At 39.2% G+C, this 144,179-nt stretch overlaps 1 protein-coding gene across 1 annotated transcript; it reads left to right on the top strand.

Annotated features, from left to right (window-relative positions):
• The first annotated feature begins 40,008 nt into the window (after nucleotides 1–40,008).
• Nucleotides 40,009–110,774, top strand: LOC124722054. The gene is made up of 8 exons (XM_047247247.1): nucleotides 40,009–40,099; nucleotides 45,936–46,062; nucleotides 47,320–47,466; nucleotides 69,390–69,578; nucleotides 76,895–76,999; nucleotides 95,219–95,380; nucleotides 109,947–110,169; nucleotides 110,355–110,774. The coding sequence occupies exons 2-8, from the start codon at nucleotides 45,964–45,966 to the stop codon at nucleotides 110,384–110,386; spliced, it is 957 nt and encodes a 318-aa protein (XP_047103203.1). The 5' UTR covers nucleotides 40,009–40,099; nucleotides 45,936–45,963; the 3' UTR covers nucleotides 110,387–110,774.
• Nucleotides 110,775–144,179: the final 33,405 nt, after the last annotated feature.

Below are 144,179 nucleotides of genomic sequence, written 5' to 3'. Positions count from 1 at the left end.
AACGGCTTTCTTATGCACTTCTGGAACGGCACGCGGTTTTTTGAAAAAAATGTGCATCTCCTTTCATGGTTAAATAGCATTCATAATTGCGAACTAATCCAGGCTGATCTGAAAATACTTCACAATCTTTATTCAAAATTTGTCTTAAATTATCCTTGCACATTTCAATTAATTCTGTAAGTTCTTCTAATTTCTCCTCAATCCTTATTCTGACACTCACTAGCTCAGAAAGATCCACTTCTTTTCTTTCACCATATTCATTATAGCCTTCGATCAATGTAACAGCCCTACAATATCGTATATGAATGTCACATTATTCTTATTTTACATTCTGTCTTTTTCCAATGAATGGACTAACTACAGGTTTTCCGCTTATTCCTATAATTACATCATTGGACCCAAAATTTAGCCATCCTTCATATTTATGCAAGAAGTTTGCACCCACCAACATTTCCCCACTGAGTCCATTCATAACTAGAAACAGTTTTGAGATAGAGATCATGATATACACTTTCTATCTGTATGTTAGCCTGATGAGGATGAAGATAGAGTCATAAATTCATAAATCAATTAACTGGTAATAATGTGGTTTATTTATAGAATCTCAATGGAAGAGAAGGTTATATTGTTAATTAATACAAAAAACAAATGTAAGTTACTTACTATGGAATTTCAAATTCACTTTGACCTTTGGGTTAGATACTCTTATAATATTCTTTGACTTATCCCATATCTCAAACTTTGCATTAATTTTGTATCCTTTAGATTTAAAATTCTTCTAGAGTTTTCCTGACTATGTTCTAATCATCTGGTTATTCTTCATTAAAACCACAAATAATTGCAGTTTATTCATCTTTAATTAAATCAAGCATAATTATCTTATTGCTTGCTTTAGTTGTGAGCTCTTGAGTGATGAGAAAATACTGAATACATTTTACTGGTGTTAGAATATTTATATATAACTTACTTTTAATATCTTCACAAATTAGGTTGTGTCTGCTAAATAATGAATAATTTTGTTCCTCAGCAAAACTGTCTATTTAATAATTTGTATCATCAAATTTTATATTATATATTTGTTTGCCTTCATCAATCTTGAAGCATGTGAAATCAGATTCAAACTTTTATTGAATTACTTTATAATGGGTACATTCTCTGAAACGTACATAACAATTTTTTATTTGCTTGTTCGCCAGTATGATATGCCAATAATCTTGATTTCGTTAATTTAATTGTTGTTCCTCCAAATTTAATATTAAAAGATTGCGACAAGTAAGCTACAAAATACCTAAAATGGAACTGAATGACACTATGTATATTACTATTATGGATGTTTTACAAAATTATCACTTCTTTAAAGTTGGAGGAACAACAATTAAATTAACGAAATCAATATTATTGGCATATAATAGTGGCGAACAAGCAAATGAAAAATTGTTATGATTTTCTTCTTCTAGTTCATAGCAAGTTGTTGTTTTTGTTCTTCTTTTATTTTTAATTTGTTTTCAAGTTGATGAGATTTATTTTGATCTATAGACCTAGTCTACTTCAGATAATCCAATAATATATTATTAAGCATTCTGTAATACTCTTTAATTTCACTAGCAAAGTTTGCTCTTCAACTCATTACAAGTTTCTTAATGTTTTAACAGGTATTAAAATCCATTTTTTCTTACTAAAATTATAACTTGTTATCATTCTATATATATTCATATTATGGAGTATCATATTTTATTTCATTATATTCAAAAATATATTCATTTATAAGAGTCAATAAAAAGTTATTTTATTCCCCAATAATTTCCAGTTTCCCTAGTTTAAAAAACTTCCTAAGTTTCTTTGAAAAGTGGACTTCTGAATTAACTGAAAGATATTTATCATAGATTCAGACATAGGTCTAAAGCTGCCAATTAAAGATAATACTTGTTTTTAGATTTTTTTATAAACCTGCTTTATTACGCTAAAACAAGTGACTTTCATATCTTATCTCAGGAAGTATTTAAAGTTTCTAACTGTTGTAAATTTTCCAGGGAGAGTAACGTCATTCACTGGAATTCCATAATGAATGAAACACAAAATTTCATTAGTAACTGATATAATTATTCTTAATAAAATCCATATTTTTCAGTGCATGTATTCAGATGCTCTGTTCCAAAACAAAAAAGAATAAACTATCATTATAATAGTGAAAATTAGTTTTTGGTAATTTATTCAATGGAATTAAAACTAAATTAGCAAAATAGTTTATTAAACTTGAAATGGACATGAATTTATTCAATTTCGTTCTTTATAAATTTTTTCAGGAATTATTTAAAGACTATACTAAATTCCTTTAAATTTTATTATTAATTTCAGCCACTATCTTCACATTGGCAGAAACACCATAATGATTGAATGTTATATATATATTAATTCTGCAATAAACTAATAGGGTTTTCACTTTTTGAGAAGTGTATATTATTACAAAAGGTTTTTTAAGAGAAGCCTTATAAACTCTTTTATGTCTTTTAGGTATTGTTAAAAGAATCGAGAAAATTTAATAGCATGGGATCTTCATAAATGAAGTAAAAAATATATTTTGCAATTAAAATAAAGGACTCTAACACAAGTTAAAAAAGGCCCTTTGTCCCAAATTCAACTAAATTAACTCTACAACAAGACGTTTTTTGATTCAGTTCGAGTTGAATATAGAAAATTAAAACAATAATCCTAATTTATTCGACAAAAAAGAAACAGAAATTAAATTAATCGATTCATTTTTATTATTACTTGATTTTATATAGATTATCATGTTTTATTTCTTTATATTCAAGATTATTATAATTAGTCTATTTACATGGTGCATCTTCCCAGACTCTCAAAAATCCATAGTGAATTCAGGAACTATGTGAATAATTTTCATTTATTCAGTAGAGCAGAAACGAACATGAAAGTAATTAACTCATTGAATGGACATTTAATTAATCAATTAATTAATCATTTTATTTTACTTGATTTTCAGAGGACTATAATAACATAAATTTTATTAATCAGCTTGAAATGAATATGAATTATTAAATTTAGAATAAAGATAAGTTAATTGACTCAGTACAGAAATAAATCAGTCAACACATAAATGGGCATTAAATTAAATTTATCCTCTGAAATTAATAAACATACAAACAGAGATTAATTAACTAACTTATTTGTTCTTTTATTTGATATACAAGTGGGTAATTTTTATACACCAAGAATAATAAAGATTTTATTGATGAAGTTCCAAACCAATATTAAATTAATTAGCCGTGAATTAGATTAAACAAACATTTAATAAATAACAATGGTACTGAAAGATCTAGAGGAAAAATATATGATTTGATATTTTTTTATTTTTCTGTTATAAGAATTTCTAATAAAGGGCGACTCTAAATCGTCTAACCACAAACGAATTAAAATCTAACACAGAACTATTGGAAATAAAAAGTTATTCTAAACTGAAAAAGCAAGACCTTAACGATCTTTTAATAATAATAATAGCAATATTACCAACGCAGTGATTTAACTAAAAGCCAGAGAACAAGAACTTATTCACATGATCGATCTCATGCATAAAAAATTACATTCTTGTGAATTATATGGAATATATTTAACAAATGAAATATATCCAGATAGAATTGTTGATTATATTAAAAAGGAGCATCCAGTTACTACAGTTGATGTAATAAATCATCTGAAAACTTTATGAGATATATTCAATATAAATAGTTGGGGAATACTTATTACGTGATTGCGTAAGATCTAAAAATTTCATAGGAGGATTCAACTAGAATGAAACTTTATAAGAGAACTTCAGAGTAAAGTAAGCTTGAAGCATAAATAATACTACCACATTATCTGAAGATTTTATTAGAGCATTTCATGATAAAAAATTTAAATACTATTTCAGGACATCCAAAATTATCTGAAGTTTTTATTGGAGAATTTCAAGATAAGGTAAGGTGGGATGATACTACATATGGTCAAGATTTATTTAAATGTTTTATTAGAGCATTTCTGGATAAATAAAATTGGGTATACATTTTGGATGATTAAGATTTGACAGAAGATATTATTAGAGGCATTGATGATAAAATACATTGGGACACTATAACTTGGGATATAAAATTATCTGAAGACCTTATAAGAGAATTTCAAGATAAAATAATTTGGATGATATATGAAGTAAACACATATCCAAAGACTTTATTAGAGACTTTGAAGATAAACTATATTAGTAAAATTTTTGAAATAGCAAAATCTTTCAGAATCACTCTTACAAGAAGGAATAATACCTTATGAAATAATAGATTCTTCTGATTGTACTGAATGTTCTGTATACTTAAGTAATCGAAACCATCAATTTCTGAAAAGAGACTGTAATCATATTTCTCATAAACAATGGTTGATACATGGTTAAATGAGTAAGTTTCTTGTCCAGTGAGTAGAAAAGTTATTAGTAGATTATAATTGTATGAAGATTTCTTATAGTTAACTTTATCTCTCTTCATTTCTAATTGATGAACTGATCGCCATTATCAGATTAAAACTGGTCCATATATTGTGTTAAATGTGGTTGTATATTTAAGTTGATTAAATTATATATATTACAGATTTAATCGGATAGTCTTAATTTCAGATCTAATCGATGAATTTTCATTTTTAAATCGACTAATTAACCAGATTTAAAACTGAACAAGTCATCTTCATTTCAAATTTAATTGTGACTAAATTTAATGAGTTTATCTGCTTTTCAACTTCATTCAAACAATCCTCCTCAACAATTCATCTTTGTTTCAAATCAAAAAGTTCATCTTCATTTCATATTTTATTGAACAATCTCCTTGAACAATTCATCTTCAATTCAGATTTAATACGTTTGTTTTCATTTTAAATTTACTTGAATAATCTCCATCAACAATTCATGTTGATTTCAGATATTGATCTCCATTTTAAATTTCATCGAATAATCTCCTTGAAAAATTTATCCTTGTTTCAGATTTAATCAATTCAAATTCGTTTCAAATTTCATCTATTAAACCCCTTCAACAATTCCTTTTCATTTCTGATTTAATCAGTTCAGCTTCATTTCAAATTTAACGAATAATCGCCTTGAACAATTCAGCTTTGTTTCAAGCTGATTAATTTTATGATCATTCCATGTTGATTAATTCAATTACAATGAGTAAATGCAATTTCATCATGAAAAATTAACTAGTTGATTAATTATCTTTCTGTTTGTATGTTGGTTACTTCCAAAAGAAGTTCATTAATTTAATTTTGATCTAATTTGACTAATATTATCTTGAATGATCTTTTGTCCACTTCAAAGAAGAGTAAATTTAGTTGACAAATTAAATTCATTTCAGATTTAATCGAATAGTCTTCATTTTTCCTCAAGGTTAAAAATTGTTTCAGTGATTCTAATTCATTAATAAATATAGTTCCATTTGTCTTATTCTTAAAGAAAGAACAAAATGTTTCCACCTTAGATTACATAATTAATTTCATTTTCTTTCATTGCTTAGTTAATTTATCTAGTTATCATATAAGAGTTTTTTCTTGTGTATGTATTGTGATTATCCTTTGTTCTAAGACTTCTGGTTCATTAATAGATATTGTATTTTTTATTGTGTTTCGAACTTCATCTATGAATCTTTATTTTTAAAATGATAAATTGACCACATTTAAAACTGAACAATTCAAATTTCATAGCTTCTTTCCAGTTTAGTGTTAGTCAACTGATTTTTTATTCAAATTTAATTTTATTTTCCAATAATATTTTTTGAGAGAGGAAAGATGATTTAAATTAAAGTAATTCATCAGCATATAAAATTTAATCGATTGATCTTCGTTTTCAATTTTAATCTAGTTTATTACTACGTCTAATAATGTTTGTTTAAAGATTTAACTGTTTGTTATGCTTAAATTTTTAATCTCTGTTTAAAATTTAATCAAATAATAATTGATTTCTGTTCTCAGATCGAATTCATTAATAATTAAGTTTTTAAGAGTGAGCACATCGGTCACCCCATAAATTAGTTCATCTTCATTCCAAATTTATTAATTATTCGTCATTTCAAATCATAATTAGTAATTTGCCAGGTCCAAACATTACACTAAAACTGGTTGCATATTTAATAGACTAATCTTCATTTCTTACTGGATTAATTTATATTAATTTCTGATTCAATCGAATTGTCTTCATTATTAAATTGTTAGTTAATCGAGTTTAAAATGGCATGATTCTAATTTCATAACTTTATTTTTTCAGTTGATTAATTAATCGGTTTATCTCCATTTTGAAGTTAGACCCCTGTAATTTGGCGGGGTTTAAACTTGAATTACCATACAAAACCTCTAACATACATTGGAAAAATTAGCAATTTAAGAAAACTACTGATTTTTTTACATTAATGGAAGCTCTCAAATCCTAATTCTCTAAATATTGTAACACTGAGAAGTCAACTGATAATTTTCCTTCACTGAGAACTGTCATACGATGTGCATACAACATGTAATAAATATCATGTAAAAGCTTACAACATTTTAAAAATCACTTAGAACATATTATAAGTGAAAAACATTCAAAAACATTTATCTCGATGAAATATAGCAAAGAACAAATTGATCCATCCTCAAAAAAGTAATGTTTCTCACGAAATTAAATATTTAAATTGCTTTTTACAGAAATCCATCACATAAAGAAAATCATTTTTATAAATGTAAGAAATGTGTTTTCAAAGATATGAAAAGTTAAGTATCTAATGATCCAAATCAGAAATCCCTGTTTATAAAATCTTATTAAATTCAATTTGTAATAAATGCATGATTAACACAGAGAAATTTATGGTTGTCCAACTTTTTGATTATTGAAGAAGAAATAAATGGAGAAGGTGTAGTAAATTAATTAAAGTTGGTCCATTTACATTTATTATTAGACATAGAGATGGAAATTGCACACAGGAGGTGTGCTCAGTCCTTCATGACAACATTTGGAAGGAATCAACCTCCTTTGAATATGACATTTTGAAAACTGATGAAGATAAACCACTGAAACAGATATTTCCATTTTCTACCAACGTGCCTGGGAAACAAAAAACAGAAAAGCACATAATCAATATCTACACGACAAAGCAATTTGCAGATAGATTAAAAACTGTAACTTTTGGAAACACTGTAAACTTTCTTCACTCAAACTTCATCTTGAATACATTGATGTCAAAAATTCTGATAATTATGAAAGATAATCTAGAAATGCAGCATGCCTTGAATATGACTTTTAACTTTTTGTCAGTACAAAATACAGACAAGTGAAAATATTATGTAATTTAATTCCAGACACATAACTATAGGATCAAAAATGAATGAGAGCTGATTATAAAGTTTAAGTATTGTAAATGAGTTATTTAAAAAAAATTACTGATTTTCAAGAACATGGATGTTGTTGGACTTTAAACAGAATTATTTGATTGCAATCAGGAATTAACAGACATGTTCTATTGAGACAATCATCTTCCATCGAATCATCAGATAAAATAAAAACTAAAAAAGTGTTAATGAAGCAATAATGATCAAAAATATTTTCGGCGGGATATAAAATCTACTTTATATCCTGTATTTAGAAGGACAGAAAGAGTAATAAAAATAAAAATGTTGGTGTTGATCAGAAACTCGATAATATTGCATTTCCTGTAGTTGTAGATAATATTCCAGAAATTAAGACTAGAATTAATGTAGCTATTAATGTGTATTTGTTAGATGAAAAATATCAAACATATCCATAAAAAGTTATGAAATGTAATAGAGAGAAACATGTAAATCTCCTTTATTTCAAGAATGGAAGTAAATCACTCTATTGTTGTATAAAAAATTTGTCTAGGCTTGTTTCAAATCATATTTCAAAACATAAAGGAGTAAAATTTATTTGTGATATGTGTTTACTCCACTTCAGTAGTAATGGAAAATTAGATATTTCCACACCAAACTGTTTAGATAAGTGGGACTAACAGAGAAAGACTCATATGTACATTTTAAAAATTATCAGCATACACAAATAGTTCCATTCGGTTTTATGCTGATTTTGAAAGTTTGTTCATACAGCTGGATAATTCTCAACCAAATCTTGAATCATGATCTACAGTGAAATATCAGAAGCATGAACCAAGTGTTTTTTGTTACTGCATCAAGTGCATTACAAAGACCCAATTGTATACAGAGGACCAAATTGTCATAAAACATTTGTTGAATATATGAAACAAGAAGTAGAAGATATTAGGAGAATTTAGTCTGAAACTGAAGAAATGAGACTACCAACTCCTGAAGAAAAATCGAGACATGAAAAATCAGAAATTTGCACATTGTCTAGATGTAATTACTCACAGAAAAATAAAGAGATTTATCTTCATGATTACTTAACTAGGAAATATATAAATCCATTAGATAATAATTGTAATCTAAAGTAACACATCCGAGTTTTGTACCAATTTATTTACATAATTTATCTTGATATGACTCACTCCTCTTTTTAAGAGAGTTGGGTAAGATGAGAAAACAAACTGATTTGAAACCTAACAATGAAGACAGGTACATTCGTCTCAGCAAGATGACAGAAAATTTGAATATGGGATTGATGGACACATTCAAATTTATGGCTTCTTCTCACGACAAACTTTTATGAAATTTGAAGAAGAATAAAATGATGCATATTAGGAACTTTTTCTCACAAGATTTTTTCACTCTAGTGATCAGAAAAGTGTCTGTCCATTTAATTACATGGAAGAACTTTGAAGAGACGTAACTACAAGCAAAAGAAGAATTTTACAATAAACTGGATCACTGTGGAAAAAGTGATGAAAATTATAAACATGCAAAATGAGTTTGGGAAAAATTCCCATAGTAAGTATCTTGCATTTGTTTTTTTAAGGTATTCATAAACAATACAACTTTCTTTTCCAATTAGATTGTTTAAATAAACCGCATTATTATCAGTTAATTGATTTATCAATTTAAAGACTATATCTTCATCCTCATCAGGATAACATACAGATAGAAAGTGGTGTATTGTTATTGGCTGATGTAGTTGAAAATTTTAGAAAAACTTTTATAAATGCTTATGATTTAGATCCATCTTCATATTTTACAGCACCGGGTTTATCTTGGGATGTAATGTTGAAAATAGCTAGCTAAACATTAGAATTATTACACGATTATGATATGATTCTTATGGTTGAAGAAGGAATAAGAGGTGGTATATTCCACTGATGTAAATGAAATCTAAAGGCAAATAATAAATACAAGAAAAATTATGATGTCAAAAAGATATCAAATTATATAGCATATTTAGATGCAAACAGTCTGTTTGATTATTCTATGAGCCAATATTTACCATAGGGTGGATTTGAATGAGGTGCCTTTGTTTGAAAAAAAGTGAAATTTCCCATAAATCTGCTGAAGGATATATATTTCAAGTGGATGTAGAATATCCAAAAGAACTGTATGATTTGTATTAAGATCTACCATTTACACCAGAGAATAAGCCTGTACCTAACACTGAAGAAAGCAAATTGTTCATTACTCTGGCTGACGAAAATAATTATGAAGTTCACTACAGAATTCTTAAACAATACTAGACACTAGGAATGGAGTCTTTACTTTAAAGGAAGAACTATAATTAATGAAAAGCTTGTTACTGTCCATATTAATAAGACAAAAATGAAATTTAATGAACACATCTATGTGGGCAAGAGTATACTTGATTTGTCTGAGGAACTGATGTATGATTTTTACAATACAATTTAGAAACTCTGGCAGTTGTTGATACATGTTCCTTGTGTTTATGATGAAATTATCGGATATCATACTATTTCTCCACGTGTTCTTACCAACTGTCAGTTCCCAACCATCCTCCTCTCCTCTCTTCCTTCTTTGCTTCTTCCAACGATGCCTGAAGGGCACATATTTCCCCTTCTTCTCCTCAGTGAAAATGTACGTTCTATAGACTCAGCAGTTCCGGGAGAGACACACTTCATCTTTCACAGTGATTGCCCAATACATAGCCACCCCCTTAGTGAAATTATTGCAAGTAACATTAGTTATTTTTAACCCAAAGTACTATACAAATTCAAAGTATTTACGTGTTAACAACTACAGCAAGTATGCAATGTAAATCGCTTTGTAGATGAAACACTTTATTTTGAAGTAACTACATTTAGTGCATGAAATATGCCTACATGTGTCATCTTATTGCTTTTAAGATTGTATGTCTTGTCAAGAAGACTATGTCTTACTGCAGGCCTACTCTAGTGAGAACATAAATTCTATATAAAGACTCCAAACAATTTTATAGCACAGAAGTTAAAATGCAAGATGTTTCAAAATGGTTCATTCAATTCAACAACAATAAAACCTTTACATGAATGAAGATTGAGACTTGTAGATCTTAACTTATGCCTAGAACTCCAAAGGTTTAATTTTCAGAAGCACCATCTAATATTACAAGGATAACCATTTTCCATGCATGCACATACTGCCCTTGGGTACTTTTTTCAATTACATTTAGGATCAAAGTTCTCTCTGTTATGGCGAAATTTTTATTGCGATCTCATACACATACTCTTGTAACTGAATTGTACCTTTTCATATGGAGAAGACAAACTGCCTTTTGTTGGTGTGGTATCACCATCTCAATTCAGCAACTAATGAGTACTGAATGAGCAAGTGAGTAAGTGACCTAGGTAGCTGCACCAGGAAACAAAATATCTGCCAACCTACAACTGGTGACAACAAAAACTTTTAGTTTCTGTATGTGCCACCAAATTTTCCACAAGTTTCTACCTGAATTCTTACAGAAAATATCGCTTGCAAAATTGGCTGAATCTTTTTGCAACAGCTAATGTTTTTATTTGGTTCAGTAAATTTTAGTGTAAGTTTAATAATTGCTATATTCTATTACTGCTTGAAGGGGATAATAAGATTTATGAGTGTTTATTTTCTTCCTTCTGTCCTTTTTCTTCGTTTCTATACTACAATAACTATTCAAGTTGTATAAATATCATTAATATTTCTGACAGAGCATCATCCTGTAATCTGGATATTGTACGTTTGTAACTTTCTAATTCTGGTGCTTGAATGTCACTAATGTTGTTATAAGTAGAAGACTCAGAGTTTACTTAGGCTAGTGACTGAGAACAACAGTAGATGCACAAACATCATCATCAAGACAACTATCAGTAAGACAACCATTTGTAGGAGTAGCAACACCCAAGTTACAAGCATACAAGAAAATTCATTAATAAAATTACATCCAGAGGAGACCAAGCAGCAGAAGGGAATTAGTACGGTAAACTGTGTGCAAAAGATAGAATTTGGCGATTCCTCAAAATTTGCTGTACCAGAATTTACAAGGTTTAAGCAGAAATATGGATGAGTTAGAAGTGCTATTAAGTGATCATGTTAAAGGAGTGTGAGTGCAGTGCATCAGTAAGTACTGGTCAAAATAACACAGACATACATCCCTAAGAAACAGATTATGAAGTGTTAAGCTACTTTTGTGGACAAACCATAGTAGTGATAGAGTATATGTATTTGTTACAATGGGTGGTAAACCAAAAAATATAGATATGAAATAAGTGAAATTCATTGAAAATGGTTAGGTGTACAGTATGTGAACCAATGGAAAAGGGTACTATTATTGTGTGTATAAAGAGATCAGCAACAGGTAATTCTTCTTTGTTTTTAGAAAATTTGGAATCCTTTAAATGAACTTACATTTCGTTGAAAATACACAGGAATAGTTGGTGACTTCAGTGTAAACATCAGAACTGCAATTTCTTACTATAGTCAGCTAAATATCATAAATAATTTATAATTTCTCACTGACAGTACATAAGAGCACGAGGTAAACGAGCAACTGACTAGGTATTAAATTACTAATTTTTTCCTTGAAATAAGTTTTGTAGTAACTGCAGAACATATGAAAACTATATCACAAGAAGAGTCACCACTGAGCCACACAATAAGAGTTTTAACTGTGTTCTACAAAACTTGACTTATGAAAAAGCTATCCTCAGATAATGCTAACAACTCAGTCGACCAATTTTTCTGTGATTAGAAATACTGGTTTGATGTTGCTTACCCAGTAAAGAAAATAAAGTTTAGGTAAAGTCAAATATTTCACTGTTGCAACGTACCAGTAAGTTATCAAAGACATTAACAATGTTTTAACAGAGAAGCAAAATAATGATTTATTGCAAACATAAGTAAAGAACTACAGAAAGGTATGCAGGAAAGTTGTAGCAGAATAAAAGCAAATTACTCAGTTACAAAATAAGGAAGTAACAAAATTAAATCAGGCTGAAAAGCCGTTAATGATGGTATTGCTACCAGTTGTGCTCCATGAAGTGCGGCTGAGCACATAGCATTGATCTATGATGTCACCCATCCACCCACAATTATTTGTCAGTTGTTATTTGTGGTAGATTTCCCTAATCAGTAAGAGGAGATGCACCATAAACGTTAGTGATGTGATATGGGGTAACACTTCTTTATTAGCACAGAGCATCTTACAATATAAGTGCATTACATCAGGTTCTAAACTGAACTGTCTTGCTCACACCACTGACAAGTACTCCACTCTGCAATGAAAACTCTCTGGTGAGTGGTTTCAATACTGCTGATGTCCACACAGAGCCTCTCTCTCCTCCTCTCTCACCCCTTAGTGAAGAGCACTGGCAGTATTAATATTGGTAAATGCTGTCAGTTATGAAGACCATGTGCAGATGAGTGTGACCAGTCATGTTGTGGCTGACTGCAAAGCAGGATATGACAGGCCTATTTCTCAGTGTCTAGTGTCGACAGTGGTGGTGTAGAGATGATATGACACAACAAGGGGGGAGTCACTGAGGATGGCTGAAGAGGTGAACACTGGGCACAGGCAGTGATTGTGGGCATGCTGGCTCGGGTGGTGCGTCAAGCAGTGTTTGAGGCAGAGTCAGTGGCATAGTATGAGGTGGCAGCTGGCTGGAAGACTGTGCTGATTCAGTAATGATGAACGTGACATCAACCAACAGACGAGAGGAAAGGTAAACATAGTCAACATCTGGCAGTAATCAGTAAACATGGGTGAGGAGACAGTCAACAAGAGTACTGGGTGTGTCTGGACTTATGCAGTGTGTGTCTATTATGAGGTCGTCATCAACGAGTTTGACACTGATATCTTCAAGATCAATGTACTGGGATGCTGGGCTGCATGGTGACTGATGCCGTACTGATAGAGAAGTTGTTATCTTGATCATGTTGCGTCCTGTCAGAAATGGTAGGGTATGTGTGAATAGAGTAATGGATACCCACGCTGGTTTGAGCCTTTCCAAAGAGAATGCCATTGTTTTCCCATACAGCAAGATATCGAAGGTATGTGGGTCATACTTGACAACTGGAAATGGTTCAGAGTATGGTCGCTGTAGAGCTGGTCAGGTCATGTCAGCATGTAAACTGATGTGGTAGCAGTCCATGAGAGCTTTGTGTACAAAGGCTTTCAGAGTGGTAAGTGGCAGTACCTGCGAATCTTGACTGTGTCATGTCACATGTTATACTCACACCAGCATGTCTGCTGGCCCAGGGGTTGATGTCAGTAGGACAAACTAATCTTGGAGTGTAAGTGAATGGCCATACTAGACTTTTGCAAGACAAGCCAGTAGGTCTTCCGTAAACACCATACAAACTCCAAGCAACACCCATGGCAAGGCCTCCATCCACCACCCACCACTGCACATGTGTGTGATCTCTAGGGCGTGATGCCAACTCTCCATGAGCCTATCTCTCTGTGAGTGTTATGTGGTTCTGCGATTATGGGTAATGTTGGACAGGTGGCAGAGTGCACTGAACACATAAGGTTCGAATTGTCTCTCCTGATCAATGGTAACTGTTTCAGGACAACCAATTTGGGATGTCCACTTGCTGAAGAAAACTCAAACAATCGATTCTTGATGTGATGTCTTTCATATCCCAGCCCAGTGTGAAACTACATCAGTTATTGGCAGTAGGTAATTGTAGCCATCCGATTTCGGGAAGTGACGTGCTCATGTCGAAATCGGACACATAGCATATTGAAGCAGCCAAGACGAGACTGCACATGGCAACTGAGCTTGCTATGTTGGCATACTAAGTAAGCTATGTTGGCATGCTAAGTAAGCATGTGTCTGGGTGCAGCAATCTCGTCTGACATTTGGACTAATCAACCATTTTGTTATCAACTAGACCACTGGTCAGACATATAGGTGGGCCAGGTTGTGTGGATGATTTAAGATCCGGTGATGCATAGCTGTGGGGATGAGAGGTCATATTCTGTTCTGTGAGATGTTGGAGAGGATGTGGGCGTCAGTGTTGGGAATCGTTCTTCATTTGATGTGCAAATTAGAGTTGTCACTCTTAAGTAACTCTGTAGTGGATGGATCATAGTTTTGTTCATCTGCCAGGTTGGCAAAGTCAAGGTGAAGTGAGATAATACTGATGTGGGAGAGATATTCAGCGACTATGTTGTTGGCTGCATGTAAATGACTGACCACCATTGTGTATGGAGCAATGAGCTTAAGGTGGCGAAAGCAGCGTACAATATCTTCTCTCGAATGCCGAACTGCTTCATACACAGTGAGTAACTTGTGATCGAATGTGGACCATTTTGATTGAGAGGCTGTGAGCTTCCTAGAAAAGATGCTGAGTGGTTGCATTTCACAACTTGTTGTAAGACCACCCCAATGGAAGAATCGCTAGCATCCATTGTGACCACGAGTTGTGCATATGGTACTGGGTGTGGTTGGGTGGCCACATTGAAGCCAGTTTCATTTGGTCATTGCATATTTATTGTGCACAGGAGGTGCCTGCAAGACGTCACTAAAGACGTCGGTGTGCTCAGCCAGGCAGCAAATCAACGTCACAAACTTTCATTTGTCATCTAAAATTCCTAGTGATGCAAATGCGCATTCTGCTAATGCAAACGATCGGACCAGTTGTTCACAACGAAATGGGGGTAGTTTGAGTTGGGAAGCAAATCCTTGAAGCAATGTACAGTCCACAAGTGGTGGTAGTATGGGAGCGTGCAAAATGGTATGACAGAAGAGGTGTCCTGAAACATTTGTGGTGCAGTTAATAGACTCCATAATACCATTCATGTAGTACAGGGTCTGGTACATTGTGTTCTGCAAGATGGTCATGTTGCTGAGCGGTGGTCATGATGCAGGTAGCTCTTGTGTCATGGCATTCATGGAGTCGTTTGTAATGAATTGGAGCTGAGCAACAGAATCCAGGACCAGGGTAGATGGATCTGAATCTTACACCAAGTCTAAAATAGGTCAGTCGTAGATGGCCATTGATGTGGTGTGTCCAGAAATATGATGCTCTATAAGGAACCATGTATTATAGTGCAAGGTTCAGATTTTAGCACCAGTTGTCTGTTAAGGCACTGGTAACACTGGCAATGCACATCATGCAGTGGAATCCATGAGGCACAGTCGCATGAAGCAATTGGCGTAAAAGGCATAGAGTAAGATGACTGTATTGTTACTGCGTAGCAACTCAGAGAGGAACAAAAAGTTCTGTTGGCATAGGTATCGCAGTGGTTGCAGGTCATCAGTGTAGTAGATTTCCCTAATTGGTATTAGATTTCCCTAATTGGTATGACAATATGTATCATAAATGTAAGCAACACAATGTAGAGTAATACTTCTTTATTTACACAGTGCACTATACAATATAAAAACATTACATTAGTTTCTCTAGCAAACTGCCTTGCTCACATCACTGCCAGATACTCCACCCTGCCACGGAAACTCTCTGGTCAGAGGTGTCACTAGCAGTGATGTCCCCACACCTTTATCAGGTATGGAAGGTTCCCGAAATTTATAATGTTTGTAGCTTTTCTATATTCTGGAATATACACCGTTTGTATAAATATAAGCACTCTCCATGTAGGAGTTCCTTTCTCTTCTGACTGTATATTATTGTCTGTAATTAATGCACGTTCAGTGCTAAGTGCTATACTTCACTGACCAGCCTGCTTTCAAATATGGAACTGATTCTGGTTATGATGTGACACTGTTTGGTGGAGACGCCAGGTACTTCGAAACATCTACATCATCATGGTTCCAGTTACACAAGCTAAAAGTCATTGCCTACATGGACAGAACCCAGAAAACAAGGAGTACATCTTTCCCATGATCTGTATATTCAGGGGACGGAAGGATTCCAAGACATCTGTAAGTCGGCTGCACATCAGGGACCTATCAAAAATTGTTAGAACGGCTCTGAGCACTATGGGACTTAACTTCTCAGGTCATCAGTCCCCTAGAACTTAGAGCTACTTAAACATAACCAACCTAAGGACATCACACACATCCATGCCCGGGGCAGGATTCGAACCTGCGACCATAGCTGTCGCACGGCTCCAGACTGTAGTGCCTAGAACCACTTGGCCACTCTGGCCGGCAGGTACCTATCAATGTTTTCTGAAGGTGCTGATCAGAACCTAACTAAATGGCAGAAAGGATTCTACCAAGTTGCCAGATCCAATGGGGGGGATGACATTATGTGTTATGTGCACTTCTACACAGACAGCACAACCCAGGCCAGTACTTACTTATGCACAGCACTGACACTCTCATAAAATTATCACTTAGGAGTCTTTCTAAATCATCCATATTTCTACTTAAACCTTGTAAATTCTGGCACAGCAGATTTTGAAGAACCTACAAATTCTTTCTTTTGCACACTGTTCACTGAACTAATTTCTTCACGCTGTTTGGTCTCCTCTAGATGTTATTGTATTAATGCTCTTTTCTTGTATGCTTGTCACATGTGTGCTGCTACTCCTACAAATGGTGTCTTCCTGACAGTTGTCTTGATGCTGATATTTGTGCTCCTGTTCTCAGTCTCTGGCCTCTTCTACCTAGAACAAGACTGGTGACATTCAAGCACCAGAACTAGAAAGTAACGAATATACAGTTTCCAGATTACAGAGGTGTAAAAGGATGATGTTCTGTCAGAAATATTAATGATACTTATAAAAAATTTATAGTTATTGTAGTATAGAAACTAATAACAAGGACAGAAGGAAGAAAATGAACAATCGTAAGTCATATTATCTACGTCAAACAGTAAAACAGAATACCAATTATTGAATTTACACAAAAACGTACTGAACTAAATAAAAACACTACCTGTTTCAAAATGATTCATCCAATTATGCAAGCCCATATTTTCTGCATGAATGCAGATAGAAACATCTGGACAGTTTTGTGTCACACATCGAAACTAAAAGTTGAGAGCAATGAAGCGAAGCTCAGTAGCAGGGATAAATTCTACATCGATTTCAAGATAACGTCTGGTAACAATGAGCAACTCCACTTAGAGGAAGAACAATTGAAGAACAAGGCCCAGCGTCAAAGGGAAATGACACAGCCCTACACACAAAATTTTTTAGCCCTATGCCAGTTTATGAATCTGAATATGACACAAGCTGATAAAATCTCACACCCGATGAAAGGAGTTTCAGAAGGCCTGTACCAAGCTCTTCTCGTAAGAGATGTCACAGTAACGGGAGAATTCATCAACGGGTGCCAATACATCCAGAAAATGGAGCAGAAAAGCGTCAGATGAAAGAAGGATGACTAACTCCCAAATGTGGTCCCTGTGGCAGTTTGGGAAAACCACAGTGATACTGTCAGGAAGACAACACTTGTAGGAGTAGCAGCACCCAAGTTACAAGCATACAAAAAAAGAGGAGACCAAACAGCATGAAGAAATTATTACAGTGAACAGCGTGCAAAAGATAGAATTTGTAGGTTCCTCATAATCTGCTGTGCCAGAATATACAATGTTTAAGCACAAATATGGATGAGTTAGTAAGACCCCTAAGTGATAATTTTATGATAGTGTCAGTGCAGTGCATCTCTGATACTACAGATTGTAAAAGAAGAGATACAGCATTTTTATCACAGCCTGAACTGTCAGGCCGAATAAGCAATATATGACAGCCATCAAAATAGACCCCATACACCAGAAGGTAACAGAGGACGTTCAAGAAGAGATGTATTGATCTTTAGCACCAATCTCTGGCACCAGGAAGACTGGACTCGTCCAACTCGGAGTTACGCCATTTCCATCAAACAACAACCCAGCAGCTGACCTTACATAAATGCAATCAGCTCCTCTGCCAAGTGTAACGATCTGCAGAAGAAAAGACAAAGGACAACACACTGGTGTGTTTCCACTTTGGACGCTCTGGACATGTTGCATGTTATTGCAGAGAATGAAACGAGTTTTCGATGACTATAACGCCATCAGGTGTCAATCATAACAACAGTTCTATTCACGTCAGTCAACTACATTAGAATCGACCCATGTGACGAAGCCCACTGCCATACCCAGGACAAAGTCACTCCCCAGCATGCCATAGCCATTCGCTGTCTGCACACAGCGGTGATAGCCGCTCACCTCGCCTCCGAATTCACGAAAACTAAGGCACGACACAGATAAAGTTGCCTCCATGTACAAATGCTACCAAGATGTCAGGAAATGTTATCCACGTCATCATCGATGACCAATTTCTCCGTGTGCTAATAGCCTCAGGGGCTTCCTTTTTTTGTCGAATTCTTGCCCTCGCAAGCTAGAGGCGACTGTGTTCTGTGACACGAAAGCGACTGTGCTGGGAAATTTCTTCATTCTCTTTGTCATGGTGGTCCTACAGCTGTCACCACATCGCGAATCTCTGTGGCCAAATACCAGAGCAATATAAATGGTAAATAAGTCCACCTCACTGAAATACATATTGCAAGAATAACTATCAACAACAGAAATCAATCCTTCGGATTTATGTTGTTTTATCAGAATATAATTCATAATGTTATTCTCAGATGGGACTTCTACAGGTGTTACAAGCAGTCACAGATTGTGGAAGGTCAGATCTCCAGATTGACGAATCTGTTTCAAGAAGTATACATAACAAAACTTGCTCTAGACACTTGTTTGCAGTTGAAGATGTTATTATCCCACCGTCAGCAACGAGAAGACTTTCAGTCGTCAGTCTAGATGTTCAGTCAAACTGTGGAACTCTTGCCAACTGCAAAATGCTGTATGAGCAGCAACAACTCATCGCTAAGGGTATGTGCATAGGGCCAGCTGAACTAGTCCAGGAAGGACTGCTGAATGCCATTGATGAATAATCGTGCACCGTTGCCACTACAAGAAAATGTAGGCTTGGAAGCTGCTCTCTAACTGCCAGTAGAATCTTGCCTAACTGAGGAACAGTCAATGGTGAGTGCTAGCTGTTCTGCGCCAACTTTCAGATGCTTTCAGATCCAGGTCAAAGAAAAGACAGACCAAACGGCCCAGTGTAAGCTAACTATCAACACTGGGGATCATCCAACAATTAGCCAGCGTTCATATAGGGTGTCGCCTGCTGAACGACTCATAATTCTGAAGGAAATAGAGCAGATGCTGCAAGATGATATTATTGAACCTTAAGAAAGTCCTTAGTTCTCTCCAGTGGTACTTGTGACGAATAAGGACGGCACATGGCGTTCCTTCATCGGCTAGCGGCAACTGAACAAAAGTACAAAAAAATATATCTACCAATTGTCGCACAATGATTATACCCTAGAATGATTGAGAGGAGCAAAGTACGGACGCAGAAACAAGTTACTGGCAAATCGAGGTTGACAAGACTGACCAGGAAAAAACGGCTTTCATGACTCCTGATGACCTCTATGAGGTCAAAGTTATGGCATTTAAATTGTAACACATTAACCACATTCGAGCATAGAGGTGTTAAATTTTCCTGGAAGAAGGTGCATGAAAAACATTTCCTTGTCCTTAAGGACAATGATGGGACTGTCCTCCAGTTCCATCACTGAATGATGAGACTGCTGAGACAGAACGTCACACCGATGCTAGCTGTTATGGGATAGATGAAGTTCTAGATCACGTTCAGGAAGGTGCTGTAAAGGTGATAGCTCATGTTTCCAAAGTGCTCTCCAAGTTGGAGAGGAACTGCTCTACAAACGAGAACGGATGCCTTGCAATTGCCTGGACCATCAAGAAGTTTGGGCTACGTTTATTTGGCATTCCCTTCATTGTTGTTACGGTTCATCATTCTCTATGTTGGCTGACTATTCTGAAGGATTAGTTAGGCCATCTGGTGACATGGGCACTGAGGCTTTAAGAGTGCGACATCAGAGTGGTATACAAATGTGGATGCAAACACAACGACACTGACTGCCTTTCAAGGAATCCTTTGGTGTAATACAGCAGCATGAATGAAACATCGCTCATTGCTGTATTAAATGATGCTGCTTCTGAAGCAGCGGGTCTCTGTTTGTACAGGGGAGTGAGCAGTGCTGCAAGCTGTGCTGCTTGCAGTGTGACACAGTGGTTACTGCTGCTGGCTTGCTGTCGTGCTGCAGGTCGCCAGTTTAAACCTCATCTTCCATACTTAATTTCTGTTCAGTATTTATCAGTTTTGGAATGTTCTAGAAAACTTTGGTGTTTATAATTGTTGTATTTTCGGGAATATTCTACGTTTGTATAAATATTATGAGTTCAGTTCATTTCAGTTCTGGCTGTAAGCTGGTGTTTGTAATGAACATGCTTTCGTTAGTGTGTTCTGTATTTCGTTGACAACGTTGCTTTCAGAGTTGGACTTGGTTCTAGTTACAATATGACAGTATTACCAGAATTCGTTCATAACAAAAAGAGGAAGATGAACTGTACTGTTGAAGATATCGTGTGTGTTGCTAACAAATTTAATGTATAATCTACCAATACAGTACACAATTTAATCAGTTATCTATACAACTGTAATAATTCTATGAGAGTATGCCTAAATGAATATATTATATTTATAATGGCCATAATAAAAGTAAGAAATGCAATCAGTAAACAAAGATCGTAAAACATTCGATGGTCCTAGTGATATATCATAGTTTATCATTAAAAAAAGTTTGAGGAAAATAGACTCTCAGGTAACTTATACTCGTGTGTGTTATTTAGTACAGGAATACTTTCAACAAACCTAAAACTATCAGTAGTAAAGACACTTCATAAAAAGGATATAACACTAGACTTACAAAACTGCAGACTAGTCTTCCTACTGTAGCTGAAAGACTGATGTATGGAAGTTTATTTAATTTTTGAATGAAAATAAAATATCAATTAATGTTAAATATTATTTCAAGAAGTAAATCTAATCAAACAACAGAGGAAGCACAAACACATGCTGTCTGTTCAAAGGTATCCAGATACCTGTTAGTGGACACTAATATGCGGTTTCTTCCATGTGTCGCCTTGATGGTGGCTTGGACTCTGCTGGAGACGCTTTCAATCAGGTATCTCAATGTCTGTAGAGGAATGGCAGCCCATTTTTACTCAGTAACCTACATCTGAGGAGGCAATGATGTTGGACACTGGGGTCAAGAGCAAAATCAACTTTCTAACTTATCTCAAAGGTGTTCCACCGAGTTCAGGTAGGGATCCTGGACAGGCCAGTCCATTTCAGGAATGTTACTGTCCACAAGCCATTGCCTCACAGATGTTGCTTTCAGACAGAGTCATGCTGACAGAAACAATCATAATCTCCGGTGTGTCCCTCTGCGGTATGCACCACACTACATTGTAAAATTTGTTCATATCCTTCATTATTTAGTGATTTCTTAAGTGCAATAAGGGGACCACACCCTAACCACAAAAAACACCACCATACCCTAATCCCACCTCATCTGTAGTTCACTTTTGGCGTTACATATGATGGCAAGAAACATTTTCCAGGTATTCGCCAAACCCAAACCTTTTCACGGTCTACCACAGAGTATAGCGGGGTTCGTCATTCCAAATCACTCGTTCCCAGACATCGACTCTCCAGTGGGGTCGCTCTTTACACCACCGCAAATGTCACTTAGCATTGACTATAAAAATGTATGGCTTATGAGAAGCTGCTCATTTTTAACTTTCTATGCACATCATTGTGCTGGTTGGACTGCTGGTAGCACTTTGGATCTCATGAAAGATTCCTTCTGTAGATTTCATGTGACTTTTTACGATCACCCTCCACAACATTCGATGATTACTGTCCATCAGTATATGAGATGTGTTCGGTTTTGGGTTTGCTGTAGTTGGTTGTTCCTCCACATTTACACCTCACAATCACATCACTAACAGTGGATCTGAGCAGCTTTAAAAGGATTGAAATGTCCGTGATGCATTTGTTACTAATGTGACATACAATGACTAAGCTAAAAGCCACCAAACTCTCGCCACTGACCCAGTCTGCTTATTGTCGCGTCTCCATTGACAACAGAATTCGTCTCGCCTCCTTTTATACTGGTAGGTCTGCCACTGGTAATAAATAGCTGTCGAATCCGCATTACATAGGCGTGTTCGGTAACTTTCCATCAGATGCTGTAGTTTAGAGTACAATTGTGTGAAGGTAAATGAGATGAAAACTATGTTGATGAGCTTTGAAGAGATAAAAACAAAATTTAGAAGCAAAATAATGCTAGAATTTGGAGGCCACAGCATTGAAGCAACACCTTACACCAAGTCTGAAGAGCATGATTAGATTTATCTTTTAAGATCGGAAAAACATGTTGAACTCTTTAAGAAAATGTTGAATAAACACTGTTACATCTTAAACATGCTTGGGAACTAGTGTAACGCTGAATCGGAAATAGGTGTTTACTGTGGAAATATGCATGTCCTGTTACAGTACAACATGTTAGTCTGGGACATGCAAATTTTAGCGAAACAGTAATTTTAAATTCCAAAATAAGCTATAAGGTTAACGAAAAGTGCTACCAATAAGGAATTGTGCAGGAACATCTTTAAAGACTTTAACATTATGTCTTTTCTATGAATAAATTTGAGTATGTGATTGTTATACAGAAGTACATAGCATGGCTCTGTATCAGAAAAATATGTATAAACGAAATTTCTATATATGTACCTTGGTACAAACTGAATAATCTTCATTGCACTGCCTGGAGAGTTAAAGAGCATATAAACATAATGTTTATTTAAGAAAGAGGTAGAAAAGATGCTAATGTCAAATAATTCCTATAGTGATCAACAAACCATATGTTAGTCACGTTGACACTGGTCTGACACACTGTACAAGAATGTGGATGATTTGCTTTCCATTTCTTTCATATAAAATATGCTTCTACTGCTGTTTCTCTGTTTTGAGTGTTTCAGTGTAATCAGGTACCCAGAAAGGTGATATGAAGGGCTTCTTTGAATAGTGGTAGAAGTCCTTTTTTGTTCATTCTGAGATACAGGGTCCTAAAGTTAAATGAGCGCTGAAAAATCTGCAGTTGAGACATCAGCAATATTCAAGCATATGGCGTCTTGCTAGAGAAGAAACTTTCTTTCTGCTTGTTTCGACCATTAATTTCAGAAGCATCATAGACAGAAAAGTGGAGGTAATGGACTATTGAAATAAGCCCTTAATATATACTTCGTGTGGAAGAAATATATGTTCACTGCATTTGTAAACCAATTAGTTCCCATGTAATATTATATCCATTATGCACATCAATTTGATTTAATTGATTTAATTTATTTATTCATCCATTCATCTAGCGATCATCTCACAATGATATATAATTTAAATAATTTTGGGTTTGGAACTGGGAGGGTAGATGGAGAGAGAGGTGAGAGGCAGGGAGAGGAAAAAATGGTTCAAATGGCTCTGAGCACTACGGGACTTAACATCTTAGGTCATCAGTCCCCTAGAACTTAGAACTACTTAAACCTAACTAACCTAACAACATCACACACATCCATGCCCAAGGCAGGATTCGAACCTGTGACCGTAGCAGTCCCGCGGTTCCAGACTGCAGCTCCTAGAGCAGGAAGAGGAATTGGGGGTGGGTGGCTAGTGGCTCAGAGGGTAGTATAAAGTTTGCCAGCTAGGAATGTGGGAGGGAGGGGTGACAGGTGCATGGGCTAGGCATGTGATGTACGATTGCCAGACCCAGTGGGGACTGCCACACACTGAAGGTGATGTGTGAACTTGAAGAGGGTGACAGGACAGAGGAAGAGAAAACTGTTGCGTGGAGGTTGTGAAAACAATGCGTTACGAGCATCAGAAATTGAGGTCATGACGATTACAATAGTGAAGAAAGTGTTGCAAGGATAACTCCTATATGCATAGTTTGGAGAAGCAGGTGGTGAAGGGAACAATCCAGATGGTCCAGGTTTGGAAGCAGCCATCAAAATCGAGCACTTTATGATCAGGTGCATTTTGTGCTGCCGGGTGATCAACCTTTGTTCTTGGCAACAGTTTGGTGGTGGGTGTTCGTCCTGGTGGACAAGTGACTGGTAGTCATACAGACATAAAAAGCTGTGCATTGTTTGCAGCAGAAATCGTATGTGAGTTAGCTGCTTTTACAGCTGGCCCAGCCTCTGTTGGTGTAGGATAAGCCTGTAACAGGACTGGGGTATAAAGTGTTGGGTGGGTGGACTTGGAGGGTCTTGCATCTTTGTCTAACTCATGGATGGACTAGATGGAATGTTGTGTAGGATGTAACACCACATTAACGAGGGAAGTACTTGAGTAGGATGTCCTTGATTTCAGGGAATGATGAAAGACAGTCAAAGACTTGACAGAGAATATAGTTCAGCTGTTCCAGTCCAGGGTGATATTGGGTTATGAGGGGCACTCTTTTGTAGCTGATTTGTGTTTGGGGGTATTTGAGGATATGGCTCAGGAAATCTGTTTACAGACAGGGTTTGAGGGATAGTGCCTGGCTCTGAAGGCCTTCATGAGACCATCAGCATATTGTACAAGGGAGGTCTCAGCACTCCACATATGTTGTCCACAGGTGGCTGGGCTATATGGGAGCGTTTTTTGGGTTTTAAGTGATGCCAGCTAGCTAAATCCTAGGTACTGTTGGTGGTTAGTGGCTTTAGTGTGGTCAGAGGTGTGGATGGAGCCATCAGAAAGGCAGAAGTCAGTGTCCAAGAAGGTGGCATGTTGTACTGAGGAGAACCAAGTCAAGCAGATGGAAGAGGTGTTGAAGTTGTGAAGGATAGGGTGTCTTTACACTGTATCCAGATCATGAAGATACCAGTAATGAGCCAGAACCAGACTAGTAACTGGGATTTTTGGGAGGCTAGGAAGTTTCCTCTAGATGACCCACAAAGAGGTTGACATAGGAGGCTGCCATGCAGGTGCCCATGGCTGTGCCACCGATTTGTTTGTATATCTTCTCTTCAAAAGAAAAGTAGTTGTGAGTCAGAATATAATTTGTAAGGTACATAATAAATGAGGTAAGATGCTTGGAGTTTCAAGGACGTTGGAAGAGGTAGTTTTCGATAGTGGCAGTGCCATGGACATAAATGTTGGTGTATGGAGAGGTGGCATCAACAGAGATGAGTAGGAATCCAGGAGGTAAAGAGGTGGGAATGGTGGAGAGTCGATGAACTAAGTTGTTAGTATCTGTAATGGGGGAAGCTAGGTTTTGGGCAGTTGGTTGGAGGTGTTGATAAACAAAAGCAGCAATTCTCTCAGTGGAAGCAAAATAGGCAGCTACCACGGGGTTCCAGGATTGTTGGGTTTATGGATTTTGGGGAGCATGTATACAGTGGGTATGCAGGGTGTCACTAGGATGATGAGGGACATGGACTTGAGAGAGAGGTTTCAGAAAGGGCCTATGAATTTCAGTAGGGAGGTTGTGTTGGACATCTGGCATTTGTTTTCATAATACAATGAAATGAATAGCTCAAAAAATGCTTACATAATATTATATAAGTAGTCTTCTATGAGTATAGTATAGGTGTTCAGCCATGGCCTTAATGAAGGAACCATACTGAAATTTGCCTGAAATTATTTATGAAAAGCACAAAAAATGTAAATCAGGATGGACATACAGTAAACTCCATCCTCATGAATATGAGGGCTGTGTCTTAAGAATTACAGTGTATTTTTTGGTTGGACCCATCCTCTTTATTATTAACCACTACTCTGAGTCTTGAAAGTCTCTTCGGGTTTGCTGCCGGATCCTAAAATCAACTTGACTTGATATTTCGGCGATCCAACTGGTCGCCATCTTCAGGAAAATGCTGCTTCTGCTGATGAGTCCCGCTGAGAACTGACGCCAGGCTGCAAATCGACGTCCCGTATAGGCCACCGTTCACTACACGGCGCATGTGCCACCCATCACGGTTGCTGCCCTCCAAGACAGGGAGGTGGCGCCACCCTTAGTGGAACACTGCTGGCAACGATATATCGCACTCAGGGCTGGACCGAAGAACGTTCAGTTTTGGTGCAAAAAAATACAGGATTACACGTCTTGCTAGGAGGAAACCCATTGTCTCTGTTGATTAAATTATCCGCCAACCTAATTTCAATCGCCTCTTTATAGACACTGTTCCAAAAACCGGAAATGTTGGCGACTACCACAGTTTCATCAAATTTCATTCTGTGTCCCTCATTTAAGCAGTGTTCTGCTTCTGCCGACTGTATGACGGCGATGTTCCACACACGTGTCATGCACTGTGCGAATCGAACGGCCAATGTAAGCTTTCCTACATTGACATGGAATTTTGTACACACCGAGTTTCTTAAGCCCCAAATCATTTTTCACAGAGCCAAGGAGTGCCCTAATCTTAGAAGGTGGGCGGAACACACTCTTAATGTTAAAATTCCTTAAAATTCGTCCAATCTTAAACGGTAAGCCTCCAGCATAAGGAAGAAAGGCCACCGATCTATGTTCCTCTTCATACACCTCTGGAGATGGTCCAGACTCCATAGCTCGACGAATCTGCTTCATGGAGTATCCATTTTCCTTAAAAACAACCATCTAATGTGCAAGTTCTTGGGTTAAGCTATCCGCTCCGGAAATGGCATATGCTCTCCGTACCAAAGTCCTAAGAACGCCACTGCATTGGGATGGTGGATGACAACTCTTAGGATGCATATACCAATCTGTGTTCGTCGGCTTTTGGGGAACACTGTGTCCCAAACTACCATCTGGTTTTTTTATAAACCATAACGTCTAAAAATGGAAGCATCCCATCATTTTCAACCTCCATAGTAAATTTGATGTGGGGATGAAGACAGTTGAAGTGGTTCAAACATGCTCTTAATAGATTTTTGGACCACTTCAACTGTCTTCATCCCCGCATCAAATTTACTATGGAGGTTGAAAATGATGGGAGGCTTCCATTTTTAGACGTTATGGTTTATAAAAAAGCAGATGGTAGTTTGGGACACAGTGTTCACCAAAAGCCAACGCACACAGATTGGTATCTGCATCCTAAGAGTTGTCATCCACCACACCAATGCAGTGGTGCTTTAGGACTTTGGTACAGAGAGCGTATGCCATTTCTGATGAGGATAGCTTAACCCAAGAACTTGTGCATTTGATGGTTGTTTTTAAGGAAAATGGATACTCCATGAAGCAGATTCGTCGAGCTATGGAGTCTGGACCATCTCCAGAGGTGTATGAAGAGGAACATAGATCGGTGGCCTTTCTTCCTTATGCTGGAGGCTTACCGTTTAAGATTGGACGAATTTTAAGGAATTTTAACATTAAGAATGTGTTCTGTCCACCTTCTAAGATTAGGGCACTCCTCGGCTCTGTGAAAGATGATTTGGGGCTTAAGAAACTCGGTGTGTACAAAATTCCATGTCAATGTAGGAAAGCTTACATTGGCCGTTCGATTCGCACAGTGCATGACACGTGTGTGGAACATCGCCGTCATGACACATGAGGGACACAGAATGAAATTTGATGAAACTATGGTAGCCGCCAACATTTCCGGTTTTTTGGAACAGTGTCTATAAAGAGGCGATTGAAATTAGGTTGGCGGATAATTTAATCAACAGAGACAATGGGTTTCCTCTTAGCAAGACGTGGAATCCTGTATTATCTTGCATCAAAATTGAACGTTCTTCGGCGCAGCCCTGAGTGCGATATATCGTTGCCAGCAGTGTTCCACTAAGGGCGGCGCCACCTCCCCGTCAGGGAGGGCAACAACCTTGATGGGCGGCGCATGCGCCGTGTACTGAACGGTGGCCTATATAGGACGTCGATTTGCAGCTTGGCTTCAGTTCTCAGCGGGACTCATCAGCAGAAGCAGCATTTTCCTGAAGATGGCGACCAGTTGGATCGCCGAAATATCAAGTCAAGTTGATTTTAGGATCCGGCAGCAAACCCGAAGACACTTTCAAGACTTATTACGCCAGAAAACCCTACGTAATTACATTACTCTGAGTCCTTTAAGTAATCGCTAACTGTGTAGAATGCATTACTTGTGAGGAATGTTCTAGCTCCCTTTATAAACAGATGTATTTTAATATTTTTTCCATTTCCTTTCGGCATTTACTCTATAATTATATTCCCTAAAAAAATCCTGTTTTGTGTTTTTGTTTTGTTTTTCCTTGGTAAATTTAAATTCGAACTGGCTTTTGTTCCATGACTATGTGCATAACTATTAGTGGAATACTTAGCAACATTTTCTCTCATTTGCACAGCAAATTGGTAGTGTACTCACTTGGAACAGTAATTATACCCATTTTTTTAAATAGTTCTTTACAAGATGGCTGACTACTGATTGTAGTTATTATTCTGAGGGCCCTTTTCTGTAGTTTAAAACTGTTTCCACATTTTTTGCCTTCAATACCTAGAAATAATCATGTAGTTAAGAACTAAGTGTACACAGAAATAGTATGTCACCACAAACTGCTGATAGAGTCTCAAGAGCATAACATGCTGGTGACATTCTTCTTGACTGAATTTTTGTGTTGATTCCTAAGTTAACTGATGACCAATATCAATCCCTAAAAACTTTTGGTTTGTTACAGAATCTACAGATTTATCATCTATTCTTAATGGAAAATAGTTATTTTCCTTCTTTATGCTGATGTGCATACTGTCTGATTTCTTTATATTTGATGTTACATACTACCCAATTGCAAACATCCTTGAGGGTCTCATTTGCTTTTTCTAATAGGAGTTCTGGTGCTATAGCAGTGACTATGACGTTGATGTCATCAGCAAAGAGACTTTTTTCCCATGTCTTACACTGTCTTGAAAGTCATTCATATACGTTGCCTGACAAAAACGGTAAAGCACCCAGAATACACGGTCAGATAATAATGTAACTTTGTACTTGTACTCACCATTAGAGTTGCAGTTCTCTCTGTGCCATGTAGAACAGCCATCAATGTTCATTAACATTGTTCATGCTCAGTATTGTTATCAAGTCTAGTAGAATATATGAAGTGCGTGAATGGAGCTAGATGTTGAGTCACCACTGCAAAGTACACGAAGACGCCATGTACTCATGTGAGACACTGCTGTAAGGTACTATCAGAGTTTGAAATGGGGTGCATTGTGGGTCTGTATTTGGGCAGCTAGTCCATTGACCCAGTATCCAGATTTGTGGGGCATTTGCATGTGACAATGTAGGACATCTTGGGAACATGAGGGTGGACATAGTCTTCATCATCGTTCAGGTCGACTGCATCTGACCACCACAAGGGAGGATCTCCATAATGTGCAAAAAGTATGTTATAGTAAACCCTTCACATGTGCAACTGGTAACTGAGAACAAGTAATGAATTTTGTTTCATCTCTCATAAGTTCGCCACAACAAGACTAATAAATTTCTGTCTCATTCATAGGCTACTGTTAATATCACAACACAAATGACTGCATTTGGTTTGCAGTGTTCCCATGACCAGGAAGCATAGGCTGCTGACAAATGGCATTGCATTGCATTCAGTAAAGAATCACTGTTGTGGTTGTGCACTATACCAGAGGACCATCATCGATGAGTATGGTATCACCTTGGAGAGAGATTCCATTCTTCCAGTTTTTTGGAGAGGTGCAGCAGCGTTACTGCTGGCATCATAGTATGAGCATCCACAAGGTGTGGCATTAGATCACAGCTGGTAGTGATTAATGGAACTCTGATAAGACAATATTCTGTGTCCACATATGTTACTATTTATGTGACAGTATCACTGTGTCATTTTTCAGTAAAATAATCCATGTCCACACATGGTATGTATCTGTATGATCTGTCTGCATGATATTGAGTTACTCCATTAGACAGCAAGATCCCATAAGCTGTCCCCAACAGAACATGTGTGAGGCAGATCAGATGTCGACTCCATCTGAGTGCCAGTATACAGGAAATTAAGGACCAGTTACAGCAATTATTATCAGTTTGCCTCAGTTAGGATATGACTTTATGACACCATTCCTAACAGAATCAGTGCATGGATCGAGCCCAAAATGGGTATAAGCTCAGACTAATTATTGGGCTCTTTGTAAACCTGACTTAGTTTCGTAATCATTGAAATAACATCACATATCATCTGAATCTGTTAAGTTTCATTTCGTGTCCTCCTCTTCTTCTGGGTGCTTCACTGATTTTGCCAGGCAATGTACATATATCAAGAACAGAACCGAATCCAATACGCTATCTTGAGGATCACCTATGTTTATACGTTTCTTGGCTGCAATAGTTTTACTAAAAATTTATCATCAGCAGAAATGTGAACTACCTCTACCTGTTTCCCCTGATACCTGACCAAGATTGAAACTACTCATTTGCTATTACTCTTAAAGTTAGTGCTTCTAACCTATTTAGTAGCTTTTATGATCAACAGTATCAGAAGCCTTGGACAAGTCTAGGAACTTGCCAATAACATAGTCATCCTTGTCAACACTTCCAAGTACTACTTTTGTGAAATATTTAATGGCCGATATTGTACTTTTTCTCACTTCAGAGACCAAAATGTACTTCGTTAAAAATCTTGGAAGTATTCTTGTACAGCAATTCATTACTTTATCTTTCATGACTGATTCAGCTGGTTTGGGGAATGCAGACATGAATGAAACTGGCCTTAGTGTTCATTTCTCTCTCTATTATCTTTCTTTTGCATTATTGAACTGGAGCATGCTTTAGGTATTCTGGAAAAATATCTGAACTAAAGGACTCGTTTATTATGTTTGTTGATGGAGCTAGCATGCTGTCTGTGCATGCCTTCAGAACAGAGACTGGAACCGCTTATGTACCCACTGACTTTGTATTTTTAATTCCTGCATTGTCAGTCTGACTTCAAGCTCTGTCATAGCAAAGAGCTTCATTGTGCTTACTGTTAAGTCATTATTGGTGTTACATGTGTTTTAGGAACATTTTCCTCTAACTCCTTTACAATACCCAAGATATAGTCATTTACAAAAGTGGCCAATTCCTGGGTATTTTTCTGTTATTCCACACTCATATCTCATTTGTATGTTATGATATTTGTGTCTGCTTTCTCCAGCTTAATGTTTTATAACATCCTGTACTACTCTCGTTTTATTTTCTGCATTACATGTAGCTGGAATTCCAAAGGCATTAATCTCTTACATGTGTATGCGTCCACCATCACTTGCATCAATCAACTTACGAAAACACCGTATTTGCACACTATCATGCTAACTTACAGGCAAGTTACGAAAGTCGAAAGGCGTTCTACTTTCTTACACGATGTCGCTTCCCCCACCAATGCCCACGAGCTTCAGCATCTGCTGATAGATGGATCTGCCTTCCACTCTCATTCTGCTCTGAATCGTTCGTCAGCAGGGATCTAGAACCGTTTGTTTATGTACGTGGGAAGTTAGTGTAAGGCCAAAATAATGAGCCTAGTCTTTAACCAAGTAAATAAATATGCCTGTTTTCCAAATTGGCAAAATATTATTAAAGAATGCGATAGGAATAATATTCTAGTAGTTAGCAACTTCTTTGTAACAGAGTAACACATCTTCGATTGAAGTGGCGAAATAGGTTGAAAGGAATTAAAACAGAATGTAATCTTGAGTGTTCATGTTACTACAGGACAGTCAACACTGTAAAGGTATTTTTTATTTCAGTATAATGAGAATAATTTTTTGCTTTAATCTTTGGGTATAAATACTGCTGTGAAATTAAAATTTATTTGTGGCTTTAGAGATTGAAAGTTACTCTTGACCCTCATTAATAACCTACATAAATATAAAAGTTTCGTATTGGCGTTAGCATTGAATAATGACTGTTATGAAAAGTAGTAGAATGTTTGGTAACAAAATTAAGTACCATACCGTTAAAACAAATTTATTTACAGCCCTTGTGACTTATGAGAACCTTGACTAATTCTCAAAATAATAACAATGCTCAACTGTTGAAACAAAAACCTTACTTTCTGGTGTACCTTCACCGTATTTTAGATGACTTTAGATAACATAAAGATTTAGAAATAGATCACTTTGGAATGCAATAAGCCAGATTTCCACAAGTGTGAATTTCTTACACGTGCTTCCTCCAACCACTATGCTTACATTCACGTTAGTGTTTCCACACATCGAAGTTAGAAATGCTACTTACTTATGCGACTTTCAAGACAGCGCAAATGAGGTTTCTCTTTCAGAAGTTTAGCAGCTTAAAGCCGAAGAGCTTATAGTGATGTTGATGAACAGAAAAACAAATATTGAGTATGGAAATGGACATCTCGCAGAAATCATCCAACCATCAGAAAGCATCCAATACGCTAATAAAGGACTTATCTGCCAAGCACGACGTTTCGGTCAAGAATCATTTCCGAATTAGTAAAATCAATTTTGAAATTTTCTCAAGCCATATTTCTGACTCTGTAGAGAAGTCTAATAAATGTATGTAAGACGCCTTTCCAGGTCACATTAAAAAAAATTGGAAGTATGTGGTAAGTTTCTATGGGACCAAACTGCTGAGGTCCCTTGGCTTACACACTACTTAACCTAACTTAAACTAATTTACTCTAAGGACAACACACACATCCATGCCCAACAGAGGACTCGAAATTCCTACGGGGGGAGCTGCGCAAATCGTAGCAAGGCACCTCAGACCGCACAGCTACCCCACGTGACTAAATTACATGTAACATTGAAATATATGACAACTGGAGTCACTGCAATATGTGTACTGCATTTTGATGAGCACTGTTTTAAATTTTTATTATATCTACAATGTTGTGGAGGTGGCTACAAATAATACAGTCAATTATAACAGCGTTAATAAGAGATACTTCATTAATTACAACAGAACTTATCTTTACTCACTATGTTTGGCTGTAGCTACGAAACTGCACATATGAACTTGCGGTTCAGAACACACTAAATGAGCCACGATTACAGAGTGGCGTGTTGATACAAGTTCAGAATGGGTGTACTGTGGCCTCACTACAGTCACCAGAAAACAAGTTCATAGACACTTGTTGCCACAGTTCTGATAGCATTGGTACAGTTCACCAGACATGGAAGTCTCTTCACTCCCTGATGGTTGACACAGGCTGTGTCACAGTGAGTAGGCAGTGCAACTGTGTTACTCCAACGGGAACTTCCAGGAAGTGGGCAGGATCCAACCTCGAACAGAACTACTCTCCTAGCCTCTGGCGACGCTATTTCAAGACAGAGGTGTGACGGTGATGCCTTGGAACTATGGGAGGCATGGCTTCTTCCTAGCATCTCATTGGTTCCTCATGACATTGCATTGCTGTGTACTACCTCTGCAATGACAGATACTTCTTTCGTGACTCTCATGGCTCAGTGACACCACTTTCCTCCCACCCAAACATCCACCTTTGCTTCAGGAATGGAGCTGGGACACAACAGCGTGGGGAGGGGACGTAGCACTGATGCAATGGTGGAGGTAGGTGCCAAAGCTTAAGTCAGCGCCAAGCACCCAATTACGCCCCAGTATCCACCCTGCACACAGCTGGAAACACAGGCCAGAAAATCGGCGACAGAGTATGCATCAGTGGCCATAGATGCAGAGACAGGCGATGCTTCAGGTGGCTCACTGAAGACAATTTCTGGGTCCTTGAGGTCATCTGGCCAGGTGGCTGGGTGAGACCCTGTTGCTGGCTGCGTCATAGCCTGCCAGCATTACTGCGACGCTGGTGGAGATGCCAGATCGATTTCCATGGGTGTCTCCCACTGTGGAGTGACCAGGCTACCAGACACGATGTCTATGACTATGATGGTGGCCACTGCATGCCCTTGCTGGATGCAGGATCTGTGCACAAAAAGGGGGTAGCAGAATCTTTGAGAGGTTGGCTGTCTGTGCAACCCCATTGGGCCATGGATGATGTAGGTGGAATGGACAACACCTCAGACACCATACCCCATTCCCATCTGCAACCCCTGCCAAACACAAGAAAGAAAACCAGTTGCTGATGACATCGACCATGCAGGAGCTCCACTGGCGACTTTCTACTTTCCAACTTGGGCAGGGAGCGATATGACAGCAGAAAAACTTTCAAAGCCTAGTCCCATTTGTGGTTGGCACACAACTAGTTCATCTGTGATCTGAAGGTCCGTACAAAGAGTTCAGCTTCACCATTCAACTGTGGATGAAAGGACTTGCTGAATACCACTGTCAGTGCAAGACTGTTCAAACTTCCAAGATGTGAACTGTAAGCCATTATGTGACACTATTACCTCGGGTAAGCCTTCAGTGCGGAAGATCGACATAAGAGCTGATACTGACCTGACTGATGTTGTACACTTCGTGGGAAAGTTGAAGGAAAACTTTGCTGTATGCATCAACAACCACTAGCTGGCATATGCCCCACTATGGTGCCGCAGATCTTTGTACAGGCGTTGCTAAGGTCTACCAAGATGAGACCACCCAAAGTACTGCTGTGAAGGAGCAAATTGGTACTCGGCACACATGGCACACAGTGAAGTCATGGGCTCTATTTGTGCATCCATTTCCAGTTATGTGCAACGGTGTCTTGCCAACTGCTTGGTGCATACAATACCCCGTGTCCTTGGTGCAACAACCGAAGAACTTCCCACTGGCGGGACTGAGTGACCATGACTGATGCATCGCTACTTTTGGTGTGCATCAGGAGGACGCCCATCTGTGCAGAGATGGTACACCAATGAGCAAAAGAGCGACGAAACGCCAGGTAGCAGATCCGCTTCAGATTCCATGGCCATTCACAACAAACAAACTCGAGCAGCACTTAAAACGGCAGGTACGATGCCGTATCCTGCGCCACACAGCAGAAGCTGACCTGAAAATCTTCCAAAAGCCAGATTTCTTCTGGATCAATGTGACAACAGGCATCTTCAGGGGAATCAAACACAGCATCAGAACCAATAGGGAGCCTCAACAGGAGGTCGGCATTGGAGTGTTTGGTAGTGGGCCAATATGCCAATGGACAAGAGAAGAACCTACCATTGTAACTTCTGTGCTGTACATGCTGGGAGGATCCAAACAGCGCCATCAATGGTCTGTGGTCCATAACTAGAAAAAAGTGGCGATCGTACAGATATTGATAGAAGAGTGTGACCCCATAAATGATAGCTAACGCTTTCTTTTCAAGTTATCTGTAGTTGCATTGGGCCATGTATTTGATGCAGACACCACTGGCCTGTTATTGGAGCCCTCTCGATGTGAGAATACCATACCATCGCTATAAGATGAGGCACCTACTTAAAGAATGACAGACTTTCTGGGGTTGAAGTGGACTGAACACCCATCACTTAGTAGTGTGTCCTTCAGCCACTGCAGTGCTGTCTGACAACCAGCTGACCATACAAACAGGACGCCCTTGAGTGCAACCAATTTAGAGACACTGTCATCTGAGCAGCACTTGGCATAAAACGATTGTAATAGGTTAGCTTTCTCATTACAGTTTCCAATTCTAATACATTGGTTGGCACAAGCAAGTCGTGAATGGTCACCAAGTGTGACTGTGATGAATGGATGCCACACATATTAATCACATGGCCAAGATGCTCAGTTTCAGTGAGAAAGAAGGAACACTTAGTGTGGGTGCATGTCAGTCCTACTTTGAACAACACCTGAAACAATGCCTCTAAATTTTGTAAGTGTTCTGCTGTTGTACGACCAGAGACAACTACATCATCTAAATAGTTAGAACAAGAAGGTACTTACAACATAAGTTGCTCAAAGGAACTTTTGGAAAATAGCTAGGGCGGTAGCGCTACCGAATAGTAACTGCTGAAACTGGAATAATCGCTTTTGTGTGTTGATCACAAAAATCTTTTTTGACCCTTCATCTGAAGGCAGCTGCAGAGATGCCTCCTGGAAATCAAGTTTTGAAAAAAAAAATGATCCTAACCTAATTTGTCCGTCAAGTCCTCATGTCAGGGCAACAGAAAAGAATCAACAACAGGTTTTGGGTCTGCGCAGAGAATCAACTCACCAACGTTTTAGTAAAAATCACCACTGCCCATTGGCTGGCCGACACTGGATTGATGACATCACTGTCCTGTAACCACTACAACTCTGCAGCAGCTCAGTCCTGGTATGCATACGGGACAGGATGACAACAACAAAAACTTGGGCTGTGCATTGTCTTTCAATGTCACATCGACCTCGAACACTTGGTGTGTGCCTTAAGTGCCTTGGGGAAGAGGACTACACTTGTCACATAATATATTAATACTGGGCAGAAACCCAGATGAATTAATTTGTAACACCTTCCTATGAGTTGACAATTCGAAAAGGTCAATGCTATCCCTGCCAAAAATGTTGGAGACTTGTGAGAGTACAGCACATGAAATAATACTGTTTTAGTAATACCATGAAGCATGGCTAGTGAACTGCACACTCCAAGCACTGGAATTGGCTGTCTATTGTAAGCCGGCAACGAGTTACGTGGGTGCTGAAGCTGTGGGCTACCCACTGTTTGTAGGACTCTCCTGGCTGCTGTTTTAATCTGAGAAACTTAAAACCAGCAGCCATTACATGCACTTGTCTTTTAAAATGATTTGATCGTTTGTCAGCTAACTCACCATGGGGGACCTCATGAGACTGGCGATCTGGAAACAGTATTACTACCAACCGAAATACATCTTAGCCTACAGTGGAGAAAAAATGTTACATACACTGGTTACCTAATACACTTAGGTGCTGAAATGCGCTGTCAACTTCACAACATAATGAGCATCGTCTTTGCTTTGCTCCAGAAACTTTCTGAATTTGAACCGTTTGTTGACTTGTTTCCAACTAAACAGGCTGGAGTGGCGATCATGGTTTTTGTCCCAATTTCTTGCAGTGCTTGTAATAATTGTATAGCTTGCATTAAAGGCTCATCCAGAAGAGACATCATGAACACTCAGTATAACAACACACACAAACAGAAAACTAGCACCGCTGCAAAAGAGGGTTAGTTACACAGTGTGTCACAGTGGGATAGTCGCGACTGCATCTTTGGTGTTACTTTACTTATTGTGTCCGACTTCTTGGACACCGAGGTGGATAGTGATAATATAGTTCAAATGGCTCTGAGCACTATGGGACTTAACATCAATGGTCATCAGTCCCCTAGGACTTAGAACTACTTAAACCTAACTAACCTAAGGACATCACACAACACCCAGTCATCACGAGGCAGAGAAAATCCTTGACCCCGCTGGGAATCGAAACCGGGAACCCGGGCGCGGGAAGCGAGAACGCTACAGCACGACCACGAGCTGCGGACATAATATAGTTAATTAGAACACTCTGAAACAATGATATTTTATTAATTAAAAACAAAATTATCTTTGCTCGCCATGCTTGGCTGCAGCTATGAAACGGCATATATGGACTTCTGGTTTAGAGCACACTAAATGAGCCACAATTACTGAGTAACGTATTGATACAAGGGTCAGAATGACCATACTATGGCTTGACTACAGTCACTCGGAAATACAAGTTCGAAGACACTTCTTAACACAGTTCTGATGGTGCTGGCGCATTGAGACAGTTCACTGGATACAGAAGTCTCTGCATTCCTCAATGGTTGGCACCGTCTGTGTTGTGGCGAGTAGGCAGCACAACAACGTTACTTTCAGGAACTTCCTGGAAGTGGGCAGCATCCCACCCCAAACAGAACCACCCTCTTGGCTTCTGGCAACACTATTTCAAGGCAGAGGCGTGGTGATCGATATTTCTTGCATCGCTCTCGATACTCGACGACACCACATACAATATATTGAAGGTGTACCGGAAAGTGAGGTTTTTTCTCAACACTTCAGCTTTCTTTTTATTTTCAGGCTTAGTCAACGTTCTGATAAGTCACTATTGTTGTAAATATATGTTTATTTTGCCCGTGCAGTACTTAATTTTGAAACTAAACTTCGGTCCACTGTGCAGAACAGTCATCACTCAGTGATAACGCCAAAACAAACACTACCATGTGTGCATACTATTTTAATGAGGGTCAAGAGCAAATCTGAATCTCTAAAGTAACAAATAAATATCCATTACACAGTAATATATGCACTCAAGGACTAAAGCAAAAAATGATCATCATTATTCTGAAATGAAAAATACCTTCAGAGTATTGACTGTTCTACAGTAATATGAACCTCAACAAGGCCATACTCTCAGTTACAGTATTTTTTAATCCATTTCGTCACTTCAAACGATGTTGTGTTATTATGTTACAAATAAGTGATTATAAAGAGTTGCTGAATGCTAGAAAGCTGTTCCTATCACAGTGTTTAAGAATAACTTGCCACTTTAGGACGTATTTATTTACTTAATTGATGGCGGGGAAAGCGACATCGTGCAAGAAAGTAGAACGACCTTTAACTTCCGCAACTTACGCGTAAACTGATGTGATAGTGTGCAAGTCGGGAGCTTTCACATGCAAGTTGTGTTGTGGCTTGGCAAGACAGCCAAGCCACTACGAGGAAGCCGAAAGGCACGCGTTTAAGCTCACGCAGGCTGGCGTGAGGTCTGGAACAGGTAAAGTAATTGAGACTAGCAAATAAAGTACGTAGCTGCTGGAATACTTAACTTTAATTCATAATTGGTGAACATCGCTCTTGACGGTACATGTTTTACAGCAACCATAGTAACTGGTAATGGCGCCTTGCTAGGTCGTAGCAAATGACGTAGCTGAAGGCTATGCTAACTATCGTCTCGGCAAATGAGAGCGTAATTTGTCAGTGAACCATCGCTGGCAAAGTCGGCTGTCCAATTGGGGCGAGTGCTAGGAAGTGTCTCTCGACCTGCCGTGTGGCGGCGCTCGGTCTGCAATCACTGATAGTGGCGACACGCGGCTCCGACGTATACTAACGGACCGCGGCCGATTTAAAGGCTACCACCTAGCAAGTGTGGTGTCTGGCGGTGACACCACAAGTTGACTTATGTGAGTGGTGGTGGGGGTACACACATTTAAGAAATTCATGCCTGTGTAGACCTGGCTATACGTATATTGCTGTGACTCCACTTGCCAGGTATTTCAATGTTACGTGTAATTTAATGCCAGCTGGCACCACATCTCGCATACTTGTATTAGTCTTTCGTACAGACTCAGAAATATGGATCAAAATGATTTGAAAATAGACTTTACTCACGCAAAAATTATTTTCAACTAAACGTCATCCTCGTTAGATAACTGCCTTATTAGTATATTTGATGTTCGCAAACGATTCCTACGTGATGGCCGTTTCCATATCCAACATCTGTGATCCCGTTTTGTCTTCATCAACGTCACTATAAGATCTTCGGCTGAAAGTGGCGCAACTCCCGTACGAATAATTTCATTTGTGGTCGTCTTGAAAGTCGCGTAAGTAGAGTTTTCGACTCAGGCGTGTGGAAACGCTGACGTGCATTAGGGTAGTGTTGAGGGGATGCGTATGTAGGAAATTCGTGTCTGTGGAAACCTGGTTTGGTCATATTGCAGCAAGCAGCACCCTTCTGTTTATATTTTGGTACGTCTTTAGAAGAGACTTGTTATTATCATAACAAAAATTGATCAAAATATGAATGAATATTATTCTTTTTCTTTCTTAAAATTCGTCGAAAGGTAATGTTCTCCAATTGCAATCATGTTTTGGTCAAAGGTCTCCCAAAATGGGAAGCACCATTCGACCACGGCCACCCTTCGACCATCGATCTAGAGTCGAATGGAACACCTCAAATTATAATATCTTCATCGATCTGTACGAAGATGTTTGTTTATCTGTCAGTTCCCGGTAGTCAGTGGGGCGTCGGTCGATATTGGTCGAAGGTTGAACTGTTCCAACTGTGTAGAATTGTGTATAGCATTAGCAGTGTAAGTATACAAAATATCCTACAGTAAATTGTTATGTGTTTTAAAACTTGTAATTGAATACCATTGTAAACAAATAGATATGTGTGCTTGTGGATTTTAAATAAAATTAGAGATGTAATTAGCCATATTTGCTACATAATACGTAGACCTACAAGGTGTCGGAAAATGTGTTGTTGAAACACATTGAAGCCCGAAAACGCCCTCTTACGTAGTTTTATAAACATTTCTCCCATTTATAATACTTCACATACAGCGCTGAAGTATTGCGTTTTGTGCCGGGAGAGAAAGTAAAACGGTAGCCTCCCTGTAGGTACAATTTTGTGATTGTTAACAACTACTTGCACCCACAAAGATGAAATTTGCTACAAATGAGCTAAATGTAATTTGTTGCGGAAACTAGAACTTCTCCGAGTTATAAATGATATCCATAATTTCTATACATCTCTTTAAAAAAAAATCATTGTGATTAAGTGTGATCTGTGAGACACTATGTTTTAAAGCTTGGGCAGTGTCTGCAGACCAGATACTAATTCTGGAATAAGACTCGTGTGGAGTGCTGAAATGTTGGTAAACAGTGGATCTAGTATTTTGTTGTATAGATTCAGTATTTTATCAGCCACAAATTGGGAGTGTTTTTCACTACTGACTCCATACATTAGTGTCATTTGTTGAACTGAACATGTAGCAGATTTTTACCATCTGTTAAAATGCTGCCATGGTTTCAATAAGGTAATGAGAATGGTTTGATGAGTACATAGGAGTGTAGCCTGAGTGAACCAAACAAAGCAGAATATACTATATGGCGATCACTGCAGTTGTGCAAGGACTCGTGCAGTTTGCCTGCTTTTTACTCAGAAAAGCCTGAATGTACTGAAAATATAACAGCTTACTGCTTTAAACGTCTTTTGATAACTGTGATTATAATATTCTCATTTGGAAAGTTATAATTTTGTATGTCATGGTAAGTTTGGTTTTGTGCCAGTTTGATAACTGCAAGGCTTTGCTTTCATTTCACATGTGGACCTGGAACTTTTTTTGAAAAAAAAATATATTAATACATAATTGGTGTTCCACCTGTAAGAAGCATTTGTGTTTTTGGGAGGTGACCAGTTGCTTCATGAATCAATTCCATGCTCACCTGTAAGCCTCTCCATAACTGTTTGGTAAATGAACTAGTTGAGTTGTTGGAGGGAAAAAGAGAGCAAACCACAACTAGTGCAGTCACTTGTGTGACATTTCTTGTTCAACAGATCTTTCTAGTGATTACATATGTGCTTCACTTCTCATACAGTTTGTTTATAGCTAAGTACATCCTTTGGTTTTCACTTTGCTGTAATGGTGCTTTGAAGTGATCAATTGTAGAACCTTTTATTATGATTGTTTTTGGAAATGTACTAGTTGAAACAGAATGTAAATAATTGTTGGACATTCTGACCTACTAGGTTACTAAATATCCACGTCGCTTATAAAGCAAATTTTTAATATATGAAAGAATGTTATATTCTTAAGTTATGCTGTGATTATTTTTAGTGCTCGTTTCTGTAAGTCATTGGTTTTAGTTTACTTTTGTGAAGAAGACATTTTATTTTCTCATATTATCAATATTAACATTTTCTGCAGTCTATGTGACTCTTGATGAGAAAGTGAATTAATCTCTGAGCACCTTTTAAACACTTCATGCTGGAAAACAAATGTAACCTAACTTTTACAATACTACTCAGGTTAACTCAAGTAATGACATATTACTATTGTACTGTAAGCTTTTTTTTTTTTTTTTTTTTTTTACTTAAAATATTGGGCTGTCAACAATGATTTCTCAATTGACGAGGCACTTGTCAGTAAAGCATTATCTGTGCAGTCTGAGGCACCTTGCCACAGTTCACGTGGCTCTCCCTGTCGGAGCTTCGAGTCCTCCCTCAGGCATGGATGTGTGTGTATGGATTGTCATTACCATAAGTGAGATTAAGTAGTGTGTAAGCCTAGGGACTGATGACCTCAGCAGTTTGGTCCCATAAAAACTTACCACAAATTTCCAGTAAAGCATTTGAATGATTAATATTTAAGACAGTCTGATGTTTTGCTGAGGTCAGGTGCAGTTTATTTGTGTGTAACAGGAGGGGGTCAGAAGATGAGTATCAGTTGTACTAATACTAAAATAATATAAGAGAGTGAGATACACATGGATCAGACCCAACAATTTCTTGGAAAATTTGAAGATGAGAATATATGTAGCTAAATTTTGTCCTTTGAGCATTTTGGTTGCCAAAAGAATTATTTGTCAACAATTTATACTGCAGCAGATAATACACAGTTGGTTATTACATGTTTGTTCTATTTCAATTCTTTCTGAAGTGTTGAATGCTATTTTAATTTAAATTAAATTTTTCATTGTTTTTCAGAATAAAATTCAGTCATCAGTTGCTAAACTATCTTTATTTTGGGATAAGCAGTTTATTACAAAACGTTACTCAATATTGCCTTACCATGTGTCAGTAAATTTTGCAGAAGCACAGTGAAATGACATGTCCAAAAATGTGCATATTGTATTTCATAATTATATAAACACACATTGATAATTCACATTCTCATTTATGTACGTATTCAAGTTGTTATTCTAACAGCAAGGCACATACGTAAAAGCGTATAAAAAGTATAACTACATTATACAAAGGAAAGGCCTGAATGATTTTGGGGGGGGGGGGGGGGGGTAATGATGGTTGGTAGCAACACGTTGTTTGCACCCCTCTATCCATTTTGTGAATGATCGGGAACACCTGTCAAAAAAAAAATGCACAGAGGGCATGCCCACAAGGGGTGGGAAAGACTGGCCAGTTAAAAGCAATATCCTATTTTAGTTCTGAATATCTGATATTTCTTGGTATGCGTTTGGTCTCAATTATAACAATTTATTTTTAGTTTTTTAATTTTTTACTAATAACTAATTTGTCATAGCAGCATGACAGCCATTAAAGCAGAAGTAGGCTCCTGTAACTGTGGGCTATTAATCAGTTCATATGGACTACAGGTCAGATCATAGGTGTCTTTATTGACGAGGGAAACATGTATACCTCTGTCTAATGGGAACTTTAATATCTTTTGAGCCACTCGTGACAGCGCATAAATCTGTATTTTCCTACATTGTTGATATTCCTACCTGGAGTTTCCAGTGTTCGATTTTGTGCAAAAAGTTTGTTCTGTCTGTGGACTACAACAGAGGTCTCCCACAAAGCAGAAAAGCCTCCATGTTTGGCTCAGCCACATGCACTTGCTAAGTGTTACATCACAGCGTCACATTAGACTGGCACTCTGAACTGCAATGCTGTAAACATAGGCCCTGTATGTGGCCTTGCTTACCACACTGGAAACACTTTGAATTATGTCAAGGACAAGATTGTCCATTACACCTAGAAAAACACTGAGGACATGATAGTTTCCCCGTACTTCCCCTCTCTCGGTGTTCTGATTTATATTGACCTGGCTATCCACCTGGTTCCGTGTATTGCTTGCAATTTTGTTCCTTCTGCATATTCTCTTTCATCCTTTTTGGCATTTATGTCCCTGCTTGGGGTTTGACCTCCACTTCTATATTTTATCTTTTTAGTCTGAGGTGTTTCGGGAAGAACTCCTTCCCTAGTGTCTACGGCAGGGATTCCTCTCCTCTCTTCCTTCCCCACCGTATCCCTCCTCCACCCTACTTGGTCACCAGCATGTGTAGCCAGTCCGTGTGGTGGAGTTGAGCCCTCTGACAACACGGGTATCATGTTACTGATACCTGACTTGTTTCCCCCGCATGTATGCCAAGGAGTGGTTGATTGTCTGTCTGGTGAATCAGAATATCTGGCAACAGCTGCCGTGCCAGGCAGCTCTTGCTGTGGCTGGGTGGTGCTCACGGGGATAGCTCCTGATCAATCTGCTGCGCCTGAAACTAAAACAATTTTGTTTAGAGACAGTTCTTGTGGGGGCTCAGATGTGGTTAAACACTGTGGTAGATACAATAGACAAAGGAGCAGATGAATGGCACCGTAACTAGTGGTTCATGTTGAGCCACAGAGAAGTATGGAAAGAGTGTTCCCAGACCCTTCAGTATTTCCATTATGTGGCAGAAGAAAAACTGGAAAGGGCCATCTTAGTTGGCATTCAGATATATTCTAGCAAGTCTAGTTCAGGAGAAAGTCGAGCAGAGACTACAACACACATACAGATTGTTAGCAATTTACTAAAGCTCGAATATGTTAAATACTTAACTTTGGAAACACATAGTGTTCATACAGTTTACCGAGCGAGGTGTTGCAGTGGTTAGCACACTGGACTTGCATTTGGGAGGATGATGGTTCAATCCTGCATCCGGCCATCCTGATTTAGGTTTTCCATGATTTCCCTAAATTGCTCCAGGCAAATGCCGGGATGGTTCCTTTGAAAGGGAACGGCCTACTTCCTTCCCCATCCTTTCCTAATTCTATGAGACCGATGACCTTGGTGTTTGGTCTCTTTCCCCAAACAACCCAACCCAACTCTCACAGTTTACATGCAATTGGAAATTGTTGCTGTTGCTGACTCTCGTAACATTTAACATTTCATTACAGAATAATAGTTTCACATCTGGTTTCAATTCTTTAACTGATATAAAGTTCAGAATAACTGCACTACACTCTAACGTAAATAATTTTCCTGCCATGATGGCTTAAGGGAGACACTGGGGGTGTGTACACCAATGTCTCCGATTAGTTGCTGCATTAGGCAATCACTGTCTTTACTTGTCATGCCATATTGAGGTACCAAATATCGCATGAGACCTCATTCTATGGACAACATCCCACTCCTGACTTTCACATGAGTTCTCTGCTTTCACTTTGTTTTGTTATTGTACTTTTTTGTATGGTCATACAGTTTATGGTTTTTTATAGAATAAAAGCTCATTTAATCATACAGTGAAGGATCTGGAAGCTGATTTAAGCATACAATGAAGGATTTTCCTCAACACAAATGGCCTCATTTCATTGGGTTAATGGAAATATCAGCACTGTTTCATTTTGTATGAATATACGATACACTCAGGACCACGACAATTGAGTACAAACAATAATTTAACAAATTATGCAAAGACAATTGTAACAAATACCATAAAATTTGTGGATTTTTCCATTCTATGGACACCAGGTGACTGATGTTTGTTCTTTGCCATGTGGCAATAATTTTCTTTTAAATTTTGTCACAACAATTTTGCTCAATATGGGATGATGAATCTAATTTCATTATGTTTGCAACTAAACTGTTACTGTTGCAAGAGAACTTGTCAGTTGCAGTAATTTTGAGCCAAAACATTTCTTTATAAAAATAAAACCATTTGACTAACAATCTACATCAACTGTAATCCAGCTATTATTGTTACTAATCTCAATTGGGTTAAAGCTGGGGCACACTTCATGAAGCATTAGTGGGACGTGAGCCAAATTTTTCCCTATAGTTTAAAAGATGTTATTTGAACTTAATGTCAGTTGAACATCACCATGGAGCAGTCTCTGAAATTCTTTGATAACTTACTGATGTTGACACAGCTGCCCTGGTTGTTTGTCACAGTCTTGTATGTATTTTCTCTCACATAACTAATTTTTATTGTCAATTTTCTTTATTTTGCCACTTATCATCATCATGTCCCCCACTAATGGAGAAGTAAAGAACATAAAAGAAAAATGATCAGCTGTAAAATAAAATCTAAATCATTTGTAAACTAAGTAGATAATTTCCTGTTTTGTTCATAAATGAAGTAATTTGAAGACCCTTCTTTACTTGATTATTTTCCATGTTTAATACCTTACATAATTATACCATGTTGTAGGATACCACACAGAAGTAATCTGACAAGCATGGAAAATAATATGGATGGAGCTGTTGGTGTAGAAGAGCAATATTCGTGGATGGTGATCAAGTTTGTTGATGTATTAGTTAAAAACAAGGACATCGGGGTAACTATATCTTCCTCCATATACTTTGATATGACTTGGCATTATAATCATGTTTTGAAATAATTGATGTGGGAACATCTGCCTTTGAAGTTGTTACGTGTGTTTGCTTTGTTTTGACAATGTATGCATTTACAAATTAACTGAATATTGAATCATAAAACTGAGTGAGAGGTCAAGTTAATCTTTTCACTTTTACATAACTATTACGTGGTAGATGCCGTAGCAGGTGTCACAGTAACCTGATAAGTGTCTTCCATAAGCTCCTGTCCTCATCTATTCTTAAAGTACTTTCTCATTACACACTTAGTTTGTAACATTCTTCAGTATCACCACACTTCAGATACTTTCACTTTTTTGCTCCCCATATATCCAATAGTCCATATTTCACTTCCATATAATTCTGTGCTCCAGATGTAGACTTTCCGGATCTTCTTTCAGTTCCATACCAATAGCTGATATCAGTAGAGCTCTTTTTGTCACAGAAAACTTTCTTCATCTCTTGCAATCTCCCGAAATCTTCCTTGTTTCAACTGTCATGTGTAATCTTTGTTTTACTCCTGCCTCTACCACCTTGCTCCCGATTTTTGGTGTGCAATAAGTAAGATACTGTGACAGTACTTGAAAGAATATGCCCTGTCATTTCGTTACCTCCATATTGTCTTCCCTCCTGCCATTAAAACCTCAGGTGTGGAAATCTCACTTGTTGGCTACTTTCCTAATCATTTTGTGGTCAGCCTCCCTTGTCCTCGTTGTCTGGATGGCTGTGTGATTAATCTTGTCTCCTTAAATCCATTACTTTTTTGAAGGATGTATTTATGTGACTTTCTTTTTGTTGTGTCTACTGCAAGTTTAAAAAATGACTTTAGTCAGCATTTAATTGTAATTTTATTTGATATCAGAATATTTTTCCTTTCGCACAGTTCGAATGTTAATAATTTTCTCTGCTACAATGTAACATCATGGCCTGTTTGCTCCTTTGCAAAAAGTACAAAACAGTAATACTTCCCTGAACCACGCAGTTTTCATTCTGTAACAGCGGGGAGGATGGACTTTACTACAAGAAACTGATTCTGATTCAGTAATTAAAAACACCTAGTTTTTTTCTGACATACTCTCTTTTTTTATATGTTAGTTTGTTTTTCCTACTGTGCACTTGCTAGTTTTCAAGAGAAGACATAACCATTGTTCACATTTGACATTTCAAAAACTTATTTTATTTTTTAAGTAACAAGGTTGTATATTAACATTTATTTGTAGATGAAGATAGATGAAACGCAGGAGAGAATTCTGGCACTGAAGAATGAACAGGCAAAAATGCTTTATCGTCATGAAAAAATATCAGAAGCCTCAAATCTCTTAGAGGTATTGTGTGTGTCCTTCCTGACAGCAAATAAGCAGTTGAGGGTAAGTACACTGCCTCCATTTAATTTGTTTCCATTTCCATACTGTCCCACATCTTGGTGGAGGAGATCCACCGTATTACATGTTGGCCTGTTCATTTTCTTACGTTCCACCATTGTGGTTGGTTGAGTTTCTGTTACTGCTCCATAAGCAGCTATTGATTGTTTTATCAAAAAACTATAATTATTGATTCTTCCTGAAACAATGGGATATGAAAACGTAAAGCCAATTGAGTTTTGAAGAAAGGATTGGCAACAAGAGTTAGTCTTTCAGTAGAAGTTGCTAAAACTGGAGGAAAAGTAATACAAGGTCGGTACAGTAGTGGATTCTGTACTCCACTGTGGGAGATGGTCGAGTGGATATTACAACACATAAAATATTAGAGCACTTTATTATAACATAGAGAAGATTAATTACTTAACTTTGCTACAATCCATTTCCACGTGAATGTCATGAGTACTTATAAATGTCACTGAACTTCAGTGCATCACTTGATACTGACAAGGTACAAATCTCTTCACTTGAAGTATTACTGACAGTCTCTTATGTAGAGCTCTGAATAATTCAATGTTTGCAATGCTGGCCTAGAAGAAAGATGATTGTGTCATCTTCATAGATAATCACGGACTGGGCTGAGCAGTACTCTGCTTGGCCTTAAGTAAGAGAGCGGAAGCAGCAGCGTGTGGAAACTCTTCTGGGCGTGTTTATGCCAATGTTGCTCATTCACTGATGCTTCTGGCAGCGACTGTACTCACTTGTTGTTGTGTTGCGAGGTACCAACCCTGCTTTGGCACCTTGCCTGTCAGACGGCACCACAAAAGTCAACTTGGAAAATTATTTGTGGTAGGTCTTCAGAGGAAAGTAGTTTACAAAAACTGAAAAAATGCTGTGATTTTTCTATGTCAAAAGGAGGAAAACAGATCAGGGATATGAAACTATCCACCTATCATCCTCCTCTACACAGCATTAACCATCAATACTAGAAACCACTTGAAGAATACAGGAGTCCAGTCAAACAAAAGAAAGCTTTTAGAAATGGATGGAGCACAATAAACTATTTGCAACTCTTCAAGAAAATTTTAGACTGGAGTAGTGTAAATTAACTTCAACATTGTCTAAAATTCAAAAATTTTGATTAATTGTCAACCAAATTGTGAAGTATTGATTTAACTTACAGTAATGTACTTAAAACATAAACGCAAATGCCATAGCTTTCTTTGGACTTCAACAACATGCTGTAGACTTGTTGAAACCTACTGGTGACATACTCCCATTGTGCTGTAGACACATTTACTTGTGCCGCATGATCTGCCCGAGTGCTATTTTATGTAAAGTCCTGAATTCTTTGATTTTTAACTTGGAACAAACAATCTATCAATTACAAAACAGACAATAGCTGTTAGAAGTTTCAGCCCTTGTGAACAACCTGTCGCCTATTGTGTATGCCAGCAGCCAACATATGATAGAAAATGATTGTGGCAAACTTATTCAAATATTGCTTGTACATGGGTGCAACTCAAGATAGTACACAGAAATCAATGCATTTGTACCATAAAAGAAGAGTGATAAGACACACATCTACTAAAATAAATTGGACAATAATTTGCAGGCATATTGTTAGAGTTTTAAAACTACCATAGGCTACCATAAGTAAGCGGAGACTACTGTAGTTTCCCCAGTCAGTTAGTCGTACCCACATTGGGTGTACTGCATACTATTGGCCGTTACCTCATAACAATTGATTTCTTTATGTATGCAGTATGTGTCTTACTGGATTCCCCTAAAAACTGGAAGAAGCTGTGCACTGTCTAGAAACTGAATGAGGATACATAACAGGCAGGATGACCTAAAAATAAAATGTGCTATACATAGTTATCCTCCTGTCTGTTACTTAAGAATAAACAGTATTTATAGCAAAACTGAAATTTTCAATGTTTAATTCAGGTTCTATTCGAAAATTATTGATTTGTAGCATGAAACAGAGAGACATGAACAACTTCTGCGTTTATCAATAATAACAGGAAAATCTTGCCTTTGTTATGATGAACATCCTGTTGAGTACTAAATAACAAAAGTACACTCCTGGAAATTGAAATAAGAACACCGTGACTTCATTGTCCGAGGAAGGGGAAACTTTATTGACACATTCCTGGGGTCAGATACATCACATGGTCACACTGACAGAACCACAGGCACATAGACACAGGCAACAGAGCATGCACAATGTCGGCACTAGTACAGTGTATATCCACCTTTCGCAGCAATGCAGGCTGGAGACGATCGTAGAGATGCTGGATGTAGTCCTGTGGAACGGCTTGCCATGCCATTTCCACCTGGCGCCTCAGTTGGACCAGCGTTCGTGCTGGACGTGCAGACCGTGTGAGACGACGCTTCATCCAGTCCCAAACATGCTCAATGGGGGCAGGTCCGGAGATCTTGCTGGCCAGGGTAGTTGACTTACACCTTCTAGAGCACGTTGGGTGGCACGGGATACATGCGGACGTGCATTGTCCTGTTGGAACAGCAAGTTCCCTTGCCGGTCTAGGAATGGTAGAACGATGGGTTCGATGACGGTTTGGATGTACCGTGCACTATTCAGTGTCCCCTCGACGATCACCAGTGGTGTACGGCCAGTGTAGGAGATCGCTCCCCACACCATGATGCCGGGTGTTGGCCCTGTGTGCCTCGGTCGTATGCAGTCCTGATTGTGGCGCTCACCTGCACGGCGCCAAACACGCATACGACCATCATTGGCACCAAGGCGGAAGCGACTCTCATCGCTGAAGACGACACGTCTCCATTCGTCCCTCCATTCACGCCTGTCGCAACACCACTGGAGGCGGGCTGCACGATGTTGAGGCGTGAGCGGAAGACGGCCTAACGATGTGCGGCACCGTAGCCCAGCTTCATGGAGACGGTTGCGAATGGTCCTCGCCGATACCCCAGGAGCAACAGTGTCCCTAACTTGCTGGGAAGTGGCGGTGCGGTCCCCTACGGCACTGCGTAGGATCCTACGGTCTTGGCGTGCATCCGTGCGTCGCTGCGGTCCGGTCCCGGGTCGACGGGCACGTGCACCTTCCGCCGACCACTGGCGACAACATCGATGTACTGTGGAGACCTCACGCCCCACGTGTTGAGCAATTCGGCGGTACGTCCACCCGGCCTCCCGCATGCCCACTATACGCCCTCGCTCAAAGTCCGTCAACTGCACATACGGTTCACGTCCACGCTGTCGCGGCATGCTACCAGTGTTAAAGACTGCGATGGAGCTCCGTATGCCACGGCAAACTGGCTGACACTGACGGCGGCGGTGCACAAATGCTGCGCAGCTAGCGCCATTCGACGGCCAACACTGCGGTTCCTGGTGTGTCCGCTGTGCCGTGCGTGTGATCATTGCTTGTACAGCCCTCCCGCAGGGTCCGGAGCAAGTATGGTGGGTCTGACACACCGGTGTCAATGTGTTCTTTTTTCCATTTCCAGGAGTGTAATTACAAATTTTTTATGTTCATGCATGTAAACTGTAATTGCATCAAAAGTAATTGCTTTGGTTATATAAAAGTGCAGAAAATATGCGATTGACTGATTTCTGTTACTTACAAACTGCAGTTTATATTCTATAAGGATGAACAATACACATTGGACTAACATTTAATGATGTGCAGTTCTAATTATGTACAAAACAGTCGATCAAAGAAACAGAGAAATGGAGAAGTCGTATTTTTTTCTGTGATGTCACTTTTTGTTGGTACCAGGAATCGTCGTAAAATAAATGAGTCGGAGTCCGTTGCTGTATGGTTTAGAGGTGATGGTGTTTGTAAAAATATTAAAGTTTCTGGTGATGTTAAGTTTTATTACCACAATTACAGTAATGTACCATTTCTTTCCTTATCTCCTGTGAAAATTATGTATTTATTATTTTTTTTTAAGGAAAACAATACACATTGATCATAGTACACACTGATCTTTCCAAAAGCCAAGAGGCAATTCTTCTTGGTGTTGTTATTCTCATGGACACTCTGGGATGCTCTCTGCGTGAGGCACCCCTGGGTATCTATGCGAGCTGCAGTGCATGATTTGCGCATGCACGGTACTGCACTGACGTCACTTTGGGTGTGGTGCTTGTGCGATTTTATTTGCGGCTGGAAGTTGATAAGGCCAAAGGCTGCCATGAGACTATATGTATAATGAATCTGGAACAATATTATCAGTTATCATACAGCACTGAGGCAAGATGGCCACGAGTGTAGAAGTGTGTGATTCTAACTTGGGAAGTAGTTATAGTTATGCTGTTAAAAAGGGAGTTCGTAGGTATTGTAACACTGAAATAACAATGCTAAAAGAACGAATTGCTAGATTACAATTCATAGTCAGTTCCTTAAGAAGCGATATTGACTCACTCAGGAAAGTAAATCAGGATCTACGATCGAAGCCAACACTAAGTGAAGCGATGCAAGACAAAAGTAATATATCGTCCGAGTGGGTAAAAGTGTCGTACAAAAATAGTGTTCCAACTACAAAAAAAACAACAAAGTCTGCTAAAACTGACACATTTTTGGAAAAAACAAATATGTTTTGCAAACAAGTGACTGTGATAACAACTCTCCAAATGATCGTGAACTTCAAAAGGTCAGTGAACTGAAAATGAATAGTGTTTTTGCAAATAATCTCAGCAACAAACACAGATCATCAGGGAAAAAGATTAATGTACTATTACTAACAGACAGTCATGGCAGAAATCTATCCAGCATGCTCCGTGAGAAAAATCGCGACATAGCAGTGACCAGTGTAGTGAAACCAGGAGCAGGATGTAAAAATGTTGTAGACATTAACTCTCAGACAAAATTAATGCAAGAAAATGACTTTATCATCCGTATAATGGGTTCAAACGATGTGGCAAAAAATGAAGCAGAGGTTTGCAAGAAAATGCTGCAGAATTTTTTACAAGCTAACAAATGCAGAAACACTGTAGTTGCCACATTTCCTCGTAGGCATGATCTGATTTATAGTTCGTATGTAAACTAAGAAATTCAGAAAACAAACATTAAAATAAGGAAACTGTGTTCTCAATACGGTAAGTGTGATGTACTGGATATAAGCAAGCTGCATTGAAATCTGCACACGAAGCGTGGAATGCATTTGAACTATGAAGGGAAAAGTTTTGTTTGTGATTGTGTTAATGAAATAATTAAAGAAAGACTTGTAAGGGATAGAACAATTTATCAGCTTCCTGAACATCCTTCCAACAACAGCGAGGAAAACAAAATAAACAAGAAAGAAGAACGAAAATACAACACTGCTGACGTTCCTAATTTAAACTAGAGGTATGTGATGCTGTAAATATGATTCCCAATTACCAGATTGTGAATACGCCCGAACTAAAAATTTACCACCATAATGTACAATCCCTGCATAATAAGATCGATGAAATTAACGTACTATTAACACATGAACTTAATGATATCTCAGTGTTATGCATTTCTGAACACTGGCTTAACCCAGTATTAATCCAGAATACGAAAATAAACAAATTTGTTTTGGCTGCTTACTACTGCAGGAAAAACAGCAAGCAGGGTGGGGTAGCAATTTACACAAAGGATAATGTAGATTTTATTACACTACCTGACTTAACTAGGGCAAATGTCGAAAAGGATTATGAAATTGCAGCTATAAAAATTACTCAGTTCAACCTGGTTATTGCTACAGTTTACCGATCACCATTCGGGAATTTTGAACTTTTCTTAAACAAAATGGAGTCATTGTTAAATAAAGTAAATAAAATGGATTGTGAATTGATAATCTGTGGAGACTTCAATATTGATTTCCTCACGAATAGTGGAAATAGGGAGACCGTTTTGAACCTTGCAACATCCTTCAATTTAAAGGCTGAAGTAAAAGCAGCTACCCGAGTAACAGAAACTTGTCAAACAGCTCTTGATCAGTTTCTAGTCAACACTTCACTAAAAATTTTCAATGCAGGTTTTAGTGAACATCTTGCTCAAATATTAAGCATAAAAGTACAAGGCAGTATTATTAACAATATGTCTTTCAGAACAGCATATCAAAGTTATAATAAGCATAATGTAAACTACTTCAACAACTTATTACAGAAAGAAAAATGGCTAGGAGTGTACAAAATGAACGATATAAATGAAAAATTCAACACTTTCATTGATACATTAACCCATTTCTTTGAACTTGCATTCCCACTGAAAACATTAACCATACGGGGGAACTCTAGAACAAACAGCTGGATCACAAAGGGAATTAGGGTTTTATACCAGAAGAAAAGACTACTTCATGAAATATGTAACTCAAAAAATTCCTCACCTGTAGTACGCGCATAGTATAAAAATACTCCAAAATATTAAGAAAAGTAATAAAAGCAGCAAAAATAATGCATAATGATGGAATCATTTATAATTCAGCTAATAAATCAAAGACTATGTGGAGTGTTATAAAAAAAGAATGTGGAGAATACAGACAATCAAGCAAAAATATAACACTATCACATAAAAATAAAAAAGTAGCAAACCCCTTAGAAGTAGCCAACACATTTAACAAGTTTTTCACAGGTCTTGCTGATAATATGTTACAATTAAACTTTAAGAGCACCCAGGCAAATGAATATAAAATAAGTGCATGTACAGGATCAATGTACATCAGTTATGTTTCACAAGATGAGGTAGCTAAAACAATAAAAGGACTAAAAAATTCCAAATCGGCAGGTATTGATGATATAGCTGCAACAATTTTAAAGAAGAGTGCATCATACCTAATTGAAGTACTCACACACTTATGCAACTGCTCACTTCAGGCAGGCACTTTCCCCGATGTATTGAAAATGTCAAAAGTTATTCCTGTATATAAAAAAGGGATAAAGACAATGTAAATAACTACAGACCATCACAATTTCCTCCTGCATCTCTAAAGTACTGGAAAAAGTTATGCATGAGAAACTTATAAAATTTATAAATAAAAACAGCATCCTATGTAATGAACAACATGGATTCAGAAATAAGAGGTCAACGACAACTGCTGTCTATGAGTGCATCAATTCCATCCTAAACCTGATGGACAAAAAACACGAAACAATATTAGTCTTTATTGACTTGTCAAAATTCTGTTATCAAAGCTAGAAAGATATGGTATTCGAGGTCTGTCCAACAAGTGAATCAGTTCCTTCTTGACTAATCGTAAGCAGGCAGTGTGCATCAAGCACACAAATATTGAACTAAAAACTGTATCTAATCACTTATCTGACTATAAACAAATTAAATGTGGTGTACCCCAAGGATCAGTATTGGGACCCCTTCTGTTTCTTCTGTACATAAATGATCTAAACTTAAATGTTGATGCACACAAAACAATCATATTTACATATGACACCACGATTCTACTAAAAGGAAATGATGATGAACAGTTGCAGCAGACAGTAAACATGATCACGAAACAACTTAGCAGCTGGGCACAGAGTAATCAGCATGTAATAAACAGTAAGAAAACCATTGCTCTAAAATTTCACAATGTTCCTAACAAGGACATGTTTATCCCATCAGTCTCTATCAATGACGAACCAGTTGGTAACAATACTGAAACCAAATTCTTAGGACTTTGGCTGCAGAGTAACATCAGATGGAATAAGCATATTGAATATCTCAATGCAGAACTGAGCAAAACATGTTACCTCCTTTGTTCATTAAAATCATGCTGTAGGGAGAAAACAGTATTGAATGCATATCATGCGTACTTTCATACTTGTCTTAAATATGGGGTCACCTTCTGGGGAAACTCCAAAACAGCTAATAGCACTTTTAAACTACAAAAAAGGGCCATTAGAATCTTGTTTGGGTGCAAGCCTAGAGACTCTTGTAAACCCCTGTTTAAGAAATCTGGTATTCCTCCATTACCATGTGTATACATTATGGAAATCCTCTTGTTCTTTAAATTACATGTAATAGGCAAGGACTGGAGACTGCAAAAAAACTGTGATATACATGATCACTTTACCAGACAAAACAGAAACTTACATATGACTCAAATCAGCACAGCACTGTGCCAAAAAGGTACTTTTCACATGGGAGTTAAGCTTTATAACGAACTTCCTGAAACCATAAAAGCTATCACTGAGGTCAATACATTTGGAAAATCTCTAAAGTCATATTTACAGCATCACTGCTTTTACTCCATTGAAGAATATTTAAATTTATGAAATGAAATGTGTTATATAAATACTTACGTGTAAAGTGTAGTATTGTAACCTTAAATATGTATGACTTGAAATTACTTTCAGCCTGTATATTTATAACTTGACTTGTCCAATGTCTTATGCCTAAGCTGCTATGTAGACAACTGGACCAATAAAAGATACTATACAATACAATGCACGTGCAGCAGCATTGGACAGCGAGCAAAGATGCCATGTTGTGGGAGGAGGTGTAGGCATTGTCGGCCAACAGTGTATTTATTTATGTTTCTTTCCCTATCAGTACTACCAGCAAGCCTACCATTTACAGTGTCATTTATGTAGTGCACTAAAACTACCAAACTATGAGCGCACCTCTGCATGTGGTCAACAGGTATTTCAATGTGTGCTTAGATGGACATTAGGCATTCTCAACCAACACAGAAGAAAGAACTGTTCTGTTATGAATAAAGTTATTGCTGTGGGACAAAGTGAGTTTAGTTAACTGCAAACACTCTAAATTACCTGTAGTTGTGGGCTATGGGTAAAGTGTTGAACACTCAGTGTACAGTTTGCAAACACACTGCTCCAGAGCTTTCAGCACCACACATATAAAAGTTCTAACTATGCTGTACACCCTACAAATAGTGAAACTGGTGGCTGGTGGAGCAAATACAGAAGGTGCCCTCTTCACATTTTGTGCATGCTCTTGCTGTGCACATTGGTTGTCTTAAGTCAGAAGCCTGTAGCCCATAGGCCAGCTTGTTGTCTAGTGTCTGACACATGTTTGTACAATCCAAAAGGCGCTCATTTGAAAATGACACAGTAGCTGGAATAGCCAGACAGCACATTGCGATAAAGATTTGATAGCCAGAAATTGACAGTGTCTTCGTTTAAACAATTAAGTATGTCATCAAAACCATACTCTTTAAGGAAATATTTAGAAAATGCTGTAGTTAAAGAGCAGTCTCTCCATATTCGTAATGTATATTACAACAAAATAGACTGACACTGCTTTTGTGTTAACTGAGCTTTGTCAGTTTCAATTATGCTAACATTTAAGCAGTCCTTAGCTTTGTGTGCTACTTTTAACCTTAATCAAAAGCTGAAAACAGGTTTTCTGCTCCCCACATGTATCATGATAAAACCCAGCAGCACCTATGGCAGCTGTTGGCTCTCGTGTTGATAACTTTTTAGGTGGTGAGAGGAAAGGAGGAAGAGGACAGGAGCAGTTAAAGGGAACAGCTTTTGCAACTTTGGAGAGGGGAAAGAACAAAAATATATCATTATTGTTGTTTAATTGTCCTCTTCTCAAGTACTAAATTTTTCAGAATACTCTTTAATGAAGGAGTCATTTGAAGCAATGTCAGTGCTTTCAAGAAAATTTATTCAAATGTCTTACCTTCAGAAAGCCATTTTCTTGCAAATAATTCAGCATCACATCCACAATTAATCCACTCTTCCACAGTGACGCCATCAGTGGTTCGTCAGTAAATTCTACACAGCTTTCATTCTGAATGTGCAGTACCTGGATGCGACCTTTTCTTTCACTGGGTCCAGTACATTTTCTATCCCTTTTTGACTGCGTATTACTGTAATTGTCTTCTGTACTATCTATATTTCGGTTTTTGTACCATTATCGAATACACTGCGAAAAGTTCTTAGACCATTAATACAGTCCAAAGCAGTGTTCTGTTGCAACTGTACAACCTTGTGGCTCATTTCTGCTGATGTGCTGGCAAGTTCATATTCATTGTAAAGGTGCTCTACTTCCGTATAGCATCTCGAAATTGAAATAGTTTTCTCTTGTATCCACTGTGCAAGCACTCAAAAGCTTACCATTGTACAATCTGTTACCTTTTCTCTCTTATGTGTCACCCTCCATTATTGTCTATCTTTACCGTCACAACAGTTGGGTGTACCTGATTCTGTGGTGTAAGCGACCTGCCCTTCCTGTTTAACTTTCTCCAACATGTCCCTGACAAGGGAGCTAAAAGTTCTGAAAGCTGGGTAATGTGTCATTGTACTTCTATATTTCTCACATCAGTGCTATCCATTTTGCCCTCTGAAGGTAAGTACTAGTCACCTATTCTTTCTCATTATTAGGGAACTGAAAAATTGGCATTTCCAATAAATGCAAATATAGATGTGAATTCTGCTTAAAAAAATTCAAAAGTGCATCATTAACTATTAAACGGTATTTCGTGGTGAATTGTATCCAGATTAACTCTTCCATCAGGGGTGGTTTGATATACCTTTATTTTCTGTGTATAAATGTTGATAATGTAACCAATTTTTAGTTACTGGTATGCATATCATCTGGGGAAGCCCAATTTTAGAAGGTAATGTGCATAAGAACATGTTTGCAAAATAAAAAGTGCACAAATGTGATAGACATACTGGTGCTCTTGATGCTCTGGTGCCATGCCGATTGGGGGTGGTGGTTAAATGTCCTGTATAAGATATACACCACATAATGCAACATAGGACTCAACCGCACCTAGCATCTTAGAACAAAGAAGTGTGTGTGTGTGTGTGTGTGTGTGTGTGTGTGTGAGAGAGAGAGAGAGAGAGAGCTGAAGTTGAAAAATTGGTATAACTTGGGCACTTTAATGTGGCAATTTTACATGGTTGGTGTTTTGAACTGTGACTGCATCAAATATCGGTAGAGGTCAGCCCCGGACTACCTCGTTTAGGATACTGCTAACTTCGGCATGCAATCTTGCATTAGCCTGCACCAAGTGGTTTTTGTTGTGCATTTCTCATGTTTTCTTTTCCTATTTTGAAATAAATGAAAAGACTAATGTCAGTGTGTCATGGAGTTTGATTATGACCCTCACAATACAGAAGGGATCAGTGATCCCTATGACTGCATGTCAGGTCTGCAAGTGTATGTTGGCTACTGTGCGAGAGGCAAACTAATCATGTTTTCTTAAACCATTCCAAACTATCTGGCAGTAATAATTCTAGTTTGTATACACTCATGGCCAACTGTCAGTTTGTAGTATCCACACTGTCCAGTATAGCAACCGAAATACAAAACAAGTCAATGTATTTCAATCACACTGAAAGGAGGAATCACCTGATAGAATTTTGCACAGCTCACAATTTAATAATTACTACTTATTTTAAGAATCGTGAAAGATGGCTGTATATGTGGAAGAGGTGTGCTGACATTGGAAAGTTTCTGGTGGGTTGCATAAAGGTAAGACAGGTTTTGATACCAGATTCTAAACAGCAAGCTTTTCTCCAGAGGATGTGAACATTGGTTATAAATTCCACATTAAAACTAAGAAACTGCAGAAAGGTAAGTAATTAGAGACAGAACCTGGATAAATTGAAATGAACAGAGGTTGTTAAAAGTTTCATTGGCAGCATTAGGCAGTAATTACAGAAACAGTGGAAATGACTGCAATAGAAGACAAATGGGCAGCTTCGAGAGAGAAAATAGTGAAGCAGATAATCAAATAAGCAAAAAATAAATAAAATAAAGACCAGATCCAGTTGAAATCAATGCCTATCAAAAGAGAGATATAATGTAATTGAAGAGAGAAGATTGAAAATGCAGCAAGTGAAACATGCAAAAAGTGTAAAACATGAGATCAGCAGAAAGTGCAAAGTCACAAAGTAGGGATGGGTAGACGAGAAATGCAGGCATATAGAATAATAATACGTGTCTGTGGAAGAAATAGATCCAGTGTATAGGAAAATTAAACAGGCCCTTGGAGAAAAGAGAAATAGCTATATGAATATTAAGATCTCTGAGTGCAAGCCTATACTAAACAGACAAAGGAAAACTGACACACAATGAATAGAGGGTCTGTAAAATGGAAACAAACTTGAAGACAGTATTATGAAAAGAGAAGAGAAACTGAATGAAGTTCAGATGGGAGATATGACACTTCAAAATGAAATGAAGTGATCGTGTGGCACTGTTGGCCAGGAGGCCCCATCCGGGCAATTTTGGCTGCCGGGTAGCAAGTCTTTTTTTCAGGTTACACCACATTGGGCAAATTGCGCACTGGTGATGACAACACGACACCCTGTCCAAGAGTGGAGAAAATCTCCAACCCATCCAAGAATAAAACCCAAGCCTACTGCATGGGAGGCAGACATGTTACCACTCAGGTAAGCAGGTAGACTATGACACTGCAAAAATGATTTGACAGAGCACTAAAAGACCTAAGTCTAAACAAGAACCCGGGAGTACATGATATTCCCTCAGAATTACTGAGATCATCAGGAGAGCTACAACAATTGCATCTGCTGTGCAAGGTATGAGACATGTGAAATACATTAAGACATTAAAGAAAAATGTAATAATTCCTTTTCTAAAGAAGTCAACTGCTGACAGGTGTTAATTTTACTGAACCATCAGTTTAATAAACCACGGTTGCAAATAGTGACAAGAATTGTTTACAGAATAATGGTAGAAGTCAATCGTGGGGAAAGTCAGTTTGAGTTCCAGAGAATGTAGAAACACTGGAGGCAGTACTGACACCATGATTTACATTAGAGGGTAATGCCAAGCCTACATGTATAGGGTTTTTAGATTTAGAGGAATCTTTTGAGAATGTTAACTGAAGTGCATTCTTAAAAATTTTGAAGGTAGCAGGGAAGAAATACAGACAGCATAAAGCTATAGCCAGGACATGAAAGTGAAGCAGTAGCTGAGAAGTGAGTAGAAAGGGTTGTAGCCTCTCCCCAATGTAATTCAAGCTATACATTGAACAAGTATTAAAGGAAACACAGGAGAAATTTTAAAAGGGGATTTAAGTTCAGAAAGAACAAATAAAAACATTGTAATTCAGTCTGAGACGGGAAAAGACTTGTGAGAACAGTCGAATGGAATCGGTAGTGTCTCGACAAGATGTTACGAGACGAACATTGACAAAAGGAAAACGAGGGTAATAAAATGTAGCTGAATTAAATCAGAAGGAATTGATTAGGAAATGAGCCACTAAGAATAGTAGATGAATGTTGCTATTCGGGCAGTACTATAACTTATGAGGGCCGAAGCAGAGAAAATATAAAATGCAGTCTGGTAACAGCACGGAAGCATTTCTGAGACAGAGAAATCTGTTCTGTAGGCCCCAGTGGAAGTGAAACGTGAATGATAAGCAGTTCAGAAAAGAAGAGAATAGAAGCTTTTGAAATGTGCTAAAGCAGAATGGTGTAGATTAGCTACTGGATCAAATAATTAAAACAGGTACAGAATTAAATGAGGGGGAAAGAACTTTATCAAAATTGATCTCGCAAGGCACTGGGATTACGAGTCGTGGAAAACACCGGTGACGGTGCTGAAGCAGTATGTGGTGAGCAGGGCCCGGGGAGTAGGGGTGGAAGAGATGAGGAGGTGGGTTGGCAGACCGTCCCCCCACTCGTGGGACGATGGCCTCACAGGAACCCCAGACAGTGATTTGCCAGGCAGCGACCCCCTCTGCGACGCGAACCGGACCGTCTGCAACACAGGATCGGGCATGGCGGTGATCCCTCTGGAACAGGCCCTGCTGTCCGCGGCTGCAGCTGGTCGAAGTGACGGGCTGTTGTAATGGGACATCATCCTCTGTACCATACTTTTCCTCAACATTAATTGTTGATACCAATATTGTTTTTCGAATTTTGGACGGGTCAGTATTATCTTAGTTGCTGTTCTGAAAACTTTCATATAATTTTATACACAGTATTTTATATTTCAAGCTAAAATTATGAAAAGGAATTACTTTATAAAATATTTTAGTTGCAATGTTATTATCGATAAGTACTAGTTCTGAATGTTCAGCTAAATAATTTTTGTAGAGACATTTGGAATTACAAATTATTTGCACTTAAAACTTTTATTATTAATTATGCAATCCTGTACTGTTTACTATGTTTATATCTGGATACATTTATGAAATAATAATCAAAGTTAATAATATAAAGAAAACTAGTAGGAATTCTTTGTTAAGAAAAATTGTAAACCCTTTGGAATACTGTTATTTCCGCAGAGTGTGAGAGTCCTAAGCTTGCCTCGGATTTGATTGGACGTATTTTTGTATAATAGGTGTGAATAATGTTATTTAGCTTTGTTAATGTGAAAAATCAAAATACTGTATGATATACTAAAAATTGAGAACATCAGTGAAAAATATATTTACGTAAACAAATCTGCAACAACAATCTTCCAATTTATTTAGTTGAAACCAACTTCGAGGACCTGATTTTAGATTTTCAGCTTCAAGAATCAGACCTCTAAGAAGAACTAGAGCCATCTGAACTTGACGAGCTAAGTAAACTTAAAAGTTTTTTGAAATCTCCTCTCCTCTCAAATCTTCATAAAAGACTTTGCTTATTAATTAATTGGACTGGGCATTATTTAATGTGGACAATATCACAGGCACCAGCCCTGGCAATGCCTGATGACGGCAGGAACCCAGTTTGGCTGGCGGCTGAAACCACGAGCCAAACAGGCGCACCCTGCCGGAATCGTCGCAGAGCCAGTGACGCCAGGGTATGCAGTATCGCGTGCAGTGGGTGGAGGAGTGTCCGTGGTTGATGTCCGTGTAGCAGCTCTGCCAGGCTCTCGTCCGCAACTGGAGTGAAACAGTATGAACTCAAAATTGCTCTAAAGTAGCTTCAGGAGACCTGCCAGATACATACTTGTGCATTTGAGTTTTAAACATCCAAACCGTGCGTTCATCCTCACCATTAGATTGAGGATGAAACAGTGAGCTGTGAGATGGCGAACACCACTAGCCTGAAAAGAAATGCAAATTCTCAAGAAACAAACTGGGGGTCTTTTCAGTAACCACAGTATGCAGAAGTATCTTAGACAGGGCTGAAATAGTGGCTGCTGTGGACATTGGTGGTCAACATGCCATATAGGGAAACTTGGAATAGTTGTCCACTACAATGAGCCAATACTGATTTACGAAGGGCCAGCAAAATCGACATGCAGATGCTCACACAGGCACTGCAGTGTTGGCCAGGGGGAAGAAAAGATGCCTTTTGCAGAACACAGTGAGTACAAGCATCAATAAGCCATCTAATGTCCCCATCTATACCTGGCCAATACACGTGCTGGCGAGGCAAAGCTCCCCCCCCCCCCCCCCCAATTGACCGACATGCAGAAGCCGTAGTACATTATGGCTTAAGGAAGTGGATCTACATCTACATCCATACTCCGCAAGCCACCTGACGGTGTGTGGCGGAGGGTACCTTGAGTACCTCTATTGGTTCTCCCTTCTATTCCAGTCTCTTATTGTTCATGGAAAGAAGGAGTCTTGGTATGCTTCTGTGTGGGCTCTAATCTCTCTGATTTTATCCTCATGGTCTCTTCGCGAGATACACGTAGGAGGGAGCAACATACTGCTTGACTCTTCGGTGAAGGTATGTTCTCGAAACTTTAACAAAAGCCCGTACCGAGCTACTGAGCGTCTCTCCTGCAGAGTCTTTCACTGGAGTTTATCTATCATCTCCGTAACGCTTTCGTGATTACTAAATGATCCTGTAACGAAGCGCGCTGCTTTCCGTTGGATCTTCTCTATCTCTTCTATCAACCCTATCTGGTACGGATCCCACACTGCTGAGCAGTATTCAAGCATTGGGCAAACAAGCGTACTGTAACCTACTTCCTTTGTTTTTGGATTGCATTTCCTTAGGAGTCTTCCAATGAATCTCAGTCTGGCATCTGCTTTACCGACGATCAACTTTGTATGATCATTCCATTTTAAATCACTCCTAATGCGTACTCCCAGATAATTTATGGAATTAACTGCTTCCAGTTGCTAACCTGCTATTTTGTAGCTAAATGATAAGGGATCTATATTTCTATGTATTCGCAGCACATTACACTTGTCTACATTGAGATTCAATTGCCATTCCCTGCACCATGTGTCAATTTGCTGCAGATCCTCCTGCATTTCAGTACAATTGTCCATTGTTACAACCTCTCGATACACCACAGCATCATCCGCAAAAAGCCTCAGTGAACTTCCGATGTCATCCACAAGGTCACTTATGTATATTGTGAATAGCAACGGTCCTATGACACTCCCCTGCGGCACACCTGAAATGACTCTTACTTCGGAAGACTTCTCTCCGTCTAACCTGGGGAGCAATGTCCTTCATAGGTAACAAAAGAACCCAGTCAAACACAGAAAGGCAATGCTGGAGGAAGAAGTAATTACGCAAGGAATCGAAGTCACAGCCTGGGGTTTTTTCTGTCCAACCATGCTGCACAAATGAGAGGACTTGACAGAGTGTAGGGTCCGTGGTGACAGCCGATGCTATCTTGGCACTAGTGATAGGAAAACTATTGACCACATTCTGGTTCTCAGTATGTAAATAGAAACAAAGCAACTTGCCCTTATCAAATACTGGGTCCAACCCGATCGCAAGGCAAGATAAGGCATTGGCATTAGCGTGTTGCTCTGTCGGCCGGTAACAGATCTGATAATGATATCAGGAGAGTAACAGAGCCCATTGCTGCAAACAATGCACTGCCTTGTCCGGCAAAGAAGTCCAAGGGTTAAAAAGAGCAACTAATGTCTAGTGATTCACGATTAAATGGAACTTAGAACAATACAAGAAGACGTGAAATTTCTTGAGGGCGAAAGCAATCACAAAAGCCTCTTCAATCTGAGAACACAACTACTGAGCAGGAGTTAAAGTATTAGAAGCATAAACAATGGATCATTCAGATTCATGCACGTATTTGTGTGCCAACACGAGATGCTAACATGGCTGAAAAGTGGCTGAGCACGGGGCAGAGTGAAGCAAAGTGAAAGTTTGGTGACAAATTTGGAGCAAGAAAAAGCAACATTTCTTCACAAAAGTGCAAGCAGTGGCTGAACATTGGATGTGTCAAGTAAAAACTTGTGGTAGTATGCAACTTTACTTAGAAATGCCTGCAGCTTCGTAATGGAAGTTAGCTGCAGCAAAACTGCAATTGTGTTAACACGTTGATGCAACGGCTTGACCTCTGTGTGAGAAACTTCAAAACCTATGGACTCAATTGACAGCTAAAAAAATTGCGATTTGGCAAGGTTGCCCTTGAGCGCTGCAGACTGCAAAACAGAAAACAACGATCAGAGATTGCCAAGGTGGTCTTAGGTGAAAGAACTCGAAACAACAATATCATTGAGGTAAGTGGTGGAGCCGAGTACAAAGGCTGTCAGTTGATCTAAAAGTGTTGAAAAATTGCAAGTGTACCCTGGAAGCCAAAAGGCAAGCATTTATATTGGTATATGCCGAATGGTGTATTGACAATGAGAAAACATATACAGTGGCCTCATCCAAGGGGAGCTGGAGGTATGCTTACAAAAAATCAATCATGGAAAAGTAGTGGCCGCCGGACAATTCTGCGAGCAGTTTGTGAGGGTGGGGCAAAGGATACATATGTATAGTGGACTTGTATTAATCATGACACCAACATTGTCGCAGAGACGAAGCTTACCACCCTCGGCTTCTTAATGATTAGTGGTGTAGGCCATTCACTGAAAGAAATAGGTCGAAAGATATCGAGCAACGTCAAAAGGTGTAATTTGGCCTCCGCAGAGTTGTGCAACGCGGCAGGCATCTTTCACCTGAAAGAAAACGAGGGTGGGCAGAAACTTTCATGGTAATGTGGGTCTGAAAACCAGTACCACAGCCTTGCCCAGGGGAAAACAGCAATGAAAACTCAGGACCGAGGGACTCCAGTTGCTGATACATAACTTGATCTGACACTAAATTTACCTCGTCGGCAATCGAGAAAACTGAAGCGTTCAATGCACCTAACCCGAACAGGTCTGCGGTCTGAGAATGATCCACAGAAAGGAAGGTGAGAGAGCAAACAACAGATGTGTAAGATACAAGAGCGGAGAACTGACCTAGGATTGGATTCTGCTGTTTATTGTAGCTAACCAACTTCCGTGAAACCTGTGTGAGGTTAGGGGAGCCCAAGTCCACATAAATTTGTGTGTTCTCTAAGGTCACTGCAGCCTCTTTGTCCACATGCAGTTTTAGCAGTTTATTAAGCACACTCAAGTCAATAAACAATTTTTTCAGGGAAATAGTCATTGTAGAGACACAATTTGTGTCCATCGCTTCTACTGTGTGTGCCACATTGGAAAAGGAGTTACATTCCGATGCAGTGTGGCCTTTCTTTCAACACATGGTGCAAACTGCCCAACGCTTAGAGCACACAGCAGGATTGTGTTGGACAAAGCAACACGAGCAAGGCAGAAGGGGGCAAGTGGCTGCTGGTGTGAACACTTGCAGTGTGCCTAATAGGGGTTGACTGAGTAGCTGCCGACACTCCCCCCCCCCTCCCCCCCCCCCTCCCCCCACCCCCGTACCCCCTCCCCAGTCAGCAACCTGATCGCATTCAGCCCATGACACTTCAAAGGACTGTACTTTTTTGAGAACATCTGTAGGCATTGGATTCTCACACTGGAGTGCTTTTTCATGGACATCCCTATCCGGGGCCAGATGAATATCATCATCTTGCACCATGTGATCATCGTAGGATTCGTGATGGGTACTAGTTATAAATTTACAATGATGGCTCAAGTTGTGTCACAGTAATTGGTTGAGAGAAGCTTGACATTTCATCAAATGATAAGGTGGACAATTCTTGCTAAGGTGCAAGTTGGCACAACAGCTGATATGTATGCAGCAAAAGCCAGGAAAGAAAGAAAGCAAGCCATACACAGGTTTGCATTGTCCATCCAAAAGACCTGGAAATGTTGGCTAAACTGTATCTCATAGCAGTCCCAATCTTCAGCTGATTCATCATATGCCAGAAAGGGCGACAGTTGCAATGACTGGAGATTACCTGCCATGAATATGCAGACGACACTTGTTTAAGACTGGTGACGAGAGCCTGCTGTTGTTCCGCAAAAACTTGCTGCTGAGCAGCGAGATGTTGGATTATTTCTTCTATCAAGATGTTTGTCAGGTAACTTAGCACTGACACTAACATGCAGAAAAAATGTAATACTCACTCATCGCGAAGTTTGTTGTAGCAAGAACAAACACAGTGCAGGAAGCATGGTACTTCATAGAGCAACACATAAGATGCAGGTTGTGCATCGCATTGAACACATTGACTGGACAACAGTAGTACTGTGTGAAGAATAGGCTGAGCACTCGTTTCTGATTGCTTAAATAATGCTGTTTCTTTGGCGGCTCATCAGTGTGTGCCAGGGGCCGACGCAGGAGCCCTCTATAATCGGGCCTGTGAACTGTATGGACTTGCGCTCTGTGAAATCATGCATGTCATGAGTGAAGGTACATCAGCTTCATTATAGGTAACTGAATCAATGTCAGACTTTTCAGTGTTACTATTAAAATATTGTCAACTCAAAGGGCCCCAGCACGCTTAAAGTAACGGATTATTGATTACTGTAGCAAGGTCGATCACAGCACCTAGTGACAGACTCTTGATTGTAATCTGAGCTAACACTACATGTAGTCTGTTTCTGTTATCCGTAAGATATATTTTTTTAACAATAAAACAGCATTGGTGATTTCTTGCTGATTCCGTAGATACCACATAATTATCTTGAAATTGTTTACTATGATACCTGTAATAAATCCATGTTTCAAATGTTGAAACCAGATAAATTAATTACCTCTATTTTGCTACCGTGAATTCAGAATCTATAACAACTAATAACCACAATATGATGATTTTTTGTGAGAGACCTACTCTTTCGGCTGTTTACAAAACTGTATCACATATTGAGAAAGGAATATGTTAAGCAATATGAAAATTCAATTAAACGATGTTTTCAAAGGTATAGCTCTTTTCCACTGATGCTAGAGGACAGAAGATCTTGTTTTACACATACAACTGGAACTCAAATGCATTAGGTGAATATTATTAAAATTTTAATCACAACATTAAATTCACTGCAACTTTGGAAATAATGCGGACTCATGAAATCTAAGACCAATTTTGAAATTAGCAGTTCCATTAAGATGAGTACTTTTACACATGATTTCAGTCATTCTAAAGTTCATAAAAACTATGTGTGTTTTATTCTGCTAAGATGGCAGACTGAGTTGTAGAAAGGAATAACTGACTCTGATATTGTTGCTACCACATTTGTGTACATTCTGGTTGATTTAATGTACAGGGGATAACTTCTTTTATATTAAAAGTATTAGAAATTAAAATAGTACTTGCCACCAGGCAGCTTTATTGTACTGTGAAGTATATATTTATGCTTGGTTTTTGTGACCTCACAACTCTTGAGAAGGGGCATGTCTATATGCCAGATTATTTCTAACTGTGTTGATGTTGAGGTGGGTTGTTAAGATCTCCAGTACTTTATTTTTGTGAAGGCCTCCTGCAATTAAGTTGATAACAGTGAAAAAACATCGATGATGGTTCTGATTGGGAATCGCATTTATTAATAAACCATGTACTTTGAATAAATGTTTTGATTTGTGCAACACAGCACCTTTAGCATAAATGAAATGAGGGATGTGTCTCGTGGAATGGACTGCAACCAGTTTAATTCATCTGTGGTATCGATGATTTGTGCTGGATTTGTGGTTTAATTTATGGAGGCTCAAAGTTTAATCGTTTTTAGATATCAAGTTATAGGTAATGACACTCTTAAAAAGCACTCATTCAAGCAATTCTCAAATTATTTTATGAGCCAAGGGCCATTAAGTCATGTTAACTGAGGAAAGAGAGAAAATCCAAATATCAGCTCCCATAATTACTAGATTATTTTACTCTCTCTCTCTCTCTCTCTCTCTCTCTCTCTCTCTCTCTCTCTCTCTCTCTCTCTCGTGTGTGCGCCCCCACTCCACACACACACACACACGCACACACACGCACACATGCACGCACGTACAGAGAGAGAGAGAGAGAGAGAGAGAGAGAGAGAGAGAGAGAGAGAGAGACTAAAATAATCTAGTAATTATGGGAGCGCGCGCGCGGCTATCATGATTTCATTTTTGGCTTAAAATGTCTTAACCCATACTCCATCAGTTGTGACAATTTGATGCAAGATTACCTCACTTTTCATTTTAAAAAGGTTGAACATGACTGATGTCAGCCATTTCTGCTTTTGTTCAGCAGTCATTCAGTGAGAGACCCATCTCTCATAATTATTTTTATTTATTTTTTTTTTCACGTTTACATAATTCATTAGAATTAATACTAATCTTAGTGGAACTGATGTAGACTCTGATAGTTATTTATATGTCACATGAAGATTTTTATATAGAGCATATGCCCCAATTCTTAGCTGGATTATCATTTATGTGTACGTGGCCAAAGCAAAAGCAATTAGATCAGTGAGAAAGTGTTCTATCATCTACTGTACACAGGCCAAAAACTTGACTTACAGCACTGCTTACTGTCAGGTGGTCATACAACAATCATTTTCCCAGTGGCAACATCAGTTATCAAGACTAGTGAAGATTTTATATACTATGGAAAGGAAAGTAACTATTATTTTGTCTAATGAGCTTATATGCCCATATTATTATTGTGTGGTACTTTCTGAAACTTAATTATTTTTATCTCTACAGAGTTAAGAAGTCAGTGTCTGTATATTTTAATCCTCAGTCATTCTGTTAATGACAGCATTTGGATAGTAATCCTTCCTAAACTTTGTGCATACAGTTGTGTTCCCCAAAAGACATATTTTCTCTTCTAAGAAAGAGAAACATTTATCATCATAGTGTACTCTTGTTAGCTTTTTCATGTTCAAAATATGATTGTCATTGATGACTATATATTTACTCCTTCTTGCAGGAAGGGAGCCTGGCAGAAATTAAAAAAGCATGGGACCAACGTAAAGCTGCATCAGGAAATCCAGATGGTGGTAGTCCAATGTCAGTGCTTGTTGACAGAATGAGAAATATCAGTATTGAAACTGAGGCAAACAAAGAGCTTGCACAGGGTGTGAGTTCAGGCCATCAGCAAGAAGATCGCAGAAACGAAGTAAGTGTTAGTGAATTCCTGTCTGTATTTATATAAGAGAAGTACTTGAGCCTTGTAATGCTGAACTGGGTTTTCGACTTTAAATGCCTATCCACTCTTACAATGTGTGTGCTTGGTGTACAGGTACTGTTTAGAAAATGTGTGTTGTGTGTAAAGTAAAAAGTAAAGTTGTGTGGCATACCCGGATGGTCACCCATGTAAGTAGTGGCCATGCCCGACAGTGCTTAACTTCAGTGATCTGGTGAAAACTGGTGTATCCACCTCAGCAAGGCCATTGACTGTCTGTATTTTGATCACGAGTCGTGGAATAAACAGAAGAGGGCAAATAAAGTTATAGGAATGAAAGTGCTATTGAAATTATGACATTTGTGTGTGGTGTGTATAATAATGTGTATTTCTTATTATCTTTTAAAGACAATTAAAATCTTTAGCATCAAGGAAACTGTAGCATGGGTATGGTATTGTCAATAGTATTTCTCATTTCAAAAGTTACCCACTAACAGTAGCAACAAAGTGAACTAATGAAAGAGAGGAAAGTAATGTAATCAGCAGAACTTTTAGCTCTAATGTATACCTTCAAAGCACATGCACAGCTGTTTCACTGATATCTATAATTCGTTGCACAAAATTCTGTGTGTATTTTTCCTGGCCTTCTTTCAAGATATCAGTGAATACTCTTTAAACATTTTTTCCCCTTAAAAGAGGTTGGGACAGACTTCTTGTCATGCTCACATCGGAACATGTACCTGTCTTTCTTCATACTATTTGTTTTTTGATGCATCATTCAAACTTCAAAAAACTTAATATGTTTTGATGCGCAGTTCACAATCAGTTTTAATTAAATTTGTACATTTGTTTGTCCAACAACTAAAGTAAACAGTTGCAAAATGCCTAAGAATAGATGTTGAAAAGGTGAACCTAAATCTCTATCTCAAGTGCTGACACAGTGTGTCTATAAAAATCTGCTGGCATATAGCTCTCATGGTAAGTGAACTTATCTTGAAGAGTTTTCACTGCATTCATCAATAAGCAGCAGCAGCTAACATTTTATATTGAAATATCAGTCTTGTGTTTTATCTGTGACGTGCAACTAACAGCACAAAAGCAGGTGCAAGTCTTGGCATTCAGAATGTGGATCAGGGCCATGTGTTTCAGTTATTACCAAGATACTGTATCATCTCAAGCTCAGCTTCTGTATTTTTAAAATATGTTTTGCTTTTCTTACACATGTGTGAAAATTTGTGGCCTGACATTCAAGTGGGACAGGAAATCAAGTAATGTCTAAAAAAATAAATGCAGTGTGTTGAAAAGTGCTGATTTGTGAAATCAGAATCTGCTGCTAGATAACATTCATTATTGAGTCACTCCACCCCGTACATTGTAACATGGCATTCTGCCCACAAAGCTTGTCACCACATTGCTGCTGTAGTCTTTTCCACTCTTCATTGGATGACCTGAGTTCATCTAGTGTGTGGGAAGATTTCCTGTGATAATACATGGCAAGTTTCAAGTGGTTCCAAACGTACTGTAGAGTTTCTGTCGACATATATTGTGTGCAATCCCCTTGGGTTGATTGCTGCCTCCCCGAGAAAGCTATTCACGATGTGGATATGGAGTGCCTCTGTGTTATCATCCTAGAAAAAGAACTCATTGCTGAACTGTTGTAAGTAGGGCTGGACGATAGACTGCAAGATCCTGTCACAATACTGGAAAACCCTCAAATTACCCTTGATAGTGGTGTGAACCACCTGGCATCTGTACTGGATAGTTGGTCCAAACATGAATGATGCACCTCCCAGTTGAAACAGTGACACTGCATGCCTCGAGATGTGCATTGCCATCTGCCTGCATTCACACTCATTGACAACAATTGCCATACAAGTCCTGCTCTCATTGGTGAAGTGCACACAATGCCATTGCTCCAGGTTCCATTCTAGCTGTTGATTTTCACACACACGCACACATGCTGTGGTTCTGTTGCCTTCTTCTTGGGGAGCCTAAAAGCCATAATTTGTGGGAACACATCATCAGGTAGTGCCATTTCCCATGGGTGACCACTAAGGCATATTTTCGTCATGTTATGTCTCAAAATAGCAGTTTCTGTGGTGTTTACCAGCTCAAAACAACACTTCCTTTGCTGACAAACCACCGTGTCGTAAAGTGACAATTTACACTCAGTATAAACTTGAAATGATTCTTCAAGCCTTATTGAGAATGGACAGTGTACATAAGCTGCAGTGTCTTGTTCATGTTCAAGAAACAGCATACGTTTCTGTGCTGCGCTGAGAACATTTATGTTACACGTAGTGATTGCCTGTGGTCAAAAGAATGTATAAAAAGAAGTTCCTAATAATTGTAATGGTAATAGTAATAATAATAATAATAAATCCCGTGGAGGCCCGGGAAAAGAATAGGCCTCCGGTATGTTCTGCCAGTCGTAAAAGGCGACGAAAAGAACAAACCACTAATAGGGCTAACCCACCTTTTAGTGTGATTAGTTGGTTCAGGACAGAATTAAAGAAGCCTCGGACAAGCGCCGTCATGGTCGGGGACGACGCTTGAACCCTATGCCCGCCCACAATGGTAACGACACTGCTAGCCAACTGGAAAATGATTTAAATCCAAATAGAGGTGTTTTGCAGGATATGCTTCCTGCAACCACCCTAGAAGGAAAACAAAGACAGAGGATGAAATGGTCAGATGAAGTTAATTGACACCTCATGTTCTCTTATTACCAAGCAACAAACCTAGGAACCAATACAACTGGATACAGATCACAAGTATACACAACATTTATTACCAGATACCCAGAATTAAAATTTTTAACAGAACAACGACTAGCTGATCAGATCCGTGTAATAATCAGAAATAACAGGATACCCCAGTCAGAATTAGAAAACATCAAACAACAAGTACAACAAATACTGGAACAAAATAATGTGCAATCAGAAGAAGAAGAAAATACAGTAATGGACTCAAACATCCCAGAGCAAACAAACAAAGAACAACACGCATCAATTAAACAATCAGAGGAAAACAAAATCTTAAGACAGCCACCAGAACAAGTACAAATAGAACACGAAGTGACACACATGTTAGATATAGAAGAAAAATTTCAGCTGACATATATAAGATACAAAGACACAAATACAGACATTAGACCATTCTTGCATAGACTGCCAAATAACCCACAAGTCGAAACAGCAATAAAAACTATCAACACAATCATACACAACAAAATAAATGAAAACACAACTATGGAAGAGTTACAACTACTGGTTTATATAGGAGCACTCACTACACTGAATATACACACTAGGCAGAGATCAGAACCAACCAACACACAGAAGAAACCCACAAAGCCAGCATGGCAACACAGGCTACAGATCAGAATAGAAAAACTGAGAAAAGACATCGGACACCTAACACAATTTATAAGAAATGAAATGTCAGTAGGAAAAAAACCAAAAAGGTTAGGTAAAATCTCACAACAAGAAGCGATAGAGCAATTAGATGAAAAGAAGCAGAAATTACAAGCATTGGCCAAACGACTTAGAAGATACAAAAAAAGTGAAAATAGAAGGAAACAAAACCAAACATTCAACACAAACCAAAAGAAATTTTACCAGACAATAGATAACACACACTTTAAAATAGACAATCCACCAAACAGAAATGGAACACTTCTGGTGCAACATATGGTCATACATCCAACTGGCTGAGGAAGTCAAGGACATGTGGCATCAGGATAAAGTTGACATTATACCGATTATACTATCAACTACAGGAGTCATACCACACAATATCCACCAGTACATCAACGCAATACAGCTACATCCAAACATATATATACAACTACAGAAATCCGTAATTATTGATACGTGTTCAATAACCTGAAAGTTCCTAAATACAATGTAACATATACCCTACAGTTAAAAGGAAGTCACGCTTGATGAAGGTCCGCGTCACTTTCCATTTTTAACCAGACATAAGGTCTGAGAAAAATAGAAATAATAATAATAATCACAAAATATGCTAGCCATGAGTGTGGAGCAAAATTGTTTTGATTGGTGTGTAATGGAATGTTATGGGTTTTACTGTGAATTTCTCACAAGCTAGTTTAAATTGTACAGAGACCCTCAAGACAAGTGTTTAATATACATTGTAAACCAGGTAAGTATGAGGAGTGATCAGAAATGAAGATTACAGGCCCGTATTTTTGAAGTGGTAATTCTGATACATGCAGCTGGCAGTTGGGCAGAGTTTGACACCCTCCAGCTACAGTGCAGACTGTAGGTAAGGTGACTTGTTTGGAAAACTGGTCTCGTGAAAAGATCCACTCAGTTATTTGATTTCTGTGGTCAAAACATGTAACCATAGCTCAGAATTCAGTGGCATCTTGTAGAGATTGTGAAGAGACTGCAGTGCCTCATCAGCATGTTGTAGAATGGTGTCAAAAGTTTGCAACCAGTAGGGAAAATGTCAATGATGAGGTTCATCAACAGATTTGCACAGCTCACGTGGAGGAGCTGATTCAGGACATGTTACAGCATATCATGGTAGAACTGAGACTGTTGTTTGGAAGTATTTATCACATTGTTCACAATATTCTTCAGTACCAGAAAGTTTGTTCCCAATGGGTTCCACAAAATCCGACCGATGTTGTCTGTAGGGCTGAACAAGGAAAAGTGTATGGGGACAAGTCTGCAAATTTTGGAATGGTTCTCCATGGAAGGGAACAGTTCTCTTCACTGCATTGTCATGGGTAATGAAACATGGATCTGTCACTACACCCTCAACATTAATCAGTCATCACTGGAATGGAAACACCCCCTTCTCTCCAAAGGCAAAGAAGTGTAAGGTGACATCATATGCCACGAAAGTGGTGGCCACATTGTTTTGGAGCAGCACAGGTGTCGTACTCGAGGAATTTATGGAAAGAGGAAGACAGTGACCGCTGACCAATACTGTGAAACCTTGACAAAATTGTGTGAATCAGTCAGGAAGAAACAGCCACGACTTCTCACCAAAGGCATCATCATCTTCCTTAACGACAATGAGCAACCTGTTACAGCCAAGAAGACCACCACACTGTTGAAACAGTTTCGCTGGGACATCATTGACCACCTTCCATACAGCCAGAACTGCATTTCAAATGATTTCCACCATTTTCTTCACTTGAAGGAGCACCTAGGAGGCTGACTATTCACTTCAGATGAGGAGGTGAAACACTTCACAACAACATGGCTGAACATGCAAGGACAGGATTTTTACCAGGAGAATATACTCAAACTTGTCCATTGAAGTGACAAGTGCCTAAACTGATTTGGAGACTGCGTCGAAAAATAACCTAATGTATATACTATCAGTTGGCTGTATTGATTGTATCAAATAAAATGTACATGTTCCACTGCAAAATTTGTAATCTTACTTCCTGATCATCCCTCATATGTTTTATTTCACGACATAACATTTTTGCAACATGTGTTTCACTACATGTATGATGAGAATGCAATCCTTGATTGAAACAGAGCTACATAAATCCTTATTTCCATAGTTACATTGTAGCCATTGAGGCTTATGACTAATTGTTCAGTGGGTGTATGAAAGACTCTTGTTTATTTAAACAATACATATTTGAATAGCAGCTGTGTTGCTCAAGTGTGAGCAAGTTCTCTTAACTCCAGTACAAGCTGCATGTGGATTGGTAACTAATGTGTAACAGGCATTCTGCTGACTGTTATTTCGTAATAGGTAGTATACATCATGTTGTAACACAGATAATAAGTGAGATTTGACCTTTGCCTTGAAAATTATTGTGGTGATGTTGGCATTCCTTAAGATTCACGTCCTTACTTAGCTATTTGTGTGTCTGGTGGATACAGTTACAGTTGAAGGGTGTATACAATCAGTTGTCTTGTTTGAACTGCCATTGCCTAATGAAGTGCTGAGGAAATCTGTCAGTTGAGGGACTGTTGTCACATCGGCCTTCTAGTTGGGGCCTTTTTATGGATATCCTCACTGTTAATAAATAATAACTACAATTCTGGCAGCGGAACAGTCAAATGTGAATTTTTGTTCTTTCATCAATGTTCCCACGAACACTGGCTGGTGCTGGTTCATTTCTGATGGACTTAAGTAATATAGGTTCATAGCTGCTTTTTACATAAGTAGAAAATATCACTCAGTTTGGGCAAATTTTATGAAGATGAATTAGAAATCACATTTAGAAGTTATTACAACTATTCCACATAACTGAAAAATCAGAAGTGACAAAATTTTTTGTGTTGACATACATTTTCTCAGTATTTGTTCTGACATTAGTTCTGTATAAATGCTCCCAAGGTACTATCTTAACCAGAGAAGATCCATGAAATATGTCATTTTATTATTTTTGGTTTGATTCCATTATGTGTAGCACATATATGAATGGAATATGTCTGGTACTTCCTCAACTACAGCTTATGTCAATGCCTTAATTACAGTTTTTCTATTTTAGGGCCAGCAGCATAATATATTTCAGATAATGGCATGATTGTTAGAAGAATGCATGAGAATAACTGCTAATAAAAACTAATATTTATTTATGACAGACCGTTTCAGCCTTTATCACCATTGTCAAGTACCTGTGAATACAATTATGGTGAGAACATGCATGAATGTGGATGTAATTTGTATTAAAATGACTATATTTTACCTGCATTTAGATGGATAAATCAGAAGTAACATATACAGTAGCCAAAGATAATCATGACAAAATTTAGTTCATAAAATAATGTTGCTATTCGTCTGCATAGTCTTTGTATACATATATCGCTGTAAGAGTTGAACTGTCAAACCATAATTAACATTATTTCAATATATTTATGTCACTTACCATCTTATCAAAACAGTGATAGTTATAAGACAGTTCACTAATGATGTAATATGGATGTCACATAAGTTTAGACGTGAGTACAGTATGGTTACTTTAAAGTAAACGACATCCACATTTATAAAAGTTCTCACCAAAATTGTATTTGTAGGTGCTTGAAAATGGCAATAAATGCTGAAACAGTCTGTCATGAATGAAGATTAGTTATTATAAGCAGCTATGCTGGTTCATTTTTCTAATAAATAATGTGAGATATTTGCAAAAAGTAAAAAGTACTTTTTTGTCCATCCTGTGTACAACTTTCACTGCACACAAATCTATAACTGCCATGTTATAGCAATTTGTAAAATAATTTGGATGTTTGAAATTCCTATTAAATTTGAAACTGCACTTTAAAAAATTTACGTACTGTTTTCATGACATAAATTGTATGCCTTTGCAGGCAAAATGGTTGTTATCGGCAGAAATGGCTTTGGGCTTGCAATTTTTCCCTGTTCTGGCAGTTTTGGAGGAGGACCTTATAAACCAAAACAAGCTTCTGCGTTTGGTAAGTCTGTAACAGTTCCCTTCTTATCCTTTATATAGCTATAAATTCTTGATATGGTTATATCATCTACACTTTTTTGTGGACCAGAACAGTACTCATATAATTTAAAAAAGAATCAACATTATGGCTTGGGTGAACTGCGTGAGAGTCCAGCTTTACAACTTTTATGAATACAGTATTAAAGCAGCTCTCCTGATCATGTCTCGCATATGACAGAGACATGAAACTAATGTTTCTTATTAGTAGCACAGTTATAAAGAAAAAGAATGAGATAGATAGCGTAGTGTTGCTCCCTTTTATGCTTGTAATGGTGTAGGTCTGTGTCACAGGGCTCTGAAACCAGTCAGTAGGGTAAATGGCAGTGTGTCGGCATAACAGAAATGGAAATGTGCGTATGGCATTGTTGACCGGGAGGCCCCATCCGGGGGGGCTCGGCCGCCTTATTGCAAGTCCTTTTCAGTTGACACCACTTCGGCGACTTGCGGGTCAATGATGATGAAAATGGTGATGAAGGACACACAGCACCCAGTTCCCTGCCGGGAATCAAACCCGGGCCCCCTGCGTGTTAGGCGGAAACACTACCTCTACGGTTTGTAGGTGGACACATTACAGAAATAGTATACCTTCAGATAAGTTTATAAACTCAAAATGAAACTCTTAGAAACTTTGTCGCACATTGTTTAAGTAACAAACTCCTGTGAATGTAAGAAACATCAGATTAAAGGGACCAGCCATAGACAAATATCTAATATGCAGGTGTAAAATATTGCAACAGTGCATAATTGATGCTATTCAGGTGTAAAAAGGCTTCTAGTTTTTGCTGGCATACTGCTTTCAACTCAATGTATTGAGTAGGAACCGTGGGCACAATAATTTGGGTTGTGTAAGATAATGCATACACAAAACCAAAATTGATGTAAGGACTGTGCCTAAAAAAGAGGTTTTCTGTGACCTCCTTACTCAGCTCTCCCACCCCTTCATCCTATGTGGTGATTTTAATGCACACAATGTGCTTTGGGGCTGTGCAACCACCTGGCACAGGGGTAGAGGAATTTAAGAGCCTTCTCATGTCCTCAGGTGCATGTTGAACATGTGGTGGAGCACACACTTCACCACTGCAACAGAGTGATTCTGCTATCAGTCTCTCGGCACACAAATTGCTCAGTGAGAAGTAATCAATAATTTGCACTCAAGTGATCACTTCTCAATTTGGTGCCCAAAAGAAACCTGTCATGATGGGAGCTCAGTAGGGCAGACTGGACACTTTATAGGCAATTTGCTGTGTTTGAACACTGGAATTGATGGATCATATTAACCAAATGATCCTTCGCACTATTGAAGCATCCATTCCACAGTCTTCAGACCAGCTGAATTGGCAGTCTTTCCCTCACTGGTCATACTGCACTCAGGATCAGGTGGGCAATGCTACACTGGTTAAAGTGCAGGTCAGCTGCAGAGAATCTCGTAGCCTTTTGGGTAGCAAAAGCTAAATGTCACTGATTTATTAGAGAGAACAAGAAGAGATCTGTCAGTTCTTGACCACCATAAACCATTCCACTAAAAGTACAGTCATACAGGAGACCATCAGGATGATTCCTGGGAGATGTGGCAGGTGCCCGATGGCTACTGTAGTGGGGAATGGCAGTCTCCAGATGAACCCACAACACATTACCCAGATTATGGTGGCCTATTTTGCCACAGTTACTGCCACTGCCAGTCATGATTCAGTTTTCAGGCACCACAATTGATTGCTGAAAGGGGTAGTTGAGACTTCAGTTATACCACTGATGAAGCATAGAACTACCCCTTGTCCACGTGGAAGCCAGATTCATCTACAGCTTGTGACATATTACCTGGTCACAATAGGGTCCGTTATAGCATGTTCTGGCACCTCGCAGGGGGGGAGGAAAGAACTCTTCCTCGCCCTTTTTAACCTCATTTTGGCATCAGGTCACTTTCCTAACTTGTGGTGAGAGGCCATTTTAACTCAGCTTTTAAAACCCAGGAAGGACCAAACATACTCGAGTAGTTATCATAGTGTTTCCTTCACTATCTGCGTGTGAAAGCCCTTGGAGCAGATTGTCAACTGCCACCTTGTCTGGCTCTTGGACTCCAGATAGCACCTTAGTCACCTTCTGTGTGGGTTGAGGAGGTATTGCTTCATCTTTGATAACCTGGCCATCCTGGAAGCAGCTATATGACAGTCCTCCTTTTATTGGCATCACCTCCTGGGTATATTTTTTTATATCAACAAGGCCTACAATACTACTCGGAGGCGCCTTATCCTCGGGCAGTTCCACAAATGGGGCTTTCGAGGATGTTTTCTCATCTGTATACGGTCCTTCCTCACACCACTCTATTTTAGATAGCGATGTCCTGTCTGATCACTTTGAGCAGGAGAACAGTGTACTTCAAGGTAGCATTTTAAGTGTGAATGTATTTGTCACTGCTATTGATAGTATCACATCAATTGTAAATATCCTGTCCAGTGTTCTTTGTGTGACAGTGACCTTTGTGTCTTTTGTTCCTCAGTCGGATGCATAGGTGGAGAAGAGGGAGGGGTTTTAAATTATCAACTAAAAAGTCTGTGTGTATTCTTTTTAATTGTTCAAGTTCTGTTTTAAACATTTCTGAGTTGAGGATGAAGGACACTGTTCTTAATTTTAAAGACTCTAAACTTACATGGTTGCCACACCTCAGGGACCTGAAAAGACAGTTCCTCATCGCACTAAGTATTTTAAAATGGCTTAATCATAATTCGTGGAGAGCAGACCGAACGTGTCTGCTCCAGTTTTACAGGCCCTTGTGCAATCTCAACTTCATTATGGATGTGTGGTGCATGTAACTGCATGACACTCTTATTTGTGAACATTGGATGTGGAGCACGCTATAAAGAAATTTGGCTGGCCACAGGGGCCTCTAGAAACAGCCCCATACCGAGCCTTTGGACTGAGGCTGATGACCCATAGCTCCACATGAGGCAACAACTACACATGCTGCGACAGGTCTGTAAAACACTGTCCGTGCCATACACACCTGCATACCATACTGCCACTCACCCACCATTGGAAAGGCTGTGTTCTGACCTGGGGAGCTGGGGTTGCAGTGTATGCAGGAGGCTGGGCACTGAGAGAGAGGAGTCCAGTACACATCCAGAGGTGTTAGTGTCACAGCAGTATCTGTAATAACTTTTATTTCCCAGGCTGAGTTTACAGAGTTACAAACTGTCTCAGTGCATCAGACAGCGGCCAGGCATAAGCACGTGTCACGAAAAAGCACTGATGCCTCGTAGGTGAGTTGTGATGTCACAGCCCCAAGTCAGTGAGTCACAGCCACGTAGTGTGCTGGCAGCAGTGTGGGGTTGGGAATGTGTTGCCTGCCCAGATGTTCTGTGGTACAGTGTGGCTCACACTGCAGCGCTCTCGTAGACAGCTCGTCGTGCACTCAGTTGAGAACAGGCGACTGTGTGGTCCAGGATGTCTGTCTGTTGTGAAGACTAGGCTCTGGTCATCCGACAGGAGTCGACCAAGACTGTGGCAGATATTCGTGAGTCGGACAGGGGGCAGAGCACCTGGTTGTTGGGGAGATGACAGCTCACTGCTGGCAGGTCATCCACAATCAACCCTCGGTGGAGGGGTAATGGTTGCACACCAGTCTTCTCCACATCCACCGTGTCCCAGTAGGCAGTAACGGCAGACCGTGGCTATAGTTTGCATCAGGTTGGTAGTGTTTTGGTGTCGAAGTCAACAGGCAGACCATTGTCAGTCGGCTTGTGGTTTCACTGAAACTTAGTAGTATCATTCTCTCTTGTTCTAGCGAGATGGACAGAATAGCAGCAGGGTTGGATGTGTTTTCGAGCTCCAGAAACATCATTATTTAAAGAGCTGAGCCTGCACCTATGACATGGTGGCTCTGGGTGTGTGATCACTTTTGCCTCTGTTTGTTGGTCTCATCAGTGCTCCGTGGCTCACTGAGGTAATTCAATAATTACTGTAGGTCACTGAGCTCAGGTCTTTCTGCAACATTTGACTATTGCAATGGCGCTCTGAGGCTGAAGTTATATAGTGTATTTCATACTACCTTGTTATGTAGCACTGCAGTATTTGCACTTCTGCTTGCCTTGCTTACTGGATGCCATCTTGTCCACTTCGTGGGCAGTACGTATTTTTGACATTCTGATTGGCACATTGACCCCAGGTTAACCTTCTCGGCTCTGAGCTTGCTGGGTAGAACTTTTTAAAAAATTTAAACATGTAGAATGAAATTATTCTGTGACATAACAGCTCTTTTTTACTCGACACTAAGCGTGTAGGCTATATGGGATTTGTTCTAAGGATTGCCTGTTAGAGATGGGCTTGGCCGCTTTTAATGTTTCACGCCAAGGTTGTAGTAGGTCTTTACTTTGGCTGTTACAAAGGCGCAGAATTATTTTAGACTTGATGAATTTTAAGAAAGATTGCACTCTGGATTTCAGGTTTCAATCTCCATTTTTTAACATTTTTAGATAGGCATCACATTACTAAATTTGTGTACACTGATGACTCCAAACAAGGTTCTTCCCTTGACTGTGCAGGAGCATTTCCTAACCACATCAGGATTTACCGCACTGTATTTTTTTGTGGAAATCCATGTGATACTGTGAAGGCACTGCTGCAAGTGAGATATATTTATGGCAAACAGTTTGTCATTTGCAATGAGCCCCTTAGTGCCTAACAATCATTGCAAAATATGCTCTTAGCAGAGAAAATGGTCCAGGTGATACATGACCAACTGTACATCCTAAGTAGTGCTGGAAGCAGGTGTCATTGTGCAAGGTATCAAGATACATGGGAGTTTGGGGAAATGAACAGGCACACAGAGCTTCCGAGGAAGCTCTTAAGGAGCATAATATTACACAGTGTTCCATTCCCCTGCAGGCTGTCATTTTGCTGGTGAGTCAAAAATCCATACAATTGGAGATTGGTGGCTGGCAGTGATTGGCAGTAAGCTGCAGTTGGTAAAGCCAGCTATCTACCTGTGGTGTTTCTCATGCCAATCACTCTGGCAAATCACTGAACACCACATTTTAACTGAGTGTATTTTATATTGTGTTAAGTAGGCAGAAGCAAATTTAGGAGGGACTTACCGTATTTACTCGAATTTAAGCCGCACTCGAATCTAAGCCGCACCTGAAAAATGAGACTCGAAATCGAGGAAAAAAAATTTTCCCGAATCTAAGCCGCACCTGAAATCTGAGACTCGAAATTCAAGGGGAGAGAAAAGTTTTAGGCCGCACTTCCAAATCGAAACAAACTTGGTCCATTGTAATATGAGACACAATTTAGGATGAATGAATGACGATATAGCTGTAGTAGTTTGGTTCAAGTCGTAAGCGTAGCAGTTAAGCTTTACCAGGTAGACATTGCTATGCGTCAGGCACTCCGTCCGTATGTATACGGGTACCCTTCCTTTTTCACGTGCTTCGTCTGGTTTGAATTGATTGCTTATTTTTCTTTGATCTGACAAGTGCAGTTCTCTTTGTTATAGGTGTTTCCGTCACTCAAAGCTGAAAATGCATTACTGTACTGTGTCATGCATTGTTTGTCGCATTCTGAAAATGAGGGTTTACGGCCTGTCGCCGCTCGCGGCATGGCTTGCTTTTGTGCACGCTACCGCCGCTTACAATTAAAAAGAAACAAAGAGAGGAATCGTCTCATTAGCGAAACAATGGCATGAGACTGCTATTCGTTGCTACTTACACTGCTGCTTTCTTTGATAATGATCAACAAGAATCAAATAATAGACTGCGTATGATAGAAGATGTTCTGAACGAGAATTTAGCGAAAATTTTTTCCGTTTGAAAATCTTTGCAGACGCCTCTTTAGTACATTACATTGTGCACAGAAATGAGAGTCATCTTAGATTTAAAAATCTAGTCAATTGCCGTGCTTCATTTCTGACTGTATCACTATTAGGCATAAGAATAATACGAATATAAACATGACATGGTATGTATATTCTTCCGCGTCTGCTGTTGTCTCACTCTAGTTTCGTAGTTTATTAGGCGGACAGGATTTATATGAGGTAGCAGCGAACACGAAAGAATACATGGCAATATGTTTATATTCGTATTATTCTTATGGTGAAGAGAATACTGCATGTGATTCACAATTGATAAAAGTTCCTATTAGCAACCATTTCTTCTCACAGTTAGGAAAAAATTCAGAAAGCAGAGTTGGCCATATTGACAAATATCCCAAACAGTCTTGCCAGTCGGATTTTTGTAGTACATTGAAATGCTGCTACGTTCGAAGAGGAACAATACGGAATTTATATTTACTTCGTTGGATAACGTATGAAAATGCAGTGGTCGAAACTCGGGGTGGAGAAAAAAAAACTCGTCTTCCTCATTTTTTAAATTTATTTACTGACGCAGAGGTTTTGGTGCCAGTCTTTCCCTTTGTGCCTGCGAAGCATGCCTGCGTAGCGCTACATATATTCGACGACAAAAGTTAGTTGTGGCGGCACCTACCAACGTTTTTCAGATCTTCCGCTTACTTTGCACTCGATTCTTAGCCGCAGGCTGTTTTTTGGACTACAAAAACTGGAAAAAAAGTGCGGCTTAGATTCGAGTAAATACGGTAGGGAGTATGCCCTTTAGTTCAGCTGATCGACGAGTTGTGTGTGTTAAAGCTTATTTAGAAAATTTTGTGAAGTATCTGTATTCTGGCCAAAGATTTTGAGGACTTCAATATGGTTTTCTTTACAGCTTATGTTTTACTAATTATGTGACCTTCTTCCACACTTCTCTCTTAAAATTTTAGTATGAGCACTTGATGTTTGTGCCCACAGCACCATGTCAAATCAATCAAAAATGTGATAGTAATAAGAAAACCCGTATTACAGACAGAACATTAATTTAGTTTCAACAGAATGAAGTACAGGTTAATGTGGAATTTGACCCACAGTGCAACTTCCCCTTTTTAAATACAAAAAGTTTTGATAGATCTCAAAGTTACGTGTGAGGTAGCAGAAAAATTCCTAAGATCAAGTGGGGAGCATACCACAAGTGTTAGAATTTATAGTCTGCTGTGTTCCCACTAATCTAGCAGGAGAGGTGCCATAAGGAAACAGGAGAATATAATAATAGAGCAAAAAAACACACGAACTGAACAGCTATTCAATTAATTTTAATGCAAAAGCAGTAAGAGAACTGGGCAGCGAATAATATGAAAGGTGTAAACATTCAAGCTAAAAAGTCATTTTTTCTGATTTAATGAGGAATCATATGCTGAACAGAAGCTTTTTGTTGTAAAGTTTAGAAATACTTGAAGTTGATGGATAGGAATAACTGTATAAATTTACAGTTCTCATATGCCAGTTATGAGACAGGCGAAATACCCTCAGACTTCAAGAAGAATATAATAATTCCAATCCCAAAGAAAGCAGGTGTTGACAGATGTGAAAATTGCCGAACTATCAGTTAATAAGTCACAGCTGCAAAATACTAACGCGAATTCTTTGCAGACGAATGGAAAAACTGGTAGAAGCCGACCATGGGGAAGATCAGTTGGGATTCTGTAGAAATGTTGGAACACGTGAGGCAATACTGACCCTACGACTTATCTTAGAAGATAGATTAAGGAAAGGCAAACCTACGTTTCTAGCATTTGTAGACTTAGAGAAAGCTTTTGACAATGTTGATTGGAATACTCTCTTTCAAATTCTGAAGGTGGCAGGGGTAAAATACAGGGAGTGAAAGGCTATTTACAATTTGTACAGAAACCAGATGACAGTTATAAGAGTCGAGGGGCATGAAAGGGAAGCAGTGGTTGGGAAGGGAGTGAGACAGGGTTGTAGCCTATCCCTGATGTTATTCAATCTGTATATTGAGCAAGCAGTAAAGGAAACAAAAGAAAAATTCGGAGTAGGTATTAAAATCCATGGAGAAGAAATAAAAACTTTGAGGTTCGCCGATGACATTGTAATTCCGTCAGAGACAGCAAAGGACTTGGAAGAGCAGCTGAATGGAATGGACAGTGTCTTGAAAGGAGGGTATAAGATGAACATAAACAAAAGCAAAACGAGGATAATGGAATGTAGTCTAATTAAGTCGGGTGATGCTGAGGGAATTAGATTAGGAAATGAGACACTTAAAGTAGTAAAGGAGTTTTGCTATTTGGGGAGCAAAATAACTGATGATGGTCGAAGTAGAGAGGATATAAAATGTAGACCGGCAATGGCAAGGAAAGCGTTTCTGAAGAACAAAAATTTGTTAACGTCGTGTATAGATTTAAATGTCAGGAAGTCGTTTCTGAAAGTATTTGTATGGAGTGTAGCCATGTATGGAAGTGAAACGTGGACGATAAATACTTTGAGAATAGAAGCTTTCGAAATGTGGTGCTACAGAAGAATGCTGAATGTTAGATGGGTAGATCACATAACTAATGAGGAGGTATTCAATAGAATTGGGGAGAAGAGGAGCTTGTGGCACAACTTGACTAGAAGAAGGGATCGGTTGGTAGGACATGTTCTTAGACATCGAGGGATCACCAATTTAGTATTGGAGGGCAGGGTGGAGGGTAAAAATCGTAGAGGGAGACCAAGAGATGAATACACTAAGCAGATTCAGAAGGATGAAGAAGCTTGCACAGGATAGAGTAGCTTGGAGAACTGCATCAAACCAGTCTCAGGACTGAAGACCACAACAACAACAACAACAATAATATGCCAGTTTTATGTAACTGAAACTTCTTGGGAGAATGACATTCAGAGTGAACTAAAAAAATGCAATATTTTTTTACAGTTAAAAATAACACTGTCTTCTAAAGGATAATGATGTAGCTAAATGTGCATATAGTGCTTGCATTTAAGGCACATCAGGGCCTAGAAGAAATCTGCAGTGTATCCTTTCTGCTGTAACAGGCTACTTAAAAAAAAGGAACACTTTTAGATTATAAAATGTATTGTCACAATTGGTATGTGAGCCATTTGTACAGGGATGTCTTGCAAAGTGTAAAACCAGTCATGCACTGGGTGTTATATCCCAGAGAGCCCCTGATCTGAATGAGTCATTGCCAGCACCCGGTTTCTGGCCTTTCTGTGGGCTGAAGGGATGGGAAGCCTCACATGCCCTTATAGTAATGTCCCCCCTTTACACCAGTTTTCATTGTTCACAACTGTGCTGTGAACTCCATGTATAGGCTGTGAAGTATGTGTCGGCCTAGTCTGGGAATCTGGGCAGTGGGTACTATGCCAGGTAGTGACTGAGTTGGTGAGGAGAATCTTGGATCTGAATCATTAGCATGTAGGCCAAGTTTGCCCAATATATATTGTGCTCTAGGAAAATGGTTAAACCATTGATCTTCATAAAACACACTGAAAACAAATTTGGTGCTGTGTGTTGGGACCCTTGCTGTTCGTGTTGTATGTTAATGATCTTGCAGACAATATTGATAGTGGCCTCAGACATTTTGCAGGTGATGCAGTTACATATAATGAAGTTCTGTCGGAACTGTGCTGGCCCCGGGGTAGTGTCTAGCACAGTCTGCACTTTGATTTGCTCCAATTTAGTGAATTGATCCCCTTTGTACCAGCCTGGAAGCAAGAGTGGTTAGAGTGCAAATGACTCTGGCAATCACTGTTTGCAATGTCTACTTCCCTCCAGATAGGCCACTTCCTTGTGTTGAACTGTCTATCTTAATATAGCAACTTACACCCGTGTTTCTCCTCCTAGGGGACTTCATGCCCACCACCCACAGTGGGGGAGTGTCATGCTGCTGCCGCTGCCAAGCAGACAGGCCCCCACGTTGGGCATTCCACGGGGCCAGTTGGCCTTTATATATGTCTGCAGTGCACTTTGACACCTCGTGCAAGATGTCTCTACCACTATTCTTCGTGCTGCTGGCACTGCTGTCCCACTATCCACATGTCTCCCTCATTGTCGACTGGTACTGTGGTGGACCAAAGATGTAGCAGTCACTGTCCAGGACCACCGACAGGTGATGCAGTGATTTAAACGACACCCTTCAGAGACCACTCTCCTTGCTTTTAAGTGCCTCCTTTCTAAGGTTCGTTACCTTACTAAGCAGAGTAAAAACGAATGCTGGGAGTGCCATGTTTCCTCTCTGGGGACGTATGCCTCTTGATCACAGGTTTGGTTCAAACTCCATAGGCTTCTGGGCCACCATCATCAGTCAACTGTCTAAGGTCTTAACCTCTAAGGTGCTCTGTGTCCTGATCCATTGGTCCTTGCAGAACATCTTGAAATACACTTTGCGACAGTATTGGCATCCTCTTCCTATCCTGTTACCTTTCTCTGGCAGAAACGCCGAATTGAACTGCCCCCCTCTGTTTCAACCCACACCATGGTGAACCTTATAATGAATCCTTCACTGAATGGGAATTCTTGCAGGCTCGTACCTCTTCAAGTGACGCAGCCCCAGGCCCAGATTCCATCCACAACCAGATGATCCAACACTTGGACGTTCCCCAGAGGCAATATCTCCTCAGGGTCTCCAACCATGTTTGGCTCATGGGTGCTTTCCCGTTGCAATGGCAGGACAGTGCAGTTATCCCCGTCTTTAAGCCCAAGAAGAACCCAAAGTCTCTCGACAGCTACAGCCTGATTAGCCTGATGAATGTACTATGTAAACTGCGCGAGAGGGTGGTTAGCTTGAGAATATATTGGGTACTCGAATCTCGGGGCCTTTTGTCCCTGTATCAGTGTGGCTTCCGGGAAGGATGATCTCTAACTGACAATTTACTCAGATTGCAAACAGCAATCCAACAGGCCTTTACCAACTGCCAGCACCATGTCGCGGTCTTCTTTGACTTACATAAGGCATACGACATGACTTGGCGCCATCACATTTTAGTTACCCTCCATGACCGGGGCTTCCGTGGCCCCCTTCTGATTTATATTTGTGAGTTTTTCTCTCACTGGCTCTTCCAGGTTCGATTTGGCACTTCACTCAGTGCCTATCAGATTCAGAAGAATGGTATCCCACAGGGTTCTGTGTCAAGTGTCATACTCTTCCTCATAGCCATCAACGGGCTTGTAACCTCTGTTGGGCCTCTGGTTACCACGGCATCATATGTCGATGATTTTTGCATCAGGTGCAGCTCCCACCCAGTAGCATCAGCTGAGCGCCAGCTCCAAGGTGCCATCCCATGGGCCTCTGCATGGGTCATCTCCCATGGCTTCCAGTTTTCTCCCTCCAAAATGCGGGTTATGCATTTTTGTTTTTGACCCACAGTACACCCTGATCCAGACCTTTATTTAAGCAACTAGTTCTTCGATGTTGTAGCACAGCCCCATGTCTTGGTCCTTATTTTTGATAAAAAGCTAACATGGCTGTCCCGTATTCACTATCTAAAGACTACATGCATGTGGAAGCTTAATGCTCTCCACCTCCTGGCCTACACATCTTGGGGTGCAGACCGTACCGATCTTCTCCATCTTTACTGTGCTCCGGTCTTGTTTAGACTAGATTATGCTAGTCAGGCTTATGGCTCAGCCGCTCCTTCCACTGTGAAAATACTTGAGCCTGTTCATCATTGTGGGGTGCGTCTCGCTATTTGTGCCTTTCACACTAGTCCCGTAAACAGTCTCCTCACAGAAGTGGGGATTCCCCATCTACAAATATGACAAAGCCAACTCCTGGTTTCTTACGTAATCACCATTCATCAATTCCCTGACCATTCTGTGTACCCTGTCGTCTTTGCAAATGAGTGATGTCTCCCTCCTGACAACTGCACATGGGGGGGATTGCCGATTTAGATGCGTCTCACTTCCCTCTGTCGGGATCTCCACTCAATGGAATGTGCCCCATGTATTTCCTCCCACGTACACCCTTTGGATGGCCCCTAGACCACAGATTAGGACTGACCTATTCCATGGTCCTAAGGTCTCTTGTCACCCCTATGGTTTTCCAGTGTATTGTACGTGCCATCCTTGCAGAATTCCATGGTGCCACCATCTTCTACACTGATGGTTCTAAGACAATAGATAAGATGGGATACACTTTCACGTCTCCTACTGGTTTAGAACACCATTTATTCCTGGTATCATGTAGTGTGTTCACAGCAGAGCTCCTGACCATTCACAGAGCCCTCCATTTTGTTTCTCAGGCCTCCCTCCATAGTGTTTTAATTTGTACCAACTCAATGAGCAGCCTGTGGGCTATCAACCATTGCTAATCTCAGCATCCTTTGGTCTTTGCTATCCATGACCTTCCCTCTGCCCTTGGCCATGATGCCTGCTCAGTTGTCTTTCTCTGGGTCCCACCTCGTGTGGGCACCCCAGGGAATGAACTGGCTGGCCATTTGGCTAGAGAAGCAGATACTTATCCTCCATTCCCTTCTGTGATGCCAGCTGCAGAGATGCAAATCTCTGTCACATCTCTCTTTCCCCAAAAGTGGAATGACATCTGGTGTGCTACTGCTCACAGTAACAAACTCCCCACAATCAAGCAGTCTACTGCAGTTTTGGAGCTCCTTCTTCTGCTGCTCTCAGAAGGTGTCCACTGTTTTATGCCATCTATGCATTGGTCATACCAGGCTCACCAATTGTTTCCTCCTGCTTAATGAACCATCCCCTCAATGTGGTTGTGGAGCCACACTGACGGTATCCCACATATTGGTGGAATGCCCCCTTCTTTTGCCCCTTCATGCTAAGTATAGTCTTCCAGATTCCTTCATTTTAATATTAGCAGACGACTCACAAGTGGTTGAATTGGTCCTCAGTTTCCTCTGTGAAAGTGGTTTTTATTTCCGGAATTAAGGTTTTGCTTTATTCATGGAGAAGGGACAGGGTGGTTGTGGTTCGTACCTTTCTTCATGTCTTCTCAGTCTGGCACCCCATGACCACTCCCTCATGGACAGGCCACTCTCTTTTTTTCAGTTTTTAGAGTTGGCCTCACCTTTTATGCCTTTTACTGTGTGTGTTTTAACTTCATTATTTTATAATTTGACTCCCCTGACTAGATCCGTCCACTTTTAGTGGACCCTCTTTCTTCTGTGAGTAACTTCAGAATCGCGGGACTGATGACCTCGCCATTTGGTCCCATAAACCCTCTCAGTTAATTAATTAATCAGTCAATCAGTCAGCCAGTTGTGTTCATTGAGAAGTGGACTCTGTAGATAGTTGGCAGGATTTTAGATTTTAGCAACAGTAAACCTTGTCAAGACTGAGTAGAGGATGTTTGATTCCCCATTTGGTGAGATATACAAGTTACAGGGTGAGACTGGTGCTGACCATTTAAGGTCATGTTTCATGGAAGGATGGTAAATATAGAAGACAAAGACCATAAAAATTAAACACAAGATTTTTATTCTGTGTTATGCTGACAGCTGTATACATACTAGCTTGACCAGATACTCTGTTACCAAGAGAGGTGGTGCAGTGGTGAGACACTTGGGAGGACAATAGTTCAAATTTTTGTTTTGCCAACCAGATTTAGATGTACTGTGATTTTGCTAAATCACACAAGGCAAATGCCAGAATAGGTCCTTTGAAAGATTACGGCCAAATTAGTTCCCCCAGTATGAGCTAGTGCTCCATCTCTAATAATCTTTTCAGGATGATAAACCCTAATCTTCCTTTTCTTTTCAAAGACACCCTTTAATAAACTGTAGAACATTGGCCAGCAGAAAGGTACCATACAGTTGACAAACCAGAATAACTCGAAAAATAAGCTTCACATGAAAAAATGTGTAGAATCCAAAGTTGATTATTTTCGAGGGGGACATCTGCTGCTGCTAAAATTTGCCTGCCAACCCAGCCCCCAGAGGGTGGGGCGGGAAGCAACTTTAAAATTTCAAATGGGAACCCCCATTTTTCATTGCAGAATCAGATTCTACATAATAAACTAAGTACATTTTCTCTTAAACATTTTTTTGATTCTTGACAGTTGGCACTGTAATTCAATAAAATCCATTTTTTCATTTTTCCGTGGAAAATGGTTATGGATAAATAAAAAAAATACTTATTTACTTCATAAATTTTGATTCACTAAAACTAAAACTCTCCCCCTCTTCCTGGAGGGTGGGTTTTGAGAGAGAGAAATTTAGAGTTTTACAAATGTTGACCCAAATATAAATTTTTTCCTCAGATTCGGATAAGTTTTGTTTGTTTCATGGTCATGAGGCCGCCAACTTTTGATTATTAAACAATTCATGTGACTAGCTGACTAACTAACCAAACATTCTATGTATTAATGAGTGAACACGTTAACTAAAAAACTAACTGACTCATGAACCAAATTTTTTGTTAGATTCGGAGTAATCACTCTTGTTTGCTGAGAAGTCTCACAACTGGGGTGCTTGCTTAATTTGAGTCTTTTAGTTTCGGGTGGAAAAATGTAGAAAATGACATTCATAAATTTATTGACTTAAATCATTGTTCACACCATTATTTTATTTTGGAATATCGCAGCTGTTACGTCGTTTACATTTTTAGAATTATATACGCTAATCGATATGCCACTCAGCCCTGATCGATAATCAATGTTCTTATCCAACCCTTGCTGATGAGTGGCATAATGTTTTGGAGTGCCGCCTATAGGTAGCGCAGGCACGAGAAATTCGCCCTTTCTCATAATAACACTAGCTTTAGAAATAATAAGTATTAATGTAATAAATGCACTGTATCTTTTACCTGTCTGAGCATTCAGACAGCAATACATCGTTCATAAAGATTGTCTTTTGGGCGAGTTATGTTTGATTACCTTGTGTGACTGCATTCACAGCTTTTGCTCCTACCAGTCGCGTTTGATGCAGAGTTAGTATTGCTAGGTGGAATTACGCAGAGCGGGCCACTCACTCATAGAAATTCTAACCCTGCCTTTCTCAACGCCCCTGATCTTTCCTGAATTATCTTTCTGTGGAAGAAAAAATTGAGATGGTGTACATTTATGGAGAAAGTGGGAGAAATTTGGATGATGCAGTCGCACTTTATGCGCAGCATTTTCCTGGCCAAGTACGATCACAGTCCTCTTTTGTTTGAGTTATTAAACAATTTACTGCAAAGGTAGTGTGAACCAGACAAAAAGAACCCGTGCAGCTACTGTTTGTGGAGAAAACAAGTGGAAGTCCTTGCTGCTGTGGCTCACAACCCACATGCGAACACAAGAGAAATATGAAGGCAATCAGAAATTTCACGCATGATTGTTTGGAAAATCCTGAAGCTCCACAAATTTCATCCAAACCATGTATCCATGCATCAGGAACTACATGGCAATGACTTCCAAAACCATCTAACGTTTTGTCACTGGGCAGTTCAGCAGATGAAAACAAACCAAAACTTTTTTGCCAGAGTACTTTTCTCCAATCAGGCAACATTCACAAACCATGGCCAAGTTAATCGCCATAACATGCATTACTGGAGTGAACAGAACCCACACAGGATTCGAGAAGTCAACCATCAGTGACCTTGGTGTGGTATAATTAGCGATAAAATGATCGGTCCATATTTTATCGATGGTAATTTGAATGGCAACAAATATCGGAACCTACTTGAAAATGAACTGCCAGATCTACTCGAAGACCTGAGCATCGAACTTAAATAAAACATGTGGTTTCAACGTGATGGTTGTCCAGTGCATTATTTATTAGTAGCGCGCAATGTACTAGATCAACTTTACCATGGTCGCTGGATCAGCAGGTCAGGTCCTGTGAATTGGCCAGCCAGATCGCCTGACCTTACCTCGCCAGATTTTTTCTTATGGGGTTATCTAAAAGATATCGTTTATCAGGAAATGCCTACCACTTGCGAAAACATGAGGCAAAGAATAAGAGACTGTTGTGCTGCAATTACACCAGACATGTTATCAAGGTGTGTGCAGGGATTTACAGCACGAGTCATTAAATGCATCGAAGTTGGAGGTCATCACTTTGGACATTTGATTTCATAAAACGGTGAGATGCAAGGGATTTCTGGACTACAAGCAGGCCGAAAGTGAGAGGCGAGGGTACTCGCTGGAAACAAGCACCCCAAAATTCATTTATTTGCAAGTATTTTCAAATAATCAACAATAAAACGAAACCAGTCGTTCCTTTTCAGGACCACCAAATCTTAAATGGGAATATGTTCATCATTAGTTAGTGAGTGGATTAATCTTTTCCTCAGTTAGTCTGTTAACTCTGTGAGTTAATGAGTTCACTCGTTAGTAAGTAGGATGTTTGCTTAGTTTGTTAGCTAGTCAGATGATTTGTTTGGTAAGTAAAAGTTGTGTGGCCTCATGACCATGAAACAAATGAAACTTATCCGAATCTGCGGAAAAAATTAATATTTGGGTCAACATTTGTAAAACTCTAATTCCTCTCTCTCAAACCCCACCCTACAAGGTGAGAGGGAGAGTTTTAGTTTAGCAAATCAAAATTTACGAAGTAAATAAGTATTTTTTATTTATCAGTAACCATTTTCCACACAAAAATGAGAACATGGATTCTCTTGAATTACAGTGTCAACTACCAAGAATCAAAACAAATAAAAGACAAAATGTACGTAGTTTTTTAATGTAGAATCTGATTGTGCAATAAACAATGGGGTTCCCATTTGAAATTTTAAAGTTGCCTTCTGCTCATCCCCAGGGGGCTGGGGTGGCAGGCAAATTTTAGGAGCAGCAGATGTCCCCCTCGAAAATAATCAACTTTGGATTCTACACATTTTTTCATGTGAAGCTTATTTTCCGAGTTATTCTGGTTTGTCAACTTAAAATTTACACCCTGTATATGCACTTTTTCAAATCTGCATGGTGTTGTATGTGTAATTGTGTACCATATCCACCCATTTGCTGATGGAGAATCATTAATGGTAGACATGTGGATGTGACACATCCCCATTTTCTTCACCAGATCTGTGCATTGCAGGATATCCTGTGCGATTGTCTTCATTTGTGAATGACACATGCAAAGAGAAGTCAGAATCTACTACCAATCGGCAAAGGATTTACATTGAAAATAAACGCATACTTTTGCTGCTTGCACTGAGAAATTGAATGAATGCCGTCTTTCGCCCTTTAACTCTCCAAGCTGACTATGAACTTCCAGCATGCTGGAGTAGCTTGGGTCAGCAACTTCTATTAATCAGTAGAACGAAAAGCTACTCCAGGTTGCAATTTTTTTATTTTTATTCATTTGATGATTAGTTTTGGGCTGAGACCCATTTTCAAATCATCATAATGTAATCGAATGTGGCATTTCTAGAGATGTCAGAAATGTGCATTGAACATTTACAGTGCATACAAATATTATGATTTGAAAATGGATTCAGCGCGAAACTAGTCACCAAATGAATAAAAAGAAAAAAATTTGCAACTTGGACTTGCTTTTTGTTCTTACTAACACCTGTAATTGTTGACTGATGTTCCATGAAATTACCAAAAAAATATGCTTTTCATCCCAAGCAATGGTTGTAATCACTTTTTGCCTTCGACAAGATACTCACATATATATTTGATTTGGCAAATTTAAATGAAACACTGCAGTGACTGTTCTTTGACTGCAGGTTTGTTTAAAATATTATCGACTCATCACCTGTAACTACGTGGGAAAACAAATCATCCGAACTTGTTGATTGTATTTCAGGAACAGTCATCGTCTTGATGTTCATTGTGCTCTGTAAGCATTTTGTTACCCACCTTGAACACAATTTGCAGTATCTGAGCTTTTCTGTGACAATTTTGTAGGGAGTGATGTGTCCAACATCAGGAAATTAATGTGTTGGAGGACTAATTGAGAATCAGATTGCAGTTTTTGATCTATTTGTTGCACTATTTCACCAGTCTGGTTATTGAGTGAGCCACTCCTGTCTTAGTCATGTACATTTGTACAGCTGCTTTAAAAGTCACCATAATCTTAAGTTTCCTTCACTCATTACCATAGATCCATGCACTAGGCACAACCCCAGGCTAACCTGAGTAGCTTGAGATCCTTTTGCTCACACACAACTGATGCTGGCAACAATTTTTGAAGCTATTGTTGTTTGCTATCACCCACAGTCAAAGGACTATTGAATCAGATTGAGAACGTCTATGGATCTTTGTTTGGAACTGCCAGAATTGTAATATAAATAAACAGCCCTTATTTTTTAAAGATATCTTGCAGAATCATGGAGAAAATAATCTTAAACCATTTATTTTTAACTTGATGTTACTGCGTAGTTTTTGTATGCTAGCTGTTACATAATACTGTACCACAATATAAAACACTTGTTAACTAAAGTTTCTGATTTTCCAGGAACGTGCTCAGTTGGAAGAAAAAGTGAAAAGAACACTTTCAACTTTTGCTCGCATTAAACTTGATCTGAGCGGATATGAAGATGAGTGTCGCAGACTGCAAAATATTTTACAGAAATGCACTAGTACACTTTGGGCACCTGTTAAAACTGAAATAAATAAGGTATTCTGAAGTATGCTGTTATTTCTTTGCTTTCTCTGTTAACAAAACTGAATTTCAGATTATGTTTGGTCAGTTATTTTTAATTCAGAAGGTTGTTTCAGTAATGTTTTGTCATGTGTAGCATAAAATGATATCAATTTAGGAAAATCAATATTGTTGAGAAGAGTTCCAAAGAAGGGAGTATAAACAGTTGTCTATGGAAAGCTGTTAGAAAACTTCTTGCCAAGGTCTGGTAAAAGGTAATCATACTTCGCCTCAATCAAAAAAGTTCAGTGGGTATACAGGTGCATCTTTTTACTTTATGTAGGATGACATGAGCAGCTAATGTATACAGTTTTGACAGATGGTGCCATGCGACATAGTTCACAAGGAATTAACTTGCTATATCTGTTATATCTATGGCTGGGATGTAGCAATTGCAAAGTTAACTGCAGCTGTCATGAGGGCAGACTGCAAAATATTTTACAGAAATGCACTAGTACACTTTGGGCACCTGTTAAAACTGAAATAAATAAGGTATTCTGAAGTATGCTGTTATTTCTTTGCTTTCTCTGTTAACAAAACTGAATTTCAGATTATGTTTGGTCAGTTATTTTTAATTCAGAAGGTTGTTTCAGTAATGTTTTGTCACGTGTAGCATAAAATGATATCAATTTAGGAAAATCAATATTGTTGTTAACTTCTGCTTACTCAAGTGTGTTGTAATGCCACATTCCATAAATCACCTCCATTGTGAATTCTGTTTCTTTCGAAATACACAAACTGCTGCATTTTGTGTCACAGACCGTGCTTGTATGTAGCAGTGTCTTGCACAGTAGTAGTAAAAACTGGTGCAGCAGGTTGATTGACATTAAATCTTTATTTTTGGTATGGAAACTTACCACACTAAGCTGAAGAGTATGGGGCAGTGCAGTTAAAAACAGAATTGGAGTGGAGTGAAGTGCCAAAGTAAGGACACGGGATAAAAAATTTAGCTTCCCCAGGAGACATTTCATGTGGGATTTCCAGATGAGTGGCTATTTCTAGGTTGTGTATGGCATGAAGAACACAGACTGTGGCTGTGAATTATTTCACTGCTGCCTCTAGAATAATATCAGTACTAATTAACTTATCTGATAGACAATAGCACTCTATGAAGTAGAACAACAAGTTGAGGAAGCACGTCTAAAGATCCACTCTGTTGGTGGAATAATACAACTACATACAATGATAAATGTAGGGGCCACCCATTTCTTGAAAAATGCCTTCAGCAGCCATGACAAACCGTGTACACTAACAGAATTGGACCAGCACTATTGAAAGACTACCAGTTTTTATTAAATAAATACAGTTTGAATAATGGTCTGGGATTTTAACACACATGATTAAAAAAACTCATGCAGGCAAAAAGTAATCTGAAACACAGTATGTATAGTGACAGTGTGGGATAAGATACCAAAATAGCTATCTGTAGGTGCATAATTGAGTTTAGTAGTTAGTTGAGAATAATATTGATTTTGCCTGATTAATTGTGATGAGAGTCGAGGGACATGAAAGGGAAGCAGTGGTTGGGAAGGGAGTAAGACAAGGTTGTAGCCTCTCCCCGATGTTGTTCAATCTGTATATTGAGCAAGCAGTAAAGGACACAAAAGAAAAATTCGGAGTAGGTATTAAAATCCATGGAGAAGAAATAAAAACTTTGAGGTTCGCCGATGACATTGTAATTCTGTCAGAGACAGCAAAGGACTTGGAAGAGCAGTTGAATGGAATGGACAGTGTCTTGAAAGGAGGATATAAGATGAACATCAACAAAAGCAAAACAAGGATAATGGAATGTAGTCTAATTAAGTCGGGTGATGCTGAGGGAATTAGATTAGGAAATGAGGCACTTAAAGTAGTAAAGGAGTTTTGCTATTTGGGGAGCAAAATAACTGATGATGGTCGAAGTAGAGAGGATATAAAATGTAGGCTGGCAATGGCAAGGAAAGCGTTTCTGAAGAAGAGAAATTTGTTAACATCCAGTATTGATTTAAGTGTCAGGAAGTCATTTCTGAAAGTATTCGTATGGAGTGTAGCCATGTATGGAAGTGAAACATGGACGATAAATAGTTTGGACAAGAAGAGAATAGAAGCTTTCGAAATGTGGTGCTACAGAAGAATGCTGAAGATTAGATGGGTAGATCACATAACTAATGAGGAGGTATTGAATAGGATTGGGGAGGAGAGATGTTTGTGGCACAACTTGACCAGAAGAAGGGATCGGTTGGTAGGACATGTTCTGAGGCATCAAGGGATCACCAATTTAGTATTGGAGGGCAGCGTGGAGGGTAAAAATCGTAGAGGGAGACCAAGAGATGAATACACTAAGCAGATTCAGAAGGATGTAGGTTGCAGTAGGTACTGGGAGATGAAAAAGCTTGCACAGGATAGAGTAGCATGGAGAGCTGCATCAAACCAGTCTCAGGACTGAAGACCACAACAACAACAATTGTGATGATACACAAATAAATTACAAAGTCCCCCAACAAAAAACAAAGGACACGACCTAAAAGCAAGTGAATTTATAGGCTAGTTTGATGTGTAGTGCTTTTAGTAGGGATAAGCTTAATACACTTTTCATTCACTGAAAAAAATCTGCATATGCATATGAGAGTCAATGTCCAATATCTGCCTATATATTTACATTGAAACTGGCAAATGTCAAAGGTATCAGCATGTAAGCACAAGTTGTGTGACATGTTCACATCTGTAGTTCTAGTAGTATCAGCATTATTACAGTGGGGCATAAATATCTGATAATATTGAAAATAATCTTCCTGTCAAAAACAAGAATGTACCCTGTGAAACTGTGGCTATGCAAGATGCAGATATGCTGCAATACTGCCCAACTTCTCTTGGCAGTTACAGAAACTCGCGATCCATATGATGACCTCTCAAGCTGCATTGTATAGGGATACTTCTTTTCTTGTTCTCCTGTATTGTATTCGTCACTAAAACAGAAAAAATCCGCTCGAAGCTCGAACTAAAAGTTATCTCTTACCGCCGTGTTGTTAACTTCTGCTTACTCAAGTGTGTTGTAATGCCACATTCCATAAATCACCTCCATTGTGAATTCTGTTTCTTTCGAAATACACAAACTGCTGCATTTTGTGTCACAGACCGTGCTTGTATGTAGCAGTGTCTTGCACAGTAGTAGTAAAAACTGGTGCAGCAGGTTGATTGACATTAAATCTTTATTTTTGGTATGGAAACTTACCACACTAAGCTGAAGAGTATGGGGCAGTGCAGTTAAAAACAGAATTGGAGTGGAGTGAAGTGCCAAAGTAAGGACACGGGATAAAAAATTTAGCTTCCCCAGGAGACATTATGCGAATACCGTGTAACACCGTTCTTAGCCTCGATAATGCTCCAAATACCACTTGGAAGAGTATCGACAGTTTTCTTCATACATGCTATCGGTAAAAGGTAAAGATAAAGTTCTGCGTTCTGGCCCTAGATGGCGCAAGTGCGACCCACTAACTGTCTCGCCATTCTCTGCCGATGGCGCCATTGAATGCACTGTGGAGGGGCATACGGTCAGCATGCTGCTTTTCCCATTATTGTCTGGTTTCTTATTCTTGGAGATACTGCAAATCGTGCTTTCAGTCAACTACTGCATAGTTTCTATACTGTTTGACCTGTTGAAGATATGCAGCTTTACGTGTCTCTTCTGTTGCATACAGTTCTCTTATCAGTGTTCACTTGTAAACTGATCGAGGTGGACCTGCATTCACATAGAGCAGCAATTCCTGTTGGGTTTGAAACCAGTTATCTGTGGTAAGGTGTGACAGTTGTCTCGGGTTTTTGTTGACTAGGATCTTTTTGAGACTACCATTTTTACGCCGTTAAGTCCCATAGTGCTCAGAGCCATTTGAGCCATTCTTACGCCGAGATACTCATCTGCGAGTGGCATGCCACCTCTTGTATACGAGTTGAATAGTCCGTGTCAATACACCAACAAATCGGACAGCTTCGTACGCAGTGTTGTCGTTGGCAGTTCCAAATGGGATAGCTCCTTTCTGCCATTCTGTAGCTTTGATCTAGTGTATTGTGCTGACGCCAACAATCGACTAGTACATATGCACCACTTCGCTGCAGAGACCTGTGTTGGCATGGAGGGTTGTGTGACTGCCTGCTACCAGATCTAGACCATTTTATTGTCCTTGTATGTGCCCAACCTATCATTAGTTCCTGATGTGTTTTTCCAGCCAATCAGGATCGCCAATTATTTTTACAGTGGTCTTATATTCACAAGTAGTTGAATTAGCCATACTTATATGGAAATTTGTAAAATCCCCTTTTGCTCAGATGAGGGGTGAAACATTTCGTGGCATTGGTTCCAAAGGACACTAGAAGTGTTGAGGAGCCATATTGACCCATGATCATTTAGCCTGTCTCCAGCTCAAGATTTGGCTAAGCTGGGTCCAAGGAGCATATAACAGTATATCAGATGTGCTCAACAGGATCAACGTTAGAATATTTGGAGTGCCAAGCATCCTCATATCTACTGTGTTTACTGTACTGAAAAAATTTGCAAGTAATGAACTGGGTAGCTAGGTGCATTGTACTGAAAGTACTGATTGGCCGTGGGGTGCTGTAGTGACCCAGTGACCCTTGATGGAACAGTATGTTCCTGCACTATTTACCACTGTAAACCAATTGTATAAATATCAGGGTACCTCATTTCATGCCGTATAAATGTCTTCTACACAAGAAACCTCCATCACCGGTCGGTGTGATGCCCTATTGGCAAGTTGGGCGCATTGCATCATATGGCTTACAACGAACCCTGCTCTGCAGAACTTAAGGATGAGGTAGATAAAGTAACATAACATATTAAATACTTGGGAGAAATGAATGAAAGTGCAGGAGGAAGTAGCCATAGGTCTCCCAGTCATGTACAGAAAGTTTGGTGTCACATGGCATGTCAGCGCAACTGTAATGCTGAATGGGGTTGGCTCTGTAACAGGAGGCAGTTGAAGGAACGGGAAAAGATAGTGTGTGTCAATCAGTGAGCAGTTATGGTATACTGTGCTGGTGTTCTTCATTACAACATATACAGGAAACAATGTTTTGATCATTTCACACGGGGAAAAATCATCAGGGGAGAGGGAGAAGAATAAGAATAAAGTATGACAAGAGTGGCCGAGGAGTTTGGTATTGCTCATAGCATTGTTTTTGTTCGTGGGTAGCATTCCGAATCGTGGGCACTACTGTCCAAAAGGAGAAGTAGTGGTCAGTCACGGTCTGCTACAGTAGCAGATGACTGCTGCAAGAAGGGACCCAGACCAGAGAGTGGATGCAGTTGGAACTACATTTAACAGGACTGCAAGGCATGCAATATCATGCTCCACAGTGACAAAGTAACTACACGGAGATGATCTCTTCGCCAGACAATCAGTACAATGTGATCCAATGAGACCCACACACTGGTGACACTGTTTGCAGTGGTGCCGTGAGCATAGGGAGTAGTCCAACAGGGAGTGGGGTTGCATGCTCCTCTCAGGTGAGAGTTGATTCAATCTGAATAGTGACTCTGGATGTACCCTCACATGGTGAGAGGTAGGAATGCGTAATGAAGCCAGGAACATTGTCGAAAATTATCATTTTGGTGGTCCAGGTTTTATGGTGGGGGGTGCCCTTAATGTTGCGTGGGCGCACTGACATCCTGACCTTTGAACAGAGTACACTGCCCAGTGAACCTTATTGTGGCAATGTACTCCTTCCCCATGTCCATCTCTTTGAGGGTGCATTTGGCCCTGACTTCATTTTTACAGATAACGATGTGCATGTGGAGGAGCTCTTGGAACAAGAGGATATTTAGCAAATGGACTGGCCTGCCCATTCTCTCCACTTAAATCCCATTGAGCATATGTGGGATACAGTGCAGAGATGTATTACAGCATGTCCACATGCACCAAAGACCATCTAGTAGTTGTAAAGTGTGTTGGTAGAGGAAGGGAATGTCCTACCACAAGAACTCCTTATTATCCTTGTGGCCAGCATGAGAGCATGCAATTATGCCTGTGGTGATCACACATCCTATTAAGAACCCTTTCTCACCTTTTGTTATACCGAGCGAGGTGGCGCAGTGGTTAGCACACTGGACTCGCATTCGGGAGGGCGACGATTCAATCCCGTCTCCGGCCATCCTGATTTAGGTTTTCCGTGATTTCCCTAACTCGTTTCAGGCAAATGCTGGGATGGTTCCTTTGAAAGGGCACGGCCAATTTCCTTCCCCATCCTTCCCTAACCCAAGCTTGTGCTCCGTCTCTAATGACCTCATTGTCGACGGGACGTTAAACACTAACCACCACCACCATCACCTTTTGTAATGTCCAGGGGACCATCATAAATTGCAGTGAATTCATTGCAATTTTTGTCTTTAATAAAAGTGCCATTTCTATTTGTCTCATTGTATATTTCTTTCAGTTACCTTCTGCGGTATACTGTAGGAAATTTTTCTATGTATTGTCCAAATTTCATCGAACTGTGTTCTTGACGGTGACTCATCGTGTGAAAGTTAGTTTCGTCCTTCAATTTTGCACACCATTGTACTTCTAACATGGAATTAACTGGTCTTGTGACTTATCAATCCATGCAGCCTTTTTCCATAATTTAAACCTCCAGTATTGCTGGTAGGTGTCCATGCTAATTTCTGTGCTGTCTGATGTATGCTGGGATGGGTTTTGAACCAGATAATGAGGTGGTGGTTGTGGATAATTTTGCTGATTATCAGTTGTCCTGCACTGAACTGGTAGGTGATTTGCTGAACTTGTGAAATATTATGAGCCGCGCGGGATTAGCCGAGCGGTCTTAGGCACTGCAGTCATGGACTGTGCGGCTGATCCCAGCGGAGGTTCGAGTCCTCCCTCGGGCATGGGTGTGTGTGTTTGTCCTTAGGATACTTTAGGTTAAGTAGTGTGTGAGCTTAGGGACTGATAACCTTAGCAGTTAAGTCCCATAAGGTTTTTTAAAAAAAAATTATGACATAATAACACAAAATTTTGATTATACGTTCATAATTTAATATTGATAAGTCTTTGTGTACTACTACTATGAAACTATTGATAATTGAGGAGCATTTTTTCAAAACCCGATATATGCAGAAAATTTCAAAATTGAGTTAGACATGGTAATGGCATATTGTTGGCCTTTTACATCAACCCCTGAACCAAGTTTTAGCAAAAGTTGACTACTGCTGCATGTATGGACACTCCATATCACAAAGTTTTATTAAAACATGATATATGCATACCTACAGTTACAGCAAAAGTCAACAAATGCAATATAATTACTCCCTATTGTCTCCAGTCTCTTGTTGCATCAAGCAGTTAACTATAATGGAGTATAGTGGTTGCTGTGAGCATTGTTACTTGCCGCCGTAACAATGTTTACTGGTGGGAGTAGGGTTGCAACCAGACCACAGTGTCGGTGTCACACCTGTAGTTTAGTTTTGTACAAATATTCACTTGACACTCAGATGTACGTCTACAAAGAAGTTTCGCAAGTGGAAGTAGAATGGATGATGATTCTTGTGATTCTGGAAACGCCATACAGATCAAAGAATGTTCCAAGGGAAGAAAATCCAAATTCAAGAAAAGCTTACGTCAACCTGAAATGAAAAGCAAGAAGTGTATAAAAGAAATTATCATTAAATGCAATCATGGATTTGAGGTTTCTCCTTCTAAAGCTAAATGAATTAAAAAATGCAGAGCTACTGATCTCTGCTATGAAGTCATTTACCAACTTCATCAACCCATGACATCATTAAATAAAATAGATCAAGATAAATTTCTGTTCAAATTTCTTACTATTTCTTCACCTCGGCGCAGAGTTATGGACGCCCAGAATGCAACAAGGAAGAAAACAGTGACAGTTAAGTGCTATTAGAAAAGGAATGATGAAATAGTGTCTCTTTCTGCTGCCACTTTCCAATAAATAAGTGGTATGTCAAAGGCAAGCAGATTCCATGAAGGACGGTGGTTTCCAAAGGAAAGGAAAGGAGGCAACTCAATAGGAAGGGTTCATAAGGAAGTAACTATTGCCATTAAGGATGATATTAAAAAAAAAAAAAATGCACGGAGATCCACCATGTGTCAGTGATACATACTCTGGAGATTCAGTATAAGTTGACATCCTGGGATGAAAGCAACCACACCATCCAACAGGACTCAGTGGCAGATTTAACAATTTTGCACCCTCAGGCACACCAAAGATTGCGTCTGGCTTTGACGGCAAAAAACTCGTTGATCATATCTTCAGAGTTCAGATGGTTATCAGTTAGGAGGTCGGCTTTGATATGAAGAATGGACAAGATGTTCAATGTCTCCTCAGACGATGTAGAACGTAGGTATGATTTCAGTCTTTTAAGAGCCGAAAACAAGCATTCTGCTCAACAATTAGTAAGTGCCATACATAGAAATATTCTAAGAACAATGTCAACATTCGGAAACACGGAATACAACCCCTCTTTTCGTAAAAATTTAATCATTTGGACAGGTATATCGCTAATCTCAGAAGATTTCAAAAGTTCTGCGAAATGTACACATTCACTAGGGAAGGAAAGCTCTAAATCTGTGTCGTATGACACTTGGAGTTTTGCTGCACGTTCAGCAATATTGTCGTGTGAACTGTTCTTAAGGTTACTGAAAAGTGTGGAGGAGTCCAACAGTGTTCTATAGCTTTCCTTCCTCCTCACTAATTCGGCGTAAGAGTTTTTGAGTACTGGGAGAAATGTTTCAAATTTAAACTTTCCCCTTCCAGTCAGAAAAACTTCAGAGTCCGCTTCTTCGTCATCATGAAGTTTGTGTTTTTGTGATCTTTTATAGGTGCATTCATAGTCTATATCAGTCACAATCTCCATGGATTTATTTTCATAATAGTCCAACATGCCACAAACAGATGCGATAAATCCTGCAAGTGATTCATATAATTCATGCTCTACTTCAGTATCAGTATTTACACTTTGCAATTTCAGATTTACACTATTAAATCTCTGGAGTATGTCCTTCCAAACCGTCGTCATGAATACTGTTTCCAGTCTGCTGAGTTGATTCAATAAAGCTGAAGCCACATTTCGCACAAATGGTTTTTCAAACGTATTATTGGCAATATGTGTGAGGGCATTGATAATGCCCTCCCAGTTTTCATATAGACTTACACACGCTCCCTCTCCTGCTGATCAACGTGTTTTTGATAAACTTTTTACCATTTTGCTTACTGGTTTCGTGAAAGAAAGAAGTTTATCCCAGCGCTGTGTCTACACTGTGTTTTATATGAGCAGAGGAAAAAATTATAAAGGATTTGCACTACATTGAAAAATGAACATGCTTCCCGACAACAGCTTGCTGCACTAGTGCTGACTAAATTCAAAGAATGTGCTGGACAAGGCACATAATGTGCTTTCGAATTTTGTTCTCTAATGCGTGCCTGCAAACGTGTGTAAGTTCCTGACACATTGCTTGCGTTGTTATGTGACTGGCCTCTACAGTCAGTAATATCAATGGAATTTGTAGACAGAACTTTTAGTACGGCCTCAGCTAAGTTTTCAGACTTGTGTCTCGGGTTTGGTAAAAACAGAAGGAAATGTTCAACAGGTTCACCATTCTCATTCACATATCTTAAGATGAAAGATAATTGATCAGTATGTGAAATGTCTGCAATAGAATCTACAATTATAGAGAAATATTTGGCCCATTTTATTCCACTTATAATTCTTTTTATTCATTCAGAAAGAAGCTCTATTATTTCATCACAGATTGTTGAAGAAAGATAACTTGTATGTCACTGCCCTGGATTTCAATATCGTTCAATGTGCTGTGAGAAAAGGATCAAACTTGGCTATAAGTTCAAGAGACATCATAAATTGACCATTATGTAATGAATGGAATCCTTCAACATGTCCATGACTTTTTAGCATCTTCACTAGTGCAAACACCCTTTTCAACACACTGCGCCAGTACATTTTTTCTGTCTCAACATATGAATCTAAGTGAGTATCTGTTGTTCCAAGTGACTTTTTTTTCTTGTTAACAGTGATAACTCAGAATTTTATGTTCAAGTGAATTCTCATGATGAGATAAAATATTAGTAATATTTTTCCAATTTGTAATACCATTAGTAGCAATAGCGGCCTTACCTCCGAACAATTTACATGGTACACAAAAAACAGCACCGGTGCTACAGGAGTATACTAGAAAACGATGCAAAGTTGATTCACCATTTAAAAGTTTGTGGTAAAATACATTTTTGTTCAAATATCTGATTTGATCACCTATTGATCTTCTTGAATTAGAAAAATCACAGTTACAATTTTGATTAATGCCACATTGTAAGAGAATGTTGATTGATGATTCATTGACACACCATTCTGCAGGATCATCACTAATGAGGTTATTTCCTTTTGTAATATCTGACTCGATGCTTAGTTTTTCGTGAAACTTGAAATCGGGAACAATTTTTCTTCATTTTTCACTTTTGTTTCATCTGTATTTACTTCTTTTATAACAGCTGCAGTGACAGAAATATCATCCGCACTACTTGAACTCGAAGTGGAACTACCGACATTTTTTGTGAAAAATGTAGCTACTCTGCCAAGCATTTTTAGAACATTATCTTCTCGTTCTCACCTTTCTTTTGATAATTTCTGAAATGCCACCCCACTTAATTTAGCACGTTTGCTTCTTTCACTGTTATTCATGTTAAGGCACATAAAAAATTGTCAACCAACAGTCAAAACAAAAGAAAAAATTTGTAAAAGAAAAGAAAGAAAGAATTACTGTATCCAGTTCCAATCATACTAAACCGCACATTTGAGCACAAAGCTTTTTACTTTAAACACAGCACACAAGCACAAATATTTTTCCTTTAAACATGGAACGATGAACTGACCAACTCGGATTACTCGATGTAGCTGTACTATGAAAGAACAATAATGCAAAATAATTTAATTTCATTGTCGCCTGTTTCTCTGTTATCAGTGAACAGTAGAAGCACACCTGCCAGCTGGAATTTGTCTCGTAAAGAAAACGGGACAGTCCCTGTTTTGGCTTCTGTTTCATGCGTCACCAGAATTTTTAGCTGGGGCGCAAATATGTTCTGAATATTCTTGACACTGTCTTTCTAATTTAAAAAGCAAATGTTTGCAATTTCTTGCAGTGAGGTGTGCTGGATCGACTCTTATCTCACGTATTCTTATAACATTTTAGCGGTTTCTGTGGGCAGAGAAGGCAGACTACAAAGTTTAAGTAGTCTTGTTGGCAGTTGATGTGGTGTGTTGTCATTTGTGTGAACACTGCTGTTATGTCTACATGCAAATGCACCTTTTGTTCCAACATAAAATAAAAATAACCTTTCCTCGAAGAAAAAAAGCTTAGTTAAAAAGTTTAATATAAAATTTGCAATGCCACGTGCTGTTAGATTGCACAGAGTGGGAACTTTGATATCGTGCAGGCTGCAGCACAATAAATGAGACAAACAAAAGTTGGTTTCTTCTTCTTTTTTCACCAAAAAAGTAACTAAGTAAGTAAACAAATAAAATTTTTGAACTGTTGTGAAGTGTGTTTCACACATTATCAGATATTCTGCTTATGTTCTTTTTTATAAACATGCATTTCAAAATGTAAAACATTACCAGTATCAACATGTTTTGTGAAACGGGTGCCATTAAATCAAAGCTCAGATATTGAAAACCACAGAGCTTTCACATTAATTACAGTAATGGAGGGTTGACTTGATACTGCCCCGTAATTTCTACAAGAAATTTAAGTAGAGTCGGGTTTTTCATACTGAGGTCCACACATGTAAGAAACTGCCTATTAGTTATCACAGCTTTTCAGGGGTCCCGGTATTTCCACAGGGGAAATATGGTAGAGTTAAATAGAAGCCGACAACATTCTTGGAATGATAACATTTCAAACACTGTATTGTAGATTACCGTCCTGACAGCTTACTTCAAAATATTTTGAACAATCATGAAGATGATACCAGACAGAAACCCAATGTTAAATTTCCATTCAGTCACCAAGTAACATGTAGAATTCCGAGCTCGTATTGTTGAATTTCGTTCTAAAGACTTATTCAAACTAGCAAGTTGCTTAACAATATTAAAATTTTTTGTCTTTTGTAAGCACAGTTATTTTAAAACATAAGAGGTTAAAATGATTACAGAGCAAAAAAATGCCGCCCCCTTAAGGTGCCGCCCCTAGGCCCGTGCCACTGACAGTAGTAACATCTACACTTTTACCAAAATAGAATATGGTATGCAAAGAAAAGAATAAAGATGCTTGTCCCTTGTTAAAGTATTTTAATATTCCAGATGATACAAAAGAGTTTTACGAAGATGTTGTAAACGAATAATGTATACATGTAAAAGGGAGAAACTGGACAACAACAGTGTGATTGTAACGTGCAATACTTTTTGTAGTGTTCATTTCTTATTTCATGTAGTTTTGATGATGATAATAATATAAGCTACACATTTGTAACAGTTATCACTGCGATTATTGTATTGTGCCACTGTATTTCTATTATTATTGTTTGTATTCTCAATAAAGTCAAAGGCCATAAATTAAAAAAAAAATGCTTTGTAAGATACAACAATGCAGGCATTTAATAACCACTGCAGCACATAAAAAATTAGCTGTGGGGAAAAAATAGACAGAATTAAAGAAGGCAGGATAACTGATACCAACAGTAATTGTAAGCATTTATTGATTTTTGAAAAAAAGCTGGAAAAATCACACCTTGATATACTGTTATAAAAGTTAAATTTTAATATATTTCAGTACAATGCTGTATTAATGTAAGTGAGATCTAGTAGTCATATGAAAATACAAATGCTCCAGCATATCTATCTAGCAGAAAACAGAGACTCATTTTATGAAAAACTGTATCTGTTGCGTTTATCGAGTTTTGAAAAAATGTTCCGTAATAGTGCAATATGTACCAAATAATTTGCCTTATTGAAACTAACTTTTACATCAAATTATTTTCATTATGAATGTTTGTAAATGACTGATCTCCTCCTGAGGGAACAATTCTCCAAAAATATATGAGCATGGTCTTCAACCACAAAAGTAGGCGATGTACTATGACTTATAGGTTGGCACCTTTTTCTTGCCTTATCATGCAATGCATAAAGTGATTTGCAGTCACTAGTAGTAGGTCATAGCTAGACATTGGTACGGTGTAGTTTGTGACTAGTATGCACAGTTAGCAGTTAAGTGCAGTAAAATATTGCACCAATGCGTGAAGTGATTTGCAGTCACTAGCAGTTAGTCGTAGCTAGACACTGGTGCAGTGTAGTCGATGGCTAGTATGCACAGTAAGCAGTTAACTGCGGTAAAATGTTGCTCCACCAAGAATGGGGACAGAAAGAGTAGTCCGACATGTAACAGACAACGGACCTACAGGAAATAGAGGTACAGGAAGACCAAGGAAAAGGTGACTTTTATGAGGACGGAACAGACTATAAGTCTACTCCTTGAAGAAGAAGAAGAAGAAAATATTGCACACTGGTGAATGGAGATGTCAGTTTGATATGTTTACTGTATTAATTCATCTCAGTTATGTAATTGCCTCAGATGCAAGGTTGTTTTGAGGTTAAACCTATGTTGTAATTGCTTGCTCCACGAGTCCATCAAGCATTGAGACTAATGGTATGGTGAACTGAAGCTACATGTTTTATATGAGCTACAAAGATACCGCAATGTGTTAACTGCTCACTGCTTATGTGTATGTACTACAGTTAGAAAGGGCAAAGTTTTTCTTTTCCACTTAGATCAGTTGAGAAATGTTATGAAAAGTTGATGTTAATTAGTTCTGGACAATATATTGACATGATTTATAACAAAATTTGTCAGTATTACTTGAAAACTTTGTTTCCTTCCTTTCATGTCATTTTTCAATGTCACATTGTTAATCAAAGAGTGAATGTAGGCAGGAATAATGTTTGTGCAGGAATGTTAATGTGACTTAATTGAAGTATAAATGAATGCCATCAGCAGACAGTGAATATTTAATTGTTTATTGCTAATTCACTCTTTGATTACAAACAGTGGTATGCTATGGGCAAGATGGTATGGCAAAAGCACACTGCTTGCATGTTCTCACAGATAGAAGGGTAGTTGAAACAATCTTGGCAACAGGTGGATCCACTACAGAAGCTCCACTGGGAAGTTCTTACATGTCCTCCATACAGTCTTGATCTCTCCACATGCTGTTTCCATTATTTTTGGATCCCAAAAGAAGACATTTGTGGCTGCCAATTTGTTTCGTAGGTAGGAAGAAGTGCATGCCAGGGCGCATTTATGGTTCTGTAGACAACCACAAATAGTTTTTTCAGAATGTGTTGACCTTCTTGTGTCTCAGTGGGATAGATGTATTAACAGTTATGGCAATTATCTTTGAAATAATAAACAGTTTATGTACTTTTCCATCTGTCTAATTTTCATTTGACTACCTCTTATAACTGAAATAATCTGCTGTCATGGCACCTACCTCAAAATGAAGGAAATAATCAAAAATATTTTTTATGATTTTTCAGATGGCATTTGATCTTAAGGAAATTGAGATGAATAACACAGCCATGTTTCGTCAGTGGCAAGCACATCACAATATCTTATGTGAAATTCTGGACGATGTAAGAATTTTTAACACACAAGCTATTAAAGGGGGTGAAAAGATATGCCAGCTATGCAAAATTTGCAAACAGCTGAATGCAGAAAGACTGGAATTGGTTAATCACTTCCTGGGGATAATTGATAAAGGTATGTTTAACAATGATAAGGATCTACCTGACAACAAAGCTGAGGAGTGTGTTCTTTTTGTTACAATGTACTACAAAGATTGAATTTATATTGTTATTTCCTCTTTTGTAATTTGCTATCCTCTCAATATATTTCTTTGCTGTTATTTGAAGAGTCATCATCTCATCTTTCTTTTTGTTGTGCAGATCGAAATACATCTCTTGGAAAGAAAAAATGAGAGAGTGAATTGAAGTTTTTTCACTATTGTGGTGAACCATCAAAATGGTCATCAGATGAACCACTGTCTTAAGTTATTAAAGCAAAATATAAATTTCATTTTCAATACATGAATGGTAGTCATTTGTCTAATGAAATAGAAATAAGACTTAAAGTGGAATGATTTTAGTGAAAAATCTGTTGAATGTAAGTTACTTTCAGTACAAAAGATCCAGTGGACCTCTACAGTATTCTCTAATAACTATAACTTATTTATTTTTAAACATTTTATTGTTTTCATAATTTATCTCTTGTTAAATTTTATTGTTTTTATGTTTTATATAGAATATTTTATGTTAATGTTAATTGTTTGATGATGATTTTTGTAATTGACTGTTTTGTAATAAGTGTTTGATTCGAGACAAGTAAAGCTGTTTTTATGCTATTTGTATTGTTTTATGTAAAAAGCGCAATTTATACCACATATTGTACTTTTTTTTATATTTAATAAATGCTTCATTTATTTCAGTTCGTTGTGGCCTTTATTTCTACTTTGTTGTTAGATTACAGAGAATTTTGTATTCAACCATGACATATGCTAACTGCCTTACAGTGCTCACTGTATGTTTTAACCCCTTCAAATAATAGTTCAGGATGATGCTATTCCACAGAGTGCTTCAGTTTTCAAAAGTAAGTACTTCCATTTCTTTAATACCATCTTATGAATGTGAACTGCATTACACATTTCTGTGCCTAATAAGGTACGAGGGTTGCCCCAGAGAGTAATGGCCCACTTTTTTCCCCCCAACTACAAATTGTGAGTGTGAAGCAATGAGTATGAATTCTTTGAAGTTTCCTGAATGTGCATGCAAAACTTATATTTCCTCCAACAAATAGCTTAGCTTCACCAGTGTTTCGAAATGACATCTGTGAGTGATGCATTTTACAAGCAGCATGTCATCATTGAATTTCTCACTATGGTAAAAGAAACTGTGGGGAATATTCACTAATGTTTGTGTGAAATCTATGAAACATCTACTGTCAACAGGAATATAGTTGACCATTGGTCATAGAGGGTGAGGCCATCAGAAGACAGTTTGGTGTAGCTCAATTATTTGCTTCGAGAGAGGAGACCATTTGTGGCTGTTACACCTTACATATTGCAGCGTGTTGATGTTCTCATTCGTGAGGATGGATGCATTATGGCTCAGCAGTTGGTGCTGCTGTTGACAATCAGCAGAGGAACTATTGTTGCAATTATCCACACTCTGGATAATGAAAAGTGTGTGCAAGATGGGTTCTATGCAATCTTATGGCGGAACACATATTTAACAGAAAAAACATTTTTCCCAGTTTTTGCAACATTTTGAAGCAGAGGAGGAGGTCATCTTGTCCCAGACTGTGACAAGTGATGAAACCTCAGTTCACCAACTTGAACGCTAAACTAAAACACAGTTGATGGAACGATGTCGCCCTCACACTCCATAGAAGAAAAAATTCAAAGCAACGGCTTCCACCAGTAAGATCATGATAACTATGTTTTATTATGGTTAGGGTGTGATTCTCACCGATGTGCCAAGAGACATAATAAGCATTAATTCCGAGGCTTATGCGAACGCATTAACTGCACTTAAGTGTTTACGGTGACTTTGGTGCTGTAAGAAACCAGGGGATATTTTGATAAAACATAACAACACTGAGCCCTACACAGGTCTTAGGACTTATGAACATGTTGCAAAACAGTGTTGTACAGCGTTATCTCATCCACCTACAGCCATGATGTAGCTCCCTCAGACTTCAACTTGTTTGGGCCATTAAAGGAAAGCAATTGTAGAAAAGCATGATGAGGAGGTGATACACGCAGTAAAGAAATGGCTACATGACCAGAACACGGATTGGTGCCAAAAGGACACACCTTGTTGGATGAAGGCCATAAGCTGAATAAAGATTACGTGGAAAAATAAGATGTATAGATAAAAAAATTTTTTGTATGTAATTTTCCTGTAGAGGGGCAGCACCCTTTTCAGTAGTTGCAAGGGCAACAGTCTGGATGATTGACTGATCTGGCCTTGTAACAATAACCAAAACGGCCTTGTAACAATAACCAAAACGGCCTTGCTGTGCTGGTACTGCGAACGGCTGAAAGCAAGGGGAAACTACAGCCGTAATTTTTACTGAGGGCATGCAGCTTTACTGTATGATTAAATGATGATGGCATCCTCTTGGGTAAAATATTCCGGAGGTAAAATAGTCCCCCATTCGGATCTCCGGGCGGGGACTGCTCAAGAGGATGTCGTTATCAGGAGAAAGAGAACTCGCGTTCTACGGATCGGAGCGTGGAATGTCAGATCCCTTAATCGGGCAGGTAGGTTAGAAAATTTAAAAAGGGAAATGGATAGGTTAAAGTTAGATATATTGGGAATCAGTGAAGTTCGGTGGCAGGAGGAACAAGACTTCTGGTCAGGTGACTACAGGGTTATAAACACAAAATCAAATAGGGGTAGTGCAGGAGTAGGTTTAATAATGAATAGGAAAATAGGAATGCGGGTAAGCTACTACAAACAGCATAGTGAACGCATTATTGTGGCCAAGATATATACGAAGCCCACACCTACTACAGTAGTACAAGTTTATATGCCAACTAGCTCTGCAGATGACAAAGAAAATGAAGAAATGTATGATGAAATATAAGAAATTATTCAGATAGTGAAGGGAGACGAAAATTTAATAGTCATGGATGACTGGAATTCGAGTGTAGGAAAAGGGAGAGAAGGAAACGTAGTAGGTGAATATGGATTGGGGCTAAGAAATGAAAGAGGAAGCTGCCTGGTAGAATTTTGCACAGAGCACAACATAATCATAGCTAACACTTGGTTTAAGAACCATGAAAGAAGGTTGTATACATGAAAGAACCCTGGAGATACTAAAAGGTATCAGATAGATTATATAATGGTAAGACAGAGATTTAGGAACCAGGTTTTAAATTGTAAGACATTTCCAGGGGCAGATGTAGGCTCTGACCACAATCTATTGGTTATGACCTGTAGATTAAAACTGAAGAAACTGCAAAAAGGTCGGAATTTAAGGAGATGGGACCTGGATAAACTGAAAGAACCAGAGGTTGTACAGAGTTTCAGGGAGAGCATAAGGGAACAATTGACAGGAATGGGGGAAAGAAATACAGTAGAAGAAGAATGGGTAGCTTTGAGGGATGAAGTAGTGTAGGCAGCAGAGGATCAAGTAGTTAAAAAGACGAGGACTAGTAGAAATCCTTGGGTAACAGAAGAAATATTGAATTTAGTTGATGAAAGGAGAAATATAAAAATGCAGTAAATGAACCAGGCAAAAAGGAATACAAACGTCTCAAAAATGAGATCGATAGGAAGTGCAAAATGGCTAAGCAGGGATGGCTAGCGGACAAATGTAAGGATGTAGAGTCTTATCTCACTGGGGGTAAGATAGATACTGCCTACAGGAAAATTAAAGAGACCTTTGGAGTTAAGAGAACGACTTGTATGAATATCAAGAGCTCAGATGGAAACCCAGTTCTAAGCAAAGAAGGGAAAGCAGAAAGGTGGAAGGAGTATATAGAGGGTCTATACAAGGGCGATGTACTTGAGGACAATATTATGGAAATGGAAGAGGATGTAGATGAAGATGAAATGGGAGATACGATACTGCGTGAAGAGTTTGGCAGAGCTCTGAAAGACATGAGTCGAAGCAAGGCCCCGGGAGTAGACAACATTCCATTGGAACTACTGACGGCCTTGGGAGACCCAGTCCTGACAAAACTCTACCATCTGGTGAGCAAGATGTATGAAACAGGCGAAATACCCTCAGACTTCAAGAAGAATACAATAATTCCAATCCCAAAGAAAGCAGGTGTTGACAGATGTGAAAATTACCGAACAATCAGTTTAATAAGCCACAGCTGCAAAATACTTACACGAATTCTTTACAGACGAATGGAAAAACTAGTAGAAGCCGACCTCGGGGAAGATCAGTTTGGATTCCGTAGAAACACTGGAACACGTGAGGCAATACTGACCTTACGACTTATCTTAGAAGAAAGATTAAGGAAAGGCAAACTTACGTTTCTAGCATTTGTAGACTTAGAGAAAGCTTTTGACAATGTTGACTGGAATACTCTCTTTCAAACTCTAAAGGTGGCAGGGGCAAAATACAGGGAGCAGCAGGCTATTTACAATTTGTACAGAAACCAGATGGCAGTTATAAGAGTCGAGGGGCATGAAAAGGAAGCAGTGGTTGGGAAGGGAGTGAGACAGGGTTGTAGCCTATCCCCGATGTTATTCAATCTGTATATTGAGCAAGCAGTAAAGGAAACAAAAGAAAAATTTGGAGTAGGTATTAAAATCCATGGAGAAGAAATAAAAACTTTGAGGTTCGCCGATGACATTGTAATTCTGTCAGAGACAGCAAAGGACTTGGAAGAGCAGTTGAATGGAATGGACAGTGTCTTGAAAGGAGGATATAAGATGAACATCAACAAAAGCAAAACGAGGATAATGGAATGTAGTCGAATTAAGTCGGGTGATGCTGAGGGAATTAGATTAGGAAATGAGACACTTAAAGTAGTAAAGGAGTTTTTCTATTTGGGGAGCAAAATAACTGATGATGGTCGAAGTAGAGAGGATATAAAATGTAGAATGGCAATGGCAAGGAAATCGTTTCTGAAGAAGAGAAATTTGTTAACATCGAGTATAGATTTAAGTGTCAGGAAGTCATTTCTGAAAGTATTTGTATGGAGTGTAGCCATGTATGGATGTGAAACATGGACGATAAATAGTTTGGACAAGAAGAGAATAGAAGCTTTCGAAATGTGGTGCTACAGAAGAATGCTGAAGATTAGATGGGTAGACCACATAACTAATGAGGAAATATTGAATAGGATTGGGGAGAAGAGAAGTTTGTGGCACAACTTGACCAGAAGAAGGGATCGGTTGGTAGGACATGTTCTGAGGCATCAAGGGATCACCAATTTAGTATTGGAGGGCAGCGTGGAGGGTAAAAATCGTAGAGGGAGACCAAGAGATGAATACACTAAGCAGATTCAGAAGGATGTAGGTGTAGGTACTAGGAGATGAAGAGGCTTGCACAGGATAGAGTAGCATGGAGAGCTGCATCAAACCAGTCTCAGGACTGAAGACCACAACAACAACAACAATTTTCCGTGTGTGAAATAAATAATCATTGGAGAAAAAATGTGGGACATTACTTTCTGGTTGACTAGTCAGAAGATTCAGTGTTAAATCCAATCAGTTCTGGGATTTTTTTCTGTCATTATCTTCTGTTTCACTTCTGGCAATGATTTGAGTATATGAAAAAATGTTTAGTTCTGCCATGGTTCGGAGTCCTGGTTCAACTATAGCTGGTCTTATAACTGGCTGGGTAAGTCAGTGTGAACCATGTTTAGCACAGCAAGGTTGTCACAGCTGTTTAAACTTCCCAGACAAAAGTGTTGAATAATAACAAAGGAACATAAATGCAGACAATTATTGTTATGAACTGCTTCTCCTTAGAAGAAAAGATTGTTAGTAACAGTAAATCCTTTAATTGTTAGTAAGACCTGTGTGTCAGAGACTAGGTGCTGTTACCAGGAACTGTTGGTCACTCTGGGGTGCAGACTGCTCATCTTTCATGATGTACCTGAACTGCCTGCTGCAACTCAAATTTGCTTTGGGAGGCCTTCTACGACAGAAATGCGGGATAACATCTTGACTGCCAACTTTGCTGCTGTTAACTGTAATTTGCAGACATTGTGAAACTTTGTAAATGAGTAAAATAATTGACCACACAGCATTGATAAATGGGACTGCAAGGTCTACATACAAACAATCCTAGGGTCAGTCGTTTGTGGCTATGAGGAGAAAAGTTTGTGGAGCTGTTTGCTGTAGTGAACACTGTTGAGATGCCTTCATTTCCCTCGCAGGTGCAGGCCAGAAACAGGGCTTTGTTTCACTGCTTTGGTTCTGGGATATGCCAATGTTTACTGTGCGGTAGAAGAATACTTCCAGAGCATAGGCGGAATGTCCGTGCAATCTATGTCATTCTACATTGCCAGGAGAAGATCCCATTAATGCATCTAACATCTGCTGCTTAAGCAAAAAATAAATTTTGCATGTTAAATCTACAGTGTAATTTAGTTCAGTTGTTTGCATGTCCCATTAATCATACTTGCAATCTTTTGCTATGCTGTGGAACGAATCAGCCTTACAATTATAGTACTCTCTCTCAGTGCAAACTTGTCAACGTGCCGACGTTACATGTGATTTTGTTAAACATTTATTTTTTCCTAATCTTGTTGTGTTAGCCAATACATGGAAGTAGAGTGATACACCAGAATAAAATAGAAATCATTACTGTCTTTTGGGTAAATGGTTAAATTATTGTTATATATTAGAAAGCTGTGTCTACGCATAGACACGTTCAGAGTACCATGTAGAAGGACTGGTAGCGCACGTAAATATGTTCAGAGCACAGGGACAGGTACAAAGGCGCACGCGTTAACATGTCCAGAGCAGTTAAAGGTTTAAGAGCAAAATAAAATTCGAGGACCTCCAAGACAATTATTTGTGGAACCTTATTTCATTTAGAGCTGAAGTGGCTCCTAGTTCAGGAACATTGTGAAAGACACAGATTTGGTGGTGGCAGAAGTCCATTGTCACTAGGAGCAATGTCCGATGGCCATATAAACTTTGCATCTTCTCTGGTGATCTATGTGCAACTTTTCGGGGGTGTATTTTATCTGTACCTCTTTTTGTTTTCGATGGTACGTTTCTGCACTGAGCTGCTCTGATGAACAAATTTCTCTTGAAGATGACATCACAAGGACTGGCTTGCAAGGTATCCACAGTTGCATCCTATGCACCATATCATGGATGCATCTGAGAGTTGAACTGTCAGCTGTCCCTCTCAGGAATGGGATAGGCTACCATTAGAGCTCTGCCTTTTAGACAGAGTGCCATATCACTGTCAAGTATGTGTGACACCTAATTGTAATAATTTCTTCTATTAATGGTTTTGTTTTAGAGAAAACATTTTCTGATTATTGTTACTTGTTTTTCAAATGTATCTACGAGGGCGGTTCAGAAAGTAACCTCCGATTGGTCACAGTGCGGGTTGTGGGGGGAGTAGCGACGCCATCTGTGCATTCACGCACTCAACAGGTCAGTCAGCATCAAGCCGTGGTTGAGTTAACGTCGTACCTGCGCTAGTTTAGTTTTTGTGGCAGTTTGAAATGTGTGCTGCAATAGAAAACCCCGCCAAATGTGAAGTGCGTGCTGTCATAAGGTTTTTTACAGCCAAAGGATATTCTGCAGCAGCTATTCATCGTGAGCTTTGTGCCGTGTATGGACCAAGAGTTATGAGTGAAGGAGTTGTCCGTGAATGGGTACGTTTATTTAAAAGTGGACGAGAAAACGTTCATGATGAAGAGAGGAGTGGCAGACCATCATTGGTGACTGACGAACTCGTTCAGACAGTTGATGCAAAAGTTCGTGAAAATCGACGTTTCTCACTGTCGGAGTTGTCTACTGGTTTTCCACAGATTTCTAAGACTCTCTTGTACGAGATAGTGACAGCAAGATTGGGTTACCGTAAGTTCTGTGCACGATGGGTGCCCAAAATTCTTACCGACCACCACAAAACTCAAAGAATGGCCTCTGCATTAGACTTTGTCACGTTATGAGGACGAAGGGGAACCATTGTTAAACAGAATCGTGACCGGTGACGAAACCTGGATTAAGTACGTGAACCCTGAGACAAAAGAACAATCAAAGATGTGGGCACATTCAAATTCGCCTACCAAACCAAGAAAAGCCTTGCAAGATTTTTCTGGCAGAAAACTGATGGCAACGGTGTTTTGGGATGCCAAAGGGGTGTTGTTGGTTGAATTCATGGAACGTGGTACGACCATTAATCAAGACGTGTACTGTGAAACAATAAAAAAGTTACGACGGGCTATACAGAACAAACGCCGTGGTATGCTGACTTCCGGTATCGTTTTTTTGCACGATAACGCCCGTCCTCACTCTGCTCGCAGAACAACGGCCCTTCTTGAGTCCTTCAAGTGGGACGTTATCAACCATCCACCTTACAGCCCAGACCTGGTGCCAAGTGATTATCACCTCTTCATGCATTTGAAGAAATCGCTCGGGTCCCAGCGGTTTGATGACGACGAAGAGCTCAAAGATGCGGTCACAGGCTGGCTCCAGGCACAAGCGGGTGATTTTTATGCAGAAGGAATTTCAAAGCTTGTGAAGAGATACGATAAGTGCCTCAATCGCTATGGAGACTATGTAGAAAAATAGTGCAAAGATGTAGTTGTAAGATGTATATATTAAAATATTTTTATTTAACTTGGTGTATTTTTTTAAATCAACCGGAGGTTACTTTCTGAACGGCCCTCGTATATGGCTCACGAACTTTAGTGACAGCTTCTTTTGGTCATTATTGTACCCCAAATGCTCTGCAATAAAGCTTTACTTTGGTCTGTAAGCCCTCGTACATCTTGTGCAGGAAATATGCCTCCATTTGCTTCTCATGTTGAACTTTTTGATCCTAATGTATTACATAAATTTGGTTTGTATTCATTTAATACTCTTGACAGAATATTCAACTGAGCCACAATAGAAATGATATGAGATTGTTCCTGATTAAGATGAATGAAGTCCAAGCACTATTTGCCAATAGGCTTGCATTTAGTAATCATTCTTCCACGAAGTTCAAAATTCGTAGCACTGTGCACACAATAAACAGTCGCAACATTCGGAATCCTTAGGTGGATGTGAGTAACCGGCCAATGATATCAGTCATGTTCCCACTGCAGGCACCCTCACCGGACATGGGCAACATTACACTTATTGAAGTATTGAACCTTCCGTTCACACATCTGGTGGCATTGCTAAAATGTCAGGTGCAAATAAAAACTTTTCTACATTTGTGCAGGCCGCTAATGTTGCCAGAAAAACATGTATTTTGTGAGTGGTGCTATACGAAGGCTTTTCCTCTTGAACCTGTCATCTCATACCAAGTCTTTGTTAGTGCTAGCAGCAGTACCCATCACTCAACCGAAGGAAATCACTGTATAAAAAGACATACAGGCTGTACATCATACAATGGAATAGAGACTAAGTTTGATGACATGATGATGATGATGATGATGTCACAGATCAAATTGGTGTCTACTGGAGGAAATCAATAACTGCCTCAAAATGTACCATTTTTCTGCAGACTCCCCAGCTAGGTGGAAAGAGAGGGCCAGTACAAAAACTCACAAATAATCAAACAATGGAAAATCCAGGATGGAATGTAACAATATTATGAGAAGATGAAATGTAACAATATTATGAAAAGGAAAGAGTTGCCACTCACCATATAGCTTAGATGTTGAACCACAGAACTGTCACACATAAAGCTTTTGGCCAGTAAGACCTTTGTCAAAAATAGATCTCACACACACACACACACACACACACACACACACACACACACACACACACAAAGCAAGCACGCATGCACACGCAAATGCAACTCACACACACGATTGCAGTCTCAGGCAACTGAAGCTGCACTCGACATGCCAGCCAGTCAGTCGTAACCAGTGAGATCATGTCAATTTAGCGTCCTCTTGTGGTGTGTATGAGTGGTGCGAACTGTCAGAAAACAGCAAGTGCCAGAGGAGCAAGCTCATCCAGTGGTGTGCTTGTGAGAGGCTTAAAAGTGCCCTCTCCCATGTAACTGTAAGCGGCACACCAGGTGTGGTTAACGAAAATGCCATCAATACCACAGGATTGAAGAGGAACATCATTCTGGAGTAATTTACCCCACGTGTGGTGGCGGTATTCTGCTGCATTGACTCACAGTCTAACACAGCCAGTAACAGCACACTATTCACCTCACTTTGAAGCCAGTTGCTTTATTCATGCACCGTGTCTCACAAACACGTTATCTGTGACTGCGTCATTCCTTCTGTGAATGAAGCAAACTTGATATTGTCAGAGGCTGGGGCATGGTATGACATTCCTAAGAGCATTGTGTAACAATGGATAAAAGATTGTGATACTGAATAATCTTATAGGTATGTGAGAACTGGATGTTGATGTACACCACCAGTCCAAGATGATGGACTGGGAAACACAGCAGCAAAATCGTCTTTTAAATATGGTGCAACTGAGACACAGTACTGTGTTTCCCAGATTGGTGGATGTGATGCAGTACCCTCTTCAGGAGGCTGGAGTACAAAGTAAACTGCGGCCTGTTGAGGGGAAGCTTTGTGACAATCGGCTCTTACCAATTATGTTTATTGTGCAAGATATTTACTATCACTGACTGAATGTAATATTTTTTGATGAATCAATATTTTCCACAACAAATGATAGTCCAGTGCAAATATATAGGCCACAAGGTGCCCATTTTCACCCAAAATATACCCGAGAGACCTGTTGCAGAATGTGTGTGTGTTTTACTACACAGTACACTCATATCATGTGTAATGTTGACAACTATACTCCCAGCGGGATCGTTCTACAGTACATCTACATCTACATCTACATCTACATTGATACTCCGCAAGCCACCCAACGGTGTGTGGCGGAGGGCACTTTAAGTGCCACTGTCATTACCTCCCTTTCCTGTTCCAGTCGCGTATGGTTCGCGGGAAGAACGACTGTCTGAAAGCCTCCGTGCGCGCTCTAATCTCTCTAATTTTACATTCGTGATCTCCTCGGGAAGTATAAGTAGGGGGAAGCAATATATTCGATACCTCATCCAGAAACGCACCCTCTCGAAACCTGGCGAGCAAGCTACACCGCGATGCAGAGCGCCTCTCTTGCAGAGTCTGCCACTTGAGTCTACCAAACATCTCCGTAACGCTATCACGGTTACCAAACAACCCAGTGACGAAACGCGCCGCTCTTCTTTGGATCTTCTCTATCTCCTCCGTCAACCCGACCTGGTACGGATCCCACACTGATGAGCAACACTCAAGTATAGGTCGAACGAGTGTTTTGTAAGCCACCTCCTTTGTTGATGGACTACATTTTCTAAGCACTCTCCCAATGAATCTCAACCTGGTACCCGCCTTACCAACAATTAGTTTTATATGATCATTCCACTTCAAATCGTTCCGTACGCATACTCCCAGATATTTTACAGAAGTAACTGCTACCAGTGTTTGTTCCGCTATCATATAATCATACAATAAAGGATCCTTCTTTCTATGTATTCGCAATATATTACATTTGTCTATGTTAAGGGTCAGTTGCCACTCCCTGCACCAAGTGCCTATCCGCTGCAGATCTTCCTGTATTTCGCTACAATTTTCTAATGCAGCAACTTCTCTGTATACTACAGCATCATCCGCGAAAAGCCGCATGGAACTTCCGACACTATCTACTAAGTCATTTATATATATTGTGAAAAGCAATGGTCCCATAACACTCCCCTGTGGCACGCCAGAGGTTACTTTAACGTCTGTAGACGTCTCTCCATTGATAACAACATGCTGTGTTCTGTTTGCTAAAAACTCTTCAATCCAGCCACACAGCTGGTCTGATATTCCGTAGGCTCTTACTTTGTTTATTAGGCGACAGTGCGGAACTGTATCGAACGCCTTCCGGAAGTCAAGAAAAATAGCATCTACCTGGGAGCCTGTATCTAATATTTTCTGGGTCTCATGAACAAATAAGGCGAGTTGGGTCTCACACGATCGCTGTTTCCGGAATCCATGTTGATTCCTACATAGTAGATTCTGGGTTTCCAGAAATGACATGATACGCGAGCAAAAAACATGTTCTAAAATTCTACAAGAGATCGACGTAAGAGATATAGGTCTATAGTTTTGCGCATCTGCTCGACGACCCTTCTTGAAGACTGGGACTATCTGTGCTCTTTTCCAATCATTTGGAACCCTCCGTTCCTCTAGAGACTTGCGGTACACGGCTGTTAGAAGGGGGGCAAGTTCTTTCGCGTACTCTGTGTAGAATCGAATTGGTATCCCGTCAGGTCCAGTGGACTTTCCTCTATTGAGTGATTCCAGTTGCTTTTCTATTCCTTGGACACTTATTTCGATGTCAGCCATTTTTTCGTTTGTGCGAGGATTTAGAGAAGGAACTGCAGTGCGGTCTTCCTCTGTGAAACAGCTTTGGAAAAAGGTGTTTAGTATTTCAGCTTTATGCGTGTCATCCTCTGTTTCAATGCCATCATCATCCCGTAGTGTCTGGATATGCTGTTTCGAGCCACTTACTGATTTAACGTAAGACCAGAACTTCCTAGGATTTTCTGTCAAGTCGGTACATAGAATTTTACTTTCGAATTCAATGAACGCTTCACGCATAGCCCTCCTTACGCTAACTTTGACATCGTTTAGCTTCAGTTTGTCTGAGAGGTTTTGGCTGCGTTTAAACTTGGAGTGGAGCTCTCTTTGCTTTCGCAGTAGTTTCCTAACTTTGTTGTTGTACCACGGTGGGTTTTTCCCGTCCCTCACAGTTTTACTCGGCACGTACCTGTCTAAAACGCATTTTACGATTGCCTTGAACTTTTTCCATAAACACTCAACATTGTCAGTGTCGGAACAGAAATTTTCGTTTTGATCTGTTAGGTAGTCTGAAATCTGCCTTCTATTACTCTTGCTAAACAGATAAACCTTCCTCCCTTTTTTTTATATTCCTATTAACTTCCATATTCAGGGATGCTGCAACGGCCTTATGATCACTGATTCCCTGTTCTGTACATACAGATTCGAAAAGTTCGGGTCTGTTTGTTATCAGTAGGTCCAAGATGTTATCTCCACGAGTCGGTTCTCTGTTTAATTGCTCGAGGTAATTTTCGGATAGTGCACTCAGTATAAGGTCACTCGATGCTCTGTCCCTACCACCCGTCCTAAACATCTGAGTGTCCCAGTCTATATCTGGTAAATTGAAATCTCCACCTAAGACTATAACATGCTGAGAAAATTTATGTGAAATGTATTCCAAATTTTCTCTCAGTTGTTCTGCCACTAATGCTGCTGAGTCGGGAGGTCGGTAAAAGGAGCCAATTATTAACCTAGTTCGGTTGTTTAGTGTAACCTCCACCCATAATAATTCACAGGAACTATCCACTTCTACTTCACTACAGGATAAACTACTACTAACTGCGATGAACACTCCACCACCAGTTGCATGCAATCTATCCTTTCTAAACACCGTGTGTACCTTTGTAAAAATTTCGGCAGAATTTATCTCTGGCTTAAGCCAGCTTTCTGTACCTATAACGATTTCAGCTTCAGTGCTTTCTATCAGCGCTTGAAGTTCCGGTACTTTACCAACGCAGCTTCGACAGTTGACAATTACAATACCGATTGCTGCTTGGTCCCCGCATGTCCTGACTTTGCCCCGCACCCGTTGAGGCTGTTGCCCTTTCTGTACTTGCCCAAGGCCATCTAACCTAAAAAACCGCCCAGCCCACGCCACACAACCCCTGCTACCCGTGTAGCCGCTTGTTGTGTGTAGTGGACTCCTGACCTATCCAGCGGAACCTGAAACCCCACCACCCTATGGCGCAAGTCGAGGAATCTGCAGCCCACACGGTCACAGAACCGTCTCAGCCTCTGATTCAGACACTCCACGTGTCTGCTATGGTGCCTGCACGAGCTTTTTGCAGATCAGAATTAGTTTTGTTATCTGAGCTGGCCTCCTTTCGCACCAGACTTCAGCTCCACTGAAAATGTGTTAGCAGAGATGAAATAGACTACATGAGAAAACTAGCTTGCCACAAATCAAGAATCTGCAATGACCTTTGTAACATGTATCTGTGTGACAGTGCTAAGCTGGTTCAAGCCACAGTAGCATATCCAGTTTCTGTAAACACCCTGAAAACTTCTTGGGGATTTAACAGTATTATACAGTAATTAAAGCAACCCTGCTGTTATTTAGATTCACTTGATCACACATTTCTGAGCACATTTTGTTGTCAATGACGCTACAAGGATTCAGTGTGGCATGGGCTACAAAAGTGTGTCCATGGAGTACAGCCTTGTTAACACACTCCATACTAACTACAACCAAATATTTCCATAGACGTATTTTACACAGACAAGTTGTCTATGAGAGGAATGATGCAAACATGTGAATTGTTCCTGATATGATACTAACAGACTTATCATTTTACTGCAGAACTGGATCTGAATGAACACCCATTTCATCAAAATGTTAGTTGAGTACTTTCTACGCAGTAACCTTACTACATCATGACTGACACATACTTTCACACAGATATTAGTCATGTACTAGTTCGCCCAGGGCGTGTTATGCGTAAGTCTTACTTGAATAATTCCCAGATGCAAATTGAATATTTTTGGGTTGGAAGAGGTATGAATAGACTTGTGTGTGAATATTTTTGGATTTAGGAAAATACATATTTGGTTATAAAATTGTATGGTTGAAATTTACTAGAGTGTATGAGCTATACAATGGCTGCTCAGAAAGTGAGATGACTTTTCAAATTGCGTGGGCAACGCACATTCAATTATTGATATTTTTTTCTTTTTTCGTTATGTTGGTATACATGCCCCGAACATATGTTCACAGTTTCAAGTGTACACCATACTTAATTTGCTTTTGACAGATAGAAATGTTAGACATGTTTTAGTGTGCTCAGCAATTTTTGATTATTATAAAAAAATGGAGCAAAGAATTTGCATCAAATTTTGCATGAAAAATGGAATCACGTGCTCTAAAATACTTGAAATTTTCACAGTGGCATATGGTGAGTCTGCTCTAACTAAAAAAAATTTACAAGTGTTACAAGCTCTTCCAAGATGGCCAAGAAGATGCCAATGATGAAACTCGCTCTGGGTGTCCCAGCACATCAACAACACATGATAATGTCAAAGCTGTGAAGAAAATTGTTTTGGAAAATCGTAAAATTTGCTGAGGATGTTAGCATATCTGTCGGCTTGTGTTACACAATTTTTTAGGATGTTTTGGGCATGAGACGTGTCAGCGAAGTTTGTTCCAACTTTCTCAATTCTGATCAGGAGAACCATCGTATGAGCATCCCTCAGTAGCTCCTGAATGATGTCAATGATAATCCTGATTTGCTCAAAAGGATCATAACTGGTAACGAAACATTGGTTTATGGTTATGACATCGAAACCAAAGCCCAGTTGTCCTGATGGAGGCATCCCAGAGAGCCAAGACTGAAAAAAGCACACCAAGTTTGATCAAATGTCAAAGTTTTGCTCACTGTCCTTTTTTTTTTTTTCAGTTACCGTGTCGTAGAGCACCGTAAATTTTTGTCTGAAGGTTTTATGGTCAATAAGGAGTATTACCTTGATGTTATGTGCTGTTTGTGAGAAGCAATACACAAAAAAGTCCGGATTTGTGGAAAGACAATCCATGGCTTTTGCATCATGACAATGCACTTGCTCATTCATCGTCACTTGTGAGAGATTTTTTGGCCAAAAACAACATGACAATGATGCCTCAGCCACCATATTCACCGGATTTGGCCCCCTGTGACTTTTTACTGTTCCCAGAAGTGAAGAGACCTATGAGAGGATGAAGATTTTCAACAACTGAGGAAATAAAAACTCCATGACTTGAAATACTCAAGGCTGTACCAAAAACTACTTATGAGAAGTGCTTTGAGGATTGGAAGAAATGTTGGCACAAGTCTGTTGTATCTGAGGGGGATTACTTTGAAGGGGACAACATTAATTTTGATGAATAAATAAATATTTTTTCGTAAAAATATTAAGTCACCTTACTTTTTGAACACACTTCGTATATTCAGGCAATATTATGGTTTACATAATAAGAGGTCTGTAAGTAAATTACAAAAAGTTACAGAACTATTGTGTGTGTCTGCATTGGAAACTATGTGTTTATTACTATGGTTGCCATATTTGAAATAATGGTAGTTTGTGTAAATTCCTAATTAATGGCTTAATTGTATGAGAGTAGTTTGAAAAATTCATGGAACCACCACTATGATAATAATAATATAATAATAAAGATTTTATTGTCTTTAGGCCATTGCAGCAATTGACAACGTCAAATGAAGTTACAATTTATGATACAGTGTGATAAGGTATTGACTACTGAAATATTTTAGCTTATATTAAAATAAAGGTACAGTGGGTCATCTGTTGGATTACTGCATTTTACAGTTGAAGAATTCATTGATATCATGGAATGGGTGGGCAATAAACCATTCATGCAGTCTTTCTTTGAATGTATCTTCAGGAAGATCCTGTATAGCATGTGGCAGCTTATTAAATAGTTTGTGCCCTGTGACTTCATAGCTATTTATTGATTTTGATAGTCTGTGGTAAGGCGTGTATATGTGTTTGATGCTTCTTGTGTTGTAACAATGTGCATTTTCTCTACATTTCACATATTGTAGGTTCTTCTTCGTAAAGATTAAGACAGTGTATATATAGAGGTTTATTACTGTCATTATTTTTTGTTTAGTAAATAAGGGTTTGCAGTGAGTCTTATGTGAAGAATTTGTAATTATCCTAATGGCTTTCTTCTGCAATAATAGGATGTCATGTATATGACTACAGTTACCCCACAAGATAATGCCATAGGATATTATACTTTGGAAAAATGCAAAATAAGATGATCTGATGTATGTTTCAGGTACACAGTTTCTGAGTTGTCTTAATAAATAAATTACTCTAGATAGCTTACTACTAATATAGTTTACATGTTGGCCCCAGGATAACTTTTTATCTAGATAAACTCCCAGGAATTTAACAGAACTAGGGTCATCAGATAGTGGCTTGTCTCTTAGAGTGAAGATTATCTGCTGAGTTTTATTTTCATTTAGCAGGAAACCGTTTGCTCTGAACCAATATGCTGCATGAGTGAGTGTATTTTCAGCACAGGTTTTAAGATAATTAAGATTGTTACTGCTATGAAGAAAAGTCGTATCATTTGCATACAATACAGTGGTGGATCTAATAAACGAGGGGAGGTCATTGATCATTATGAGAAACAGGAAGGGCCCCAGTACAGATCCCTGAGGCACACCTACTTTAACATTTTCTATGTTTGACATTTCCTTACCAACACAAACTACCTGTTTACGGTTGTTGAGATAAGCTTTCAATAGTCTGAGACTGTTTCCATTGATGCCGTAGAATTCTAGTTTCTCTAGTAGTGGCGTGTGCTCAACACAGTCGAAGGCCTTGCTTAGGTCACAGAATGAGACCTGAGCAAAGCCTTTGTTCTCAAAAACTTTGAGGATGTAACTGACTACCATGTTGATTGCATCAATGGTCGACAGATTCTTCCTAAACCCGTATTGTGTAGCATTAATTATTCCTAGATTCTCAAAGTGAGATGATAATTGTTGGTACATGATGCATTCTATTACCTTGGAGAATGCGGGTATTATTGAAATAGGCCTGTAACTAGATGGAGAGTCTTTATCTCCCTTTTTGTATACTGGGACAATCCTAGACAGTTTTAACTCATCAGGAAAATATCCCTCAAGTAAGCACTTGTTTATGCAATGGATTAAAGGGTACAGAATGCAATCACACACTTTTTTAGCAGGTTGCATGATATGCCATATATATCTAAGCTATCAGATGATTTCAGTTGTTTTATGACCCCTTGTACATATCTAGGTGATACTTCGGAGAAGGTTAGCATGCTTGTATTTAGTGACTGTCTACCCCAATTGTGGGAGAGTAATTCTGATGGACTAATGTCTGGTTTGATAATTGCGTCTCCTATTTCTTTCACTGAATTAATAAAAAACTCATGGAGTGTTGTGGTGGGATATTAATTTTGTCTTTTTTAGTATCTTTGGCAGCACTGTTAATTACTTTCCAAGCGGTTTTGCATTTATTGGTGGAATTATGTATGCTGTTGGCATTGTAGGTTTTTTTGGCTTGCAGTATGGCTTTTTTGTATTCATTCCTGCATTCCACATAGGCCAATTTGGCACAGTCAGACTTCATACTATTGTATATGTTGTACAGTAACAAAACTTGTTTCTTTAGATCTGTCAGCTGTTTAGTGTACCATATATTTTGTCTGTTTTGAGATCTGGATTTGTGGCTGCTGTCCATTATTTTGATTTTCTTTATGGGAATACTGTGGTTAAATAGGGTCAGGAATGCATTAAAAAATCTATCAAATATTATTTTGGCTGGCAGGTCATTACTTGATGTGTAATGTCCATCGACACTACAATGGCCAAACCAGTCTCTGTCAGCAAGGGAGTTATGAAATGTGTTAATTTTAGCCTCAGTTACGGGTCTGGTAATCACAACTGTTGGGACAGGTCTGTTTGCATTGCTCCTATTGAGGGGAATTTTACTTGCATATTTTAGAGATACGGAGTCATGGTCAGAGAATGGGAACACTACAACTTCGCATGTGTTTTCAGTGGTCTTGAAGTTTACAAAGATGTTATCTAAACATGCTTTGTTTCTTGTGGGCCTGTTATTAACATGATGTAAATTGTATTGTCTTAGTAAGTTTTCTAGATCTACAACACTACCCTTACATTTAGTAAAATCAAAATCAGCATTCAAATCACCTCCTATTGCAATATCATAGTATAGCTATTTAATATTACTTAATTCACTCAATAGCATGTCCATTTTTTCTAAAAATATGTTAATGCTTCCCTTTGGTGATCTGTACATGGATACTACTATTAGCTTATGACTATTAATGATTATACCCGTAACTTCAAAGTGCTGTTCATCACACAAGGAATTTAGGTCTAGTTTGGTTAATGTACAATTGAGTGACTGGTTGGAATAAATTGCCACACCACCTGTAATGTGCTCTTTCCTACAGTAGCTATTTACTGTACTAAAATTGTCAAATTTGGCAACTGCAAGTTCATTCTCAGTAGCCCAGTGTTCACTCAGACAAAAAATATCAAACTGGTTATCAAGACCAAACTCATTTATGATAAGTTCTTTATCTTACAGTCCTTGAACGTTAAGGTAACATATTTTAAGATCCATGCTCTTATTGCTTACACACTGAACACTATGGTGATTGGTTTTGAAACCTTTTTCAGGGCTTATCTGTTGGATTTCTGCCTCTTGTTGCCTTTTACTAAAAAATAGTTCACTTGGAGTGGTAATACATCTACTGTTGTATGCCTACTCTTCCCTCCTTGTGATGATATTGTAGATGAGGCTGCTACTACAGGAACTGATGGAACTGCTGTTATGGTGTGTGGAGGCACTGTTGTGGCATCTGGTGACTGAGGAGATAAGGTGGTTGATTCTTCTTCTGCTACTGTTGAATCTTGCTGATGAAGTGTGATAGGTACTGCTGCTGCTGCTGCTGTAGGCATTGTTGTGGCAACTGGTGACAGTGGAGATTTGGATGTTGCTTCATCTTCTGCTGCTGTTGAATCTTGTAGATGAAGTGTGGTAGGTACTGCCGCTGCAGCGTTTGTTATGTGTGTAGGTACAATTGCTGCTTCCACCTCTACTGCTGCAATAGAAGTAACCATTTCTTCAGGCTCTGCTTGCATCAAGCAAGGAACTGGAAGAGCAGCAATTACTTCTTGGTTGTCAGATGATTTCAGTATCATGCTGATGTTTTGGCACAGAATCTTCTTGCCTCTGTTATTAAGGTGTATGCCATGTCTCGTGTAACAGTCTCTTTGCAAGGAGTCCATACTTATAAAATATGCATTTTGGTAGGCCCTGTTGAGTGGTACTTAAGTTAAGTAAATAAATTAGTGAAATCAAAGTGATGTAGAAATTAGAAAATAAATGAAAAACATAGTTTAGTTTCAAAGAATTACACACTGGGAAACAGCGGGCAGAACAGCAGAGCAGAAGAGACAATGACCGTGAAGTCAGCAAGTTCCACATAAGCGGGCGCTGTCGATTCAGCCGTCAGTGCATCGCCCGACCGGCTCACGTGTTTCTCAGTTGTCACATGTGAGCAAAGACCCTCGCCTACATTCCAAGAGCCAATGACCGACATTAAGAAGATTCTTCGAGAAGCTTTTCAATGTGACAGAAGAGGCAATGACCGGCTCGTGTGTTTCTCAGTCGTCACATGTGATCAAAGACCCTCGCCTACATTCCAAGAGCCAATGACCGACGTTAAGAAGATTCTTCGAGAAGCTTTTCAACGTGACAGACGAGGCAATGACCGTGAAGTCGTTCACCTCCAGTGGACTGAAGTGAATAAATACGCGAGACGCAGGGGGCCCGATAGAGGAAGAAGAAGAGAAGTGAAGAAGAGTAGCAGTAGTTTTCAGTCAGTTTCGGTGCTGAAGACTGTCATGCAAGAAGAGACTACATCATACACAGATGCACCAAGCCCGCTGCTGTAATGGAGTAGCAAGCAGCAGCCTCGGCGCTGGAAGACAGAAGTTAAAAGGTATTTGAAGTCTGATTTTTACGTACCCGGGTGACTCGTGAGGACGGGAAGGAGACGGCCTCACATCAGCAGTCACCTGTGAGCTGGGATGAAGATCTGACAGCCGAAGACTGGCAAGCGGAAGTCCGTTGCTTGAGTCCAGGACACTGGCCTTCCCCCGCCACGTCACTCCGCTGGCCGACGCACAACACACGCGGTCGCTTAGAGAAGAGAAACACTGGGACGCCACATCCAAGGTATCACCATCCGATGCGTGACTTCGCTCGCAATAATTAAACGGGCCACCTCGCACTGCGCATCTCCAGTCAACTGGGTGAGACGGCGACACGAGATACACACTGCCACGCGTAATCAGACGCCGCCGCTACCGCAGAAGAAGGCCTCGCAAACAACACAGCTGCCACTCTCCAAGCCAGAACATCGAGTAAGGAAACAGTTGTACAAATCGTCAATAAATGTTATCTTATGTAAAAATGCTGTTTCATTCTACCTCATACCCGAGCCAAGGAAGAACCCACCCTGCCCACATGTTGTTAAGAGAGAAAAATTAATTAATTTAGTATTTTCACCCTGACATAATGCTTTAGAATCAAATGTCCTTTGCAGTAATGCTCATCCTGACAATTAACTAGCATCAAAAGAGAGCATCAAAAGAGAAAACCCAGTTACATTTAGTGGCAGAACTGTTACAGCCCTCCAAATCTTTGAGTATTGCCTGTTTGCTTTTATGATTTCCACGTTCACACATGACCATTCCGAAAGGTCATGCCTATGTGGAATTCTGACTACAAAAACTGATTTCTCTTCTGTTGAATTTAGTATTGCCTTAAGGTTTCGTGTTGCACTGTGGAGGTCGTTTTTATATACGTTATTGGCTCCAGCTATGATGACAATATGACGATCATTTTCAGTTTCTATGTTTCTAATGAGTTCTTGGATGGGTGCACCTGGTTTGACAATACTAGTTGCTTGTATACAATGACTGTAACGTAGTATTTTTGCGATCTCACGTCCATGGCTATCAGAGAATGTTTTCACTTTGAGTTTGTCTTCACGTTTATTGCGGAAGTTTCTGCTCATGTGCTTGTCACTATATAGATTCAGTGTGTTGTTGTCGTCACAGTTTTCCGTGGATTCCACATTTATATCTGAATCTAGTGCATGAAAACGGTTTTTTGTTACCACAGGAATTCTACAGTCACTGGGTTTCACATGACCAACCCATTTTTGGCCTGGTAAACATATGTTGCCTTGTTACTTAAAATCCGTCTTGATTGCAATTTTTTTTTTTTTTATTATTCATATGACCGGTTTCATATGAACCGAAACCGGTCATATGAATAATAAAAAAAAAATTTGCAATCAAGACGGATTTTAAGTAACATTATAAAATCACTGATTGCGGTTGTCCCAGAAGACATTATGTCTGTTTTTGCAAAATATGTTGCCTTGTTGTTTCTGCCTTTTGGCCTATATCCACTTCAGAGCACTCGTTTATTGTAGGTAGGACACTGAAACTGCTTTTATTGCCGCGGTTCATTCCATTCGTTGTATTTATCACCTTTTTGCTTCTTTATTCCGTGATCATGCTAGTCCTGTGCTCCCAGTTCCGTGTTTTACTTGCTTCGGCGATCGGGATATTACGCGCCTTTTTCAGTTCGGCATTTTCATTTTCTAAGTGCACAATGTCCCACCTTAGTACATCTACAATTAATTGCAGGCTTGATACACGTTCATTTAGCTTCACTATTTCACTGTTATAATTTACATATGTTCCGTTTTTCACCACACAACTATAACTTTTGTTCACTTTCTTACTATAAACAACTGTATCGGACGCCATGTTGCCATGTGTCAGCACTAGCGTAATGAGTTCCTGCATAGTTATAGGCAACCCTTTATGTGTAAACACATGACTCATCTGTGCTCTGGGTAGAGATCTGCAGTGTGGATGTTGTTCATGTGCAGTAATTTGTGAAGTTTAGATGATGATCCACATAGTGGTCAGCCAAGATGTGCCACAACCCCAGAAATGATGGTGAATATGCGTAAAATGGTCATGGAGGACCCCCGACTGAAAGTACAAGAAATTGCTGAAGCTGTAGGGATATCATCTGAGTGGGCATATCACATTTTAACAGTGGAACTGTAGCTGAGAAAATTATGTGCTAGATGGGTGTTGTCAGAATGGAAGTTTCTGAACAGTGATTGACCTATATTTGGAGGAGCCATCAAGTTTTTTTTGCACTGGTTTGTGACAGCCAATCAAACTTTGGTCTACTACTATTCTCCAGAGATAAATCAACAGTCAAAGTAGTGGAAACATGCTGATTCACTACCACCATAAAAAGCAAAGGCTGTACGGTCAGCCGGAAAGGCCATGGCACCAGTTTTCTGGAATGTAAAAGGGATTCTGCTGATAGATTATCTTACCAGTGGTCAGACAATTATGAGACAATACTACACCAAACACCTGCATCAATTGCAGCAAAAATAGTCAAAAAATGTGCAGGTTTGGCGAGGAAGAAAGTAATCTGTCATTAATGCAGTGCACGCCTACACACAAGAGTCATTGTTGTGGCAAAAATACACAAACGAAGATACACATTGTTACTATTCCTGCCTTATTCGCATAATCTGGCTTCATCATACTTCTGTCTGTTCCTCAAGCTCAAACTTTTCCTCAGTGGACTGCGATTCCCATCAAATTAAGAACTGACAGCTGAAGTTTATGGTTATATTGCAGGCCTGGAGGAAACTTATTTTCTAGATGGACCAGGTGCACTAGTGCACAGAGAGCCTACACTGAAAAATAAAAAATGTGTCACTGAGGAAATCATTTCCTTCAGTTCCATTCCAAGAACTTGCCAATCTATTCTCATTTCATAAAGGGTGTCATTCTGTCCAAAGAAATTAGGTCAACAGAAGAATAAAGGTAAACTAGGGAATTAAAAATGTATAAAGGCCCAAAAGGCAACAGTAATTCTAGGTGGTCCGAACTTCAGCACTAATTATCTGTTAAGTTAACTATTTTATGTAAAATTAAGTTTTGTTACAGTTAAGTCTGTGATCATATCTTTGTAATGATATATGCCAATATGTCAAAAACTACTGATTAGCTCAATCATAATCTAACATTACATACCATTAAATTTCGGTTAGTCAACACTTTATGAATTATTATGGTTTCCAGAAAAACTAAACACATCAGTGTAATCAGCATTCTGAAAAGTATCATCTGAGTAATGAAATGTGGTCTGAATAATGTTTTGACAGGTCTGGGCTACACCACGTATACATGGTATGGATATTTTGACTTAAAAAATACAAAATGAGGAACAGAAAAAAAAGATAATTATTAACAGGAGTGCAGTAATAGCAGATAGGATAGCTTGCTTTGTTTCATCATCCCCCTCCCCCCATCCCTACCCAAATTGAATTACACAGGAAAATATTGAGAAACAGATGGGTCGATGATTCAATGCCAGACACTATTATATATATTTTAAATTAAGTACAGATCAGAGATTTTAAATTTCTGTATAGCATTGAAACATGAGAGAGAAATTATTTCAGGACATTGGCCTTTATTACACAAAAAAAGTTTGCACAGTCCTTTATAAATACATATATAAAAGAATTAAACAAAGAAATTACTTTTCAAACTTGACACATTAGACAATACACAACAAGAAGCACTTCACAGATTTGATCTCTCACTGTATCGTTGAGTTTTGGAACAAACTTCTGCTTTGGGTCCAACCCCCAGCCTCCAAGGGTGCAGAATGTATGAAACATTATGTATTAGAGAAATAAGAACATTTATTTATGAATCTCAAATAAATTAATCACTATTCTAGATGAAATATGGATTATAAGTATAAGCAAAATCTTTACATACTTAAAAATTGATTCATTTAAGGGAATGGAAGCTGTTCTCAAACAACCAATTTTCATACCTAATTCATTGGTTGAAACTGGTTAATTATCATTATATCTTTCTCGAAAGATTACTACTTGATATCCTTCAACTCGAAATGTGTATACCAAGGTTTTACTTCTTAAAACTAGAAAATGCAGCAGTGTGTATTTGATTAGCTGTTAAATAGAATAGGCCATTGAGTGACTTTTTACTTATAGTACCATAAATCATGTGTTGCATCAAATCAAGTTATCTTATCACAACAAAAATGTACTTGTCTGCACATAGCTGTATCATTATTTACTCATATCTACTATCTCATCACATTCTTTCATTACATCCTTGTTGACTGTAGAACTACATTTGCAAAATCAAACTACTACAAAGACAGGGTCCCTAACTGTCACTGCTTCATATAAAAATCCTCATATTCATTATATTTACTTCATTACAATTGTTGATTAATATAACCACCATATTCTGTTGATTCATTACTTCATTATACTGAGTGGTTATAATTAAAGCTTCTCTACTCACAGAGGTCCAATGTTGACTATAATTATTGTATGGTAATGAAACAGTGGATATGCTAATGCATTAATGTGGAACTGATTTACGCTGGAAAAAAATAGTTCCAAGTTTGGCAATCAGGTGCAGAGTTGGTGCTGCACATTGTTTGTACGATATCCACACTGCCGTCTGACAAACCATAACATGAGTGTATAGTATGGCACAGAATGCTGGTGGAAGTTATTGATGAGGTCGCTGTTGCTGTAACTGACCATGCTACATGTGCCCTGGATAGTGTTAGTGCTTGTGCAGTGTCTACATCTACATGGTTACTCTGCAATTCACACTTAAGTGCCTGGCAGAGGGTTCATCGAACCATTTTCATACTACTTCTTTACTATTCCTCTCTCAAATGGCGCGTGGGAAAAAGGAACACCTAAATCTTTCCGTTCGAGCTCTGATTTCTTTTATTTTATTGTGATGATCATTTCTCCCTACGTAGGTGGGTGTCAAAAAACATTTACACATTCGGAAGAGAAAGTTGGTAATTGAAATTTCATAAATATATCTCGCCTCAAAGAAAACTACCTTTGTTTCAGTGACTGCCACCCCAACTCACGTATCATATCAGTGACACTCTCACCCCTGTTGCATGATAACACAAAATGAGCTGCCCTTCTTTGCACTTTTTTGATGTCCTCCTCTGTCAATCCTACCTGGTAGGGATCCCATACCACACAGCAATATTCCAACAGAGGACAGACAAGTGTAATGTAGGCTGTCTCTTTAGTGGGTTTGTTGCATCTTCTAAGTGTTCTCCCAACAAAGCGCAGTCTTTGTTTCGCCTTCCCCGCAATATTGTCTATGTGGTCTTTCCAATTTAAGTTGCTCGTAATTGTAATTCCTAGGTATTTAGTCAAATTGACAGCCCTTAGATTTGTGCGATTTATTGTATACCCGAAATTTACTGGATTTCTTTTAGTACCCATGTGAATGACCTCGCACTTTTCTTTGTTCAGTGCTAATTGCCACTTTTTGCACCATACAGAAATTCTCTCTAGATCATTTTGTAATTGGAATTGATTGTCTGATGATTCTACTAGATGGTAAATTACAGTGTCATCTGCAAACAATCTAAGGGAGCTGCTCAGATTATCACCTAGATCATTTATATAAATCAGGAACAGCAGAGGGCCTATGACACTACCTTGCGGAACGCCAGATATCACTTCTGTTCTACTCAATGATTTACCGTCTATCGCTACGAACTGTGACCTCTCTGAGAGGAAATCATGAATCCAGGCACACAACTGAGATGATACTCCATATGCACGCAATTTGATTAATTGTTGCTTGTGAGGAACGGTATCAAAAGCCTTCTGGAAATCTAGGAATATGGAATCGATCTAGTATCCCTTGTCAACAGCACTCATTACTTCATGGGAATAAAGAGCTAGCTGTGTTACACAAGAACAATATTTTCTGAATCTGTGTTAGTTATGTATCAAGAAGTTACTTTCTTCAAGGAGATTCATAATGTTTGAGTACAGTATATGCTCCAAAATCCTACTGCAAATCGAGGTCAGTGATATGGGTCTGTAATTCAGTGGGTTACTCCTATTTCCTTTCTTGAATATTAGTGTGATCTGTGCTACTTTCCAGTCTTTAGGAACAGACCTTTCGTCAAGTGTGCGGTTGTATGTGATTGCTAAGAAAGGCGGTATTGTGTCTGCATACTCTGAAAGGAACCTGATTGGTGTACAATCTGGACTGGAAGACATGCCTTTCTGAAATGATTTGAGTTGTTCCGCGACACCTAAGATATCTACTTTTATGTCACTCATGCTAACAGCTGTTCTGGTTTCGACTTCTGCAATATTTACTTAGTCTTCTTTTGTGAAAGAATTACGGAAAACTGTATTTAGTAACTCCGCTTTAGTGACACCGTCATCCGTAACATTTCCATCACTATCGCCCAGTGACGATATTGACTGTTTTTTGCTACTGGTGTACTTTACATACAACCAGAATCTCTTTGGGTTTTCTACCATATTTTGAGACAATATTTCATTGTGGAAACTATTAAAAGCATCTCGTATTGGCGTCCGTACTAAATTTTGAGCTTCCGTGAAACTTAGCCAGTCTTGGGGATTTAATGTTCTTCTGAATTTGGCATGCTTTTTTTGTTGCTTCTGCAACAGTGTTCTGACATGTTTTGTGTACCATGGTGGATCAGTTCCGTCTCTTATTAACTTATGCAGCACGAATCTATCTATTGCTGTTGATACTGTGTCTTTGAATTTGAGTCATATCTGGTCTACACTTACATAATTAGCTTGGAAGGAATGGAGACTCCCTCTTATGAAGGCATCAAGCAAATTTTTATCTGCTGTTTTAAACAGATATATTTTGTGTTTATTTTTAATGATTTTGGTTGATATGGTTTTGAGCCTCACTACAATGACCTTGTGTTCACTAATCCATGTATCCATCATGTTGCTCTCTATTAGATCAGGAATATTTTTGGCTAAGATGTCAGGTGTGTTTTTGCAAACATGTACAATTTGTGTGGGCTCATGAACTAATTGTTCAAAGTAATTCTCAGAGAAAGCATTTAGTACAATTTTGGAAGATGTTTTCTGTTACCACCAGCTTTGAACATGTATTTTCACCAACGAATCGAGTGTAGATTGAAGTCTCCACCAATAGTAACTGAATGAGAGGGGTACTTATTTGTAATGACATTCAAGTTTTCTTTGAAGCGTTAAACTATTATATCATCTGAGTTGGGGGATCAGTAGAAGGAGCCAATTATTATTTTGGTACCACTGTTGAGTATAACCTCTACCCATAGTAATTCGCAGGAACTATCTATTTCAACTTCACTACAAGATAAACTACTACCAACAGACACAAACACACCACCACATACACAGTTTGCACCTCTGTAAAAAATTTGGCAGAATTTATCTCTGGCTTTAGCCAGCATTCTGTTCCTATAACGATTTCAGCTTCAGTGCTTTCTGTCAGCGCTTAAAACTTTGGTACTTCTCCAACACAGCTACGACAATTTACAACAACAATACTGACTGTTGCTTGGTCGATTCTCATCGTTTCTTTGCCCTGTACCCTTTGAGACAGGAGCCCTTTTTGATCTTTCCCAAGACTATCTAACCTAAAAAACCGCCCAGTCCACGCCACACAGCCCCTGCTACCCACGTAGCCACCTCCTGTGTGTAGTAGACACCTGACCTATTTAGCGGAACCCTAAACCTCACCACCCTATGGCGCAAGTCAAGGAATCTGCAGCCTACACAGTTGCAGAACCGTCTGAGTCTCTGATTCAGACCCTCCACTCGGCTCTGTGACAAAGGTCCACAATTAGTCCTGTTGATGATGATGCAGATGGTGAGCTCTGCTTTTATCTCACTAGCAAGACGCAGTCTTCACCAACTCAGACAGCTGCCAGAAACCAGAGGGAATCTCTTCTGATCCACAGCGACACACATCATTAGTGCTGACATGAGCCACCACCTGCAGTTGGCTGCACCCTGTATACTTCATGGCATGCGGAAGGACCCTTTCCACATCTTGGATGACTCCCCTCACCCCCCGGCATGCACAAGGAGTTCACACTGGCTTTCTTCCCATCCTTAGCTGCCATATCCCTAAGGAGCTCCATCACCCACCTATCATGGGAGCTCCCAATGACAAGTAATCCCACGCTCTGCGCTTGTCCAGACCTCTCAGGAAGACTGGCCACTGCCGCAACAGACAAGGCTAACATGGGAGCTCCCAATGACAAGTAATCCCACGCTCTGCGCTTGTCCAGACCTCTCAGGAAGACTGGCCACTGCTGCAACAGATGAGGCCGTCCTTGCTGGCTCAGAAGTACTTTCAGCAGTGGGTAGCACTTTGGACCTGTTACGGAGGCATAAGGGTACAGCCTTGCAGCCAGCACCAACTTTTGCCTTCGGCCCAGGGACTCACGACCTTGCCACGGTTTGCCAATCACCATCAGGCAAGTGTCGAGTGGCAGGGACGTCCAAATCTGAGGTCATAGTGGCATCAGAGATTCCAGGCGATGCTACAGGTTCCAGAGGTTCCAAAGCACTTGCCTCGGGTGTACCAATGTCACCACGGCCCAGGGCAACACCCTGGAGCCTGTCGACCACGGCCAACACAGCTTTCAGCTGTTTACGGATGGTGGCCAATTCCCCCTGAATCCATACACAACAGGCGCAGTCCCTATCCATCCATAACTTTTTTTTTCCTCTCTCTTATCTCACAAGCCGTTCAAAACAAACAGAAGACTGATGACTACGCAAAATTTACACTATACAGGTACTAAAACGCGATGCTACAACTCTCAAATACTATAATACGCCCAAAATTTGTGAATTAAACTATGCAAGTACCCAAAAACACGGAGCAAAATCAAGAGGTCTTGCCCACCCATCGCTAATAGGGTGCCTACAGGATGCAGAATTCTTGGAATGCTATACAACAATTTCAAAGAAATAACATTATTAGTTTTATTTCCATCTTCGTTCCGGCATTTGTGGTTATGCCAGAACAGATCCCGTGGTAAACAGTACAGAAAGTTTTGTGGTTTATATTACACAAGTACTGTACAAGATAACTGAAACCTCATGACCTACAGCAACCTTCTGAATTTGCACTTCAGTTTCTGTCATGGACTGATGGCCATGGCCGGGCAATATTATGTGGAGTGACGAGGCACATTTTATACTACAGAGAGCAGTGAATATGCAAAACTGCCAATTTTGGGATACATTTAAACTGCATGTTGTGCAGGAAGAGCCAAGGCACTCGACATACGTGACTGTGTGGTGTGGATTCACAAGCACCTTTATTCTCATTCTGTTGTTCTTTTCAGAGAATACACTCAGAGGGCCTGCCAGGTGTACGTGACATCTGCATGTAATTGAGACCACCTTGTATAGCATGGAAGAACACAACCATCTGGAAACCACTGTTTTCATCCAAGATGCGACAACACCTCATCAGTCATGGGCTCTCACCCAAGGCTTTCAGATTTCAGCCACCAAGACTTGTGTCATGCTCTTCTGTCTAGTCCTAGACTATCAACTAATTCTTGTAGTTGAGAACTGCCACTATCTGGGACTAGTCTTTAATTCCCTTCTGACGTGGATTCCCCACCCTTGCCAACTTAAGCAAAAGTTCTGCCAATACCTCAATACACTTTGCTGCCTTAGTAACACTAGCTGGGGTGCAGATTGCTCTACTCTTTTGCGGCTCTACAAAGCCCTGATTCTGTCCTGTTTTGATAATGGGAGTCTTGCATATGGTTCAGCATCACCCTCAGCATTGTGGATACTGGACCCCAATCATTGTGAGAGCCAGCTTGCAACAGAAGCCTTCCCAACTAGCCCTGTGAACAGACTATAGTTGAGGCTGGAGTCCCTCCATTATCTACTGGGCACCAACGACAGCCGCTAAATTATGCAGTGCATGTTCGTGGCTTCCCTGAGCATCCCAACTACTATGTCCTTTTCTCAGGAAAGGAACTGCACCTCCCACAATAGCTACCCGGAACTAGGTTTACAATTGCTGAGCACCTCCAGTGCCTCCATTCAGAACTGCAACTTCCTACACTGTCACCTCTGGTCAGGGAGACATTGCATCTGCCCCCATGGCTTGTGCCCCAACCTTCAATTTGTCTCAAATTCTCCTTTTGTCCAAAATATTCCACTAACCCCATGATTTTTCTCCGCATGTTCTTGGCTGCCCTGAGATGTATCTGTGTCTGAAAGTGGTATTCATTGATGGCTCAACAGTTGACAAATGAACAGGCTTTGCATACACAGATGCACAGTGTAGTGAACTCCACTCTTTGGCAAATGGCTGCAGTATCTTCACCGCTGAATTGATGGCCTTTAAATTAGCACTTAGCCATGTTTGTTCTTGCACTGGCAAGAGTATCCTATTCTATAGTGACTCCATTAGCAGCCTTCAGGCTATACACCAGTGCTACTCTCCTCACCCACTGGTTACAACTATCCAGGATCTTGTCTCAGACTTCTATCAAGCTGGGCAGCCAGTCATTTTGGTTTGGACCCCTGGTCATGTTGGGATTTCAGAAAATAAACTAGCTGACTGGTTGGCCAAGCTGACCACTGGGATGCCGATTCTGGAAATGGGGGTCCCAGAACCAGATCTTCAGTCGTTTATACGCCATCGATTCCTGGAAGTCTGGAACTCAGAATGGTCTGCTCTGATTTCCCCAAACAAACTGATGACAATTAGTGAGACCATGATCATGTGGCAGTCTTCTCTGCATGCTTCTCGCAGGGAAACCTCCATCCTCCGTAGACTCTGCATTGGCCACCCTTGGTTGAGCCATGGCCACTTTCTCATATGTAAGCCCCCCCTCCCCCCCCCCCCCTCTTACTGCTGATGTGGAGTTTGCCTGATGGTGGCCATAATTTGGCTGCTTTGAGGCAGCATCTTAATCTTCCTGACACATTCCCTCTGGTGCTAGCAGATGATGCCAACTCGACTGACCTGGTGTTAAGTTTTGCCCGTGAAGGTGGTTTCTATCCATCCCTGTAAGGTAGGGCTTTTGACATCATTAACTGCCCTTGGTCTTGGTGGGGCACCCCTCTCTGGCTTGTCCCCTCCCCCCCCCCCCCTCCCCCTTTCCCAGGGGTCCCTTGGTGGACATTGCTGTGTGGCCCAGCCAGGCCTCTGCTCTTTCCACTTTTTAATTCTCTTTATTCTTTTTGATTTCTTAGTTTTAATGTCATGTCTGGACTGATCTCTTAATGACTCATCTGTGCTGTCTTTTTTCTGGGCTTTATCTCTGTTTTTTATTGTGTTAGTTACACTTAGGTTATTCCAGATTTGCCTTTCACCTCCTTCCTTTGACGACTACTCCTGATTTGCTACTTAATGGATGAAGGGACTGATGACCTTGCAGTTTAGTCCCTTTCACTCCAAACTAACCAACCAACAGCTCATGTTGCCCACCCAATGATAGATCTTCATAATGCAGCCCTCCATGAATGTGTTATCTCCAGAGGTTTTCCATATGTATGGACTACAAGATCACCTGATCTGAATCTATGAGACTTTTCGCTCTGGTGATATCTAAAGAATGTGTTTACCAGGAAATCATTCAGTCTCTACCTGATCTGAAGGCCAGTAAATAGGAACTTATTGCTCAAATTCCACCAGAACTGCTGTGAGCAACTGTTGATTATGTTGTTTTATGGATGCAGCATCTCATTGACATCTCCAGTGCTCATATTGAACAAATTGTGTAAGCCAAAGTTAATAATAAAATTGACATTATGCCTTTCTCACTTGTTTGACCTTTTCTGCCCACTTCTTGTTCCTAATCTATTATATATGGAAACATTTCTACACATCTTCCTTGCAGTCACAGTGCCAGATTTGCAACTGCTGGCCATAAATGGAACTATTTTTTTCAGCATAAATCAGTTCCTCATTAAAGCATTAGCATATCTACCAAGTTTCACTGTCGTATTACAGCTCACACTGGACATCTGTAAGCAGCTGTGCTTTAATCATAACCACCTGGTACCTCATCGACTCATTACATTATCCTTGAATTTCAATAATCTCTTATTTGTCTTCTGTATTAACTCTCTTACTTTAGACTAATGGTAATTTGATGACATGTTTGTATGAAACTTGCACATTACTACTTTAGTTTTACTAAACAAATTACTGGAGTTGGCCTCAAACATTTGTGCAAATGAAACAGGCTTCATTGTGGCTCAGCACTTTTCAGCCACAGATGCTATATTGTTTATTGGATCCTCAATTTTACAAATCATTAAGCCAGAAAAGATTTTTTAATTTACAAATATTTCATCATTACTAATCCAAACATTTATATAACATAAAATTTAGCAGATATAGCATAAGCTTCCATCCTCCTGTATACTTCCGTTACCCATTAACAATTAATATTTTTAATAATAGAAATAACATATTTTACTTTACATAATAATTGAATATAGTAGATGATTACTTTTTCCTTACATTTAAAGAACGGAATGATTCAAGAAAAGAAGACTGAAATCACCCAGCTGGGGAAGGCACCATTTGCCAAATTGTGTGTTCACTTAAGTTCAGTAAACCATCTAGCTATTCATGGGTTCACAATGACTCTAACCTGTGCTTCTCCACCTAGCCTTGCAACATTGTAAGAGACCTTACATTTACTTTTCAAAACATTTACAATTCCAATGCAACACACAAAAAATTTATTTATTTATTAGTTATTTTTATTTATTTTGTTTATCCATCCGTTGACAATAAATATTGTATGGATGTTGTCAAGGGTACATGTAAGCCATTTCAAAGAAATGGGACATAAACAATATATACTTAAAAAAGTACAAAACAAGATAATACAATGAAGTTAATAATAATACAATGAAATTAATATAGCCTATATACATCCCAGCTTGTTATTTTAAATGCATAGTCTGTTTTTCATAAGGCTTTAGTTTTGTCCTCCCTAAACGGCAAGTCCTTATATACACAACACTGCTTAAGTATATATTTACATCACACAACAGCTGTCCTTTAAGTATGTAAATGTAATTAATGATTAGGTAATGAATGATTTGGTACAGACAGAGTATTTTCCATTTTGCCTTTATAAATATCATCAGAAAAAATTTATTGACCTACATAGTCATTTACAGAATAAAAACATTGTTCTACTAGAAATTTTTTAAATTCTGTTTTAAATTTGTTATCATCTTCTAACTGCCTGATGTTGACTGGCAGTGCATTGTATAATTTTGCACCGATATGGCTCACATGCTTTTGTGTATTCGTTCTTTTTGTTTGCTGAGTATGGAGTGCTGCACTATTATGGGTATTGTAGTTATGAAAGTCGGCATTTGTCTGAAAATCTGCAATCTATGAACATACTACATTTTTCAAAGAATACCGCAATGAACAACATATTCACA

This window comes from Schistocerca piceifrons, chromosome X, assembly GCF_021461385.2.
Source record: "Schistocerca piceifrons isolate TAMUIC-IGC-003096 chromosome X, iqSchPice1.1, whole genome shotgun sequence".
NCBI classification, from domain to species: Eukaryota; Metazoa; Arthropoda; class Insecta; order Orthoptera; family Acrididae; genus Schistocerca; species Schistocerca piceifrons.
Note: the sequence above shows the minus strand (reverse complement) of the source record. Positions and strands in the feature narration are given on the sequence as shown.

Excerpts from the sequence above, each read along its gene's own strand:
- LOC124722054 (XM_047247247.1), top strand. The coding sequence starts at position 45,964 with ATGGAAAATAATATGGATGGAGCTGTTGGTGTAGAAGAGCAATATTCG. Across the intron at positions 46,063-47,319 it reads TTAAAAACAAGGACATCGGG|ATGAAGATAGATGAAACGCA; the intron begins GTAACTATATCT and ends ATTTATTTGTAG. Across the intron at positions 77,000-95,218 it reads AAAACAAGCTTCTGCGTTTG|GAACGTGCTCAGTTGGAAGA; the intron begins GTAAGTCTGTAA and ends CTGATTTTCCAG.